The sequence below is a fragment of the Biomphalaria glabrata genome, chromosome 14, assembly GCF_947242115.1.
Source record: "Biomphalaria glabrata chromosome 14, xgBioGlab47.1, whole genome shotgun sequence".
Taxonomy (NCBI): domain Eukaryota; kingdom Metazoa; phylum Mollusca; class Gastropoda; family Planorbidae; genus Biomphalaria; species Biomphalaria glabrata.
In genome coordinates this window covers 17,576,047-17,720,225 of record NC_074724.1, presented here as the reverse complement: position 1 = coordinate 17,720,225, position 144,179 = coordinate 17,576,047, and the positions used below count along the sequence as shown (strand labels likewise).

Here is a 144,179-nt window from a genome sequence, read left to right as displayed (position 1 = left end):
GGGGGTTTTGGGTTTGAAACCCCCTACCAGGGGGTTTTGAGTTTAAAACCCCAAACCAAGGGTTTTGAGGGGTTTTTGAGTTTCAAAAAACCCCAAACCAAGAGGTTTTTAGTTTGAAAACCCTACCTGGGGGTTTTGAGTTTGAAACCCCCTACCAGGGGGTTTTGAGTTTGAAACCCCAAACCAAGGGGTTTTGAGTTTGAAAACCTCTACCAGGGGGTTTTGAGTTTGAAAACCCCTACCAGGGGGTTTTGCATTTAAATCCCCCTCATCTATAAAAGAAAAAAAAATGCAAACGACAATCCCCAAATTCCAAGAGCACATCTAAGGATGATTTTGATTTTAAACCCCTCTCCAAAATTTACGATAAACCCCTCTTCAATATAAAAAAAGCAAATTACACACTCAAAATTGTATGAGCGTAGCCAAAGGGGTTTTGAGTTTAAACACCTCTTCAGCTGGGTTGGAAGCTAAAAATACCTCTTCAATATAAAAAAGATCAAATTAAGCACTCAAAATACTATGAGCATAGCCAAAGTTTTTTTTAAGTTTAACCCCCCCCCCTCCCCCCGCAAGCGGGGTTTGAAGCTAAAAAATAAATCTTCAATAAAAAAATAAATAAACAAATTTCGCAATCAAAATGCTATGAGCGTAGCCAAGCCTATAGGGGGTTTTGAGTTAAAATTTCCCTTCAGAGGGGTTTGATGTAAAAAAATACCTCTTCAATATTAAAAAAAGAAAATAACACACTAAAATTCTTTGAGCGTAGCCAAGCCAATGGGGGGGGGGGGGGGGGTTATGAGTTTCAACCCCTCTCCTCCAGATGGTTTATTTAAAAGTTTAAAACCCCTCAAGATAGTTTTGAAGTTTAAAATCCCCCTACAGAGCGTTTTAAGGTTGAAAGCCTCTCTCTTTAATATTATTTCTAAAGCAAACTTCAGTCACCAAATTCTAGGATCGTAGCTAAATGTGGTTTTGAATTTAAAAAAAAACAAATCCAGATATATTTTAGTTTAAAACCCCCCAACAGATGATTTTGACGATTAAACTTCCCTTTTCGATATAACATATAAAGTCACCTAATTCCAAGATCGTAGTCAAGAGAAGATACACATGTCTACCAGTGGCTGGGCTCCTGTGACATGTTTTCGCCTGTGACGTGTGTTTGGCTTGTTTAATGTCTAGGGAATGATTATTTTTGGAAGCTATCACACACCGACCTATCAGCATATTGTTACGAATCTCACTATTCAGGCTCTCTGCAAACTGCACCATACACCACCAACTTAAAGAACTTGACAACTCAGGGCTCCAAAGTAACGTAACACTTTAATAGTTGAAGAAATAACAGCCAATACTGTACAATTGGCAGCACGTAACACAAGACTGTACAAATATCTCTTCGATAACACCGTTCCGCCGTATCAACTCTTGCACTGGCCTCTCCGTCTCGTTCCGGGCTTGCACTGGGTTCAACAGTTCAGGACTGACTTCACACACTAGGCTCGTTGTGTCGGACTCGATCGCAGACCAAGATCAAGACGCCGTTCGTCTCAACTGTACTTGACAGTACTCCGCACTGAACCGTCGTAATGCTCCGTACAGAACCACACCGTTGAACTGTGCTGTAGTCGACCGTGTTCTGAACTCCTGTCGTGAACCCGCTTTCTGAACCCCTTTCTCGACCGTCTTGACTGCGACACCTCCCCACTTATATAGGGTCCCTACTGGCCTTCTCGAACCGGACAGAACGCCGCTCGACGTTTCCAGGTGGTCAGATGACTAAAACTCTCGTGACGCTCCTGAGCTCTGTTCACGAACCGCCGTCGATCCTTCCCGAACCGCCGTGTTGACACTCGACTCGGCTGACCATCGTAACTCGTCACGGTTGACCGCTCGTCTAGCGCTGGCCTGGGGCGATTTGCGTCGGCTGACTACACACACACCACTACCCCCGTTTGTGCCACCACCAGGTTTATAACACTGCCCCCTCCTTAGATCTGTCCGTCCCGGACAGAATCGACATCATGACATTGGCTGTAAAGTTTCATCGCTGCAGGCGGGGGTCGATCAGTGGCAGTTGGCTTGCCTCTTGAGCTTGATGGAGCCATCCATGTTGCAGTCAGCTTCCTTCTTCTCCTCCAGTTGGCCTTCACCTGTTTGCCTCGGCGTCGTGCTTTCATCGCCACCCACGTTGAATTTAGTAAACGTTTTCTTCTTTTCCTCCAGTTAGCCTTCATCTGGTTGCATTGATGTTGTGAGCGCATCGTCATCCATGTTGCACTCATCAAAAGTAGCCTTCTTCTTCTTCTCCGCCAGTTGGTCTTCATGTGGCTGCAGTTATTTCTTGGTTGAATCACCATGCACGTTGGACTACGCAAACGCCACCTTCTTCTTTTCCTCCAGTTGATCGTCCTCTTGTTGCAGTGACGTTTTGGTTGCATCGCTCTCTTGTCTGTCGGTACTGAGGACAGCCACTTGACACATGGAGAGGTAAAGGATGTAAGGGCAGGGATTACCAAGATTGTTGACCAAAGAGGTGGCTTCATAGGGCTTTGCGAAGAAGGACTGGGATGGGCTTCAAATCCACAGGACAGGGAATTGTGGGACAAGTCATCATCTTCAGTCCTGTCTGGGGGGGCATGCTTGTGGGGCAGGTTGGAAACACTCCTCGTGCAAAGGTCCCTCGTCTTCGGCTTCAGGCTCCATTTGGCTTTCTTCACCACCATCAGGACCTCTCTCTCTCGTCTCAGTATCGGGCCAATCGCCTGTTGGTTTCAGACCTGGTCGATGACTTTCATCGTGCGAATGTCCATCAACTTCAACGTCAAGCTTCCTTGGATTCTTTTCACCACCATCAGGACTTTCCTCTCCAGTCTTGGTAGCCTGACCAACGTCTGTTGGGTGCCGATCTGGCTGGTATCTTCCGACTTGCAATTGTCTCTCAACGACTTCATCAGGTATCATTGGGTTCTCATGATCACCATCAGGGCTTCTCTCGCTGATCTTAGCATCTGGACGAACGTCTGTAGAGTCCAAGCCTCGTCGGTAGCTTTCATCATGTAAACGTCCCTCAGCAACATGCTTGTAGGCAAACTCAGCGTTCTCTTGATCTGTCTCTTTCGGCTCCACAAGTCTGTACTCCTTGTTTTCGGATTCACAGGCAGCACCACCTTCATCAGCATTGCCATTGTTACTGCTTATTGATTCACAGCATTGGGTGGGTAATTCTTCAATGTCCAACGATGGTGAATCTCCTTCATCTTTCAAGTCTCCTTGGTCGTACAAGGTTTCTCCCACCACGTCCATCGTTTTCACCACGGGGCTCGTCATTTCCTTCACTGAGGTACCCATCTTTTTAATCTCTCTACAGAACTCCTCGGTGTTCTTCTTCAATGTCACACTCATCTCTTCTAGCATGATACGGGTACTGGTGATCTGTTGCTGCATGCTACTGGTGAGCTGTTCCAGCAAGTTAGGTTCGACTTCAAAAAGATATGTGTCCGGATCTTCTTTTTCTTCCAACATGTCTTCTCGGAGGCGTGCTTGTAAAGTTTCCTTGTTACCATATACCTTCAGCCTTCGTCCACGGAGTTCTTCCTTCAGTTCTCTAAATTCAAGTTCGTACAGCAGTTTCAGACAAGCCATAGTAGATCCGATCCAATCCGATTCCGATCCGATCCCACTTCTGACACCAGTTGTTACGAATCTCACTATTCAGGCTCTCTGCAAACTGCACCATACACCACCAACTTAAAGAACTTGACAACTCAGGGCTCCAAAGTAACGTAACACTTTAATAGTTGAAGAAATAACAGCCAATACTGTACAATTGGCAGCACGTAACACAAGACTGTACAAATATCTCTTCGATAACACCGTTCCGCCGTATCAACTCTTGCACTGGCCTCTCCGTCTCGTTCCGGGCTTGCACTGGGTTCAACAGTTCAGGACTGACTTCACACACTAGGCTCGTTGTGTCGGACTCGATCGCAGACCAAGATCAAGACGCCGTTCGTCTCAACTGTACTTGACAGTACTCCGCACTGAACCGTCGTAATGCTCCGTACAGAACCACACCGTTGAACTGTGCTGTAGTCGACCGTGTTCTGAACTCCTGTCGTGAACCCGCTTTCTGAACCCCTTTCTCGACCGTCTTGACTGCGACACCTCCGCACTTATATAGGGTCCCTACTGGCCTTCTCGAACCGGACAGAACGCCGCTCGACGTTTCCAGGTGGTCAGATGACTAAAACTCTCGTGACGCTCCTGAGCTCTGTTCACGAACCGCCGTCGATCCTTCCCGAACCGCCGTGTTGACACTCGACTCGGCTGACCATCGTAACTCGTCACGGTTGACCGCTCGTCTAGCGCTGGCCTGGGGCGATTTGCGTCGGCTGACTACACACACACCACTACCCCCGTTTGTGCCACCACCAGGTTTATAACAATATAAATCGGGAGCAGGCACGCAACAAGACAAGCAATGAAAGAGAGATACAAAGTTAAAAATTGAAGAATATTTATATATCTAAATATTTACATAGAAGAATAAAAGGTGGGGGGGTTGCATATATCTCTAATCAATACTATATTCAATCATCACTCTTGCACTTTATAAGAGAGTATTTCACTTTTGTATTCTGAGCTTAGCTGGTTGTCCTGCTTGGGTCGCAGCTGGCTGTGTCCTAGCTTGAGGTTCTGCCGCTGGAGGTGGCGCTCTAGCGGGTAGAGGGACGCCGGTGATACAGTTCTTGTGGAGTCTCAATCCAAAGTTCTGATATCTGTAGTGGGCACATGAGGTCGGATGGCCGGCTACCGTGGGCACAAGGGTACTGCGGGCAGAACTGATCTACCGTGGGCAGCGTACTTAGCAGGATAAGTCAAGTGATTTGCGGAGATCTGGCGGAGCTATGACGTCTCGCACAGACACGTGGTCTATAGGGACGTCGTACCTAATAAGTTGACGGCTGTCGAATTTGCAGGCAAGTAGAGCCGATATCGCCAAGTAGTAGATCGCAGTGCTGACTAGCACCAAATAAAGTAGTTGATTGATGTGGAATAAGTAGGCAAGTGATCCGATAAATAGTTGAGTAGATCCCAGTAGGCAGGAGATGATACTCATTAACAAATAGGCAGAGACGTGGGTGGGGTAGAAAAAATAATGAAGCGTGTTCTATCAAAGGTGGCTTCGACTTGAAAGCTGGACATCTGGCGCCTAAGACCAAAGTAAGTGACTGTTTGTTTGATCTTTCTCCCGGTCAAGGGGAGATAAACTAGAAAGTCGTGGCCTAGTTATCGCCAGCAAATGCACCGAACGGCAAGGCATGGTCTAAGTCAGTAAAAATAGCACATACGATTTTTTGAAATAAAACTTTTTAATAGCAAAATAATGCACTGTAGGTACCTCAGAATATGCATTTAGTTGGCTTTCAATACCAGAAATAGTGCTTGGCGGCGGGGCTACGCAAAGCGCTAAGGGAGCTCTCAGCGCTCCCCCAGACCCCTTTCGTGCAATGTCGAGGAGTCTACAATTTTTTCTCCAGGAAGAACCTATTCAAGGGCACAATAAGCGTCTTTTAAAAGAATAAAGGGTCAGAATGTAATAAAGATTAATTATGTAAACACACTTACACATCAATTCATGCAAACATATATATTTTTTTTCGGAGGGTGGGGGGAGCGGGGGGGGATGGAGAAAAAAATCCCCCCCCCCAAAACCCCCCACGAAAAAAAATCCTGGCTACGCCCATGGTGTATGTATGTATGTTCCTTATAGAAATAACAAAAACCTGTGACCAATTTTGATAAAACGTGGCAGAAATGTTCCTTGTGTACTAACTGAAACCGTAGCGTATGTAAATAGCCCTAAAACAAGCTTAAGACAATAAAAAAAAAGTTGCCTAAATGTATGAAAGTATTACTATTTCATATATCTAGGTCATATTTCCATGTTAACATAAGACAAGATCGAAAGGATCTAGATCTAGATCTATTTTTATGATCTTTACTTTGCAAAGATAGTTTTTAACTTTGTCACATGAAAATAGAAAACATAGTCCATTTTTTTCACTAGTTAATAAAATTAAACTTAAATTTTGTGTTTCAAAAGCATTTTTACAAAAATTCATTCCTTAAATCTGCTAATTTAGACGTCTTGACGTGACCAAAATCTCTCGAACCCTAGTTCTACTACATCTAATTCAAGTCTTAGATGATATACCTACTCGGACTTTACCCACGTGAGAGATAATCCTTAGTCGATCCCATTTTCTTTTTCGCCCATCTCTTCCGGACCTTTATAAGGTACAATAAGGCGGGACAGACACTCTCACTTCTCATTCTCGCTGACCAGTCGAGTCTAGACTATATATATATATATATATATATATATATATATATATATATATATATATATATATATATATATATATATATATAATTGTATTAATAATTAACAAGTAACAAGGTTACAAAAGACAGTTAGTGTGGAAACACAAACTCAAAATCGGCCCTCGAAGTACTCCACCCAGGTAGGCTTCATATTTTCAGAAAAAAAATCCAAATGAAATTATATAAAAGACAAATGAGAGATAAGAATGGAGAAAAGCCCCAAAGGTCCAGCAGATCAAAGGATAGGTGAAAGTGAATGTAAAGTTAGATGTGAACCTTGTCAGGTGGGTTTAGTCGCTTAAGTAGGGTATGATATGATGGTCCCGTATCCCCAGCCTGAACAGAGTAACACAAGAACTTAAAGATAATGGCATGTAAAATACGAACATCGAATAACAGTTATTCAACTGAACAGTTAGTGAATAACAACAGTTATCAATATGAACAATATTTAATAATAATTAATTATAAGTTATCAATATTTACATATACATCACTATCATTGAAGTCATCATTGAATTAATAATTAGTCTAATATAACGCCAATAAGGTTCCATAACACACCTTCACGCTCACACTCCATCTCGGCGCCCAACGCAACCTCAGCTCCCTACACCTCAACAACAATAGTTACTGCACAACTCCAAGGGCGGAAAGGCGACACACTTTCCCATAGCCCAAAGCCTAACACCCCTTACAAGGGGGAAACAAACAACCAGCTACCCTGCTCACAAAAGAAGCTCTTTCTCTGTCTTGCGGGAACTAAGGATGACGTAAACACAATATTCTAGACAACAAAACGCACTTAAAAGAAACTACTTCCTATACGCTAAAACACCAATATTAAATGCAAAGAAAACTTCACGCGCGCACGACATCCCCCCTCTCCCCCTAACTGGATCTTGCGAAGACAAGTCCAGTCTTCAAAAAAGAAATTGAAAACTGAAGTATATAGACAGCAAAAGAATTAGGAAACATTGCCCAACATTGAAGCCGAAGAATCCAACCTTCATAAAGTCAAAATTACAGAATTATTCCCATAGATGATGTCGCAAAGAACAACATCCATCATAAAACTATTATAACATTACAATGCGTAATAAAACAAGCAATACATACTACATACATATTCATATATATCAAGCAATAGCTATAATAAAATAGTCTTTTTGTGCGAATCACACCTGTCTTGAGCACAAGTCTGCAAGTATATTGTCCTCTCCTTTTATGTGACACACGTCGAATGTGTAGTCCTGGAGCATCAGCGCCCACCTCGTAACACGGTGGTTCGTAAAGTTCGTGCTCCGAAGATAAGCCAAGGCCTTGTGGTCCGTCTGAAGGTGAAACGTCTTTCCACTAAGATATCGGTCAAGTTTTCTAATGGCAAATACGATAGCCAAACCTTCTCTCTCGATGATGGAATACCTCTGCTCCCGAGGCAACAACTTGCGACTCACATACTTGACGGGATGCAGAACACCATTCACGCACTGGCTCAGTATACCAGAGATTCCTTTGTCCGAAGCCTCGGTCTGAAGAAAAAATGGCAATGAAGGATCAGGCAAACGAAGAATGGGGTACCTACACAGATACGCCTGCACCCTGCTCAAAGCCTCCGCGCACTCATGATTCCAGTGCACCTTAACAGACCGACCCCGACACAATAGATCAGTAACATGAAACAACTCCGCGTACCCTGGCGAACCTACTGTACAAAACCGCCAACGCGATTAATAATTACATGTATTAATTTTTTTCAACCCTCTAGAACACTTTAAGCCTTAAACATTCGTTTAACCTAGATATCTTTAAAAAGAAAAACAGTTGAACAAGATAATGCTAATATTATACCACCCGCGGTACAATTCTGCATGTCATTAGTTATCTTCATCCTATACGACAGAAAATGCTACTAGATTCGTAACCCAGATCCAATTGCTAAATTCAAATAGGATAAGATTGTACTTTTATGCTAGTATATGCTCTATTACCTGAGCTTCATCATGTACATTTTACTCTACTACCAATTACTCAACCAACTAGTAACGCAATACCATCATGTGTGTGCTAGCCTATCAAACCACGCCCGCAAAATTTACCGATGCGACCAAATTACTAACTTAACCATCACGTCAACCTCTTGCGCTCACACGATGAGGGACTACCACAATACTTCTACTACCAAATTTCGACCTGTCCAAATATCTAACCGCCTTAGCAACGTCTGCTAAGTTCTTAAACCTTACATGTCCAACACCCATGGACTTCCCATTCGCCTCTAATACCTCCACAAAACCAAACAAACCAAACTCCCTAAACCTATCCTTAAGCCTTTGCCAATTAATATTAAATGGCAAATTTCTGACAGTTACAGTATAGCGATCCGGCATCAGCTTATACCCACGGCGAACTTCCGAATCGCGACGACCCTCTAGTCATCTATGTCTAGATCGCTGGTCTTGGTCATTAATACTATCATTGGGATTTACATCCTCAACATCAGTCTCATTATTTTGGGCAACAAATTCATTAGGGCACTCAACTGATTTATGACCTTGCTCACCACAACTGAAACAAACAATTACCTTTCTTTTAACCACTGGACTCTGATTTATCATAGGCTCACAACATGCTGCTGCCACATACACACTTTCTTCCTTTCTTATTGCTACCCCAGAACCAGCAACCTTGAAACCTTCAATCACCTCAAGCATGTTCTCTACCGTACTCTGTTTGTTTAACACGAGCTGCCTGTACACCTCACTTGATACACTTTCAAGGATTCCGTCTTTAATCAAAAGATCTTTGATCTCATCTACTGTCTTTCCTACCTCGGCCATTTTGCACCAGTTGTCCAGCGCGGTCCTCCGCTCAGTCACATACCCACGGAAGTCATTCTGCCGTGGTTTGACCCGGTGGAACCTTTTGCGGCTTGTCTCCGCATTGATGTCTGCGTGGCGGAGAAGTGCCGTTTTGACATCCTCATACTTGTCGCTGAGGAACAGACTGTCCCTCAACATACAGTTTTTGAGAGGTGTCGTCAGTTTGTAGGACAACAGTAGGGCCCACTCTTTACTCTCAATCTTACACATTGCTGCCACGGCCTCAAAGTGCGTCAGGTATGCTAGAAGGTCATCGTCTTCCTTCATGCCTTGGAAGTTCTTGTCTAGCCTGTCCAAGACACTCTTTTGTCGCACCTCAACTGCCTGACCTACCACTGCACCTGCCTCTGGCGCCGACTTCTCCTTAAGCCGTGCCAACTCCAGTTCATCTTTCCTCTTGAGCTCCTCTCTAGCATCTCTCTCCTTCCATCTCTCGTGTTCCTCACGCCTGGCCTTCTCCTCCCGTTCATGTCTAGCGGCTTTATCCGCCTTCGCCTCTTTTCTCAACCTCTCTTCCTCTGCCTTCGCCTCTTTCTTCAATCTCTCCTCTCGCTCAAGCCTAGCCGTCTCTCGTTCAAACTCCTCCTTCTTGGCTCTCTCGTAGTCAACCTTCTGCTCTGTCACATACCTCTCCAACCTCTCACCATCATACCCGAGAGCAATGCCGTCACTGATGAACTGGGCGGTTAGAGTCAACCTTGTCTCCATCACACAGACTATTAAATTCTAATTACAGGCTAACTAGCACTAACAACAACCAAAGTTAGATCATAGAGAGAAATAAAAATAATATATTATTACTTAATTACAACGGGCGAACTGAAATCACGGGCGCATCGACAAAACAGGGCCAAGGACTTATCTGCTCAGTATCCCGCGTCGGAAGAAATCGCCTCACTCCAGGCTCCGCAGAAGAGAAAAGCCACAGACAGCCACAGCCAATGGAGCAGACCAACGGTTCTAACTTCAGGACGGTTCCGGTACACCAGCCAGCAAGACACACAGTTTCAGGTCGATCTCGTCGACAGGCACTCGATCCACTCACACGTTGACGCTCAGAGTCAGAGGATTCCGGCGTTGGTGACAATAAATGAAAGAACAGGTTACAATAGTTTCAAAGAGTAACTACACACTCTAAGTTTTCCGATACATATTGTGAACTAATCCCATTAGGCAAAATACAAGGTATGCCCAACTAATCTATCGCGTGCTGTACATAAAGCATCAGACCGCTCAAACGGCTTAAATGTATTTGATTTGATTTTATACATAAACATTACATATATGTCATATATCTTATGTTGACCTTAGCGGTCAAATCAAGGACACAACGGTTACAACGTTGACATTTACATATTGTTTCGACGAGCCCCCATTTCTGTCAGGTGGGTTTAGTCGCTTAAGTAGGGTATGATATGATGGTCCCGTATCCCCAGCCTGAACAGAGTAACACAAGAACCTAAAGATAATGGCATGTAAAATACGAACATCGAATAACAGTTATTCAACTGAACAGTTAGTGAATAACAACAGTTATCAATATGAACAATATTTAATAATAATTAATTATAAGTTATCAACATATTTACATATACATCACTATCATTGAAGTCATCATTGAATTAATAATTAGTCTAATATAACGCCAATAAGTTTCCATAACACACCTTCACGCTCACACTCCATCTCGGCGCCCAACGTAACCTCAGCTCCCTACACCTCAACAACAATAGTTACTGCACAACTCCAAAGGCGGAAAGGCGACACACTTTCCCATAGCCCAAAGCCTAACACCCCTTACAAGGGGGAAACAAACAACCAGCTACCCAGCTCACAAAAGAAGCTCTTTCTCTGTCTTGCGGGAACTAAGGATGACGTAAACACAATATTCTAGACAACAAAACGCACTTAAAAGAAACTACTTCCTATACGCTAAAACACCAATATTAAATGCAAAGAAAACTTCACGCGCGCACGACAAACCTGGCCTAACTAGTTCCCCTTATAGACCTTGTGGTCTATAGGGTAGATGATGTAAAGTTCATCTGGTTTTTTTTTGTGGCCTACGGTTAACGAGTGTGTCATGTAGCGAGCACAACGACCAACCGCCTTTACTTTTCCATAACTAATGTCAGGTACCCATTAGAGCTGAGTGAACTCAGAGGCGCCCAAAGATTCTAAAGTTGAAAATCCCAGTCTTCACCAGAATTCGAACCCATTACCCCCGGTTCGGAAGCCAAGCGCTTTACCGCTCAGCCACCGCGCCTCCCCTGGCCTAACTGATGTCTTATAATTGATCTAATTGTTTTGAAAAGGCTCAATTCTTTTTTTTTTATAACAAAAAGACGCATATTTTATTAGTAAGCGTACAAATTATGTGTTTAGATTTTAAACTACAATTATTTCAAAACATAGCAATGCAAATAGTTACATTTAGGTTGTCCTAATATTTTAACGATTTAAATTGCTTTGTGTATGGCGTTATTTTTTTCCAATAGCATATAATGAATATTTTTTAAATTTAAGATTCTTAAAATATATGTGGTGAGAATGTCAACAATAGATAATTAAATAGAAACAATCAAAGAGTGAATGTAGAAACTTAAATGATATTAAAACATTTTAAACATCGTAGTCACATTTTTTTCCACTTTGTTTACATTGCTTATGGTTGTTTCCCTTGTGCTTTGCTATATTACCCCATTTCTTTATATTAACTTCTATCAAACGTGCATACACATCTATGTGTGTACACACTTATGCGAACATAGGCTAGAGTCAGCATATCGGGAGTTTCTGTTCAGAAACAATTTCTCTGTGGCTTTTTTTTTTTTTTGGTCACAGGGACCAATTAGAGTCGTACTGAAAGTTATTTTATATGTATATATATATATATATATATATATATATATATATATATATATATATATATATATATGTGTGTGTGTGTGTGTGTGTGTGTGTGTGTGTGTGTGTGTGTGTATATATATATATATACGTTTTTTTCCTTGAATATTTCCCCCCCCCTTTTTTTTTCTCTTCCCCTCTTTAATATATTATTTCTCTGTAGACTGCACAAGCATGCGCAATATTGACAATGGTGGTGGAGAATTTTTTTTTAACATTAGTAAAAAAAAAAAAATGAAACTAAATAAGTAACAATTTGATGTAGAAGCTTGTTGAGATATGAAGTTATGTTGATGCTCAGTATTAGAAAAACAGAAGAATAATAATATCTGTACAGACTGTAAATGTCTGCAAGGTAAACGTCTGCAAGGTAGTAAGAAATAATATATTTGTATGTAGACTGTACAGGTATGCACAATACGGATAGTGGTGGTATTTTTTCAATATTCTTAAAGAAGTCACTATGGACATAATTGTTAAAAAGTACAAATTTATACAAAGAATTGTTTGTTTAGATATCATGTGGTCATGCCTGTTTACATAAAACGTAAAGGTCTGCCCTTGTTCTTGATTTCTTGGAGTTACTCTTCTTTCCATTTTCTTGGGTTTTCATTTTCTTAAAAATGTGATCTAATAATACTTTACAATACTGTTTATTATGGTAGACAATTTGTAGGTAGGTATTCCAAATAAGGTTTCTATATTCTGATAAAATAATTACATTGTTGTCTCTTAGTTTTTTATTTATGGCTTTAGGTACTTTATTAAAGAAAATAGCAGTATTTTCATTTGCACCGGTTTGACTGTTTGCGTCAATAATATCTTCTAAAGTTTTTTTGGCTTCCTCAACCAGCTCACATCCACTAAATAAGTGTTTTCTGGGTTTTGGTTTTCTTTTTTACAAATTACACAGGTATATTTGAACCCTTTTGTAGTTGAGAGTCTTCCTTTTATTGGGGTCATCCCGAAGAGTAATCTGTAGGCCACTTCTCGTGCTTTGGGTGTTATGTATTTGTTGTGTAAATGCGTGAATGTGTTTGTCCAGTTGGTTGGTTTAACCCCTAACTCCCTGACCCACTTTATTCTAACTTCTAGGTTTTCTTTCAACTTTAAAACTTTTATATTGTTTTTGAGTCGTGGTGCGTTATGTTTTCATTGCTGGGTAGGTGTCTTGTGAGTGATCTGTAGAATGGATGTGTATGGTTACTAAAATGATGGGGTGTGTTATTTTGAATGGGGAGGAGTTTGTTTAGTCTAAGTCCAAAATAATATAATACTAAGGGGAAGTTATTGGGAGACCTTACTACTTTCCCTACAAATTTTATTCTAAGCGTTTTGATTTTTGTGTGAATGTCTTGTAAGCCTATCCCTCCTTCTTTTTTGTCTTTTATGAGTGTTGTATGTTTTATGTTCCTTATTGTGTTTTTGAAAATAAAATTTCTGATAGTGGTATTGATGTTATTTATGAAATTAGGAGGAGGTTCTACTATATTTGCTAAGTAGATTATCTTCGGGATGACCAAGTTGTTTATTAATATAGCTCTCCCAAATATGGTAGTCGCCATATATTGAAACATTCTAATCACGTTCTTTGTGTGGGCCAGAATCTCCACCCACTGTTCATGGCAATAGTGTGCTGGGTTGCTAGTCCACACGATGCCACATACTTTTATTTATTTCTGTATTTTAAGGTGAAAGGGAATGTTGGGGGGATTTCCCACCTACCCAGTCCCATAATTGAGAATTTATTTATGTTTATTTTGGACCCGCTTCCCCTCCCAAATAATGTAAATTTCTCTATAATTTTAGCTATGTCTTTTTCTGAGGTGGGAAAAAGTGTGGTATCGTCGGCATAAGCTTTAATTTTGACTACGGGGGTTGGACCGGGAATTTTTATTCCTAAAATTTCTTTGTCTAACCTAATATTCTCTAACAAGGGTTCTAGGCAAAGGGTGTATAAAAAGGGGGATAGGGGACAACCTTGCCTAACAGACCTTCTAATAGAAATCTTGTTGCTTAGTGTTTGATTTATTATAAGTTGACTTGTGGCATCGGTGTTGACTAGCTTTATGTATGTTATCAAAGTCTTGTCTATGTCTGTCTTGTGTAGTATTTTGAATAAGTAGTCATGGTCAATTCTGTCGAAAGCTTTTTCTTGATCAATGGACATGAGGGCTGCTTTCAAGTCTTTGTCTTTACAGTAATATATGATGTCTCGTAGAAAGTGGTTCAGTTCGTCTATATTTTTTTCCGGGTTGCTACAGTACTGGTCTTGTCCTAGTAGGTGGGGTATAAGGGGCCTAACTCTTAAAAAAATCATTTTGGTCAGCAGTTTATAGTCAGCGTTTAAAAGGGAAATGGGTCTAAAGTCACTAGGTGTTGTGTTGTTTTCAGGTTTTTTTTGGTAATAGTGTGATGTATGCAAGAATAAAGTCTGTAGGCGTCTGTCCTGTTTCTAACATGTCATTGTATAGTCTTAGTAGTAGGGGTCCTATTTGGGAGAAAAAAGTTTTATAGAATTCATATGTCAAACCGTCTGGGCCAGGGGATTTGTTATTTTGTGTTGTGTTTAAAGCAGCCTTCAGCTCCTCTAATGTAAAGGGTTTATTTGTCTTTTGTCTTTCTGATGGAGGTAATGTTTTACAGTGTTTTAGAAGTATGTTTTGTGCGTCTGTATCTGTTTGTTCTTCATTATACATATTGACGAAATGTTTTGTAAAAATTTCTATTATTTTGTCACTCTTCTGTATTTTTTTTCCTTCTTTGTCTGTTATGTTGGTTATTATTCTATTTTTTTGTGTATTTTGTTCTAGCGCCAAGTATAATTTGTTTGGCCCTTCTGATATTTGAGTGTTTTTGCATCTGATTTCGGCTCCTCTATATTTGTGTTTGTATAGCTCTTCAAGTTGTGTGGTTAGGTCTGTTTTTTCAATTTCATCCTGTGTTTGAGTAAGCAGATTTTTTATTCTGTTTTCTTCATTTACCCTCTTTGTTTGTTTGATTCTTGCTAAGATTTTAAATTGTTGTTTGATTGAATTTTTTATTATTGTCCACGTCTTGGTTAATTTGTATTCGTTTTCTATGCCTTGTGCTGTTGCTAGCAGGAGTTGGTTTATTACTCTTTTGATTAGTGGGTCTTCCAAAGGTTATTGTTTAACTTCCAATGGGATTCTTTTGTTTTTTTTTTCCTTTTATTATTTTTTTTCCAAGTTCCAAAAGTACACCTTTATGGTCGGAGTAATGTAGGGTTTCTCCTAAATGTGTCACACTAAGTATGTTGGTGTCCGTGGGTATGTAAAAACGGTCAATTCTGGTTTCAACCTGGTAGGACCTGTGTGTTAATGTAGTTTCCTTGCCATTCGGCTCTAATTTCCTATAAGCATCTACCAGGTGGAAGTAGTTTACTATTTCTCCCATGTAGTTGTGTGTTTCTGCTACCGGCTGAGATGGTGTGTGTGTGTTGTTTGTCCAGTTGTGCCTCTATAAAATTAAAATCCACTCCTATTATTAGTTGTTCTCCTATGTTTGTGATTTGTAGTGTGTCACTGAGGTTTTGGAAAAACTCACGTTTTTCTCTCCCTCTCTGAGCGGGTGCGTAGATATTGACTAGTGTGTATTTCTGTTCTTGTGAAACTACTCTAAGTATTACGACCCTCCCATTGTTGTCGTTGTGAGTGTGTGTGATTTTGTATCTATCCGATGTTTGTAAGATGGCTACCCCCTTATAATCTCTACCTAAGCTTAAATAACCTCCCATGAATTCCATGTGTGTTGTAGTTTGTTTTGCTTGATATGTGGTAGAAGTAATGGTCTCTTAAAGGAAAATAAAATCCGGTTTATATTTTCTAGTGAGATGTACTATATATTTATGTTTATTATTTAAGCTACGGATGTTAAGAGTTAAGATTTTAATGTCTGTCATGATTGCGTGATGATGGGTTGTGTGTATATGAGTGTGTGTGGGTGTGTGTGATCATTTTATGAAATGTTTTTTATAAACCTGTTTTGTTGTTTATTTACTGTATGGATGTGGGGCTTCCCCCCTCGTCTATTACTAATTTAGTCGAGCGGTCGGAAGAATTCTCCTTGATCTCCCCCTCTTCTTCCCCTCTCTCTTCCTCCAACCGAGAATCTTCATTCGTCCTCTCTGGCTGTTTGTCCCCGTTAGGGTCGTCTGAAGAGGAGGATAGCGTTCTTTTTCTTGTAATTTTGGTAGGGGAAGTTGGTGTTGAACTGTCCCCCATCGTTTTCATTTTTTTGTGGGTTTTTTTCTTATCGATAGGATTTGTGGGGGAGAGATCCCCACCTCTTGTATCTGTGTCTACTGTGTTGGCCACGGCCCCATCCCTTTTGTGGTTACCCACCAAAGTAAACCCATCTCTCTCTAGCCATGTGTCGTTTTGCGTTTCATTTGGTGCGTTTTGTTTAGTACTTTTTTCTACTGTTTCCTCCCCCCTCAGGACCGAGGCATAGGTACCTTTAGCATTGTGCTCTTGTATTTTATCGGGGATTTTTCCCTTCCCTTTCAGGGTGGTCCTATTTGGACACTGATTTGACCAGTGTTGGTCTTGTCCACAATGCCAACATTGCTGTCTTCTCCCCGGAAAGGTGATAAGCACTTTATATACCCTGGGATCATCTACATACTTCAGGTGGATATAATGATAAACTTCTGTCCCTTTCTTGATTTTTAACCAAGAGGCCCATTTGTCAGAATTACCCAACTTGACAGGCTCTACCTTGGAGCCTTCTTCACAGAAAGATTCAAAAATCTCTGTGATTTTGCTTTTAAAAATGGTGGGTGCCACCAAGTGCAGTGTCACCCTGACCTTTTCATCCTCAATGGTTGAAACTTCTACTTTTAGGGTGCTTTCAGTCCCAAAAGTCTTTCCTAGAATACGGGCTCTCACCCTTGGACTATTGGGAACTAAGAACCAGACGAAAGGGTTCTCGAATCTATAGAGAGAACCCACTTCGTCAGGAGACAGACTTAAAACAGTCATGAGGCTAGCCATTGAGGCCTTAATAGCCTCTTGCCCTATCAATTTGAGCAACAGAGTACCAGAAGGGTGGACCAAGCCACATACCAAGTCTTTCTTCTCAATTAAGAAAGTTTTTACTGACATGACATGAACAAAATAAATAAAGTATTTAAAATATAACACTATGGAATGTGTAGAATGAATACACGAGTGAACAAAAAAAAACAATAAAATATTTAGAATATAAACACTATGGAGTGTGTAGACTATAGAGTGAATACCAAAATAAAAGGGCTTCTCACGTCACACTAATAATCCATAGAATAACACATAAAAACACAATAATCCAAAAAGGTATACACAAAACTTTTAGAAATTCATAGACAGAGACCGTCTAGATCAACAGCCTTGTGGATAAACAACATTTAGCCACGTGATAATATTGATAAAACAATGAAAAAACTGTCACGTGACAGCCTGTGTGTATTATGTAATTTCTACAGAAGAGATAGAGAACCACGTGGCTAAACTTATATATTTTTACTCAATTCTTAATCGAATCCTCAAAAAAAATAATAATTTCGCAATAAAAAAAAGGATCAGAAAAATGACATTTACAAGATTACTATTCGTTTTAAATTAGGTTTAACTTATAATGCATGCTAATTAGTTTTTCCTCTTTAAAAAACTGCTTGCATAACTGATTTTAAAAATTAGAGTTTTCGCTTTCAGAAAAAAAAAAGTAGACGTTGCTTCAGAACTTTGAATGGTCTAAAATATTGTAATGTCGGATTTTCAATATCTTTTCTAGTTTACGAGATCTAAACGGGACGGACGGACAGACGGACAGACATTTCACACAAAACTAATAGCGTCTTTTCCACTTTCGGGGGCCGCTAAAAAAATGTTAATTATCAAGGCAATAACTTATCTTCTGACAGATTAGGAGAGCAGATTTATTCATTATGTTAACAATAGAATCACATTAAGAAATTAATCGGATACGACATATTATTACGAATCTCACTATAAAGGCTCTCTGCAAACTGCACCATACACCACCAACTTAAAGAACTTGACAACTGAGGGCTCCAAAGTAACGTAACACAGTAATACTTTAATAGTAGAATAAATAACAGCCAATACTGTACAATTGGCAACACGTACACTGTACAAATATCTCTCCGATAACACCGTACCGCCGTATCAACTCTTGCAACTGGCCTCTCCGTCTCGTTCCGGGATTGCACTGGGTTCAACAGTTCAGGACTGACTTCACACACTAGGCTCGTTGTGTCGGACTCGATCGCAGACCAAGATCAAGACGCCAGTCGTCTCAACTGTACTTGACAGTACTCCGCACTGAACCATCGTAATGCTCCGTACAGAACCACACCGTTGAACTGTTCTGTAGTCGACCGTGTTCTAAGCTCTGTCGTGAACCTTCTGTCGTGAACCTTGCTGTATTGAGCCCCTTTTCTCAACCGTCTTGACTGCGACACCTCCGCTCTTATATAGGATCCCTACTGGCCTTCTCGAACCGGACAGAACGCCGCTCGACGTTTCTAGGTGGTCAGAACAATACAGGACAGAGTAATTAGGACAAAAAAATTACAAGAAACATATTCTAAAAGTCAATATTGTTGACAAATGCCGAAAATGTGGAAATGTGGGTGAGTCAATTGAACACAAAATGGCGGGATGTTCAGCCCTTTCGGAATCTGCCTACCTAGGTCGCCATAAGCAAGTTGCAAAGCTAATACACCAGCACTTGGCTTTGACACACAATTTGATCGGTAAGGATACTCCTCCATATTACAAATACTCAACACAAGAGGTTCTCGAGTCTACGGATCATCTACTGTACTGGGATAGGCCTATTTTGACTGACAAAACGGTAGATTTTAATTGCCCTGATTTGCTGCTAATCGATTAAAAACAAGGCCGCTACCATTATTGACATCGCAGTACCATTATCTCATAATTAAAAAAAAAACTGAGCTGGAAAAACAACGAAAATATGGGAATCCTTGGCCTGGAGATTAAGCGTTTATGGAAATTATCTAAAACAACAATATACCTCATTGTCATATCAACCGAGGGAATAATACAAATGACCTCACAGATACCTTCAAGGCCATTGACATTCCTATGAACATTCTCGTGGCCTGTCAGATGGCGGTACTTCTGCAGACTTGCCACATCACCAGAAAATTCCTCGGTGGAAACTGATAAAAGGACTACGATGAATTTTGTTTCCCTTTAACGAAACTCGACCCAGGTTTCGCCAGAGAATACTCGCTCTTTTATAATAATAATAATAATAATAGTAAACTTTAAGAAAATGAATAAATATTTGTAAGGTTCTTTCTCTTAAATCATATGATAGAAATGGCTATTTATAACTTATGATTCTGTTGTCATGGCGACAAAAAAAAAACACTCTTTTGTCATTTATTTTCTCATTATAAAAAAAAAATTGAATAATTATACTACTACTTCAGATAATAATAATAATAATTATAAAAGTAACATAGTATAGAAATTATATAAAATATTTGTCAGGTTCTTTCCCTTAGATCATGTAATAGAAATGGTTATTTATAACTTGTTAGAGGATGTTGCCATGACGACAAGAGAAACTCTCTTTGGTTATTTATTATTTTTCTCATTATAAAAAAAAATATAAATATAAAAAGTATATTCAATACTAATATAAACAATGGCCATAAGAATGTTTAGAAATGGATTAACTATTTGTCAGTTTCTTTCCCTTAGATCATTTGATAGAAATGGATATTTATAACTTGTTAGTAGGATGTTATAATGGAAACAAAGGAAGCTCTCTTTGGTTATTTATTATTGTTCTCATTATAACAAATAGAAATTTAAAATTTAAATATAGCAAGAAAGATATTTTCAATAATAATAATAATAATAATAATAATAATAATAAAGTATATAAATGAATAAGATATGTGTCAGGTTCTCTCCCTTAGATCATATGAAAGAAATGGCTATTTATAACTTGTTAGTAGGATGTTGTCATGGCGACAAAAAAAACATACACTTTAGTTGATTAATAATGCATTTATTTATTTTTCTCATCAAAAACAAATTTAAAATAATAAACATAGGTGTATTTAACAATAATAATTGTTATTTTAATAATTAAATAACTGTGACGTTATTAAAAAGTAATTAATGGTTATGTCCCTTAGATCATAGTCTACAAATGTCTATTTTTATCCTACATTCGTTATCGATTATCGCAATGCGCAGTGAATTTCTAAGTATCTGTAAACTTCCTGGTAAGCTGGCTCAATGCCAAACGCTTATCAGAGTCACCTGCATAGTATACCCATGACCTTCACCTTATCCTACAGTTGACCTAAATGTTTATTTAATACATTAACATTACATTAAAACAAATATGCCTCTACATGTTTGTGTCATTGTAACTGTAACTGTTAGCTGCGTGTTTGGCATTAGTAAACAATTTGGTAATGAAGGTTTCTGTGTCCAGCTACGTTGTTATAGTTTCACTAAGAACAACCAAATAACACATAGAGAGTGAAGTAGACATATACAAAGGCTTTACATTAGAAAAGTTAGTCATTACAAACAACCAAAATCACTTTTAACCAAATCAGTGTAAAAAACACTTTATAATCGTAAATCATAGAGCGTGGTTGTTCTAACCTTTGTTGCGTTGATATGTATAAGCAATTCTCACTAGGGTCAATAGTTTTGCAACAAATCGACATATATTAATTTGTTTTGTATTCTTTTCTTATCTTATCTTATATAATACAGACGTTACTTCAAAAAAGAAGATGATTACGTCCTACGCGTCTTTTTTGCTTTTGTAATAACTGAAGGGAGGCAAACTCAACGAGACATAGACGTTTATTTACAGGACATCACAAATACATGTAGAACAACATGTCTTGAGCACAGCATCTTTACATCAGCTCTCACTTGGGCGGAAATCATTCTCTCTCTAATGTCAACATCCTTTTCTAGTCTGGTAACTAGAAGTGTGCACCTCTGCACTAGCCTGGATGGCGGTGCGCATGGCAAAGTCATAACAATATGTATATGAATGTATATTGTATGTAGTCTCCTAGATGTGTTTTTCTGAACGTATTCAATAATAAGTCGCTAATATTAAGGGTTTAACAAGTCCGACTAGTATACATTTAAAAGACTAAACAACCTATGAAGTAATGGTAGCCAATCCCTAGGTCACTAGGCTATGTTGTCATAATAAAAGAAAATGTGAACCAAATATATTTTCAATACCAATAGTTCTATGTTACTGTGACACAAATTTTAAATAGAAATACTAAGAAATACTTCCTTGTCAATTAGGAATCATAAGTTTTAAATAATCGTGTGGGTAAAGCCAGGGGAATTCCCCTTTCCTTAGATAACCTTCACCTCTTTGTGCAGTTACAAGCTTAGATAAACGAAAGAGCTACGCCCTGACACAGACTAGTCTATTTTTAAAACTAACATTATTTATCAGAAAGTGACAGCTGCTACACACACCCAAAACAGGTGGTGGTCAAAATCGATATAAACTTCCTTGTTGTTTCGGTGCTATGAGCAACCAATACAGAAAAATCCATATTTCTTTCACTTGAAAACCTAGTTTAATCAAGATTGTACACATTAAACTTTCTTTGTCATACGTGTACAAAAAGTCGCAGGCATATTCCCACAGGCCTGTCAAAGCTTGGGATTTGAAGCCAGATTTGGAGTTTTTGGCACAACCTGCTTAATATAGGGATTTTTTTTATTGGAAATATATGGATATTTTATTTACGCCAGTTAGGCCAAAGTAGAATTACACTTCCTGCCACTGAAATTTAATATTTTCCATTATATGACACTTATGCAGTTACCTTTTTTCCGATATTTTCAAGTATTATCTGTATTTCAGTATATTTAATTAACTATAATAATTTAATATGCATGACTAGATTGACATAGGAACACACGTAGGACGTAATCATTGTTTTTGAAGTAACGTCTGTATTTTAGAAGATAAGGTAATAACAAAGATTATTGCTTTAGGAATTTATTCGGTCTGTATTCTAGTTTAAACACCCACTCTCTCTCTCTCACACACACAGACAGACACACAGTGCTTTTTTTGTGACGGTACGCATGCGTACCGGCACCTTTTTCAATGTGGGCAAAATATTATTTGTTTTCTTGTATTTTAACGTTTATTATTCATTTTTTAATAGTTAAAAGCTAGGCAATCCATTACTGATTACCGGCAACTATTAAAAAAAAAAACACCAGATAGTACTTTTTGTTATTCGGCCGGAGCGAATATTGCCGAATAGTAAAAAATTATATTCGGCCGGAGCAGGAGCCGAATACCCAAGTGTCTTGTAAATAGTTTGTGTTGCTGAACATTTTATGAAACTGTTAAATAACATAATTATATTGGTTAGTCGTTTTTCCTTTTATATACCTTATTGTTTTAAACTCTGTTACTGATTAATTCAAACTTAACAGTATTTATATACAGATAGGCCTATCATAAATTAATCTGTGTAGCGTGAGCGTGTCTGTGCGTATTTACGAGGCTACCAACGGCTGTGTGTGGGAGGGTCAATGTAAAATATGTCAGTATATATTTTACTAGTTACTTATGTCAATCTCTCATAAGTAAAGTGCAATCTGGCTTGTTTAGTCGTTGGATGTATGTGCTCATGAATTTCAGACCAACAACTTGTCATCAGACTTGTAATGGAAAGTCCAAACCCCGCTTCTGGTTCTGGCTTCAAGGGCTTAATACTGATAGTAGCTGTTAGTTAATAGTTGGAATCTGAAGCGTAGTGGGGCAATAATTTATTATTTTAGATTAATTCATTTGCGGCAAACGATATTTTATTAACAGCGGAAACATCAATTATACCTATTTATAGCTTGAACCTTAGATGTTGCGACGCGTATATGTTATTGTAATCTGTAGGCCTATTATTGATATCTATGTTTAGACAAAAGAAGAAATAATGAATGCACTCAAACGTATGTAGACAGGTAAAGCTGCTGGAATTGACAACATACCACCCGAAGTCCTAAAAGAAGGAGGAAGTGAAATAATTGACCAAATGCACAAACTATTCAACAAAATTAGGTTAACAGAAACACCTCCGGGTAAGTGGAAAAAGGGCTTGCTAATAAAACTACCAAAGAGTGAAGATCTATCACAATGTGAGAAATGGCGAGGCATCACTTTGTTGTCAGTACCAAGGAAGATTTTCAGCAGAATCCTACTGAACAGAATAAAGGGAGCATGCGATGAACACCTAATGGAAGAACAGGCCGGATTCAGAAAGGGAGATCTTGTGCTGACCAAATAGCTACACTCAGAATAATTGTAGAACAATGTGTCGAATAGCAATCTCCTCTCTATGCAACTTTTGTCGACTTTGAAAAAGCTTTTGATAGTATCGACAGAGAATCTATCTGGACTGTAATGAGACACTACGGGATCCCCAATAAAATAATAACCATAATCAAGAACCTTTATGAGGGTTTCACCTGCCAAGTAACCCACTGTGGCAAGCTGTCAGAGGAATTTCCAGTCACAACAGGAGTCAAACAGGGATGTCTTCTTTCACCACTCCTAATCCTTCTAGTATTGGGTCACAAAAGAAGCCTACTCTAACGCAGGGAAATGAATCCAATGGACTCTCACACAAAAGCTGGAAGATCTGGAGTTCGCTGATGACATAGCCCTATTATCACACAGGCTACAGGATATGCAAGAAAAGGTCATAGCTTTAAGCGAAGTAGGAATAAGAGTAGGCCTCAAAACAAACCACCAAAAAAACAAAAGTCTTAAAGTAAACAATAAACAAATTGGAGACATAGTAGGCCTACTGGATTCTCAGACAATAGACCAAGTAGAAAATTGTATATACCTTGGGAGTGTAGTCAGTATATCAGGTGGAACAGATGAAGACATTACACGCCGTATAAATCTAGCGCGTCAGACATTTACACAGCTAAAACCAACCTGGAAATCTCCTTACATCTCAACAAGACTAAACTAAGAATCTTTAACTCTAATGTCAAGACTGTCCTACTGTATGGTTCTGAAACATAGACAACAACTGAAGGGACAACAACAAAAAAGTGCAGACCTTCATCAACAGATGCCTGAGAAATATCCTAAAAATACACTGGTATGACAAAGTAGAAAAAAAATGTGGGAGATGAGTGGGCAGAGAAATATAGAAGTGCAGATCTTAGAGAGGAAGTAGAGATGGATTGGTCACACCCTTAGAAAAGATACCAGCAACAGAGCTAGGCAGGCCTTAGAGTGGAACCCCCAGGGAACAAGACGCAGAGGAAAACCAAAAAGAAAATGGCGACGCAGTGTACTTGAAGAAGCCGAGAGGACCGGGAAGAGCTGGGAAACCATCAAAAAACTATCAAAAGACCGTGGAGAGTGGCGTGTTTTTGTCGAGGCCCTATGTTCCTTGAGGAACTCAAAGGAGTGATGATGATGATGATGATGTTTAGATCTACTGTTATATAGATCTAAGATCATTAGGAAAACCAAGTATAGAAGAAAAAAACTCATCCACAACCTCCAGACCAAAAAAAAAACCCAACATAAATAGACTTTGTGTTCGACTGATGCAAGAACCTGGTCAGATAGACTTAGTGAGCCTACACATGTAGTTTTAGTGTAGTGTGTACAGTTGAATGTGTTGACCATCACGCGTTTTCTTTCCTTGGGCATACGCAATACTGTTGAGTGGTCAGACAAAAAAGATAACACATTAGAATGGTCAGTCAAGCATATAGATAAATTATACCCGTATACTAGTTACAGAGGTTAAGGTCTTCTTTAATAATAACTAATTTTATTTGTGGTTTCAGTAACTGTTACAAAAGGGCACCATAGTAAGCCTGTGAGTGTCAGGTGTGTAAAAAGTTGTCATGGCCTGATACACAATGGCTAAGTATGCATCTTAAGTAAACACAAATAGTAATAAAGAGTTACTTGACTGTCACAAATTATTAAAAATATCGTTATCAAATCAAGACAGGAGTAATATTCACGTTAACACATTAGAAATAGTAATATTTATTTACAGTGTAATATCCTATGTTAGCACGTTTTTTTTTTTCATTTTGACTTTAAAGTGGACAAAGTCTATCAATAAAATGTATGTCAAGGACCAAATAAATAAAATAAAGAGTAGGGGTGTTTAGCTCTCGATTAAATAAAAGGCCTTGTCGTGTCTTTTACGTTAATATAGAAAAAAAAGTCTTAAAAACTTAATAATTTTGACTATTTCATGCATGCATACTGTTAAGTATGGATGACATTTTTGTGTTGTGTAATGTTAGAGATTTAACAATAATTAAATAACAAACTTAAATACCAAAAATAGCGGACAAAATATTTTTTCCTGTGTACTTGAAAATTTTGACTTAACACAAACACTCATGCATAACAAAGTATGCCTAATTTAGTTTAAAGAAATAATACAAGTCAGTACTTCTCCCTCCCCACTAGGCAGGGTAGAACGCTCGACAAAAGTTTGTTCCCACTAGGAAAAACTGAACATACACTAGTCCATCTTATACCTAATTAAAACCTATTCTTAAAACAAAAAAAAACTGTTGTATTGTCTGTATATGAGAAAAGAGTCATTGTAATCACAACAAATTTCCATAAGGATTAATAAAGCAATCTTAGTTTTAATGGTACACGATTGCAGCCGTAAATTTATTATGTAAGTAATCATGAAATGAATGAATTTCAATCGGCCATAAATGCCCTTTTATATATACTTATATTAATTTATAGTTTTAATTAAGAGTTATGAATAATCTTATGTGTTGTTATTGGATGTGATTAAGTAAATATAGTAATATAGCCTACTTTCAAAGAAAAGTAGTAATTATGCAATCGAAGAGATTACACGCACTTTGAGCGAGAATTCTACGTGGTGGATGGATAAATCCTTTAGCATTTTCTTCACGCTGAATACTGTATTCTGGTAGTGTTCCTTTTTTAAAAAGCATTTCAGGAATTCTCATAAAAACTTTTCTCTTGTATTCTTTGCTGTCTATCCGTTGTATTGGTCCTAAACGTTTTCACCGCACAAATGCTTTCTTGACTTTGCTAAGGGTCATCTTTTTTTCCCCTGATTAATTAGTCTTTCTAGTACCTTGTCATTTTAACTCTGTTAATGATTACGTCATTTGGAATATCATTTGCATTAATATAACATACAGATTTGATGGTGACCTTTTCAACCCGAGGAAACTCAAAGCAAAATTAAAAAAAAAAACAGCAGTAAATAAAGGACCTGCTATTTGCTGACGACTGTGCCCTAAATGCCTTTTCTGAAAATAAACTGCAGAGCATTGTCAGTGACTTCTCAAGAGCATGCTCAGACGTTGGCCTTACTTTAAAAACAAAAAAGACTGAAGTCTTATATTTTCTTGCTCCAGGTAAAGCCTACTCGGATCCAAGCATCATAATAAATAGACATGATATAAATGCAGTGGACAGATTCACTTATCTTGGCAGCACACTCTCCATAAACGGAAAGATCGATAATGAAATCAAACTGCGTATCGCCAAGGCCAGTGCACCATAAGGCAGACTGTCTAACAATGTCTGGAAAAGACAAGATATTACCTAAACACAAAGCTAGGCTTAGCTAGGGGTCTATCGAGCTGTCATCCTCCCAACACTGCTCTATGCCTCAGAAACGTATACACTATACAGAAAACATGTAAAAAAAATGAACTACTTCCACATGACCTGTCTAAGAAAAATACTAAATCTCAAATGGCAAGAAAAAATACCAGATACTGAAGTCCATAGAAGAAAGGGCCTGCAAAGCATCCACGAAATCCTAATGCAGTCCCAGCTGCGACGGACAGGACATTTCTGCAAATGGAAGACCGCCGCATCCCCAAACGACTCCTGTATCGCCAATTAAGCGAAGGAAAGCGTTCATAAGATGGACAAAAGAAAAAGCTTTAGGAACACCCACAAAGCTTCTCTGAAAGACTTCAGCATTGACCTAGCCACCTGGGAAACAGAAGCACATGACAGGGCATCATGGCATCGCGATGTGAAAACAGTCGAACACAACTTTTATTTTATTTTCTCTGATAGGCTATACATTAAGAAACATCTTTTGTGTTTGCATACGTAGTTTTCAATTTTTTTAAATCAGTAATTCGTTCTTCATTAGATTCTTCAAATATTGAGAGCATTGAACGCTTTTCGGCCTTTTTAATATATCCATTAATCCATTCTACATATTGTATTTACTTTGTATCTAATTTTCTTGTTTATCTGCTTCAGCAAACGATTCCTTGAACAAACACTCACCAGCTTTTAAAAAACTCTTGGTAAAAATATTTTGCACTACAATTAAAAAGGTAGCTAAAATAAAAAAAAACATTACTAGTTTTATAAAACATTTTTTGAAAGCTTTTAAATTGTACTCTGACACTATAAAAGACAAGCAGAAAACAAAACTTCTTTTATAAAAGGTTTATAAAAGCGAAAAACTCCACCTTTTTCGAAATGGTATCACAAAAATAATTAAAGAAAATAGTACAAATATAGATAATTAATGAAACTAAATGGTCAATTGTTTAAATTGATTTACGTTTTCTTAGATACAATACATAAATGTCTTAAGTTTAAACTTAACCCAAGAATGGGGGAGATTTTTTTTAAAGAAAGACAGACAGAATCACATATAGGGTGAGTTGATATAAGGTTTGTAATAACTATAATACAATTAATAGGACAATAGTTTGTAATGGAAGACATATTAGGAACTCTTTTTATTACAAAAAAAAAACAAGTGCTGTTGCTCTGTCACTGTTGTGCTAGTGTTTTAATCTACATATATATTAATGTTGCATAAATATACAATGTAAAGAGAAAAAACAACAGCTGACTAACGTTATTAAATGTTAATAGAAAAAAGAAATCCATAATTTTTCAAATATCATAAATGAAAAATAAATAACTATTAAAAAATACATATCGCTAATGATTGAACAAACTAAAAACAATACAAACAAATTGATGAAATACATAAACACTTTTTGCTATTTCTCTAGTTTGTATTGAAGCCTTGATTAGCATACACATTTTCACCTGATAACTCTTTTTCGTCAGAAAGATCATCACCTTTTGGCAAGAAATAGAAAAAAAATATTTGTATGAATATTTTTTAATTTTCTGCCTTTATTAGTAATGTCTACCAATTATGATATATCTTTATTTTATTGATCTTTTTTCATGAAAGACCAATCTATATGGGGGAAACATCATCTCACCATAGCTTCCATAAAGTTAAAAAATTCAATTTTTTATATCTAGATAAATGCAGAATGATTTTAAAATATGAATAAAACATTACTCATATCTGTACAGTATCAACCATCCTTTGCATGATAGTACAATTTTTAATTTAATATAAATTTCCTTTTATCTTCTCTTGCAAAAATGTGTTTCAAGTTGGATATACTATTTTTCCTTAAATATTAATAGCATTATGTGAATATATTTTTGAATTGAAATGACATCATATACTGGTATCTATAAATCTCAATGTAACTGATAGAGAAACAAGTAACATTTTTTTTAAAGTGTAATCTATTCTTCCTTTATGAAAATGATGAATTTTTAGGCCTACTTGGTTCTTAATAACTAATGAATAATAGAGTACCGTTTAAACAAAATTTAGGTTTGATAATATACATTTTGGGATTTAAGCACATAGGCACAATTAAGGTCATGTCGTGCCCATAATCCCTTAAGGGATACTTCCCCTTTATAGCTTAAGTGCTAACATTTACATAACTAAGTTATGTAAAAAAAAAGGTCCACTAACAACTCAAAAAAAATAATTTAATAATTTAATAAAAATCTATTGTCAATATTTATATATTTACAACTACTTTGCCAGATCTCAATTGGTGATAAAGAATCGTTTTCGAAATCCGTGTCACAACCAGTTTCGATAAACATTTTCAAGCTAATATGAGGTTATTATTCTGCGAAATTCTGCGAGTAGAATGAAAAATTAGTAGCAATATCCCTATCAAATATATTAACACCAGTCGTTGTATTTTTAATTAAGGCTCTAAACACATAGAGGCTTATGTATCCGGTTTTACAGGGAAAAGGTTGAAAAAATATTGGAGGCCTATATAAAAATTAAAAACAGGTTTACAAAAAAAGTTTGTGTTTTCACACAAAAAGGCGGCCTCCGGCTCCTATCGGAACCGACTATTTGCAAGAAATATTTAAGACGTGGAGACTTGGGATTGGTGATGTACGAAACGCGCCGAGACAGAGACGCAGGGCAGCATTTTGTATTGGTTCCAGTATTTTTAGTTACAATTTCCTAGCTACTCCATATTATGAATCCATAGTCTAACTTGGATCGGATCAGACAGCAAAGTATCGCTGTCAGCTTCCCAGTCCGTATGGCTGAGTATTCTGAGTATGTTTAATAACTTTTGGCCTTTTTTTCTTAAGTTCCTTAATATGGGGGAGAAAATTAAATTTTGAATCTAGAGTAAGGCCTAACAATTTAGTAGTTTTCACAACAGGGATCCTCTTTTTGTCTAAAAATAAATCAGGGTCTGGTTGGATTCCACTTAAATTACAAAAATGCATGCTAACTGGTTTATAGTCCGAAAATTTAAAACCATTAACGTTTGCCCAATTTTAAACTTTATTTAAATATAACTGTAATTTTTTTTCTAAAGTACCGGTACCGGTATTCATGTTTTTGCCATAAAGAGAGCATTCTATGCCAAAGGACAGAGCATTTATAATGCTGTTTATTTTAATATTAAACAGATTTACTTAAATAATGCTGCTCTGTAATTTCCGGTCCTTTAAGAATTCCATCACAAAGCAAGAAAGGTGTCCCTTAGCCTCATAAGCTCCATGTTTCCATGTTGTATATTAGGCATTTTCTATATCGAAAAATACAGCTAAGGATGTTCTCGTATATAAATGCTTTCCTAATGAAAGATTCCAGCCTTACCAGTTGGTCAGTTTATGTCAGTGCCTGCCGGAATTTGCACTGGTAGTTAGAGATTATTTTATTTCTCTCAAGGAACCAGACCGACCTATTATTTATCGTGCTTTACATGGTTTTGAAGACGCAGCTTGTTATTGCTACTGGACGATAGTTATCTGTGCCAGAGCCATCTCTTCCATGTTTAGGTATTGATATAACTGTGGCTTTCCTCTAGCTGTTTGGGAAAGCGCATAATTGCCATACAGAGTTATAGATATGCCAATGAGGGTTCAGAAAGATGCTTTATGAAACTGATAATGGATTACATCTTCTCCAGGCGCTGTGTCATGTGCTTAGCCTAGCGAGTCCATCAATTAGTGAGAACGTCTTGTTATTGTCTTTATTGTTTTTGATCTGAAATCAATGGATGTATTTCCTCCATAATTTTAATTTTTCGGAAATCTGACGTGTAGTGTGCAGTTGATGCTTTAACTGCTATTGAGACTTCAAGGCAGTCAGCATATCTCTGGGGGACGTAACAGTTCATCCTTGGTCTTTCCAAATGCCCTATTTCACTTTGATCCGCCTAAATGCCTTCCAAACCACTCTAGCAGAAGTTTTGACATCCAGACTGCATACAAGAATTCCTTTTGTCTGACCGCATGGTTTGTCTAGCCTTAGTTCTAGCTATCCTGAATAGCTTTAGAATTTCCTGGGAAGGATTACTAATAAATGCAGCCAGCTTGTTAGCAAAAATATCCGCTGGACTCTGTTTATTAAGAATGTTTTCTGTAATATCCTCAGAGCATCTTTTTGGAATTGTTCATAATCGGCATTATTCAGCTTCCATTGCTGAGGTAGTCTCAATGAGGTCAATGCACGTGAGAGATCCAGTTCATAGATGCAAGTAGGTCGGTGATGCATCGTTAAGTATGCATGAATCATGTTGGAGGAAGATACCCTCCAGCATACGACATTTTACGTCATTACTTATGGATAACCAAGTAGTGTTATTGGTAATAAAGTTCTATTATATTCTCAATGTCTGTTGTATTTAATGGAGCCGCTGGCGTTTGATACAAGCTGCAGCAAGTAATAACCTTGTGTAGGGTTTTCCTAGTTGCTATAGCCTGTAGTGTGGTTTGAAGTTCTACCCTCTCATGAGGGATGTTTTCCGTTATAAGGATACAGACTCTACCTGATGTTCTCTCCGCATCTTCAACAATCCTGCTGTATGTGCTGTAACTGCGGAAACTAATACCGGTATATCTGTGTTTTTCAGAAATGTTTCGTGTAGGCAGTTCGTTTTCCCCTAGATAACTCGTAAAAACCGCATTGATTGTGTGCTTCGTTGTGATGTTTTCTTTTGAATTTAAGGAAGATGAGGAGGAGGGGGTGATGTTTCCGTCCGTGTAGCCATTGACTTTCCTATCTTTACCATAGCCTGGGTGTTGTGACACGGTTACTGTGTGTGGTCAACCGTGACACACGGTCAAGTGTTGGGTATCGGAGAGTTAGGGGAATTGCGGGAAGTGACGGGTGTGTAAACAAGAAGAGAGGAAGTCATCTAGTGGAATTGGTTATCTGTAGATAATATTAGCCTTGTAAATATATTATGTTTGAATGCTGCACAATAAAAGGCAGTTTATATTTAAAAAGACTTGTTTCTTCACAACTGGCGACCACGACGAGATACGACGAGGCACATGTAAGTGAAAATGTCGATATATAAAATATATAGAGAAGTGGGCAAGGAAAATGGCGAAGAACTGGAAACGTTCATAATATTAAAAATAACACAGGAAGAAGAAAGGGAAGAAAGGAGATTTAATAGGGAAGAAACCAAAAAGAAAGAAGAAGATATTGGAAAGAAAGAAGAAGATAGTAGAAGGAAGGAAATCTTACAACTAGAACGAAAACTTAAAGAAAAAGTACGTGGCCGTGAAGGAGGCGTTGCTGACACAGTTTGGCTCCACAAATTACGAATATAGAAGGAGATGGAAAGACACCTCTACCGAATGACGATCCTCAAATATTCGTGACCAATATGTCAATTTACTTTGATCGATAGGTAGACCTGTTAAAAGTGGAGCACAAATATAAAACCCTCAGAGAACACATAATAATGGACGCTGTGATGGAAAGTTACATTAGTAAGGTGAAAACATACGTCACAGAGCGGGAGCCAAAGACCATCAGCAGCCTGATAGCACATTTCAGACAGTATAAGGCTGCACACCCAAGGGAAGTGTTAGCTAGAGAGAGCACAACTGCGGCATCTGCTTTTATGGTGAACAATGCTGCAAGAATGCGGACTCCAAGACCTCTATATAGAAGAGAGAACGCTGACATGAGCCCACCATATACAGGAAGAATAGAGAAAGATGAAGAAATAATTCCAACATATAGATATCGAAGAGACAAAGATGAAGAAATGAGTCCAACTTATAGATATTGAAGAAAAAATGCAGATAAGAGCCCAACCTATACATATAAGAAAGACACAGCTAAAAGCCCAACATACATCTATAGAAGGGGACCAGATGAAGAAAGAGCCCAACATATATCTACAAGAAAAGAGAATATCAACGTAATCAGCAAAGAGTTCGTTTCCAATGTAAAAATTGTCGTAGAACAAACCACACAACAGAGACTTGCTTCTACTACCGACGCAATAAAGATTGGAACAACAGACCAGGAGATCGAGCATTAGCTGCCAAACACGCTAATAAACTCCAGGTATATCCAGGCTTTGTGGGAGAACAAATGACCAACGTACTGTACGATACAGGTGCGACCGCAATTTTAGTCGCAAAAGAATACGTCATCCCACAAGAGTACACCAGAAGAAAAGACTGTGTTGGTTACACTGGCCAAGTAACTACACATCTGGTAGCACGTATCAACATACACACACCGTTTATCAGTGGTTGGCATGAGACTTAAGTACTACAAAATAAGCCTGACAACATTGGCCTTATCATTGGCTGTATCAAAGGCTCTTAACCTTGCACATTAGAAGAATTGAACAAGTGGAAAGAAAAAACACACAGAAATGTTGTATGGTTACGATAAGAGCTTAGAAAAAAGCAGAAGAAGTGCTAAATACAAACAATAAGATACAAGTTCCTTATAACAATGAAAATGAAAATACAGAAACAGAAAATAGCGATATGAAAAGCCATAATCAAGTAGTAAACAACCCGAATGAAATCTCCACAGAAAGTTAAGACCCACTAGAGATTAAAACAGAAAAATTAGTCAGTGAACAGAAAATAGAACCAGATCTAATAAAACTCATAGATAGTGAAGCTTCAACGAGAATTAATCAAGATAGGCGAAGATGGTGTCTATGTGTGAGAGAAATTCACCTTAAAGCAGACAAGACACAACAGTTGCTAGTTCCAAAGAAATATAGAGCGACAATTTTAAAGCTAGCACATGACACCCCGTTTGCCGGACAAATGGGAGTAAAGACCATTGAATAGAGTATTGAATGAATTTTTTTCGGCCAAGAATTACGCAAGAAGTCAAGGCCTACATAAAATCTTGCCATATTTGCCAAACACATGGAGCAAAGGGAACATATATGCAAGCTAAAATACAAACAACAGGCTTAAGTGAAATGCCATTTGAGAAGATAGCTGTAGATATTATTGGACAAATGCCAGTAATATCCGGAAGAGGCCATCGCTACATATTGACTGTTGTAGACATGTGCACACGGTTTCCAGAAGCAATACCATTGAAAAATACTTCTTCCGAAGACGTGGGAGACGCACTAACAGCAATATTTGGAAGAACAGGTTACCCTTGGATAATACTGATGTATATATATGTGTATATATATATATATATGTATATGTATATATATATGTATATATATATGTATATATATATATATATATGTATATATATGTATATATATATATATGTATATGTATATATATATGTATATATATATATATATATATATACATTTTAATGCGGTTCCTCTCTCTCCACTGGTTTACTAATGTATTAGGTAACACTCGTAAACCGTAAATACCGCCCTCGTCATCCTTAGATTTAATGGGGCCACGTTGCATAAAATTTCAGCAGCGTTTGTTGGGCTTGTCCTAAAGGTGCCACAAATGAAACTCCTTAGTGCCTGTGTCTGTATTCGGTCGAGTGATTCGTGGGCTGTTTTACTAGCATAGCCATACCCAATTTGCGATCTAACTGCCCCTAAGTACAGTGTGTGTAGCTTGTCAAAAACTTGCTGTCAGAGTCACTCTATTTTATTACAGCATTAATTATTTTTTCATTATTATTTATTTATTTTATTTTAATTATTTCCCCGTTCTATCCCCAATTTCATCACCCGCCTCATATTTTCCTATTCTCGCTAGACTTAGTCCACCACCTTGGAGATAGCTAGGCCGCGTTTTTTCACTTATCTTCCTTGATCGGGGAAAGATAAACACACAGTCTCTTTGGTCTTACCCGCCGGATGTCTGACTGTCGCAGTTGACTCCACCTTGGGTGGAATACGAATCGCTCTTTCTCCCCCCCCCTCCCCTTCTCTCTTTGATCTAGGAGATCACTCGGATCAACAAGCCCCTCGACACTCCAAGGTGCGACTCCCATCTCGAGTCAAATTCACCCACGTGAGAGATAATTCTTAGCCTCGGACATTTCCTGTTTACGTCCACACCCTCCAGACCTTTATAAGGTAGACTAAGTCAAACCAGACCCGCTCATTTCTCTCTCGTTGGCAATCGAGTCTAGTCTATTTCATTTATTCTTACTCTTAGAGGAATATCTGGTGGTAAGCTTATTCACAGTTTCACAGAATTACTTTGTGCATATTTGTAACTGGATACAATCATGTGTATTTTATTATTTCATTTATATTTAATTAGTGCATTATGTATTTCTCACCGTCGTAAGTAGAAAACATAAACCTGGCATATGTGTATATTTATGTATTGCATTAATCTATTAATGCTAGGTTGCTCAATTGATGCAACCATGCATGTATTTGTACATCTTATTTTATTTCCTTTATCTCGGCTGACCGCCTTAATAATTTTACTAGCGCACTAATACTGCGTTTAGAAAAGAGATATGAATTATCTTCCCTTTAGTCATTCTACTTTGACAAGAGTTGCGCCCCTTGAACGGACGCTCTCCCCATTCAAGCTCGCTACTTTGTTTATGGTCGCTGACCAGCGTCCGCCCCCCCCCCCTTTTTTTTTTTCTCTTTCCACTTGTGTTGTTTATTTGAAATTATTATCTCCCTTACTATGTACATTCTTATATTGCTATTATCAGTCATCCATTTTCCCAATCCCATTTGTCATCATCTGCCCATTGTACTCAAAAGCAGTTTTACCAATCTGACGAATGCTCCTCAGCCGAGGGCATCGATAAGATGCATGAGAGACAAGTCCTAATTTGTCTTTGTTTATCCGCAGCTTCCCGCCTATTTACTTAGTGCAATTCACCACTGCCTATTTGCTATTGAGTATCATCTCCTGCCTACGTGGATCTACTCAACTCTTTTACTTGGAGCTATCGGCTCTACCTGCATGCCTATTTGACAGTCCACTTGTCAACCCATTATAGCCCCACCTTAACTCAATGGACTTATCCTGTTAACTACGCTGCCCACGGCAGATCAGCTTTGCCCGCAGTACCCTTGTGCCCACGGTAGCCGGCCGCCCGCCTTATTGTGCCCACTACAGATATCCGAACTTTGGATTGAGACTCCACAACTGTATCACCGGCGTCCCTCTACCCGCTAGAGCGCCACCAGCTTCGACCCAAGCAGGACAACCAGCTAAGCTCAGAAGACAAAGTGACATACTCTCTTATTAAGTGCAAGAGTGATGATTAAATATAGTATTGATTAGAGATATATGCAAACCCTCCCCCTTTTATTCTTCTATGTAAATATTTATGTAAATAAATTTTCTTCAATTTTTAACTTTGTATATCTCTTTCATTGCTTGTTACGTTGCGTGCCTGCTCCCGATTTATATGCTGACGGGTTGGTGTGTGATAACTTCAAAAATAATCATCCCCTAGCCATTAAACACGCCAAACACAAAATAACTTTCGCTAACCTGTCACAGCATGTCAACTTAGTCACCCCACTTTGTGCTGGCCAGCTTTCTGAGTAACGCTAACTTCTCCGAGGCTTTCCTTTTAACTTCCTGGACGTGCTGCTGCATTGCAAGTTTTCTATCCAGGGTCAACCCTAGATATTTTAGCGTATCGTCACGTTGGAGTCGCAGCTCACCGAGATGAAGCTCGAATGGAACCTTAACAATGTCGATTCACAGGTTGATCTTAGGTCGTTTTGGCAACGTTTATCTGAATCTGCCATTTTTAGCAATACAGCCGTTCGCGCTGTGTCTTTGGCCTCAAGGTTTCGAAGAAGACGCCAGGCTTTCGAGGAGTCCCGAAGATCCATCCCGGCAAAGGCAGCGTTCCAATGATCCGTCCAGACGCGTCGGGCAAGTTCACTCGTGGCGCTACAGAGCCTATTGTATTCCCGCCGAATTTCGGGAGTACCCTTCTTTTTAGCGAGCCTTGGGCCCAATGGCGTCTCTGGAACAGCTTGTTCAAATCCTGAGACCACACGCGTTTCTGCCTGCTACCGGGATAAGTCCGCGTGACAAACTTCTTGGCCGCACCCTACATTGCTGTTGTTATTTCGCCGTAGGTAGTATCGACGTCTTTCTCCTCTACCGCTAAATTCATTAGGGCAGTGTCGACTGCTGCCTCATATGCTGGACAGTTCGCCTTGGTGTAGCTCCACTTCCGTGAAATTTTTATGTGTTTTCAAAACATTTTGACAATTTTCGGAGATTTCCAGGACTTTTTCGTATATTTTGCAATTCCAGGAGATTTTCAGTACGTCCTGGTAAATCAAGAGGCCGCGTAAAATCAGTTATAAGTTATAAAATTGTTTTAATTTAATAAATTACACCTTTAATTAGCGCGGGTCCTATGATTCGACTAGTTGCTTTAAATAAAATCTCTCTTTCTTCTTTTTTTTAAAGCAAGACAATAATAAATAAAGGAAATTAAGAACTGTCCTATGTATGTATGACCACACTTACCGTTAAAACATAAAGGTTCAACAAAATTGTAATATCCATTACTATTACCAATTTTTACTTTTGGTTTTACTGAAATATAAAATGTTCATTATATAGTTACTTAAGAGAAAAACAAAGACAAATTTTTAAAGTAAAAAAGACAAGAATGACTTTCTCTGTATATATATTGCTACTCTGAAATCTCCTGTTAGACTATTTATATATAAAGTAGAATGTGAGATGTATGTATGTTACGAATAGAGATCAAAACGGCTTGACCAATATTGATAACACTTGGCAGAAATGTTCCTTGGGTACAAACTTAGAACGTAGTGTATGTATTGTAGCCCTAAAACAAACTTAAGACCAGGGGCGGACTGGGTATCAAAATCGGCCCGGGCATTACCATATAAACCGGCCCATAAATGGCATGTCATATATTTTCGGTGGGGGGGGGGGGGATTTTTACCCCACTCTGCAATTTATATTTATATATATTAGTGTGTGTGTATATGTAATTAATCTTTATTACATTCTGATCTTTCATTCTTTCAAACGTTTTTTTCTATACAAAGGGCAGCTAGGGAGTCCGGGGGAGCGCTGTGAGCTCTCCATAGTGGGGTCCGGTGCAAAGCCCCGGAACCAAGCATTATTTCCGTTATTTTAAGCTTTAAAAATGCATATTCTGAGGTATCTACAGTGCAATTAGCCTGCTACTCTTCCACTAAAAAAAAATTCAAAAACCAAATCTGCTATTAAATGGAGTCCAGCGACTGGTAGACAATGGTAAAATTCTTTAGATTTTGTATTGGAGGGGTAAGGAAAACCACAAAACCCCTTTTGGCTACGCTCATGAAATTTGGTGACTGTAGTTTGCTTACGTTGGCTGCACTGGGGCAGTAAGTTAAGTTTCACTTTCAGACAATGAGGTCTGAAGCAAGTGATGGTTCGAAGACCCTCCCTTGCCGACTACGTCCATGTGTTATATTATAGGCAGTGGCGTAGCTAGCCATGTGCGTGTGGTGCGGGCCGCACGGGGCATCAAGTGAAAAGGGGCATCAAACTGAGCACAACATTTCTCAGTAAAAACTGCACACATTGTACACACATGAACAAACATTAACTACTTTATTTGATTTTTAAAAATATTTATTTTGACACTCTTTTAATATTATTGGCGCTGCTTAAGATTGATAAGTCTGGCTGGCGCTCATAGTGCTAGCTTAGACAGAGAAATTGTCTTCTCTGATTAAAATGGTTGACGGCAGGGATTAAAGGGTCCTAAATGTAAAAATCTGATAATGAAAAGAATCTTGGATATCATTCCTTTTCTCTCACAGCAGAATTTGGACCTCGATGGGCATCAAGAACGAGTTGAAGAAGAATCTAAAGACAAAATCTCTTAAGTAGACGGATTGTTAGTTGATATTCTGTCTTAATTTTCTCACCTATTTTGGATTATTGGCAGTTGAATTAACTGAAATAAACGATGGTAAGTCTAACTTCAAAAACAATGATCGTCAATTCGAGACTGCACACTTTAAAGGAAAACATTAAAAACATCGATAACTACTAGTCGGAAGAGCAACTCTGAAGCCATTATTACCTTCAGCGAAAGTATGTGCTCTGATCTGGGAATATCAAAGACGTACTGGCCACAATAAAAAGAAGCCAAGCAAAAAATGTGAACATTCTGTATAAACACAAAAGAAAGAGCTTGGGTTGAGGTTTATTTTTCCTTGGACGTGATAGTTCAAGAAATAATCACCCAACTCAATATGATCATGATGTCTAGGTGAACATGAATTTTGTCGCTATCCCAACTATTAAATCCTAAGATTGAAATCAATCTCGATGATGTTCATAGCAACATTGACAAAAACAAATTTCGTCTGGAGCGAAAGGGGCCTAAACTGTTTGTCGCAATTTCTTCAGAAGCCTTTGAACTTCTCAAACAAGGACCTGTTTGAGATCTTGAATTAAAAATAAATAAATAAAAAGATACCAGCTAGAATGCCACTAGATGATTCAGTTCTAAATATTGTCTAAATATTCGTGATGCCTATTGAATGCCAGATTCTGCTTTGAGAGAAAAAGAATGATGTCCTAGATTCTCTTCAGGTAGCATTATCAGATTTTTACATATTTCTGACAATTGCGGTAAGTGTGGCTTTATTCGAGCGAAGTTTTTCAGACTTAATTAAGTTGATCAAGAATTAATAGCAATCAGCGATGCGTTTCACCAACTAGGCAATTGGTGGAAAACAGATTTCAATAAAATTATTGATAGTTTTGCGACCAAGAAAGCTCGTAATATTTATAAAATATTTGTAGCATATTTTATTAACGTATAATGAGGTATTTTCATAGTTGTATATCCGAGGGGGCCCGGGCATGCTACCCTGCCTCATAGTGGCGCCCGGGTGGAAACGATCGTAGGAGGAAACGATTAGGCTAAAGGGTAGCAAAACAAGACTCCCGTGGGGGTACCTAAGGGGGTGCGAGAGCATCCTCATTGAACTGTGCGGAGTTGTAAAAAAGCTCCCACAACCTTGTCACAATCCATGCGCCGTTCCTCAAGGGGCCGTTACATAAATGGCGTGTCCTGCACGGTTAACCTGGTATAGAAAAGGAAAATGGCAGAGGCCCCTGTGCATCCTTATGGACGCGAGTCTGACACCCCGCCAGACAGAACAGTGTACACTGTTTTCATTCAGGCCGGTGAAAGGGAGCTCTTGTTCACTTTTACTGGCCTGAGTTCCAAGAGCCGAAGGCTCAACTATACCTGACTGTTTCAAGAAGAAGAAAATATCCTAGCTACGCCACTGATTATAGGTGTAAGCCTAATTCTCTTTAAATATATACAGTTTGATAACGCATTGAAAACTGGATGTATGCATTCGTAGGATTACATAATGTATTCTATTTATACATGTATGTAGTTTGAAAACTATAAACAATACAATAGCAGCCTAATGTGTTTGAAGCTTTTTGGTATTACTTATAGATTACAGACGATTCTTCAAAAACTAAGATTGTTAAGTCTTACGCATTTCATGTGTCAATCTAGTCATGCATGTTGATCTGTGACTTAAAATATGCTAAATCATTGGTTTTCCATTCCATTAAAAGATAAGAGAAAGCAGAACGGTTAGAGAGGTACTTACTTAATGTGAAAAGCTCTTGTTTCCTGCTAGTACATTCTCAAAAATGCGATTTGTATATGAATATACCATGCCCCATTGTTTAAAATATAAATCTCCTTTCATTAAATATCGGATGTGACAGCGCTATATAAATTATTGTAGGCCTAATTATTGTAATAATTTTCATCATTAATGACTTCATACTAAGCATAAGTTTGCCATTAATTATAATAGTATAAAAATTATTTTAAATCTAGATTTATTTTTTAATTAAATAATTTTTTTGTGTAAGCCTTAAGTGTAGTATTTTTAGATCTATGACTATTTTATTAAAAATAAACAAAACGAAACTTACTTTTCCTTTTCAAATCGCAGAAAGTAGAGCTTTATACCCATATTGAGCTATGAATAAGTTGGGTGGTTTGCAATTTCGCGGCTGTGTGTAAGTGTTAAAGTTAACCTCTATGAAGTATTGTTAAAGAGCTAATTGTCGCGCCTATCTTTTAAAAAATTTTTTTTTTTTGCTGCGTTACATCAATGTTTTCTAACTTAACCTCTCTTGTCCCTCTTTTTGGTTAAATTTCATTGGAACCATTAAAAGACGGGGGAGGGAAGGAGCAAAAAAAAAACATGGTAGTGCCATCAAAGGCCCATGCCGACCAGCAAAATGATGAGGCCAAACACAACCTCGAATAGATCAAAGCAGTCCATGCCGCTCGTAGCAGAAAGTACGGTCTAACGTTTTGCAAAGGATAATACGTACAGTGTAGGCCTATAGTGTATTTTTTAAAAATATTCTTGTTGAATTTCAAACAAAATTCACTGTAATAAGAATTTAAAAAAAAACAACAAGAAAACGCGTTCGGGCCTTTGTGTCTTGCTGCTGTCACTTTTTTTTTTTCAGTTGTCTGCATGGACATTTTTTTTTTCTTTGGTCGCGACCAGACCGGCCCATTTGGTACCGGCCCACCGGGCATTTGCCCGTTTGCCCATATAGCCAGTCCGCCCCTGCTTAAGACCCTCAAAAAAAACAAACTTGACCAACTCTATAAAAGCATTATAACTTCATCGATCTAGGCTATGTTTACCATATTTACATGAAAAGATCGAAAGAATCTAGATCTAGATTATATTTTAGAAACTACACTTTTTGCAGATAGTTTTTTACTTTGACACATGAAAATACAAAATATAGTCTATTGATCTCATTATTTAATAAAATTAAACTTCAAATCTGTGTTTCAAATGCATTTTTACATAAATTAGTTCCTTCTATCTGCGAATTTAGAATTCCTGAAGAACATTCTTTAATTAGACATTACGCAAAATGTTACACATCTCTCTATGCCTAGGTCTAAAACTCTAATTCCACTCTAAGATGATACAACTTCTCTTCGCATAGATAGTTTTATAATTAAACTCATAAACCTATTAATTATAGTCAATTCATTTCATATTTTAATCAAATTAACATTCAATTTTGTTTTTCTAAAGCATTTTTACATTGGTCTACATTTGTACGCCAATGTTTTCATAAAAAAAATTGAATTCAGGTCAATTAGCTATTTTTAGCTCCATTCATAATATTTTTTTATTCATGAATTCAAGCATTCGTTTTAGTTATAACATTATTATTTTCTTTAATTGTTACTAATGCACAATATCAGTGACTATATCAGCAATACGCGAGATAAGAACTGCGGACAGCGGGTAATATCTGTCTAGTATATATATATATATATATATATATATATATATATATATATATATATATATATATATATATATATATATATATATATATATATATATCTTGCACATATGTGCATCAATACTTAAACTAACTACATCAACAAAATAAAAAGTATTGTCAGATGGAAAATCGTTTGCTTGCATTTATCTACGTAAACTTCTCTCTTGATAAGTAGCATTTTCTTATAACAATAATGAATTCAGTATTGCAGATCGATTCTATGTAGATAATTGTGTTCTAGAGAAGTTTCAGATTGTGGTCTCATATTCAACTAAAAGATCTTTCACTATTTGAAGTTCTGTAAGGGACGTAACTCTTTGTAATGCAAACTCTTCTTCCTGACAAACGTTATACTTGCTCCTTTAGTTACATGTGTTGTTTGCTCGGTGCATTTTCTCCATAGTGGTTCTAGAGTTTCATCTTTTTTTTGTTCCTTCTCTAGATTTCCTTCTATAATTGTACCTATAATCGGAGCCTTTACCTGAGATTCTTCCCTTTCTCTGTTCTTCATCCCTCTTGCCTCTAAGGCTGACACAAACAGACCTTTCACATTTCCTATTAAAACATCTGCGACCAGCTCAGGAAACAGTACACCGATAAACTCTCCCTTAAGGTATTGTGTATCAAGCATTGCCTTTGAGGTTTTGTATCTGAAAACTTGCCCGTCAACTAAGCACAATGAACATTTCTCCGGCAAAATATCCTCTTCATTGACAAGTGACTCTCTTACGGCGATTGCGTTACAGCCACTATGTTTCAAAATAGACGCCTTTCTTCCATTAAGTTTTCCTTCTTCTATATTTAGTGATCCAATTGACTTGTCGTTCATAATGAAGTTAGCCACACTTTTTGAATTGTGATGAATCAGATTACAACTCCCTTGTCTTTCAGGCAGTCGCACCACGGCACATTCGGCACGACTTAAATTTCTTTACCTTCCTTGGTTGTTCGGGTACACTTCATTACCATAGTTGTATCTTCTGATTCCGTTTGCTTGTGTGCAGGAAAACGCTCCCAAGGAGGCCAATACTCTCTCAATCAAAAGCTCCTTCAAGGAATGCTATATCGGCATTCACGGCTGGAAAGCACTAGCTCTCGATCTCTCCTCATGGCGTGAAGCTTTGAGTCTCGGAGTCTCAAGATTTGAAGCAAGAAGAGTGACCAGGGCAAAAGAGCGCCGAACCAAAAAAAGCTGAGAGAAGAAGCAGGCCTATCTGAAACTGACCTAACCCACCCATGACACATATGCGGCCGGCTTTTTAAAGCAAGGAATGGACTTTACAGCCATCTTCGAATGCATAGGAAATGAGAAATGTGCTCATCTTCGACCACGAAGGAGGAGCTATATATATTTATAATAGTAATTTACTATATATATATCTACGGAAACTAGTGTCAGCTTTTCATGAAATAAGCAGGACACTGTACAGTTTGACAGTTCCACCTAGGCCTATCTCCATCAAGAGTTAAGTAAAACAAGGTTGTGTTCTGGCTCCAACACTATTCGGCATCTTCTTTTCTGTTGTGCTTATCAGCGCTTTTAAATCTCTGGAAGATGGGAGTAGATCCGATTGAAATATATTTAACCTGGTACGCCTTAAAGCCAAAACTAAGAGACGGCGTATCTTGATTAGGGAACTGCTGTTTGCCGATGATGCCGCACTCATATCTCACACACAAGAAGGATTGCAGAGGCTTGTGAATGCTCTGGCAGCTTGTCAAGAATTTAGCTTTACAATAAGCCTATCCAAGACTGAAATCCTGGCACAAGATTTCGCAGAAATACCAGCGATACATATTGGAAATCACATACAGTGGTGCAGGAATTCACATTTTCGGGAACATCAATAGCCAGCAACCTAGATTTAGACACTGAGCTGACAAACAAAAATAGGAAAGGCTTCTGAACCAATGGCAAAACTCTCCAAGCGCGTGTAGGAAAATATCAAATTGACAACGGCAATAAAAATCGTAGGCTACAATGCCTGCAATCTGAGCTCACTTCTTTATACCAGCGAGAGCTGGGCAACTTACATATTTCAAGAACACAGATAAATAGCTTCCACACACGCTGCCTGCGACGCATCTTTTGGACGGATCATGACTCAGGATATTCTGAAACGGGCAATTATGAAAAGTATCTATGCTCCCCTTACACATAGAAGACTATGCTGGCTCGGTCATGTAACTCACATGCCAGATGGAAGAATTCCTACAGACATCTCTCATATACGCTGAGCTTGCAAAGGGAGTCAGACCCAAAAGCCGCACAAGACTAACCTACAGAGATGTCTGCAAGTTAGATATGAGAGCCACGGGCATCGACCAAAGTATGTGGGAGGAGATAGCCCAAGACGGGAAAGCATAAAGACATGCAGTGTGTGCTTGTATGAACTTCGACGAGTGCAAAAGAAACATAGCTTCATCAGTCAAGAGAAAGAAAAAGAAAGCTGCCCTGTCAGCTAACTCTAGAAGAGATGCATATACATGCACGAACTGTGGCATACTCTTAACCGCTCCAGAATTGGCTTGATCAGTCACTCCAGATTCTGCCCCATCTCAAGACAAAACCAAAGCCAGTGACTCACCTGTGTACATTCATTGTCTTCCGAGACATAAGGAGTGTGGTGGAATAAGTCCGCCGATCGGTTCGTTTGCACTTCCCGATGGGGACGATGGCCTGCGACTCCTAGGGGTAAAGTCTTAGAGCCACAACGTGGTAAATATTTTGTTGGTATTATATAGGCACATAGACAGGCACAAGCAAAACGCAAAGCTTAATGATTTCGTAAAAGAACAAATATTTAATAAAGATTAATTAAGAGGAAATACAATTGGCGAGTAAAAGGGGGGGGGGGAATGTACGGAATGATTTAGGATTTAATGATGACGTTTAAGGTAATATCATCACTGGGATGTTGCTCATAAAGATTCGTGTATGGTTTGCTTATTCGGCTGTCTCTCACTTATCTGTTATTCAAGGTTCTCCTTCGGGGTGGGGTAAGTTGAAGCTCCGTTGTGTTGTAGCCAGTTGCTGGTGCCCTGCAGGTTGGCAGACATTAGTGTGATGAATATGAGGATGCCACGCGGTGGGCTTACTCTTGCGGTAGTTGCAGATTGATCCTGGGACTTCAGCCTTGAATGCCTTCGGTTCGGGTCGAGGGTGGTGAGTGACTCACCCTCAACGGGAATGTGTGGAGAGCTGCTGAGGTCTGCCTTCAGGCAACAAAACACGCCAGCCCTGGTGTAGGAGGCTATGAAATGAGACATGAGAGGAGCCTGAATTATTAAACCATACAGGCTGGTTGGCGAGGGGCGCATCCTTGATAGGAGCGTCTTCCTCAGACTAACTAAGATACATGTTAACGACAGTTCACAAGGTCTGATAATAATTGCTGTACAAATGATATAATAACAATATTACGAATACACATATTAATGTACAAGGCAGGGGCATAAATGAGGAGGGAAACAGGGGGACCGTATTACAGGGTTGTAGCCCCTGTGACCTCATTGACCCACAGGTAAACAAGTTTACGATCGCTCGTGACCAGAGGGCCGTGAAAAGTAAAAAGGGGGGGGGGTAGAAAAGGGCACATAAGTATGCAGGCCGACAAGCCGAAAATAGTGGGGTAGACATGCGAGCCTGATTCTCGGGCCTAAGGATGCATGGCAACAGCACAGTATGTGCATAACAAAAACAAGCATAATTATAATGTATATATATGTGCACATATACAGGTACATATGCACAGGCAAGGAAATAATCTAGACGCGAGTTGGTCCAGATGAATATGGATATGAATAAATAACAAATGCATAAATAGACATTAGGATTAACTAAATTGTAAGGTGGATGTCCACCGTTGGGAATACAGTCAACATTGACGAGTTATTAAGGAACACATGTTCATAGAGATTTACAAATATAATATTTGGAAGCAAACAAGTATTAACATGGTAATGATACATGAACGTAAATGTTACAGGCGAAGACACATTAAATAATAATGATAAAGTTTTTCCAACTCACCCGCTTTGCCTTACACAAGTTCCCAAATGAATCGTTGACTTGAGAGTCTTCTGACTTCTCAGTGGTTCTGATCTAGAGTGGCATTAACCTGAAACTTTCGTCTCCGGCTTTTATAGGTTCCCGAGCGGTAAGTTAAGGGTAGTGACGATCCAATGGCTAGCGAGTCTTTTGAGTTTAGAATTGTTAAATTGAAGCATTCTTTTCATTTGGGGCTCACTCACCTGACTTCTTTAACCCGCGACCCGGGGGGGGGGGGACGAAGGAGGATGAAAGCGGAACCATGCAACAACAATTATCAGTCTGGACCATCGCTCGATGGTACAGCGGACGGGAACGATTTGAATAGCCCTGGGCGTTAGAAGCGTCGACTCAAAGGGATGTACGTGGACACCAAAATTTAATGTCCCTGGACTTTACGGTTGCGTGCTTTTATTTCGGCGTTTGGGGTGTAGCTTTCAATTTTAATGTTCCTGAACTTAACGGCTGCGTACGTTTGTTTCGACGTCTGGGTGTAACTTGGGATGTGTGTTTATGGCCTATAATTTGGGGGTTGGATCTAACCTTGGTGTAATAGGATGTTTGTGTTCTACACTGGTCGGTTTAGTGTTAAAAGGGGCAATACAAAGCTAACTAGTGGTTAAGAGGGGGGGGGGGGTAGTTCCGCATTGGTCAGTTCTGTATGGAGAGGACGTATTTCGTCACAAGGAGACATATACTAATCGGCCGAACATGAATTGACATTATTTGTTGTGATAAAATTATGATATATGTCAGACATAGTCAGCCTTAGGCTTTAATTTAAACTAGATTTAGACTAACCGTTTCAAAGCTAAAACTCAGAAATCATAAAATTGCCCTGGCTACTTATCCTAATAATTGCAAAATATACACTAATTGAACACAGATCTGGATATACCCCCGTCAACTCTATAAACTTAAAAATGATACATGCAAAGTCTGTAAAAAAGTATGCACAATGAAACAAAGCCATTCAATGAGACACATGTGATTAATGGTACCATATCTCTATATGAATACACCTGTGTATTATGCATTAGGCAACGAAGATGCATCCTGACATGGTGTACCGTAAGGATTACCTCGATTTACAACAGAAATGTTTGACTTCTATGATTCATACAATTCTAACTTCTACAACATATTAAACACAATCTCAAACCAAGCTCTCCAACCACTAGCCAGAGCCACTCCTGTTAAAATCTACTGAAAGAAATTACTAACCTTTAGGTTTATACATATTTTTGGGAACATCTGTGGCAGAAGTAATCGTTGGTACAATATCGTTATAGTTTTTATATGTTTCTGATTCAATCTTTTTCCATTTCTTTGAAGCCACTAAATACAAACAGTTTAATATTAAAACATTTAACAATTAATAATTTTAATTTTATAAATTAGAAAAAAATATGAATGAAATCTAATGTATAATTTTTTATGTAACCTGACACAAATGAAGAATGTTCAAAAGTTTAAACTAAAAAAAGGCATTTTGTTAATTAACTAATGAAACAATATTTTATAGAAATTAACTAATAAAACATAAAGAAATAACAACAAATACAAAATAGAGAATATGATTCATAGCAAACCAATATTCACATTTAATTAGAGTAATTAGTGTCAGTAAAATCACTACATTTAGAACTGAAAATAAAAAGTAAAGTTCAATAATTTACAATTCTATAATTAAAACATAGAATAATCAAAGAGACACAAAGATAGAGACACATTTCTTATTCCATATGCTAAGACAAATTTGCACCTTCTTACTAGTGCCATTGATTAGACAATGGAATGCCAGAGGATCCAGAACGTTTTAGCGAGGGGGGGGGCGATTTTTTACAAACTCTAACCCTATGTATAAACGCATTAATATATAAATATTAATGCATATATACACATATATATTTATGTATATATATATATATATATATATATATATATAATATATATATATATATATATATATATATATATATATATATATATATATATATATATATACCATCTTCTTATCTTATATAATACAGACGTTACTTCAAAAAAAGAAGATGATTACGTCCTACGCGTCATGCATTAAAGTCATGCATATTAACCAATGACTTAAATTCTGCCAAGCCACTGGTTTTCCTGGCTAGCTCAGGCAACCCATTCCTTGCTCTAATAGCACTAGGGAAGAAGGAGTATTTGTACAAATTTGTCCTAGCAAGGTTAAATAACATTTTAGTTTTATGTTCTTATTTGATTTATAGAAATTTCTTTTAATAAATCCTAATGCTTTGTTTGAACTGAAAAATAAAAAGTAAAGTTCAATAATTTACAATTCTATAATTAAAACATAGAATAATCAAAGAGACACAAAGATAGAGACACATTTCTTATTCCATATGCTAAGACAAATTTGCACCTTCTTACTAGTGCCATTGATTAGACAATGGAATGCCAGAGGATCCAGAACTTTTTAGCGAGGGGGGGGGCGATTTTTTACAAACTCTAACCCTATGTATAAACGCATTAATATATAAATATTAATGCATATATACACATATATATTTATGTATATATATATATATATATATATATATATATATATATATATATATATATATATATATATATATAAATATATAATATTATAATATAATATAAATAAATAAATAAATAAATATATACCATCTTCTTATCTTATATAATACAGACGTTACTTCAAAAAAAGAAGATGATTACGTCCTACGCGTCATGCATTAAAGTCATGCATATTAACCAATGACTTAAATTCTGCCAAGTCACTGGTTTTCCTGGCTAGCTCAGGCAACCCATTCCTTGCTCTAATAGCACTAGGGAAGAAGGAGTATTTGTACAAATTTGTCCTAGCAAGGTTAAATAACATTTTAGTTTTATGTTCTTATTTGATTTATAGAAATTTCTTTTAATAAATCCTAATGCTTTGTTTGATTTTTTTGTAGTTTCATCAATATGTGGATTCCATGACAGTTTTTTTATTTATTATAACACCTAGGTATTTTGCGTTTTTAGTCTGTGTTACTGGTTTGCCATGAATAAGATAAGTGGAATTAATTTGTTTTAGTTTTTAGTTGGTTCAAATTCAGTAATATGTCTTTGTCTCCTGGGGCTAAGAATGATGATGCAAAGTATTTGTTTAGGATGTTTGCTTTGGTTTCATTATCATTATGTATTACGTTATGTTCATCTTTTAATGGCTCTATGCCTGTTGTTTCCATTTTCTTAGACTTAATGTATGAACATAGGTTTTTGTTGTTATCTTTAGATATTACATTGTTTATGTATTCACTCTGCAGCTGTCTGCTTACTTTTTGGGTTAAGTGTTTAATTTTTATATACTTTTTGTAAACTCTTTCTGCATTAGTTTCTTTAAATTTTCTATATAGGTTTTCCTCCTGGTGGGAAGCGTGGTCGAGAGGCCAAGTGCGCTTGAACTTGGCTTGGCTACTTAGTAGGGGGCTCGAGGTTCGACACCCGACTCGGGCAGAGTTGTGTTTACTGTGTTTACGTTGACACATGAAAATACAAAACAAGGTCCATTGATTTCATTGTAAAATAAAATTAACCTTCAAATTTGTATTTCAAAACATTTTTTTTACATAAATTAGTTCCTTACAGATTTCCTGACGAACATTCTTTCATTAGACAATACCGTAATGTTTCTTTCCATCCCTAGATCTAAAACTCTTATTTATCTCTAGGATGATAAAACTTCTCTTCGCACAGATAGTTTTATATTGTAACACATGAACATACTAATTATAGGCCATTCATTTCATATTTTGATCAAATTAACATTAAAATTTGGTTTTCTAAAGCATTCTTAATAGACTGCATTCGTTTACAAAAGCTGCAAAGCCGAGTTGAGATAGGCCTTGATTCATTTATGAATCGCGTACTAAAAATTATTTTGTTTAATTGTTTACTTTATAATCCCATTCATTTAACAAAGCTATCGCTCTTTTCGTTTTTAATAGATATGAAATTGGTTTTCTAAAGCATTTTTAAGAGACTACATTCGTTTACGAAAGCTGCGAAGCCGAGTTGAGATAGGCCTAAATCTATTTTCGTAGCGAAAGAGAAAAAAACTTGAAAGGATCATTAGCTAAGTTTAACATACATCTAAATCCAATCTACTAGATTAGTAAACACAAACTTAGACCCGCAGGCCGCGGGTAATGTCAGGCTAGTAATATACATCAAACGGTCTAAGTTGGTACCCAAGAAACATTCCTGCCAAGTTTTATCAAGCGGTTTTGATGTCTACATACATAAACCTCATATTCTACTTTATAATATATATATATATATATATATATATATATATACTAGACATATGTTACCCGCGACCCGCGGGTCTTTATTTGCGCATTACTGTCGATATAAACACTGAGAGTGTTTTGTAAACAATTAAACGAAATAATAATGTAATAAGTAAAGCGAATGTGTCAATGTAAAAATAGTATGAATGAAGCTATGAAATCAAAATAGCTAATAGGCTTAAATCCATTTTTTCAAATTAAAACATTTGCTTGTAGTGCACTGGCGGATCCAGGGGGGGGGGGCGGTAGGGGCAATCGCCCCCCCCCCGAAGGGGGGGGCGGACGAATTATAGTATATAATTCACACAATTTGTATGCGAATTTATTACTTATATTAATAATATATACTAATTATTTATATTTCAACCTATTTTTAGATTATTTCGCCCCCCCCCTTTCTAGTATTTTGGCCGATTTGGTAGGGTCGGGAGGGGGCGAATGCATCAATCCGCCCCCCCCCCAAACATAAACTTTCGAATGGGGGGGGGGGGGCGGTTCCATTTATTTGTAGAAATCACAGTTTGCTAACAGAATCAATTAAATATCTATATGATTAAAACTTGTTATTGGTATTTTAACCGGTCTTTATATAATTTCGTTCACCTGTTGGCCGATTGGAAGGGGAAGAGAAAATACCTCCACCGCCCTTCCCATCTTTGAGGGGGGGGGCGGTTCTACTTTTATAGAGAAATCATAGTATGTGAACAAAATTAGTCGAATATCTATATAATATAAACAGGTGGAAGTGCGATACATGCAATCCCCTTCCCCCCATCGGGCAAATCAATACTTTTTCTTTTTGTATTATAGTAAGAAATTACAAAATTAAAAAAATCTGTCACTAATATAATTTATATATGCTATAAAGTAAATTCTTATATCGAGTCGCCCAACCCCTATTCTTTAATGCAAAATGCAATCAATAGCAGAAATTATAAAAAGGAGCGAGAATTAATAGTTTTCATTTTACCGCCCTTGCCCTTTCCAGACAGAGTTTGTGTAATTTGACATAAATTTATCATAACTATTTTAAGAAAGACTTTGCTTTGGAAAAGTTATAATTCAAACGAAATGTTTCAATATAACAGTCACGGTTGAGATGAGTTCAAAAGCCAGATAATCTTTTCCTAGTCGACTTTTTCCAACCTTTACTCTATCTCATATTTTTCTAGTTAAATAAATTTACGACTATAACTCACAATGTATGCTAGAATTTTATTGAATATTATTAATCGAATATTTTTTTTTTCGGCGGCGATCCTCAAAACATTAATCTAAATATGTGGGGTATCTAATCTTTTCAAAGAACAAATCGGTTTTATTTGCAATGTATTAAGGGACTATAAATTCATATTAGAATATTTTTCTCATTATTCAAAAGGCACTTTATAATAGAATGAATAATGAGCTGTAGGGCACGAGAATGAGTTATTGCAGTGAAGAATGCCAGAAAACGCTTTTAGCGTCGAGGCTTCGCCCCGAACCTCACTGATGAATAATAAGCTGTAGATGTCAGGAGAATGCGTTTCTGCAGTGAGAAATGCAAGAAAACGCTTTTGGGGTCGGGGCTTCGCCCCGAACACCACTACTAAGTAATGAGCTGTAGATGTCAGGAGTAGGCGTTTTAGCCGTGAAAAATGCAAGAAAACGCTTTTGGCGTCGGGCTTCGCCCCGAACCCCACTGATAAATAATGAGCTGTAGATGTCAGAAGAATGCGTTTCTGCAGTGAAAAATGCAAGAAAACGCTTTTGGCGTCGGCCCCGAACCCAACTAATAAATAATAAGCTGTAGATGTCAGAAAAATGCGTTTCTGCAGAGAAAAATGCAAGAAAACGCTTTTGGGCTTCGGGGCGAACAATGAGGAAGCTTACGGCGCTCTCCCAGACCCCCAAGCTTGCAAGAGAAAGACTGTTTTTTTTCGCCGAAGATTGAGAAACAGTCTTATTTTATTCTCATATATCGAATATATATATATATATATATATATATATATATATATATATATATATATATATATATATATATATATATATATATATATGCTTGCTGTAAGCACGTTTATGCATAGGGTTAAGGTTTACTGGGTTATATGAAGGAGTGCAACCACCATCAGATATTGTTGTCTTTACAGACTCCCAATCTACTCTGCAAGCACTTAACAGCAGCACCTCAAACAGCCCAAGAGAGTTGACAACACTCATTGTGATAATCCACCAGATAATCCACCAGATGATATCAAAATTAAATATCAATATTACACTACAGTGGATCCCTGGACACATTGGCATCATGGGAAATAAAAAGGCAGATAAGCTATCAAAGGCAGGTTCATCTATGGAACAACCAGATAGACCTGTTAACTTCCTCACCCTAAGGTCAATGTTAGTCAACAATCACAAAGAGGAGTGGCTCAACCAATGGCATCAGGAAACACAGGCAGAGCCATGTACAGAGAAATGACTACGCCTAACAAACTGGACAGTATTAACTTCCTCCCCCGCAAAGAACAATCTACAATCTTCCAACTAAGAACAGGACACAAACCACTATTAAATTACCACCTGAACAAAATAAACTCCACACAACTACCCCTTTGCAGACATTGCGCCCACCCCTTTGAAACCGTAAACCATATCCTCTTTGAATGCCCCTCCCAAATCCACCTTAGGCAGACCCTACTTCCACTACAGCCCAACATAACCAACACCCTTTACGGCAGTGCTGAACAGCTGAAGAAAACAGCACACTTTTTTTCCTTGGCACAGTCTGCAAAAGAGCTCACAGCTCAGCAGCAATAAAGCTGGCTAGAAGAAGAAGAAGAAGAAGGCGTTAGGGTTAGGGTTTGGAAAAAAATCGCCCCCCCCCACTCCAAAGTTCTGGATCCGCCAGTGGCTTGTAGGCCTACATATATTTGATTAAAATTTGAGATGAATAGACTTAAGTTCATGTGTTGAAGTATAAAGTAGATCTTGAGGTAGACATAGATCTAAATCTACACTAATCTAGAGTTAAAAATTGGCTTTTATAGAGTTCATTCTGTGTTGCGCATGCGTGACCTTTTTTCATGAATGAATATAGGCCTATCTCAACACGGCTACGCAACTTTAGCGAACAGCGAACGAATGTATTAAAAATGCTTTAGAAAAACAAATTTGAATGTTAAATTGATTAAAATATCAAATGAATGGACAATAATTAGTATGTTTATGTGTTAAAGCACAAAACTATCTTTGCGAAAAGAAGTTTTATCATCTTAGAGTTCAATAAGAGTTTTAGACCTAGACCTAGGAATAGACTCAGTAGAGAGATGTGTTAATGTGTAACCAATTGGTATTGTCTAATGAAAGAATGTTCGCCAGGAAATCTGTAGTCACAGATATCAGGAACTAATTTATGTAAAAAATGCTTTTGAAACACAAAATTGAAGGTTAATTTTATTATATAATGAAATCAATGGATTTTCTTTTGTATTTTCATGTGTCAAAGTAAAAAAAACTATCTGCGCAAAGTGTATTTCTTAAAATTAGATCTAGGTCTAAATCCTTTCGATCTTTTATCATGTCAACATTGTTAACCATGGCCTAGATCCATAAATACTATAGGTTTTTTTTTTGAGGGTCTTAAGTTTGTTTTAGGGCTACAATACATACACTACGGTCTAAGTTAGTACCCAAGGAACATTCCTGCCTAGTTTTATCAAGATTGGTCAAGCGGTTTTGATGTCTATAAGTAACATACATACATACATACATACACCTCACATTCTATTTTATAATATACTAGACATATGTTACCCGCGACCCGCGGGTCTTTATTTGCGCATTACTGTCGATATAGTCACTGAGAGTGTTTTGTAAACAATTAAACGAAATAATAATGTAATAAGTAAAGCGAATGTGTCAATGTAAAAATAGCTAATAGGCTTAAATCCATTTTTTTTAAAATTAAAACATTTGCTTTTGAATAATCTAGTGGATTGGATTTAGATGTATGTTAAACGTAGCTAATGATCCTTTCACGTTATTTCTCTTTCGCTACGAAAATAAAATTAGTTTTGCGAAAATGGTTTACCCGAAGTCGATACATTCTTATCTATTAAAAACGAAAAGAGCGATAGCTTTGTTAAATAAATGGGATTATAAAGTGAACAATTAAACGAAATAATTTTTAGTACGCGAGTCATGAATGAATATAGATCTAGGCCTATCTCAACTCGGCTTCGCAGCTTTCGTAAGAGAATGTAGCTTTAGAAAACCAAATTTGAATGTTTATTTGATCAAAATATGAAATGAATGGACTTTAATTAATATGTTTATGTGTTGGTGTATAAGACTATCTGTGCGAAGAGAAGTTTTATCATCTTAGTGTTGAATTAGAGTTTTAGATCTAGGGATGGGATTATAAAGTAACAATTAAACGAAATAATTCTTAGCACGCGATTCATGAATGAATATAGATCTAGGCCTTTATCAACTCGGCTTCGCAGCTTTCGTAAACGAATGTAGCTTTAGAAAACCAAATTTGAATGTTTATTTGATCAAAATATGAAATGAATGGACTTTAATTAATATGTTTATGTGTTAAAGTATAAAACTATCTGTTCGAAGAGAAGTTTTATCATCTTAGAGTTGAATTAGAGTTTTAGATCTAGGGATGGGATTATAAAGTAAACAATTAAACGAATTAATATTTAGTACGCGATTCATTACGGAATTGTCTAATGAAAGAATGTTCGTCAGGAAATCTGTAATCACAGATATAAGGAACTAATTAATGTAAAAAATGCTTTTGAAACACAAAATTGAAGGTTAATTTTATTATATAATGAAATCAATGGATCTTCTTTTGTATTTTCATGTGTCAAAGTAAAAAACTATCTGCGCAAAGTGTATTTCTTAAAATTAGATCTAGGTCTAAATCCTTTCTATCTTTTCTCATGTCAACATTGTAGACATGGCCTAGATCCATAAAATACTATAGCTGTAATAGAGTCGGACAACTTTATTTTTTTTTGAGGGTCTTAAGTTTGTTTTAGGGCTACAATACATACACTACGGTCTAAGTTGGTACCCAAGGAACATTCCTGCCTAGTTTTATCAAGATTGGTCAAGCGGTTTTGATGTCTATAAGTAACATACATACATACATACCCCTCACATTCTACTTTATAATATAGATATATATATATATATATCAAAGGTTGTCATGGCCAGGAGGTGTCAATGGGGATAAAATCCTATTGTCTAAAACTATAAAATACTCATAAAGACATCTCAGATAGCCTCTGACAACAAAACCAGGAGCTTCGGGCAGATGGATCTCGTCAGCCTATTAAGGCAATTTATCGCTGCCTTAGGCGTTGGGCTTCAGATATGCAATTCCCTCCGGCAGTTTCTGCAACTGAGTTGGTGCCAAATGTAACGCAATGCATTCCCTTGAATCACATCAGCAAGGTCAAGAGAGGGATCACGACGCATGGGCCACCCATAACCCGTTTATCTAAAGTCAAGGAATGCGCCTCTGGTGTTGCTGCAAAGAGGCTAAAACAACACAGGAGACAACAGTTACGGGTTATAAGTCCAACTTGGTTGGTGTATGAACGCCACGGTTGTCTCTGACGGTGGGAGAGGTCTTCGCGCATCACTGATCAGCTACCACCCGCCTCAACCTAGGGAGCCTCCAGACAGGTGCTGATCCGCCACAGCTGGTCTGCTCTAATGGGTGCTTAGAGCTTGGTTTAAAACAACAAGCAGGCTGTAAACTTGCACCAAGCCTCCGAGAGGGTGATTACACTTTCTTTTGGAAAGGAAAAAAACATGATGAGACGCGAATACATGGTGTGGGCTTCTCTGTCAAGAACAGTCTACTTCCCACGATAGTCCCCCAGTTGGAGGGTCGGAAAGGCTACTAAGCATAAGTATGATAATTACATCTGGAAAAGTCTTTCTTTCTAAAAAATGAATATGCCCCTACACTATGTTCACTTCAAAGGACAAAGACAAGTTCTACGAAGACCTCAAATGGAATACATATCGTCATTGAGATCATTTCTCAAAAAGAGCATATGATCCTTCTAGGTGACTTTAATGCAAGAGTAAGATCAGACCACACTACCTGTCCAGACTAGCCTTGGACTTTTTGGACTCGGCAGAATAAATTAGAACGGAAGAAGACTGCTTGAATTCTGCGCATACCATAAGCTCTGCGTTACTAACACATACTTCAGAACAAAACCACAGCATTGTTTCTCATAGAGGCATCCTAAGCCTTGGCACTGGCATCATCTGGATATGATACTGACACGGAAAAGGGACATTAAAAAAAACAACAGTTGACAAGTAGCTTTCAAAGTGCGGACTGTGATACTGATCACATTTTAGTGTCCTGCCGGACAAGGCTGCTACCAACTAAGATCCACACATCACAGGGAAAAGCTGGACGTTCATACATGATGTTATGTACCAAACATCATCACTGATCTTTGGAAATAAAACAAAGAAAAATGAAGACTGGTTTGAACCAAGTCTGCCAGAAATAGAAACTGCCTCTAGAAACAAGAGAGTAGTCATGCTAAACTAAAATAAGGAACCCACCCCAAGCAACTTATAAGAGCTCAGATGTACACGAAACAAAGCCTAACGGATAGCGAGACAGTGCGCTAACAAATACTGGCATGACCTATGTGAAAACATCTAATCTTGTGCAACTGTGGTAGTTAGTTGTTTGATCACAAAATGCGTGCTTTAGAAAGAGTAGAGTATGGTCTAGTAAGTGCCTTGTTTCGGGTTAATAAATAAAAAAATAAATTACAAATTAAAAAAAAAAATAGATGAAGATTTTGATGACGTAGTTTTAAAAGCTCATTATCACAGAAGAAAACCAGGAATGAAAATTAAAATTTTAGAATATTTCTCTCACCTGGCATTTTACCTTTAATGGAATAAATCTCCCCATTTGAGCAATCTAAAAATGTAAAAACAAAAATACAAAAAAAAAAAATCATTAATTCATAAATGTAATCAGTGATAGAAACAAACTTTGAAAAAAATTAGGACATTTTCCACACACGCTTCTTTTTTAACAGGACAATGGCAGCGACTCAAATATGAAGTTGCTGAATTATTTCTTTTAAATTATGTAGAACCAATTATATTTACTTTTTTTTCTTTAAATAATGTTATATATTAATTACACTGCATGAGCTTTACTGCACTAATACACATGCATGCAAGGCACTATTGTTTGTACATTTAGATGAGAGGACTTTTAAAGATTTCTGCAGCTTTATATCTAGTCCGGGCATTCAACAGCCTAACAGATAATTGCTTTACATGTATTGTAACAACTTTTATCTCTCAAACTACTATAAAGAATGAATGTGTTTGAAAATTAAAACATGCTTGGGTTTTACTGGTCATATAAACTGTAGGTAAATGAAAAGGAACTTTCCTTGGGTTAAATAAATTTGCTTAAAAAAGAACTGAGAGACAGCTTTGAATCTCTGCTGAATTCTTAAGCAAGAACAACCAGATGAGGAGCAATGTTTTAGAAGGAGACTATGTTTAATAATAAAACTGCATATGAAGCTTCATGTGTGACTCACTTTCATGCAGATCTACAAGTTGTTTGCAAGAAGTGGATCTCTAGGACTAAGGCACTACTAGGCCACACTGGGCTTTAAAGTAGTTTTAAGTTTATTAATCAGAATTAGATATAGAAAAATTTAAATGTAGATCTAGAAGTACATTTCTAAGTAAAAGTCTATCTACTAAACTAAATAAATAGCAATGTAGTTCTAGATATAGGTGGTAATCCGTAAACTTCGTTCTGCTTCTATAACAAAAAGATTTGTGACCTTTAAATGGTAAAATCATTGTGAAGAAAATCTATATAGACCTAGATCAAATAGATCTATCAATTTTTATATACTGAAGATCATCTCATTAAATGATGATCGTCTTCATCTAGACTTTCCCCATAGATTCTAGATCTATTTATAATCTAATATGGATCTAGATCTAGACATAGACTCCAGAGTAGGCCAGAAAGATTTAGATCTACTCTCGCTGTAGATCTCTCTCTCTCTTTCTCGATGTACTTATATTTTAATATATAAATCAAGATCTAGACTCTAAAGTAGGTCTAAAGGATCTAGTTCTAGATCCCTATCACTCTAGATCACTCTCCCTCTTAATAACTACTTATGATCTAATTTGGATCTAGATGTACATATAGCCTCTAGAGTAAAAGATCTACATCTACTATATACAAGTGCAGTTTTCTAATTTAGTAAAGTAGGCCTACTAGATCTATAAATCTAGACCTTAGATCTTATATATTCCCATTTACTTCAGACAACTCCTTGAGAACGGCAGGAAGGCAAGGAATGAATGCGGGCAAGGTTCAAGATTACTAAATTAGACCTAGGGCTAGGGCCATCGTAACAACAGGCAGTGCATAGCGTATAGCTGCGGGCATATATTCACAACTCTGATACTGCCCGTTCGAAGACTAGATCTACATTCTAAATCAAAAGTATTCAAATTAACGTCAAGATAAGATTTTAGCTCTAGATGTAATACTAGGTCTAGGGTCAATGGGAAAAAAAATGGAACTTTAACTTTGTAACTAGACCGATATCACGTGTGCGAGTTTTCAAAACTAATGGTCTTATAATTATTTCGCACTCTTCCGGAAAAAAAATCTGTTTTTTTTTTGTCAAAGAAATATCGGGGGGTGGGGGGAATCTTTTTTTTTTTTTTGGTTTGAAACATGGATCAGAAGAAATTTTTAGGCATTTTCCGAAAATTATCCGAAAAATCCAAACACTGTCTTAGCTAGAAGTCTATTTACTTTTGTTTTGTTAAAGCCCATGGGTTGGACCTTGTCAGGGGCTATTTGAGACGCATACCATTGGAAGCATTACATATTGAGCAACCTCGAGATACTTTTTTATAGTTTAATTTAAAAAATATGCTAAGTTACCGGTAAATGAAAAAAAAATCTTACCTAAAGTTTTTATTTTCAAAATTATGCTGAAAAGAAATTTGTAGTTAATATTATTACTGAAACTTTTAATGTTAAAGCATACTAGCCTACAACTGTCGACATACATTTTCACCTGCAATCATCAAAGAACTGTTGTATTTAAGACATATTTATTTTACAATCTAACGTTGCAATATGTCTATTTTGCATTTTAAAAAATTCAAACACGGCTATGAAACAAAGTCGGCTACAGGAACATATAGCAGGCATCATGACAAAAAGGAAAAATCCGCAAACTCTCTACTTTAGGGATCTAGCTGACAATACAATGAATATTGGCTGTTTGGTTGTGTGGTATGCTTTCCGACCTGTCCTCTTAAGCGTCTCCTCTGAGAACCCTACCAGACCTCTTTCCTGCAGAGGTTTAAGCTACGACGTAAGCCTAATAAACTTAAGTAATTATGGTCATGTTTCGATTGATAAAAAAAAAATTCGCGACAAAATAATCAAAAATGATTGAAGATCGTGATCTAGATGTTTAAATAGAGCTACTCCAAATGTTCATATAAAACTCTATAGGCTAACTAAGACTCTAGATAAAAAAAAAAATCTATATCTAGAGCTTTAACTATAAATAGATCTTGAAAAAATAAAATCTATATCTAGAATTTTAACAAAATATAGATCTAGAATTTCAGGTGTTTTTGTTTTTTTATAGCCAATCTCTCTTTCATGCGTCAATAAAGTAGCCAACTCCTAGATATCCCCTCCCCCCACTGGTCCACAAATGAGATTGGACCAAAAGCGCTCTGAGCATGCTATAAGCATGAAAGTAGCGCTATATAAAAGCTATAATGTATATATATATATATATATATATATATATATATATATATATATATATATATATATATATATATATATATATATATATATATATATATATATATATATAGTTTAATCAGTTATCTGCACAACCAGGGCCGCCGCGAGTGTTATGGCCGCTTGCGTGCGAAATAAAAAATGTCGTCCCCCCCTTTTTTTTTCCTCTACAAAAAAAATTCCTTAATGACTAAGCTGAACACTGTTCTCAAAGTGCCCTTTTATTTAAATACATTTTTAAATAGGTCATTCCATTTTTTCCCTTTCATTTTCGCACCGTAGTTGTATCCCTCAAGTACAACCATGAAACATGCACTAGGAACAATTTCGGATATATGTGCCTACAGACATCTGACATCTTGGTTCTTAATGTTAAACATATAAAAAAACAAATCTCTTTATTACTACTCGCTTAGCTCCTGTATTTGCGACGATTATAACTGATGAGCTGCGGCGGGTATATTACAATGAACAGTGTAAATGATCTTGATCTATATACAATTTCTCAATAACTTTCACTGCTCAACAGTGTTACATAGTCTGGACGTGAACATGTTCACTTGTTTGTTATTGTAAGTTAAAGCATAATCCGAACAAAAAAAAAAAAGCTCGAAATACAAAAGCCATGGACAGTGGAACTTTTTCAACGTTTCGTACACTTTCATAATAATTATCACGATTGCATTTTGGAGAGATGTGCATTGTATCCACAATCATCTGACATACACGATTCAGAGTTGCCTACAAATTTATACAACAGACGAAGAAACACAGCGCTAAATATTTTTCTTGAGTTTAAAATCAGGTACTAGTCACTTAAACAATGACTTGAAATAAAACACAGTAGTGGTAATGCAATTGTTTCTCACATTCACGGCTGACGACTATCTAGATTACATTTTCGTTCTAGCCCCCTTTAGAAGTTGGAGCCCAGAGGAGCAATGTAAGCTTACACAGTGAGGTCCGTGATTTGTTTTTTATTTTTTTTTAGAATGTAGTAAAATAAAAGAAACTTAGTCACAATTTTTAGGTTTTATTTTTCATTTAGCCTATATTAATTAAACACTGTATAAAGAAACCTAATTAACGTCATGAAATTTCACTGAAACGTTGTTGTTGCCTACATAATTGTTAAGAGTTGTAAAAAGTTCTTCATGGAGGTAGAATTGAAGATACGGCAGGTTTCCGCTCAAGTCGGCAAGGGGTGTGAACATTTTTTCCTCCCCCTCCCCCTGTTGTTGGTCAGTTGTTGGCTTGTAGCTAGTACAACTGAACCGATTTAGGCGTTATATATTTTTAATAAATAAACTTTAAATAACTTGAAAAAACTTCTTTACGAACAAAAACTTAATATAATTGTTATTATTGACGATTTAACTTGAGATAAAATATAGATCTAATAGTAATGAAATAAACTGATATTTAAACACAAAGTCTAGCTCACAACAAAATTAAGTCTTTACTCTTTCTTGTCTTAAGATCGTCTCACATTTGCATTAGGTACGCTAATTTCATCATTGTCACTGCATATCCACCAATCAATCGCTTAACCTCTTCTTACCGCCACCAAGGAAACACACACACACTCCTTTTTGTCAGGAAGTTGCGCCCTCCCCCCTCCACGTGAGAGGAACTAGCAGTGAAATTATTTAAAATATTTTTAAAATTTTATTTTTAATTACCGTTAATAGATCTACTTACGGACTCAAAACAAATTTACAAACAGCCAGCGAAAATTCAAGGCCAGTAATGAGTAGGCGCCTATAGAAAACCCCTTGGGAATCCTTCGTACGCTGCTCCATTGTTGTTGTTTTTTCTAGTAATTATCATGTACAAATATCGTTTATATTTTCAAAGGATAATGGAATAATTAGTTAATATACAATATTTTAGTATTTTTTTTATTTAACTATTTTTTTAAAAGTAGCATTGGAATAATGATTTGACTGCCCCCCTAAGGTCGGCCGCCTGCGTGCAATACACACAATAGGTAGCGGTGGCTCTGTGCACAACACTTGCATAATATGAAAATCTGCCCACGAATTGATATACTTCTTTTAATATTTTAACCATGAATATAAGAAGCTTCTTTCAACTGCAAACTATCAACAGACAAAACCATATACACTTATACAGATATATTCTAGTAATAATGGACTATTTTAATAAATTGCCTGATGCTTTCGCGATACCAAACCAAGAAACCACAACAATAGTCGATATTTTAGTGGAACACTGGATTAGCCCCGCTTTGGTGTACCTATGGAACTACATTCAGAACAAGGGGACGCAACTTTGAATCCAAATTATTCCAGGAGATTTGCAAAATCTTAAAAATTGAAAAGACTCGAACAACACCACTTCGCCCTCAGTCAGACGGGATTGTGGAACGCTTTAATCGCACATTGATACAACACTTGGCTAAGATGACAGTAGAACAGCAAAACGATTGGGATGACTACATTTCTCTATTCCCGATGTCTTATAGAGGAACCGTTCATGCAACCACTGGTTATACGCCAGCCAAATTATTATTTGGTCGGGAACTTCGGCTGCCAGCAGACCTCTTATTTGGGTTGCCAGGAGAAAAACAAACGACAGCTAGCGAATACGTAACAGAACTTAGAAGGAGACTTGAGAAGGTTCATGCACTTGCACGAAGTAGGATAAAAGACAGTAGCGACCTCATGAAAACCAGATATGATAGAAGAGCTAATTCTATTGGGTTTGTAGCGCATGATCTCGTTTGGCTGTTAAACCCAAAGAAAAAGAAAAGATCGCCTAAATTACAAAAGGATTGGGAAGGTCCATATCGGATTGTGAAGAGAATCAACGACGTGGTATACCGTATCCAGAGGGGTCTTCGAACTAAATGCAAGGTGGTACACGTCGATCGGTTGTACCTGTATTGTGAAGAGGACAGAGGAACAGGGTCAGTTCGGGACGAACAGACATAAGAAGGGGGCACTGTAATGACCATGCTCTGTAGTGACTCTATGACTGCGCACCAGCGCATGAGGATGGACTAAATGAATGGAGGGAGAGGAAGAGGAAGTGCGAGAAGATTGGAATGGGCCTTGTTTTGGTGATCTATTTTTGATTAAACTTCGTATTGTCTTTGTTTCCATACCTCGTTGAGTTGCCTTCTTTAAATGTTGTAACATTGTTTTATTTTTTTTTAAGACGTAATCATCTTCTTTTTTGAAGTAACGTCTGCATTATATAAGATAAGAAGATAAGATCTAAATTATAACCACTTAAAGAAGTGGATCGAACAGCATAATGTATATTATTACTGCTAGTCACTAGATTGGACTACGTCTAGAAAACCTGATCATATTGGTCTAGTAATTTTAAGATTAAACGTGTAAATCAAGATATTCAAATATAGACTAGAATTCGCGCCTTTACTTTTCCCTAACTTATGTCAGGTACCCATTAAAGCTGGGTGGACTCAGAGGCGCCTTGAAGATCCAGATTAAAAATCCCAGGCTTTACCAGGATTCAAATCCGGGACCCCCCGGTTCGGAAGCCACTCAGCCATCGCGCCTTCTATATATTAATTTAAGTTTACACTTATATTTCTTTAAATACTAATTCTTATTCTTATCCATAGATTCAAAATTTAAAAAAAATTTACAGGTAACAAAGAGAAACTAAAGAAAGATTCATTCTTGTTACAAAATTAGATAAATTGGCAACAACGACAAAAATTTTCTTGACCTACTTCACAATGTAATTTATATTAGTCGACCGGCGGCGTAGCTAACGCCGCTATTTTGCAGGGCCGACCTTAGGCCACTGCAACCAATGCGACCGCAGTGGGCCCTGCACGTATATAGGCCCCGCGCTAATTTTAGGTGTATCAATTATTAAATTAAACCATTTTATAACTTATAACGGATTTCCCGCGGCCTCCTGTCGATTTAACAGGAGGTCCTGAAAATCTCCTGAAATTGCAAAATATACTCCCCCCCCCCCCTCTTGTTTTCTCTTGGGCTATCTGCAAAAATAAGAGAGTGTTCCTTTACTTCTTCTCGTTTAAACTGTTGAGGGATACGCCGCTATTTTGGCCGCTATTAGGCCACTGCAACATATGCGGCCGCAGTGGGCCCCCACTTTCAAAGGATCCGCTCTAATTCAAGGTGTATACATTTTTAATTAAACCATTTTATAACTTAAAACCGGTTTCCCGCTCCCTCCTGTCGATTTCACTTATTATCCGCTTCCTTACCCAAACTTGGCCCCGCGAAATCTGTTTCGCATAGGGTCCCACAATGGTTAAGTCCGGCCCTGCTATTTACATATAGTAGATTATTTAGATTAGTTCCTAGTCCAAACCTCCCGCAAGACAAAGGGGGGTGGGAGCGGGCAGGGTTTGATACATTTAAACGACAGTCAAGCGCGCAGCCAGTCATCCGTAGTGTGAATACTACTCTTGTTTTCTCGTGGACAGAAATACTTCTTACTACTCGACAAACTATTGAGGGAAGAAGAGAATTATTTATATAAATTCTAGTAGTGAGCTAGAAATGACGCGTCACAAAAAATGAACTTTTACCCTCGCAATTAGCTCAAATATTAAAAATTTAGGTAATAGGCGATATTATGCCGCACACGCCTGATCCGGTTCTTTCTGTGGTCTTACCATAGACAATAAGCTCGTACACATACCCTCAAAAGCTGTACCATCGCAAATTAATATTTATACTATAAAATTGTAAAACTAGCCACACTGTAAAAGGACACTGACATTAATTGAATAAATAGGCATTAGGCTTGAAAGGAGAAATTGTATTCTATGAAAAATATTTTCTATGTTTTATTTCAAGAGCAATTACAATTTGCAATCAAAATGTTGATTTTACATGAAATACATTGGCCAAGCAAAACTTTAATATTATTAGAACTCGTAAATAAACTCTAGTTAATGAGGACAGTTCAGATGAAACGTTTATTGTACGGTAAAGAAAGTAAAGGTGAGTATATTTGGAAACAGCCATATCAGTTAATGAAATGATTATCTTCCTCTATGGTTCTGCAAAAGGGTTTTCAAGAAAGAATTCTAGATAAGTATTAATTGATCTCTTATAAATCAGTTTATTTTTTTTTAAGTTGTAATAATTAAATAATACATTAATACTAAATATGTAATTTTTAAAAAAACAACACTAAAAACTTACAATTCATCCAAATTGTTAGACATGAAAACTTTTCCTGTTGAACAAAAATGTAACTAACTGTAATAATCATTACAAAACAGTCCAACCAGTATTCAGAAAAACCTAATAGCCTTTTGTTTACGGGTTAAGGGTCAATAGAATAAAGAGTTATAAGTGTAGGAAATTACAAATACATTAATTCAATGATCTATTTGCTACAAAAATAAAATGTGTCAGTAGCAATTAGATTTACGGAACAATTAAGTTTTTTTTTTTTAAATTGCCAAAAGAAAAACCATAAAATTTAGATATTTAAATAATTTATCAAGATAAAAAATGTTTTTTATTTTTTCTAATTTTACTAGAAAAGAATTCTTGATTAGTTCTAATTTTTGATGTGAGAATAAGTAGTTTGTGCTAACTTAAAATGAGTATAATATTTTTCTATGATCGACATGCCTAAAAGTGTTCACAATTTCCGAATGATCATACGAAAGTTAATTAGAAAATGAAATTTAACTTTTGATACAAAGCCCTTTGAAAAGCTAGCAGAGTTTGTAACATATTTTTTTTAAGTTTCAGGTAGTGACCATGTGGAGGAAAAGAAATATTTTTGCACAAATTTAAATGCTTGTCCACTTGCAAAGTTTCAATCATCAATGATGATGATATATTTTTTTACTATTATCACTATTATTATTATGTTAGAAAGGAACGAGTATTCATTCTCTGGCCCTACCAGGGCCAAGTTTCGCTAAAGAGAAACAAAATTCATTGTAGTCTCTTAATCAGTGTCCACTGAGTAATTTTCTGGGGATGTGGCAGGTCTGCAGTAGTACCGCCCTCTGACAGACAACGAGAATCTTCTTACGAATATTAAGGGCCTTGAGAGTATATCTTGCATTATCCTTTCGGTTGATATAACGATGGATATTGTAATTTTAGATAACTTCCATAAACGCTTAATCTCCGAGCCTAGGTTCCCACATTTTTTTTTTGTTTATCCATTTCAGCTTTTATTATATTACGAGACAGTGGTTCGGCAACGTCTATAATGGTAGCGGTTGTTGTTTTCTTTTTGTCAATGAACAGCAGATCAGGGCGATTAAAATCTACCTTTTTGTCGGTCAAAATAGACCTTTTCCAGTAAAAAAAATGATCAATAGATTCAGGAAACTTTTTGTGACGTGTATTTGTAATAAGGAGGGGTATCCTTATTTATCAAATTATATGTGATATGATTAATTCAAACCATATTCATCGAAGAAACCATATGTTCACCAGTGTAAGAGACAGAATGTGAATTATGATGAATAACAATAGGCATGTGAATACATTTTACATGCGCTCTTTCAGTTTAGAGGACGGTAAATTCTTAAATATCATTTTCATTCACTTAATTATCATTCCCATTAATTATTAAAATTCAGAAATGGGTAAACTATAACAAATTAAATATAATAAAGCAGTGATGCAAAACCTAATTTAATCTGCGGGCCATTTTAATTTCTAACACTAGTGTCGCGGGCCACACGATGGAAAAGATATTAAAAAAATAATGAAATTAACCTTAAACTTGTATTTCAAACCCAAGGATCTAGTACTTACATTGAATTATTGTGATATTTAAATTTTCTCTTTACACTTCAAAAAAATGGCGTAAATCTGTTTCGATTTTATTGTTCTTTTTTTTTTTTAAACAGCCACACTTTCTTAAAAAAAAAACATGTTGGCTAGCAATAGTATCTCTTAAAACGGGACTGAGTTAATCAAACTTTTGTTGGGCAGGTGTGACAGGTTGGGGAAAGTGATAAATCATAGAAGAATTTAGTTATGTGAGGACAAGAAAATAGTTGATAAATTTAAAATTTATTATTTCTCACAATGTTAAGGGAAAAATCAAATAAGCTTTTGGATGCATGTTTTGTTTTGTCACAGTGGTCTACCACGTTAATGGGGTGTTCATTTACGGTGTCTTTGGGGCTCAGTAGATTTGATTGGGTGACTTCTGGTTGATTTGATTTTTTATTTGAGGCACATCGGCACAATTTAGGCCATGTCGTGCCTGCAGTCCCTAAAGGATCCCTGTCTCTCTATACAACAAGGGCCAGATTCTATACAGTCATATCATTAAAATCAAGGTCTATTCACAGTTAAAATAGTAAAGGTAGTAAAAATTTAAATATTTGGTAAAAATCTAATGTAAATAGTGCATGTTCACAAATTCATAAATCAGATCTTCGTAGATAGCCCCACTTCCCGGATAAAGCCCAGTACCTTCCCAGGGTCGACATTATCAAATAGTGTATTTAAATTAGTGACTCTAAAATATTTCGCCCTGACATCCTGGTATCTGGGGCAATCAACGAGGATATGTTCCACGGTGAGGCGAGAGTCACAGTACTCACAAAGTGGGGGCTCCTCTCTCTTCAGTACAAAAGAGTGCGTGATGTAGGTGTGGCCAATCCTTAGTCTGGACATGGTCGTGCTACCACGCCTTGTCAGACCCTTAGATGTGGGCCGCCACCTGACATCCGCCACAATCTGTCTGAGTTTACTGTGAGTCTCAGCCTCCCATCGGTTCTGCCACTCTCGATAGGTGGCAGAGGCAATACTTTGTCTCAGGTCCGAGTAGGGAATTTGGGTTCCTGACACCGCATGATTTAGGGCTCTCTTTGCTTCTCTGTCTGCGGCTTCGTTTCCCTCAATGCCAACATGGGAGGGGACCCAGATGAAGGTGACATCCCTACGGTCGGCTGTTATTTGGTCCAACAGCTTCAGGCTCTTATGTACCAATGGGATGTCAGTCTTCATCCGCCCCAAAGCTTGCAATGCAGATTTGGAGTCGGAGCAGATTATAAATTTCCTCCTTTCTGATGCTTTTACGGCCATAAGTGCAAGCAATATTGCTTGCAATTCGGCCGTAAAGATGGAGCAGCCATCGGGGAGTCTACGGGAGATTGTTTTGTTCCGAAAGGAGCAGGCACACGCGACCTTTCCCTCCATTTTGGATCCGTCTGTGTAGATGGTGCCACAATCTCCGTAGCTCTCCTGCAGTTCCCTAAAGTGGACTTGTAGTATGCTTGGGTCTGTATTTTCTTTTTTGAAATTAAGGAGGGATAAATTTAATTTGGGTTTATTCATTAGCCAAGGAGGATTCTGAGGGGTTTCTATTTTAGAGATTTGGTCAATGGGTGGGGTTAAATTTTGGATGGGTTCTCTCATTCGAAGGCCCAACGGCTGTATGACGTTAGGCCTTCGATTGTATAATTCTGCCTCTGTGGGGTTAAATATGGAGTCAAAAGCAGGGTTCGTGGGGTTGGATTTTAGCTTGACTATATACTGCATTGCAAGCTTTTTCATTCTTATATCCACGGGGAGTTCTCCAGCCTCCACAGGGAGACTTGGGATAGGTGATGTACGAAACGCGCCGAGACAGAGACGCAGGGCAGCATTTTGTATTGGTTGCAGTATTTTTAGGTACGACTTCCTTGCTGCTCCATATATTATGGATCCGTAGTCTAGCTTGGATCGAATTAGACTCCGATAGAGCAGCAGCAAGGTATCTCTGTCAGCTCTGTCAACTCCCCAGTCCGTATGGCTGAGTACTCTTAGTATGTTTAATGACTTTTGGCATTTCTTCTTAAGTTCCTTAATGTGGGGGAGAAAATTAAATTTGGAATCTAAGGTGAGGCCTAAAAATTTTGTAGTTTTCACGACAGGGATCTTCTTTTTGTGTATAAATAGTTCAGGGTCTGGGTGGAGTCCCCTTAGATTTCAAAAATGCATACTAACTGTTTTGGAGTCTGAGAATTTGAAACCATTATAGTTTGCCCAACCCTGAATTTTGTTTAAACATAACTGTAATTTTCTTTCTAAGGTGTTCATGTTTTTCCCATAAGTGAGAATGACAAAGTCATCAACATACAAAGAGCACTCTATGCCAGGGGACAGCGCATTTATGATGCTATTTATTTTAATGTTGAACAGGGTGACTGACAGAATGCCCTGGGGTACACCCATTTCCTGGTCATGAGTGTCAGAAGCGGGGTTGCCCACTCGAACCTGAAATTTTCGATCTTTCAGGAATTCCTCCACAAAACGGGGGAGGTGTCCCTTAAGCCCCATAAGCGCCAGGTCACGTAGAATGCCATGTTTCCAGGTTGTGTCATAGGCCTTTTCTATATCGAAGAATACAACTACTAGATGTTCTCTTCTGAGTAATGCATTTCTAATATAAGCTTCCAGCCTTACCAGGTGGTCAGTTGTTGTCCGCCCCTGCCGGAATCCGCACTGGTAGTTTGAGATCATTTTATTCCTTTCCAGGTACCAGACCAGCCTACTGTTGATCATTCTTTCCATGGTTTTGCAGATGCAGCTTGTTAGTGCTATTGGTCGATAGTTAGCTGGGTCAGAGCCGTCTCTTCCCGGTTTAGGTATCGGTATAACTGTGGCTTTCCTCCAGCTGTTTGGGAAAGCGCCTGTTTGCCACACACAGTTATAGACCCCTAGCAGGACTGCCAATGAGGGTTCGGGAACGTGCTTGAGGAACTGGTAATGGATTTCGTCTTCTCCAGGCGCTGTGTCATGTGACTTGTCCAGCGATTCCATCAGTTCCTCAAGCGAGAACGGTTTGTTGTAGTCTTCATTGTTCTCTGACCTGAAATCAATGGGGTGTCTTTCCTCCCTGGTTTTGACTTTTTGGAACTCTGGCGTGTAGTGTGCAGTGGATGATTTTTCTGCTATTGGGGATGCAAGGCAGTCAGCTATTTCTCTGGGGGACGTGACAGTTCGTCCTTGGTTTTTCAAATGCCCTATTGCATTTGATACTTTCCCTTTGATTCGCCTTACTGCCTTCCAAACCGCTCTAGCAGAAGTTTTGGCACCCAGACTGCCGACAAAACTTCTCCAGGAATTCCTTTTGGCTGACCGTATGGTTTGTCTAGCCTTTGCTCTAGCTATCCTGAATAGCTTTAGGTTTTCCTGGGAAGGATTCTTTATAAATACAGCCAGTCGTTTTTTCCTATCACCAATAGCACTTTTGCAAGCTGTATAAAACCATGGTTTGCTAGGCCGTTTTGGATTTGCAGAGGTTAGGGGTACAACTTTCCTGGCTATACTTAGTAGCTTGCTAGCAAAGGTATCAACTGGGTATTGTTCATGGAGGATATTTTCTGTGATATCCTCGAAGCATCTTTTTTGGAATTGTTCCCAATCGGCCTTATTCAGTTTCCACCGCTGAGGTCGACCCAATGAAGGGAGATTGTTAGTAATGATGATTGGGAAGTGATCACTTCCCCGTGGATCATTGCTAACTGACCATTTAAAATCGTCCAGAAGTCCGGGGACGCATACGGTGAGGTCGATGCATGTGAGTGATCCAGTTCCTGGGTGCAAGTAGGTCGGTGATGCATCATTAAGTATGCATAAATCATGTTGGAGGAAGATATCCTCCAGCATACGACCTCTTGTGTCGGTATTGTTGGATCCCCACATGGTGTTATGGGCATTGAAATCCCCAAGGATTAAATAAGGCCGGGGGAGTTGTTTCAGGTCCTCCATGTCTGTTCGGTTTAATGGAGCGTCTGGTGGTAGATACAGGCTGCAGCAAGTGATAACCTTGTGAAGGTTTATCCTAGCTGCTACGGCCTGTAGTGTGGTCTGTAGTTCTACCCTCTCATGGGGGATGCTATCCTTCACAAGGATACAGACTCCACCTGATGCTCTCTCTGCATCCTCAACATTCTTGCTGTAAGCACGGTAGCTTCGGAAGCTGATGCAATCTTTCAGAAATGTTTCCTGTAAGCAGACAACTACAGGACAACCATCAGTAGCTGCATTTCCTCGTAATTGGCCTTGAGGCCTCTACAATTCCACTGTACAATTCTGGAATCCATGGCTTATTCTAGATGACCTACTTGGAGCTATTTGGCCTTGGGAGGCCCCCGGAGGGGTTTCCCTTTATTCTAGTGACCTTGGTATTTATATTCTTGGGTTTGGATGGAGAGGAGGACAACCCCCTTTTGGGGGAAGTCTTTCTCTCTGGAGAGGGGAGATCCCTCTGGTTAGAGCGGAGGTCATTTCCTCCTCTCTCGCCTCGGGCATCCTCTCCGCTTTGATTTCTCCCCTTAGGGAGTTGGTCAACCTCTAATTCGGTAGAGGTTGGGGTGTCTGGCTGGGTTCTCTGAGGAGAACCTGTGTCAGACATGATGTCTCCGGGTTCTCCCGGAGTATTAGTTTTGACATGCTGCTCAGTCTCCATGCTCTCATCAGCAAGCACAGAGAACCTGTTCTTTAGCATGACAACAGGGCTTTCTTGTTTCTTCAGAGGTGTGTTCTTTGGCGGTGTTTTCTTCTGAGTTGGAGGAGGAGGAGGGGGTGGTGGGGTCAATGTGTCCGTCTGTGTGGCTATGGATCTTCCTATCTTAGCGACAGCTTTGTCAAGCCGAATTGACCCTTGGGTAGGGCCAGTACAGCCGATTTCGCCTGGCTGAAGGTACATCCATTTCTTGCCTTGTACTCCTGCACGGCAACCTCCTGTTTCCACACAGGGCAGTCCTTGGAGTAAGCTGAGTGGCCAGCTTGACAGTTTGGGCACTTGAACTGGGCTGTGCAGCCCTTATCCTCATGACCCTCTCCAGCACATCTGGCACACACAGTGTTCCTCTTGCAGACTGCCGCGCCGTGTCCATAACCCTGGCACTTGAAGCACCTCATGGGGTTAGGTATGTAGGGCCTCACTGGAACTCGTAGGTATCCTGCCTTCACATACTCTGGCGGTGTCCTAGTTCCGAATGTGAGGATAATAGTGGCGGTTTTGACCTCCTCACCATCCCTGCGCCTGGTAATGCGCCGGGCATGGGTGACTCCTTCAATGCCCTCCTTCTCGGAACATTCCAGTAGGTTCCTAGAGCTGATTACACCTCTGCTGGTGTTCAGACTCTTGTGTGGCATGACTTCCACTTGGAGATCACAGAGTCTTCTGCATCTTAAAAGCCCATCAGAGTGTGTCTTGCCATCTACTTCTGCAAGAAGTTCCATTGATTTGTGTAGCTTAGACACACTCTTGGGCTCTCCCACTACTGACTTGAGTCCCTTATAGATACGGAAAGGGCTCAGCTTTGTCAGACTTTTCCCCTCCTCTGTGCACCTGACCACCAAAAATGATGGCCAGGTAGTACAGCTTTTTGTGGCCTCCTCCTTTTTTGCCTCAATGCGGCGTCTCTTGCCCAGACTTAAATCTGGGGCAAGTAGTGTGTTGCGTTTTTTTTTGTCCATGTATATTCTTGTTAATTCGGCACCTGTGCTCCCCACCCGCCATCGAGTCCAACAAGGGGACGGGCCATTCGGAAGTCTAGAATGAGCCCGCCAGGGCTACACAGGTGCTATACTCAGTCAGCTGCTGCATCGGACATGTGTCCGATACAGCAGCTCCCTGATTGACCCTCCAGCCACCGCCCTCCAGCATAGGTCGACGACCTATGCTGGTAGCTCGGCATGACCAGCCGATTGACCCAGAGCGGGCCATCTGGGCCTCAGGTCTAGGGGAACTTGGATCCAAAGTATTGTGTTGTGGTGGTTTATCCTCAGATAGCCACCACTCAAACACCAGGATCTCTTTATCCCCCCTTACCCGTCGCAGTCCACGGCAAACGGACTGGTCTAGGACGTAGTGAGATATTTAGAGATAAGGAGACAGAGTGATGATCAATGAAGGCAGACTGAGGAAAAGAGGAGGCAGACACAATGATAGAAAAGAAGTAGGGCACTTTTGAGCTCCAAAAGTGCTAAGGAAAGAGGAGCGCAGTGACTTCTGGAACATGACTTCTGTTTTTCCGAGGTTTATAGCTTAAACAAAAAAAGGCGGAGGCTTACGCAAATTCGATTAACAGGGAGTTGGAGATCATGTTCATTGTGAGCTAGTAGGCACAATCATCGGCAAAGAGAAGCGTGTTACGACCTTTTCCTTTGTTTTTGTATGGGGCAGTAGACGAATAAGATTGAACACGCTGCATACTGAGCGAAACATAACGTAGATACCTTCGTATAGTCACTGACTCATTTTACCTAACATAGCGCCAAAAAAGATAGCGAAGAGAGTAGGGGAATTGAAGAGGTTTGTTTCAAACCATTTTCTTTTAGGTAGTTATCAAGAACAAGACTAGTTATAGTTGCTTAGCTAGGGTTTTGGCGGCCCAGGTGGCTTCACCATTTTATGGCCCCTGCATTTAGATATTCAACATCGTGACATGAGATATTGTACTTAATAAATCTATGTCTTAATTCCACTTGGTACAGTAAAATTAACAAAAAAATAGTCTTTAAGACTCTTAATGAATAATACCATTGTTTATTGACGAGATAATGCACAAGTAACTCATCTCAATTCATATTGCATCACGTGGTTTTTTGTGCACATTAACTAGATCAATGCTGTCTAGTATTTTTTACTGCTCGTGAATAGCAAGATTACATGGCTGTGGCGTAATATTTAATTTTAAAAATATGAAATTCATTTAGAGCCTCCATCAAATGGGGGCAAGGGGACTTTCAAATCTGGACTCCCTCCTCCACCCTAGCTACGCCACTGACTAACCAGCAAGACTCCAGCAAAAATCATTCCTCTTGCAGACAGAAGTGTGGTCAATTTGGCCATATAGGCACATCGAAGCGACTCGTGGAAAGAGCGTGTGTAACCAGCGTCAGCATGTCCATGTATGTTTACATACAGTTCAATACACCATTTATTTTATAGTTTCCGAAACTTTGTCTGCAGTGTGTGACAAGAAGCTTCATAGAAAGACCTGGATGCAGTGTCATTATGGTTTGCAAGAAAAGAGCGATAGCAGTTGTGCTTTTGCATCTTTGTGACAAGTCAAAAACTCGCTGTCAGAGTCACTCAAATTTATCACAGCATTAATTATTATTTTTCATTATTTATTTATTTTATTTTAATTATTTCCCCATCCTACCCCGAAAATTATTCACCCGCCACACCTTTTCCGCTCCAGGCTAGACTTAGTTGACCACATTGGAGATAGTTAGGCCACGTCTTTCGATTTATCTTCCCTTGACCGGGGCAAAGATACACCCAGACTCTTTGATCTCATCGGCAGGATGTCTGACAGCCGCAGTGGACACCACCTTGTGTGGAATGCAAGTCACTCCCCCCCCCCCTTTCTCCTACGTCTCTCTTTGATCTAGGAGATTACTCGAGTCAAAGTGCCTCTCGACGCTCCCATCTTAAGTCTAATTCACCCACGTGTAAGATAATTCTTAGCCTAGGACATTTCCTGTGCCCGCACACATTCTCCAGGCCTGTATATAAAGTAGATCCAAATCAAATCAGACCCTCTTATTTCTCTATCGCTGAGCTATTGAGTCTGGACTACTTCATACATTCTTTCTCCTAGAGGAATACCTGGTGGTAAGCCGAACTTAATCACAAGTTCCATCTTAATTACTTGTGTGCTATTCCCACTGGATATGATCATGTGTAGTTTATTATTTCATTTATATTTTATTAGTGCATTGTGTATTTCTCACTGGCGTAAGTAGAAAACATAAACATGTCCTATGTATTTATTTATGTATTGCATTAATCTTAATGCTACGTTGCTCAATTGATCGTTGATGCAACCATGTATATATTTTTACATCTTAGTCTATTTCCTTTATCTCGGTTGACCGCCTTGATAATTTTACTAGCGCACTAACACTGCGTCTAGAAAAGAGTTATGAGTTATCTCCCCTGTATTGAATTATCTCCCCTGTAGCCATTTCACTCTAACGAGAGTTGCGCCTCTTGAACGGACACCCTCTCCATTTAAGCGCGCCCCATTGTTCTCGATCGACGGTCATATGTAAACATACCGTCAGGATCGCTGACCACCGCCCAATTCAACCCCCCCCCCCCTTTCTTTCTCTATCCACTTGTGTTGTTTATTTGAGATTATTATTTCCCCTTTTATGTACATTTTTATATTATTACTTTCCCTTTTATGTACATTTATATAATGCTACTATCCGCCATCTATTTTCCAAATCCCATTTGTCATCATCTCCTCATTGTGCTCTAAAGCAATTTCACCAATCTGACGAATGCACCTCAGTCGAGGGCATCGATAAGATGTATGAGAGACATGTCCTAACTTGTCTTTATTTATCCGCAGCCTCCCTCAGGTGTCTGCCTATTGCCTATTTACCTGCCTATTTAGTTGATATCAAGAATCACCTACTATCTTTGTGCTTAGTGCTATTCAGCACTGCACTAGCTCACTGACCTGCCTATTTATTCATTGGATCAACGATCTATTTACCTGCATTTGTGTTTAGTGCTATTCAGCACTGCACTTGCCTACTGAGATCTACTAAACTCTATCACTTGGCGCTATCGGTATTGCCCGCCTATTCGACAGCCCACCTGTCAAGCTATTCGATGCGACGTTCCTATAGATTCAGATCTGTGTGAGACGTCATAGCTACGCCAACCCTCTGCAACTCACTGGACATATCCTGTCAACTACGCTGCCCACGGCAGATCAGCTCTGCCCGCAGTAACTTTGTGCCCACGGTAGCCGGCCACCCGCCCTACTGTGCCCACTACAGATATTAGATTTTGGGGATTGAGACTCCACAAGAACTATATCACCGACGTCCCTCTATCCGCTAGAGCGCCACCTCCAGCTGCAGAACCTCAAGCCAGGACACAGCCAGCTGCGACATCAACAGGAATACCAGCTAAGTCAGAGGACAAAGTGACATACTCTCTTATTAGGTGCAAGAGTGATGATTAAACATAGAACATACTAGAGATAGATGCAAACCCTCCCCCTTTTTATCCTTATATGTATATTTATGTAAATAAATATTCTTTATTTTAACTTTTGTATCTATCTTTCATTGCTTCGTCTCGTTGCGTGTCTGCTCCCGATTCATATGCTGATAGGTTGGTGTGTGATAGCTTTAAAAATAATCATCCCCTAGACATTAAAACGCGCCAAACACACATCACATTTCTCCACCTGTCACAATCTTTTGAATTTAAACGTTGTTCTCATCAAACCAGTCTCTGCTGGTTTTACTGAAATGGACGCTTTATTTATCAGTGGTTTTACAAGTGTTAGGTGGCTCCACGCTGTGTCTTGTGCAAATAAGCTTAAACGGAGTTAACAATAAAATTACAAAATAACACAGGCGAAAGGCCAACAACCTCCGACGAGTTCAATGCACACTGGCTTTACTTCGCCACCATGTCTACAAAATCAGGGTATAGTTGCAAACTAGGCTGATGACTTAAACTTCTACTTATTCCAGGCAGATGGCTTCTATATCACTTCTGTGCAATGGCACCAGTAAGCTAAGTCACCTCCACGATGTGTCTTGTGCAGATAAGTCAAACGGGGGTATCAATCATATAATGCAATAACAAAAGCATAAGAACAGAAGTATAAAGGTAGCCTACTCGACTCTGATAAACCATGTCTAAGACGTTTAATACGTAGTGAGGGAACCGTCGAATGTCGTATTATCTAAATAACTACCTCAGAAACTAAAGCTGACATCGCTTTAAAGCTGTCAAGAGTTTTCTGTGTCTTTTTTACTAGTCGCATCATTGCATCCAAATAAAAACTTTTATCTTTATTGCAACAAATAATTTTTCGAACCAAAATCCTAATCATGTCATAACAAAAAGATATGATTTAAACATCGCAAGATGTTGCTGATCAGTTAAGAATTAGTAGAACCATAACATTGTAGCAATAATCTAAATAATAAAAAAAATATTTTTACTTACTTGTTTTTGAGAGATATACAAATGTAATCAAAATGATTAAAGCTATGCTCCCAGCTGCTATGCCTCCACCAATAGCACCAGACAAATTAGAATAGCCCTCTCTTAGAACTGGAATAACTGAATCATTTGCTTAATGAAAGGGAAAAAGACGTATATATATATATATATATATATATATATATATATATATATATATACATATATATGTATATATATATATATATATATAGATATATATATACATATACATGTATATGTATAAATAGATATATATATATATATACATATATATGTATATATAGATAGATATATATATACACATATATATATATATATATATATATACACATATATGTGTATATATATATATATATATATATGTGTATATATATATATATATATATATATGTGTATATATATATATATATATATATATATGTATATATATATATATATATATATATATATATATATATATATATATATATATATATATATATATATATATATATATATATATATATATATATATATATATTGTTACGAATCTCACTATCCAGGCTCTCTGCAAACTGCACCATACACCACCGACTTAAAGAACTTGGCTACTCAGGGCTCCAAAGTAACGTAATAGTTTAATGTCAATAACAGCCAATACTGTACAATTGGCAACACGTACACTGTACAAATATCTCTCCGATAACACCGTTCCGCAGTATCAACTCTTGCACTGGCCTCTCCTTCTCGTTCCGGGCTTGCACTGGGTTCGACAGTTCAGGACTGACTTCACACACTAGGCTCGTTGTGTCGGACTCGATCGCAGACCAAGATCAAGACGCCAGCCGTCTCAACTGTACTTGACAGTACTCCGCACTGAACCGTCGTAATGCTCCGTACAGAACCACACCGCTGAACTGTGCTGTAGTCGACCGGACTGTAGTGAACCGGGCTCTGAACCTCTGCCGTCAACCGTCTTGACTGCGACACCTCCGCTCTTATATAGGGTCCCTACTGGCCTTCTCGAACCGGACAGAACGCCGCTCGACGTTTCTAGGTGGTCAGATGACTACAACTCTCGTGACGCTCCTGAGCTCTGTTCACGACGTCGATCCTTCCCGGACCGCCGTGTTGACACTCGTCTCGGCTGACCGTCGTAACTCGTCACGGTTGACCGCTCGTCTAGCGTTGGCCTGGGGCGGTTTGCGTCGGCTGACTACACTCACACCACTATCCCCATCTGTGCCACCACCAGGTTTATATATATATAGTATTTTGTATTGTAATAAACCTGGTGGTGGCACAGATGGGGGCAGACAATGTCGACCCTGGGAAGGTACTGGGCTTTATCCGGGAAGTGGGGTTGTCTACGAAGATCTGATTTATGAATCTGTGAACATGTACTATTTACACTTTTTAAAAAGGCATCTGGAGGAGAGGGATTGAAACTCAAAACACCCATTGACATGGCTACGCTCAAAGAATTTTAGTGAGTAATTTGTTTTGTTTTTTTTATATTGAAGAGGTTTTTTTTTTTTTTTTTACATTAAACCCCTCCGAAGGGAAATTTAAACTCAAAACACCCAGTAGGCTTGGCTACGCTCATAGCATTTTGATTGCGAAATTTTTATTTTTTTAATTTTGAAGATTTATTTTTTAGCTTCAAACCCCGCTGGCGGGGGGTTTAAAATAAAAAAAAACCTTTGGCTATGCTCATAGTATTTTGAGTGCGTAATTTGCTTTTTTTAAAATACGGTACGGTATTGAAGAGGTATTTTTAGCTTCAAACCCAGCTGAAGAGGGGTTTAAACTCAATACCCCTTTGGGTACAATTTTGAGGGTGTAATTTGCTTTTTTATATTGAAGAGGGGTTTATCGTAAATTTTGGAGTGAGATTTAAAATCAAAATCTTCCTTAGATATGCTTTTGGAATTTGGGGATTGTCGTTTGCATTTTCTTTGTTTTATAGAAGAGGTGGATTTAAATGCAAAACCGATTGGTTGGGGGTTTCAAACTCAAAACCACCTGTTAGTTTTATACTTAAAACCCCATGGTAGGGAGTTTTAAACTTGAACCTCCCTGGTAGGGGTTTTCAAACTCAAAACCCCTTTATAGGGGGTTTTAAACTCATAACTCCGGGTAGGGGGTTTAAACTTAAAACCCCATGGTAGGAGTTTTCAAACTCTAACCCCCCTGGTATGGGTTATCAAACTCAAAACCCCTTGGTTTGGGGTTTCAAACTCAAAACCCCCTGGTAGGGGGTTTTAAACTCAAAACCCCCTTGGCTGTGCTATGGCAAGTAATGGTTTAGTATTAAAATTTCACCTAAAATAAACAAAATTAAAGCAAAAGATCAGTAACAAAACTCCGACCCCCCCCCCCCCCCCGGCACTGCATGGAAGATTTCATTTCGGGGGGGGGGGGATAGTTTTAACCCCCCTGGCTTCCCCCATTTTATATATATATATATATATATATATATATATATATATATATATATATATATATATATATATATATATATATGGCCGGCATTAACAATTGCGGGGCCCTATGCAAAACGCATTGCGCGGGGCCCAGTTTTGCTAAGGATAAGCATAATGTCGAAAATAAAGATTTTGTATAAGAAAATATATTCGTCTTTGCAATACATTTTTATTAAATAAAAGCTGAAACGCCGTTTTTATTTATCTCGCGTAAAATTGGCACCCAAAATGACAATTTAGTCTTTTTTTTTTAGTAGATTTTAATAATTTAGAAGATTTTCAGGACTTTTTCGTATGGTATATTTTAAAATTGCAGGACATTGCCGCGGAAACTGGATATTTTTTGCGGGGGTGGGGGGAATTTGTTTCTCCCCCCCCCTACACGCGAAAAAAAATATTTATATGTAAGTATGTGTACATAATCTTTATTACGTTCTGACCCATCATTTTTTCGGAAGACGCTTATTGTGCCCTAGAATAGCTTCTTCCTGAAGTAAGTGGGAAAATTGTAGACCCCCCCCCCCGCCATTGCCAACAAGAGAGTCTGGGGGAGCGCTAGCGGAGCCCTGCCGCTAAGCACTATTTCTGATATTGAAAGCCAACAAAATGCATTTTCCTGCTATTAAAAGTTTTATTTCAAAAATCTAATGTGCTATTCTTACTGACTTACACCCTACTACGCCGTTCGGCGCATTTGCCGTCAAGTGTTTCCACAAAAATCTGTCACTGGTAATGTCTGAAGCCTCTTCCCACCTGCTCTGAGGACCTCCATGAATGTGTGGCGCCAAGTTGTACTAGGATGTCATCGCAACTCTTCTTATGCCTAATTCCTTTTGTCGGAGAACATGTCCCGCAAACCTCATGCGACGCTCTGTCACAATCTTACTAAGGGGTCGACTCCCAGTTCGGCACAGGATTTCCTTGATTTACACCCGATCTCTATAACTGACTTCTAAAATCTGTTTTAGCCATCTTTGTTGAGCCATATTTGGTGTTTTTCAATTTCGACAGATGACTATTCGCTGCACTTTATTAATTGAGCCCCGCAACTGGTAGAAATTTGTAGCCTCTCTTGAATACGCTCTCGGAATTAAGTGACAGTAGTTTGCTTTAGATTTTATATCGAAAAAAAGTGAAGTTTCATCGTCAAAATCATCTGTTGGGGGTTGTAAACAAAAAAATCGCTGGAGTTATGGATTTTTTAAAAATACAAAACAACTTTTAGCTACAGACATAGAATTTAGTAACTGTAGTTTGCTTTAGAATAATATTGAAGATAGAGGTTTTCCACCTCAAAACGATCTGTATGGAGATTTTAAACTCAAAACCATCTGGAGGGGTTTTAAACTTTTAAAAAGGCAATCTGTAGGAGAAGGATTTAACCTCAAAACTCCCAATTGTCTTGGCTACGCTCAAATAATTTTATTGTGTAATTTGCTTTGTTTATGTTGATGAGGAATTTTTTAGCATCAAACCACTCTGAAGGGGGGTTTAAATTCAAAACTCCTTTTGGCAACGCTCATAGCATTTTGAGTGCGTAATTTGCTTTTTTATTTCATTGAAGATGTATTTTTTAGCTTCAAACCCCGCTTGCCGAAGGTTTAAACTCAAAAACCCCTTTGGCTTCGCTCATAGATTTCTGAGTGTGTAATTTTCTTTTTTTTTTTATATTGAAGAGGCATTTTTTAGCTTCAAACTCCACTGGAGGGGAGTTTAAACTCAAATCCCCTTTGAATACACTCATAACATGTTGAGTGTATAATTTGCTTTGTTCTTAATATTAAAGAGGTATTTTTTACATTCAAACCCCACTGAGGGGGGGGGGGGGGGTTAAACTAAAAACTCAGTCAAAATCCATTTAGCAACGCTCATAACATTTTGAGTGCATAATTTGCATTTGGCTACGCTCATTGAATTTTGAGTGTGTTATTTTCTTTTTTTTTTTTTTATATTGAAGAGGCGGGGGGTTTAAAAATCAAAATCTTCATTAACTGTGCTCGTGAAATTTGGGGGTTTGTAGTTTGCATTTTTTTTTTTGTTTTGTGTTATAGAAGAGTGGAATTTAACTGCGAAAACCCCTGGTAGGGGGTTTTAAACTCGAACCCCCCTGGTAGGGGTTTTAAACTCAAAACCCACTGGTAGGGGTTTTAAACTCAAAAACCTTTGGTAGGGGGTTTTAAACTCAAAACTTCCTTTGCATTGCTAGGGCAAGTGATAGTTTAGTCTTAAAATCTCACCTAAAATAAACAAAATCAAAGCAAAAAATCAGTCACTAAATTCCGATCCCCCCCCCTCCTGGGGGTGGATTTTATTTCGTGATATTGGTTTATATTAATATTAGCGCGGAGCTGATGAAAGTGCGGCCCACTGCGGCCGCATAGGCTGCAGTGGCCTAAGACCAATTCTGTATACCCGTGTGTGTGTATATATATATAGGCTATATATATATAGGCTATATATATATATATATATATATATATATATATATATATATACATATATATATATATATATACATATATATATATATATATATATATATATATATATATATATATACTAGACATATATTATTCGCAGCCCGCGGGTTTTTTGTTTGCGTATAACTGTCGATGACTCACTGAGAGTGGCTTGTAAACACTAAAACGAAATAATAATGTTACAAGTGAAGCGAATGCGTAAATGTAAAAATAGTATGAATTGTGCTGTCAAAATAGCCAATCGACTTTTTTTTTGAATTAAAAACATTTGCTTGTAGGCCTACATATATTTGATTAAAATTTTAAACAAATAGACTTAATTTTGTATGTTCATGTGTTAAAGAATAAAGTAGATCTTGAGTTAGACATAGACCTAGATCTAGAGTAATCTAGAGTTAAATATTGGCTTGGATAGAGTTCATTTTGCACGTGCGCATGCGTGACCTTTTTAATTAGATGTACGCCAATGAATAAAACTATTAGAAAATATCTTAACACAGCTTCGCAGCTTAGCGAACGATTGCATGGAAAAACACATTTGAATATTAATTTGATTAAAATATGAAATGAATGGACTATAATTAGTATGTTCATGTGTTTAAGTATAAAACTATCTTTGCGGAGAGAAGTTCTATCATCTTAAAGTTGAATTAGAGTTTTAGACCAAGGAATATAGAAAGATGTGTAACATTACGGTATTGTTTAATGAAAGAATGCTCATCAGGAATTTTACGTTCGCAGATATAAGGAACGAATTTATGTAAAAAATGCTTTTGAAACACAAACTTGAAGGTTAATTTTATTAAATAATGAAATCAATGGACTATATTTTGTATTTTCATGTGTCAGACTAAAAAAACTATCTGCGCAAAGTGCAGTTCTTAAATTTAGATCTAGATCCTTTAGATCTTTTCTCATGTAAACATGGCCTAGACCGATGAAGTTATAATGCTTTCAAAGAGCTGGTCAACTTTATTCTTTTTTCGAGAGTCTTAGGTTTGTTTTAAGGCTACAAAACATACACTACGGTGTAAGTTGGTACCCAAGGAACATTTCTGCCAAGTTTTATCAAGATTGGTCAAACGGTTTTGATTTCTATAAGGGGACATACATACATTAGCCTCACATTCTACTTTATATACATTTTTTTAAAAAATATTACTTTTCTTGTATTTTAACGTATATTATTAATTTTTAGTAGTTAAAAAATTGGCATTAAACTCGTGAGTACCGGCACTTATTTGTTTTTCAAAAAAGCACTGTAAAATATAAAGCAGAATGTGTGTAGGCTATGTGTGTAAATGTATTCATGCAATGTACGTATGTAATTTGGTAATTCAGTTTATGTAATGGAATACCGGTATAACGTATTTAATGTAATACCATATATCTAATGTAGTGTAATGCATGCAATGAAATGTGTGTAATGTACTGGATGTATTGTATTGAATGTAATATATTGTATGTAATTAATAGTAATGCATGCAATGTGATGCAATTTATGTAATGTATTTAATGTAATGCAAGGTATGTAATGTAATGCAATGTATATGGCACGTAGCAGTCTAGATGTATCAAAATTAAAATCTTCCAAGATGCAACCTTAGTATTTAGCCCCGTCTTTCTGCTAGAATATTCTGGGGACTGAAAAACCTTTGACGTCATCAGATCACGAAATTGTAGCGTGGGTATCGCCTAAAAATTGATGTGATTGGTTAGAGAGGGTCTGAGCGCCAGTTTTGAAATGAAACTTTAGTAGACAATTTTCAGAATTAGTATTAATTTGAATATAATTGTTAACAAGCTACAAAGAGGATATTTATTTGACATATTTTTATTTTTATACATTTTGTATATTGAAGAAATTCCTTGTTATCAAAATAAAGTTATTTGAATTTTTAGAAATAATATCTACATAAGAATCCCCAGCTACACAGGAATACCGTATCTTGAGACATTGATACCTCATCAAGATCCATCCAAAAATCTTGTCTGTGTGACATCTGACAAGTCAAGAAAAACATGTGACAGAATTGGCACCTCCGGCAAAGATCGTTAACTGACAAGCCTGTCAATTCTTTGATTTTGTCTTCCCATCGCTTTCTCTTACTTTCTCTTCGAGATGTGGCCATATATTTTGAGTTTTTGACAGTGTGTAGAAGGTAATCGGTGGGTTCAATAGCTGTATTAATCATATTTCTATCTCTTAATTCGTGATGCGGTCTTTGTGACACCTAGGATTTAACTATATCCTCATAACCATATTGACAATATTGTTATGACTTTCCCATGCGCACCACCATCCAAGATAGAGCAGAAAGAAGGTGCGCACTATCTGTGACTAAAGAAGTCGGATGTTGACATTAGGAGACAAACGATTTCCGCCCAAGTAGAGAACCAATATGGAGAGATTGTGCCTAAGATAGATGTTGTTTGTGTACCTGTGGTGATGTCTTGTCAATAAATATCGATGTGCCTCGTTGAGTTGCCTCACTTAAGTTATTACAATATATTAACAATGCAATAATTTATATCATTAATAAATCTCTTTATCCTGCGGTATCAAGTCGTTAGTCGAACATAGGGCCTACAACTGCACTTTCAACACGAGCACATCTCTACTTTTGTATCTTTTTGTTGTTGTTAATAGTTTGTATATCAAAGTCTAGGGTATTTTAGAGAAATCTTTTCCATCCAAGGCATTCGCCGTCTAAAGAAAGTGGCGACTGAACGTCAATCGACATTAGTGAGGCATATCATTAGACTGTTTAAGAATTTACAATTAAAAATGTTACGTTTGCCACTCAACTGATTAGATAATGTGTTTTGGGGAGCACCTTAAGCTTAGACGGAGTTGTCCGGCGTGAAGCCCCGGCGCCAAGAAATTTTCAACAGTTCTGAGCTTCAGAAACTCTTCCTTCTGGATTCTACAACGTATTATTTTTCTCATAATAGAAAGACTACAATTCGAAAAGAATTAAATTAGGAAAGTTTGGGGCATGTTGATACTTAACTGAGAGACATTCAAGATATTATTATTTTATTTTTAAAAGTTTCATTTTGGAAAAGTACATTTTTCTGTCTTGGGTGTCACCCGGTGCGGCCCAGACTCCCTAGTGACGCCACTGTATATAACAATTTATCATAACGAGCAAACAAGGAAATTACTACAATAACTCTTGACTAAATATATCTATTGCTTTGAGACATAGGAAGACATTATGATTTTTATTTTTTACTCCATGCCATGTGTCGACTTAACCCACTGTGGGGCAAATTTCACACCTCAATCCAACCACTTTTTTGTTGTATAACTGATAAAAAAGAGATAGTTTTTTAAATTGCTCTAGTTGTTTAAATGTTACATGTTAATAAAAAAAAAATCAAGGAATTCTAAATGTGTTTAAAACATCAAAATTTGAAATTTGTTAGAACAAACACACAATTAAACATTGCACTCTGTCTAGAACAAATGAAGAAATTAATAGTGAATTGAATGAAATAAATTAGAAATGAACAAGCTATCATCCGAATCACAAGACTAAATACGCCTATTATAAGCTTTCCCGACAATATCAACGTCTAATCGTTCGACTCATAACCGGACACAGCATAACGAGACAACACATGTTCCGGAAGCTCAAAATTTAAACCAGTGAAAACTGCCCATATAGAGTGTCACCGGAGAATGCTGACCATATCCTTCTAAACTGCACTAATTTATTTTATCTTATGGGACTACAATTATCTGTCAGCTATAAATATTAGTGGTGGGGGCATTATATTAAGAAATGTTTACGATACCATCAAAGATACATACCTTCAATAATGATAAAGTTCAAGGTCAGGTTTTGCCATCCATTTTGAAAGACTAACAGTGTGTAATTATCAAAGTCTGTAGACTTTAATTTTAAAATTTTTAGTACTACAATAAAATAAGGAGGTTCCATTGAAGAATTTGTTACTTCTATATTGTAAGATTCTTTAGAAGATTTTAAAATTTTGAATTTGTCTGGCTCTGGATATCCATAAATGGTTAAATTTAAAAAAAAAAAATCTCCTTGACGAAGACTAAAATTCTTCACGTTTTCACCAGTAGCAAACTGTAAGGGACCTAAAAAAAAGTTAATAATTACTAAAATAAAAAAGAAAAAAAAATATATATATATAATTAAAAGCAAAGCTAATATAAAGTGTAGGCTAATTATATCGATTAGTTTGGATAAGTCATGTAATTAAATATGTAATAGTTCTAGACTAGCAAAAATAAATCTATGTGATTAGAAAAACTTATACAATTTTTTTGTTTAGCACCATTTCATTTCTTTGCTTACTCAATAGCTATGATAATATCATGTCTTGCCCAATTGTGAAAGGGAGGGAGAAAAGAAAGTGGTATCTGTGTGAATGTTATCGTTTTCTAAATGCATTTATAAATTTAAAAAAAAAAATGATAGAAAGACCTTAATTAGAACTCGAGGGTTTAAGTCTCCTAAATTCTTACAAATGTGGTAAGGGTATCTGGGGAAGAGGGGGTGGGAATGAAATGCTATTTGATCATAATTTGGAGTTTTGGCACATAGGCACAATTTAGGTCATGTGCCCATAATCCCTCAAGGGTTACTTCCTCTTTATAGTTCAAGAGCTAAATGTTCTACGGCTACCGGGGTAATTTATTTAAAAAAAGGCCTATTGAAAGTTCAAGTAATAAAAAAAATATATAAATGAAAATAAAAATTGTTGTAAATATATTTACAATTACTTTGCCCTATCAAATATATTTACAATTACTTTGCCCTATCGAAAATCAAATTTTCGTAGTCAACCCCATCTCCCGAATAAAGCACTGTATTTTCACAGGGTCGACATAAGCAAACAGTGTTTTTAGGTTATGTTATCCAAAACTTTCCATCTAATATCTGGGATCTGGGACAATAAAGGAGGATATGTTTCAAGATGAGATATGAGTCAAAGTACTCACACAGTGGGGGTTCTTCCATCTTTAGCACAAAGGAGTGTGTCATGTAGGTGTGGCTAATCCTAAGTCTTGACAAGGTCGTGCTTCCACGCCTTGTCAGACCTTTAGATGTAGACCGCCACCTAACATCTGCAACAACCCATCTAAGCTTGTTGTTGGTCTTAGCCTCAAACCGATCATGTCACTTTTGGTAGGTGGCTGATGCTATACTCTGTCTCAGGTCCGAACAGGAAATTTGGGTTCCAGACACCGATTGATTTAGGGGCTCTTTACTGCTCTGTTTGCCGTTTCGTTTCCCTCTATGTCCACATGAGAGGGGATCCAGATGAAGGTGACATCGTTATGGCCAGTTATAATTTGGTCTAAAAGATTTAGGCTTTTACGTACCGGTGGAATGTCAGTTTTTATCCAAAGGTTGCAATGCAGATTTGGAGTCAGAGCATTTGAGAAATTTTCTACTGTCTGATGCTTTTACAGCCATAAGTGGAAGTGAAATTGCATGTAACTCTTTAAAACAGTCATTGAAAGAATGCTGCCCTGGGGTACATCTATCTCCAGGTCATAAACGCCAGAAACGAAGTTGCACACTCGAGCCTAAGATGAACTCCAATAGAAGAAAACAGAGCAGGAAGGACTACTCATCCCGAAGTACTCTGGCAAGAAACTGGGCCGTTCGGCGTAGTGCATCGTAGCTACCATACAAGTCGAGTGACTGCTCAGACACGTCCCCATTTAGCTCTCGGAGCTGGGGACATTTGTACAAGATACGAAACCTGTTTCGACGCTCTCTCCACAGTGACGGCATCGGGAGTTATATTTCGGATGGAACAGGGCAAAGTATGCCCCAACAGGACAATTTTCCGTCCTACACTGTGCAATAATTGCTTGTTCTGACCTCCTCAATCGCCACCACGGGTCGTCGTGATATGGATGACGCATATGCTGCCTGACACCCGGGCTCTATCGCATTCCTCCAAGTACTTTAACCAATTCTAATAAATGAATGCTCGGATTTCAGTCGTACCTTGCAAAGACGTGCTTGGTGCTTCGAAGTGAATGGCTGCAATAGCTCCGACTCGTGCTAGGATGTCAGCCGCCTCATTGCCCCTTACGCCGCAATGTGAGGGCGCCCACTGCATGAAAACGACCGTTCCAATTGCTCGGAGGATGTTATCTCTGTTAATTCAGCGTCCATGGAACATGCGGTGAAGATGCATGGGCCATAGAGCCGATCTGGTTCTTGTCAGTCTGGGTAGGGCCCAATACCCAGATCTATCGAGTCCTCAATACCGACCCATCGGTATAACAGAATATGACATTTGATGGGTAGGATATAAAGTAGCTGATGCCAAATTTTTTCAGCATGGCAGGTGTTAATCGCCTCTTAGTGGCTTATTTCTGCCCTATTAAGGACAAGTTGATTTGTGGGAATGGCAATTTCCTCCACGGAAGGCAAGTACCTATCTTTTAATTGGAACTCGAATAGTGGAGAGCCCATCTGTTTTAGACTAATTGGCCGCAGTATGAAGGAATGAAAGCATTTTAATAAGGTACCTCTCCTCTCTACACTGATATAGTGGTAGGTAGCTTTGACTCGACACTTTTATAGCTTTCAAATGCCGTTATAACCACCCTATCCCTCCTTAGATCTAATTGGGCCACCTTACATAAAATTTCAGCAGCGTTAGTTGGAAAGATGCCTCAAAAAAAAACTAAGTGCTATGGCCTGTACTCGGTCGAGTGACCCGAGGGCTGTTTTACTAGCGTCTACTTGGACGGTATCGCTGTATTAGATTTGGGATCTAACAACCCCTAACTACAGTGTGCGTAGCATGTCAGCTTTTTACAGATGGACGAAAAAAAAACTAGATTTTTAAATGGTTTTGTTTATATTAACGGTATATGCAAATGTCAATACGGTACCTTTATCACAAAATAAAACTGAAATTTTTGTTCTACTAATATCTTACAACGAAATTACATACAAATAGTTACTTACATTTAACAAATAAAATAAGTTTTTTAGCATCCTCATTAAATTTAATTCCATTGTCTGCTTTACAAAAATAATTTCCAGCATCCTTACAGGTCATTGGTTTATTATGAAATAGAAAATTTTCTCTGGAATTATTAGCAATAGTTTCACTTCCTTTAATGATAGAAATATTGGGGGCGGGATTACCATCTGCTCCACAAAACAGTTGTGTATAGTTTCCGTTTTCTATAATTGTGCTGGTGGCGTTAAAAAAAAGTACTGTAGATCTGTCTGAAATAATTAATACAACTGATTTTAAATTTACTTTCATTTAGAAAAAAAAATGCAATAAAAAAATGTAAATGTGTGTTATTTATGCTAGTCATACATCAGAATATAATGTGCAAGTTTTGAAATGTTCTTACCTTGTGTATTACAGACATTAGATTAAAAGAAAAGATAATTACATCCTAGCATTTCATATTTCAATCAAGTCATGCATGTTGATTCTTCTTCTTCTTCTTCTTCTTCTAGCCAGCTTTATTGCTGCTGAGCTGTGAGCTCTTTTGCAGACTGTGCCAAGGAAAAAAAGTGTGCTGTTTTCTTCAGTTGTTCAGCACTGCCGTACAGGGTGTTGGTTATGTTGGGCTGTAGTGGAAGTAGGGTCTGCCTAAGGTGGATTAGGGAGGGGCATTCAAAGAGGATATGGTTTACGGTTTCAAAGGGGTGGGTGCAATGTCTGCAAAGGGGTAGTTGTGTGGAGTTTATTTTGTTCAGGTGGTAATTTAATAGTGGTGTGTGTCCTGTTCTTAGTTGGAAGATTGTAGATTGTTCTTTGCGGGGGAGGAAGTTAATACTGTCCAGTTTGTTAGGCGTAGTCATTTCTCTGTACATGGCTCTGCCTGTGTTTCCTGATGCCCATTGGTTGAGCCACTCCTCTTTGTGATTGTTGACTAACATTGACCTTAGGGTGAGGTAGTTAACAGGTCTATCTGGTTGTTCCATAGATGAACCTGCCTTTGATAGCTTATCTGCCTTTTCATTTCCCATGATGCCAATGTGTCCAGGGATCCACTGTAGTGTAATATTGATATTTAATTTTGATATCATCTGGTGGATTAACACAAAGAGTGTTGTCAACTCTCTTGGGCTGTTTGAGGTGCTGCTGTTAAGTGCTTGCAGAGTAGATTGGGAGTCTGTAAAGACAACAATATCTGATGGTGGTTGCACTCCTTCATATAATTTGTTTTTCACTGTCTGGAGTGCTATGGTAATTGCCTCAATTTCGGCTTGGAAGTTTGAGCAGTAATCACCACAGGGTGCGCTTATCTCAAAGTGTTTATTTTTAGGGAAGACCAGGAAGGCACCAAGTCCAGCATTGATGGTAGCTTTGAAAGCCGATCCGTCTGTATAAATATGGATAGCTGTTTGCATGTTGATCAGTTTATTAGTTTTCCTGAAGGATTTAGATAACCCATTAAATTTTCTAATGGCAATAGGACTAAAGGAGCATATGTCCTAGGAGATGGAATAAGAACTGTGCCTCTAGCTTGGTTTTATAAATTATGCCATTGTCTGAAAATAAACTGACTTTGGTTCCTGAACTTATTCAATTTGGTAGGTTATTTATGTAAACTAGAAACAGTAGCAGCCTTAAAAGAAGAAAATTAGCTAGATTGTCTCACGCTATTGAAAAAGTCAACAAAGTTGATAGACAACACACTTAAATAGAATAATAGAGATATAGCCCAGATGGTCAAGCTGGCAAGCTAGCAATGTTGGTATGTCTTAGGGAAGTGAATGTGATTCAGTAAAGGGGGGAGTTAAAATAATCTAGTCATGCAATATCATTGATGAAATGTACCTTTTTATGACTCTTAAGGCAGAAAGAAAAAAAATTACGTAATCTATTTAAGTTAATTACTTTTACTCATCGGAGGGTCGACAGAGAGCCTGAGACTGTTCTTAGAAATACACATAAGTTTACTATTATTGATGTTGATATTGAGTGATTTAAAAATACGGTAATCAATAAATCATGAACCCATTGTTATAATTAAAAAACAATGCCAAAATATTTTTATTTTTAAGCACGCTGTGGTTGCATTTAAAAAGTCTAATAAAATATCATATATTTGCTCATTATTATCTAATACATTTCAAAATATATCAAGAAATTATTCTTGGCTAACCGTATAGTTTGTCTAGCTTTTGCTCAAGCTATCCTTAATAGCTAGACATTTTCCTGGGAAGAATTCTTAAAAAATGCAGGCAGTTGATTTTGCTATGAACTTTCCTATCTTAACCACAGCCTGGGCGTAGGTCTTAGTAAAGCCAAGGCGTATCTTAATGAGGGTCAATACAGCTGAGTTTGCCAGACAAAAGGTACATCCATTCTTGCCTTGTAGTCCTGCATGACAACCCCCTGTTTCCACACAGGGCAGTCCTTAGAATGGCCAGCTTGACAGTTTGGGCATTTGAAGTGCCAATAGCACTTTTGCAAGCTGATCAAATCATGGTTTGCTAGGCCGTTTTGGATTCACTGACGTTAGGTATAAAACTTTCTTAGAAATATCAAGAAACGTGCTATCCTAGAAGCTTTTTCTTTTACATTGTTCCCAGTCAGTTTTATTTAGCTTCCACAGCTGAGGTCGTCTAATAAGTTGAGATTGTTATCAATGAATAATAGGAAGTGGTCAGTTCCCCATAGGTAATTGCTTACTGACCAAATTAAAGTCGTCAAGAAGTCCAGGGACGCATACAGTGAGGTCAATCCAGTGGGAGATCCAGTTCTTGGATTCATGTAGGTCATAGTTGCATTAATATTTATGCATAAATCATTTTGGAGAAAGATATCCTCCAGTAAACAATCTCTTGTGTCAGTATTGATGGATCCCCAAACAATGCTATGGACATTGACATCTCCAAGAATTATATAGGGCCAAGGGAGCTGTTCTATTAGATTCTCATTGTCTGTTAGATTCAATGGAGCGCCTGGATGTAAATACAAGCTGCAGCAAGTGATAGCATTGTGTAAGAGATATTCTAGCTTCTGTAATGTAGTGTGCTTTGGAGTTCTACCTTACATGGGGGAATGCTGTCAATCACAAGAATACAGACCCAAACTGATGCTCTCTACGCATCTTCAACAATCCCGGTGTAAGTACTGTCTGACATAAACTGTCTAAATTTTAAGAAATGTTTCTTTTACGCATCAGCTATACGAGTCTTCATGTCCATCAGTAGCTGCATTTCCTCCTAAGTAGCCTTGTGGCTTTTACAATTCCACAGTTTCAAAATAGAATAGTCAAATATAGTGATAGAGTTAATGTAATTGAACATGAATGAATTAATTAATTAAATTTAGAATCTTGAATAAACTGACAACAAAAATGAAAACACTTGGCATTTTTTTTTTTTCAAAAATATTGTAAATATGTTTAAATTTAAAATTGATTTAATGGATGTATATATAATATAAAATTTTTAATCTCTTATGATATCTAAATTTATCTATTAATAATTTACCAGTACTTACATAATATAGTTGGCTGTAAAGAGTTTGTATTGTTTTTGTAACATCCAGTAAAATGATGTGCTGTACAAGTACAATTCTGTCCTGTCATATTTCTCGTAAATGTTACGAGGGATGTAACCATCTCACCAGATTGAGTTGATTCATTGATGTTTCCACATGATAATGTTATATTAGTTACTGGAGGTATTCCTCCGGGTGCTCTACATACAACAGTATAACTGTTGTTCTCAAGCAGTCCATCTGCATCATTTATTATTTCTAATATTGGCGGTGCTTCTGGTGGTGCTATGCAAACAAGAATAAGAATTCTTGTTAAGTTAATTTTGATTTCAAGACAAATATATAAAATATGTATAAAAAATGTATTTTTAATGAGTGCTACTGATAATAACATCAATAAATTACCCATTACTTGAAGAACGTGCAAATATTTGCAGTAAGCATTGATATCAAAGTATTTATTTTGTACTTGACATATAATTGAGTAGTTTCCTGCTTTTGTTATATTAATGTCATTTTTTACTTGAAACCCATTAGTTACACTTTCACCATCAAGTAGATTTAAATTGGCTGAATCAATATAAATTTTTCCTTTAATTCCTGGTATAGCATCAAATTGGTTTACTTGACAAATGAATGACCAATTGATAATATTGTTTTGGCAAATTTTCCAAATTGTTTGCGATGTATTTCTAAACTGTACTAAACATGTTGTTGGTCCTTCTGAAATGAAAAATGATATCATGAATCAAATATTTATTTTAATATTCTATAAAGTTTTTTGTTTTTTTAAATTTTACCAAACTACACTAAGTTAAATAATAATGACCAATTAATTATAAAAACTACCTTAGATCAAATATTATTTCAATAGTGTTTTAAAAGAAAAATTCAATCCTGGAAAAAATTTAAACGCATAATTTAATGTGGTCAAGACATGATTCAATTATACCTTACATTCAAATGCAATTTTTATTTTTCAAATTCTATCAATCAAAATTAGATTTCTGAGAAATTCTCTAATTTAAAGACGTGTGATGCTGCTGTACTTAAATTAATTCTGTCAATCAATGAGATTCGATTTGGGAAAAATTCTCTAATTTAAAGCCCTGTGATGCTGGTGTACTTAATAATCAATTAAGTATGGTAGTTATTTATTTAGAGATGTTTTTAGGTTGAAGAGTTCTGTTCTAACATCGACTAGCATCCCAACAATCAAGGTTGCAAAAAGACACACAGATGGCATAAAATTGTAAAATGAGGAATTCAAATAGTTTTTAAAAATACAATATTCAATAAACAAAATGAATAAAGTAAAGGATTAACAATTGTGGGAAGAAATGATAAAAACTACATTAATATGTTTATGTATATAATATAATTGGGGGGAGGGGTGAATTTTTAATCTAGGATAAAGCCTAAAAACTGTGTAGTTTTAACAACAGAGATCTTCTTTTTGTATAAAAATAATTCAGGGTCTGGGTGGATTTCCCATAATTTACAAAAATACATGCTAAAAGTTATGGAGTCCGAAAATTTAAAACGCAAATTCAGTAAAACATTGTCTAAAGTTAACCTTCGCCTACTTGGCTTCGGAACCCAAATCCTAAAATAATCAATAAAATGTTCAAAATTCAACCCTTTGATGCAGGAGATTTAACATATTAATTGCAATCAGCATAATGTCCATATACGATTTCCAAACGGCGGGAAGAGACAGTGCGGTTGGGCTCCTAGAGATGAAGGAAATCTCCACAAACGACTTTATCGAACCAGAGAGCTGCAATCTGCATGAAGCTGTGAGTAAACTCAATGTGTCCTTTATCAGGAGTCAATGTGTACCAGACACGATTGACACAAGAATCTTATAAAAAAAGGAAATACTCTCAGGTTCTAATGGACCTCATTCACCAATTGTAAACAAACAACATTTAGCCACGTGATAACCTTAGTGTATTACTTAATTTGTATAAAAGAGAGAGAATCACAAGGAAGGCTAAATAGCGCTTGTTTATGATTGGTGAATGAGGTCCATTTAGAAACACTTTAATATTATTACAAATAACCTAATCAAAATATTTTCCAGCTTCCTCTTTTTAACATCCCATACTACCGTTACAATAACTCACAGAGTCCTACCAAAAGCTATAAGTAATTCAACATAGTCACCAAATGCTAGAAGCCAATATTTACTATCAGAGTCCAATATAAGGTAATTTAATATAGAAAGTTTAATGAAACTAAGGCAGAAAGAGTTTATACAAAAGTATCTTAAATTAAAAACCTTACCCAATATGTAAGCAGACAGCTAAAGAGTGAATACATAAACAATGTAATATCTAATGAAAACAACAAAAACATATGGCCATACATAAAGCCAAAGAAAATGGAAACAAAAGGCATAGCGCCATTAAAAGGAGAAGATAACTTAAAACATAATGATAATGAAATTAAAACATACTAAATAAATACTTTGAATCAGCATTCTCTTATCTTATCTTATCTTATCTTATATAATACAGACGTTACTTCAAAAAAGAAGATGATTACGTCCTACGCGTCATGCATTTAGTCATGCATATTAACCAATGACTTAAATTCTGCCAAGTCACTGGTTTTCCTGGCTAGCTCAGGCAACCCATTCCATGCTCTAATAGCACTAGGGAAGAAGGAGTATTTGTACAAATTTGTCCTAGCATATGGGACGAGGAATGTGCCTTTATCTTTGTGTCTTTCAGAGTATTTTATTAAATTTTGTTTTTGTATTTGAAGATTATGGTTCAGTGTTTTATGTATGATTGCTACTTTACTTTTGAGCCTTCTGTCCTGAAGGCTTTCTAAATTTAGTGATTTTACTAAAGGTGTTACTCTAGTCAAATGTGAATATTCGTTTGTTATGAATCTCACTGCTCTATTTTGTGTCTGTTCCAGTTTCTTAATGTTTTCTTGAGTTGAGGGGTCCCAAACGGAGGATGCATATTCTATTATTGGCCTAACCAAGGTTAAGTAACATTTTAGTTTTATGTTCTTATTTGATTTATAGAAATTTCTTTTAATAAATCCTAATGCTTTGTTTGATTTTTTTGTAGTTTCATCAATATGTGGATTCCATGATAGTTTTTCATTTATTATAACACCTAGGTATTTTGCGTTTTTAGTCTGTGATACTGGTTTGCCATGAATAAGATAAGTGGAATTAATTTGTTTTAGTTTTTTTGTTACTCTTAACAACTGACATTTTTCTGGGTGGAAAGACATGCTCCAATTTGATTCCCATTTCTGTAATTCATCTAATTCTCTTTGTAAAATATCTGTGTCTTGTGTTGTTTTTATTGTTCTATATATTATGCAATCGTCTGCAAATAATCTGACTTTTGTTCCTGAACTAATGCAATTTGGTAAATCATTTATGTAAATTAAAAATAGTAGTGGACCCAAGACTGTACCTTGAGGTACACCTGAGTTTACTGTTATCGGTGTTGATTTAGAGCCATTTATTATTACAGTTTGTTCTCTCCCTATCAGAAAGTCTTTAATCCACTGATGCAGTGGACCATTAATGCCGAAATATTTTAATTTTTTAAGCAAACTATGGTGGTGAACTTTGTCAAAAGCCTTAGAAAAATCTAGTAAGATAGCATCTATTTGTTCACTATTATCTAAACCTTTTGAAAAATCATCAATTAGTCCTATTAGTTGTGTTTCACATGATCTATATTTCCTAAAGCCATGTTGGTATGGTGTGAGGACATTATGTTTGTCTAAGTGGTTTATGATGTTGCTACATATTATGTGTTCTAGGATTTTACATGTGATGCTGGTAAGTGATACTGGTCTGTAGTTCCCTGGGTCAGATTTTTCTCCTTTTTTAAATAGGGGGGTGACATTAGCTTCTTTCCAGTCCTTTGGTACTCTGCCCTGGTTAAGTGAAGCCTGAAAGAGTATTTTGAACACTGGGGCTAGCTCATTACTTAGTTCTTTGAGTAATCTAGCTGGAATACCATCAGGTCCAGAAGCTTTATTTGGTTTGGTGTTGGCTAATAGTTTTTGAATTCCATTTTCTTGTACTACTATATCTTCTATGTTGTCTACTTGGTTCAAATTCAGTAATATGTCTTTGTCTCCTGGGGCTGAGAATGCTGATGCAAAGTATTTGTTTAGAATGTTTGCTTTAGTTTCATTATCATTATGTATTATGTTATGTTCATCTTTTAATGGCGCTACGCCTGTTGTTTCCATTTTCTTAGACTTAATGTATGACCATAGGTTTTTGTTGTTATCTTTAGATATTACATTGTTTATGTATTCACTCTGCAGCTGTCTGCTTACTTTTTGGGTTAAGTGTTTAATTTTTATATACTTTTTGTAAACTCTTTCTGCATTAGTTTCTTTAAATTTTCTATAGAGGTTTTCCTTCTGTTTACAAAGCTTCTTTAGTCTATTATTAAACCAGCATTTATTTATTTTGTTTGATGTGTATTTAGTTGGTATATGATTTTCTATTATGCTTTTAAGATGGTTTTTAATGAAATTCCAGAGGTCATCGACTGGTTGGTTAATGTCTTTTTCTAATAAGAATGTTTGTTGAAAGTTTAGTGCAGCTTGGTGTAGTTGTGTTAGGTTACATTTATTCCAGAGTAAGATTTTTCTCATCCATACTAGACAAAAACATATCACTTAATTTGAACCAAAAGTAGACAAGTAAAAGAAAAGGGGATCCAAAAACTATTAGCAACATATAACCAAATTATCATCTGGACCTGATGGTATTCCAGCTAAAATACTCAAAGAACTAAGCAATGAGCTAGCACCCGTTTTCAAAATACTTTTTCAGGTATCACTTAATCAGAGCAGAGTATCAAGGGACTGGAAAGAAGCTAATGCCCCCCCCCCCCCCCCCCCCCCGTCTATATAAAAAAGGAGAAAAATCTGACCAAGTAAACTACAGACCAGTATCACTAACAAGCATTACATGTAAAATCCTAGAACACATAATATGTAGCAACATCATTAACCCCTTAGACAAATATAATGTCCTTACTCCATACCAACATAGATTTAAGAAATATAGATCATGTGAAACACAACTAATAGGTCTGATGATTTTTCAAAAGGTTTAGATCAGTGATGCCCAACCATATTTGGTCTGCGGGCCATTTTAATTTTCGGCATTCGTGTCGCGGGCCATAACACCAAAAAGAAAAAAAATACAATAAGCTATTTTTAAAAGTTTTATTTGTGGACCTACTTACATAAATTAATGTGATGCATGAAGTTTATCCAAAACCATCTTCTAAATATTTCTGCCTGCATAGATGAAACACCAACTTGGAGCACTGAATCTAGAAGTTCATCCGTGAGGCGATTACGTAACATGGTTTTCGCCCATTTCATCATTGAAAATGTTTGTTCACACAAATAAGTGCTTGAAAACATTGTGATCATCTTTAGCGCTTGTTTTCGAAGATTTGGAAACGCTTCTGCAGGTAACATGGAGTAGAAGTCAATGGTCTGCATCACTTGAAATTTGTCAAGCAAGGATGTCTGGCTTTGTAAGTCAATCAGTTCCAGTTGCAGATCTGTCGTGGCACTTGACACATCGGCAGCAAACTGATTTTCAAAAAGACGGATTTCATTTTTTTAAATTCTGAAAATCCACAAATCTTTCACTGAAATTATTCATCAAGAGCCTCAGAAGTTGGATCATTCTTTCTTTTGGGAAAGACATATTTAGCTGCTTATTATTTTGTAGAGTGGTACAGGTTGGAAAGTGGTCAAGATGCACCCTTTCCGCCTGTTGAATGAAGAGTTGCAATTTTGTTTAGAAAGCACTTATGTCTGTATACTCATGTGAAATCAATTTGTCTTTCCCTTGTACTTTGGTGTTGAGTTCATTTAGATGTGCTGTCGCATAAAATAGCCAAATCCCACAACCTTGAGGGGTCGTTCAGCTGTGGCACTTGTTTTTATTTATCGGTCATAAATATTTCAATTTCGTGTCTCAAATCAAAAAAAACTTTTAATACCTTTCCTCAGCTTAACTAGCTCACTTCACTGTGAAATAGAACGTCTTCATGTTCGGACTCAATGTCAGAAAATCTTTGAAAGTTCTGTGATTCAACGCTTTTGTGATTTGATAAAATTTACAGTGTTGAGCACAATCATCATCACGGTCCAGAGTCAAAACCTTTCCACAGAGATTTTGTTGGTGAATGATGCAGAGAAGCCGCAGGGGTTCAGTTCCATTTGACTCAATAACTTTTTAAATAACTCTTGCTGTCATTCCGCTGTGAGATCCAATCATATTTCTAGCACCATTAGTAGTCACTCCAATTAATTTATTCCAAGGAAGAGCAAGGTCCTCTATGATGGTTGACACTTCTTTGAATAGGTCTTCTCCAGTTGTAGTCCCATGCATGCTCCTCATAGCTGCTAAACTCTTCTGTTATATCAGAATTGCTGTTCGTACCGCGAATAATTACCAAGAGTTGCGCAGTATCAGTTATGTCAGTGGACTCGTCAGCAGCAATAGAAAACATTTCGTATTCTGCTGCTCTGTCTTTTAATTGTGAATGAAGATTTACCCCCATATCTTCCACTCGCCTTGTAATTGTCATGCGAGAAAGGCTGACAGCTTCTACTGCATTCTGCTTTTCAGGATACATTTCTTCCATCACTTCTAGCAAGCACTTTTTTTTACACATTTGTCATCGGAAAAAGGCTTCATTGCTCTACTTAAGATGTGAGCAACTCTTTAGCTGGCCCTAATCGCAGACTCATTTTCTAGTCTCTTTTTGTTAAATATTCTTGTCAATCCCCCAATCTCTAGTCGTAACTTGGCAATCTTGTCTTCGCGGCTCAAACCAAGAATGCCACCATATGTGTTTATGTGTTTGGCTTCATAATGCCTTTTAATGTTAAGTTCTTTAAAAACAGCCAAACTTTACAAATCAAACATGTTGGCTTACTATCATATTCCACAAAAAAGTAAAGATCTGTCCACTTTTCTTGAAAGTTTCTACATTCAGAGTCCACTTTTCGTTTCTTAGGCTCTCCATTTCATTAAATCACAAACGTTAAACACTACGGTACCAATCACTTTGACATCAAAAGAACACGACCCAAAACGATGCATCAATGATGCTCTGTGTTCACACACAAGGTGTCAAGGACACGGCTAACTCAAGACAGTAGCGGAATTTTCCAAGAATTTAAAATTGCTGTCTAGTTTTATCGTCATTGAAAAAAACACCTGTGTTCTGACAATACAAAAAAAAATATTTACTATAAATATAAGAATACCAAACATAAAGATGGAATCCATCAAAGAATGATTGAGAATCCTAACTTAAAGAGAATATTTTTTCAACATTCTATTTTTTTTTTTTTTTTTACATTTTGTTCGAATGCTTTGTTGGGCCGGATAGAAGCACGTCGCGGGCCGGATTTGGCCCGCGGGCCGTAGTTTGGGCATCGCTGGTTTAGATAATAGTGAGCAAATAGATGATATCTTATTTGATTTTTCCAAGGCTTTTGACAAAGTTCACCACCATAGTTTGTTTACAAAATTAAAATATTTTGGCATTGACAGTCCACTGCATCAATGGATTACTGTCACAACACAGACGATGTCACAATGTGTGTTGTGGTGCCGGGGATTTTATTTGAATTAAAAATAGTTGAATAAATGACGATCTAGGAATCACAATAAAAGATTCTTTGTAAAAACACAACTCTGGAACTTTATTTAAATATAAAACGTAAGTACAGCTTATGTACAAGTTACAGATCAACAAGCATAAATAATGTTACAAAGGCTTTTTAAATCAGAGCCCTTAGAAAACGTGACTGTCTACTAGGACATTCTTTCATCGACTGGCCTTCTTTTTCCCTCGTCAATTCTCTGGCGCTAACTCTTTTAAAAAAATGTCTTTATTTATTTTCAAATCAACCAATAGATTTGCAACATCATAATTACGTCTCGGGTAAAATCTGAGGTGCTGTCAAGGGTCTAGATTTGTGGGGTAATTCCTGAGGCTCAGTCAAGGGTTTATATTTCTATTTACACATAAGCTTTTAAAAGTGAAATATACAAATAAATTTATAATGGCATCTGTGACAATTACATATATTCTGATATGGAGAGAACAAACTGTAAAAATGAATGGCTTTAAATCGACAACAATATCAGTAAAGTCAGGTGTACCTCAAGGAACACTATTTGGTCCACTACTATTTTCAATTTACATAAATAATTTACCAAATTGCATTGGTTCAGGAATAAAAGTCAGATTATTTGCAGACGATTTGCATAATATATAGATCAATTTAAAAAAAAAACACAAGAGACAGAAATTTCTGAAAGAGAATAAGATAAAATACAGAAATGGGAATCAAATTGTAGCTTGTCTTTCCACCCAGAAAAAAAACGAATTAATGGTAAACCAGTAACATAGATTAAAAACACATAATACCTAGGTGTTATAATAAATGAAAAACTGTCAAGGAATCCCCATATTAATGAAACTGTAAAAAAATTCTAACAAAACATTAGGATTTATTAAAACAAAATTTGTATAAATCAAATAAGAACATAAAACTAAAATGTTATTAACCTTGGTTAGGCCAATAATAGAAAATACAAGTTTGGGACCCCTCAATTCAAGAAAACAGTAAGAAACTGGAACAGACACAAAATAGAGCAGTGAGATTCATAACAAACAAATATTCATATTTGACTAGAGTAACATCTTTAGTAAAATCACTAAATTTAGCAAGCCTTCAGGATAGAAGACTCATAGTACATAGTAAAGTAACAATTATACATAAAACACTGCACCATATTCTTTAAATACAAAAACAAATCTAATAAAATACTCAGAAAGACAAAGTTAAAGGCACATTCCTTATTCCATATGATAGGACTAATGTGTACAAATGCTACTTCTTTCCTAGTGATATTAGAGCATGAAATGGGTTGCCTGAGCTAGCCAGGAAAACCAGTGACTTGGTAGAATTTAGGTCACTGGTTAATATGCATGACTAAATGAATGACGCATAGGACAAAATTATATTCCTTTTTGAAGTAATGTCTGTATAATTTAAATGTCACAATGTTCTTATTGAAGATTGTTGAGATGTCAGATATTACAAGAAGTTACTGTGATGTGCAGGGGATTCTTTAGATGTATATCTCTAGATCTAAATGCTATCTTAGAGATTCAATAGATGAAGATCATTTTAATTCAAATGCAGAACTTTAATTCAGAACTTGGAATCACTGTAAGTACAGAATATACTACATAGACTGTATCAAAAAAATATTTTCCCTTAAAGCTCAATAATAAAATATATTCAGATTAATACTAGATCTAATAAAATACCAGACTTGTCTCTGCAAGTGACAACTCAAAACTAAAATATGTCTTATTTCTATGAAATCTTCCCCACGACTGAAAATTCTAGATCCTGCATTTCCTTAAACCCTCCCTTAGACGCTTGCCTTAAAAAAAAACAAATTATTTCCTGTCAGATGTCACGCTATTGATGGGTGCGTGTCAGATTACGACATAGGTATTTCTGACACACGGAGACTTTCCTTACTGGTAAAAAATAATACTAAGTTTAATTAGGTTTATTAAAGTTGATATGTGATGTAATATCTCCTGTTCTCTTTAGCATTTTGTATGGAATTAAAAAATATTTATATGCTATGATATTTATATATAAACATAATACATGTGAAATGTCTTAATCTGAAGTATGATAAATGAAAGTATTGGTTAGTAAACTTTACATGAAAATAATTTAAATAATAGTAACAAATTAATATATATGTGAAAGGAAATCACAATTACAATTGTATGTCATGTATCTGTAATAGCATAATAGAATAAAGAGAAAATTATTTAAGTACATCTTGATAAAGTGTCATATTCATATGTCCTGGGACGGTCTTGACTTCAAACTGGTAATTCATGAGCAGTAAACTCCAATGAGTCAATTGTACATTCGACATTTTTTTAGAATTTAAAAAGCTAATGGTGCATGATCAGTAAGTAATGTGAAGTTTTCACCCAGTAAGTATTTGGTAAACTTGGATATGGCCCAGACATTGGCCAAACATTCTCATTCTATTGTGGAGTATCTGGTTTCAGCTGATTTTAGTTTCATGATGATGAAGAAGCACTTATAGCTGTTGATGAGGCATCTGTTTTCACCCAGTAAGTATTTGGTAAACTTGGATATGGCCCAGACATTGGCCAAACATTCTCATTCTATTGTGGAGTATCTGGTTTCAGCTGATTTTAGTTTCATGATGATGAAGAAGCACTTATAGCTGTTGATGAGGCATCTGTTCATGAACATAAGTAACTTTTCCTTATGTTATAAAATGGAAATCTCCTAAAAGTCTCTGATATGCATTGCCAAAGTTTAATGTTCAATCACAAAACCGTGTGGAATTATATTCTATAAAAAGATATTTCTCTTATCAATACATTACAAATAAATGAATTTTATTTTTTATTACTTGCATCTATTTACTTTTCTATTTCTTATACGCCATACCCAGGTTGCATATTTATATGAAAAGCTTAACGCGGGCTATGATAGTGACAATAGTAAACTACATTGCTGCAATATTATTGCTATGTGAAATTGTTTCTTTTGTACTAGATTAGGGATTCTTGGGACAGTCTTTAAAAGATCACAATTGCTGTTATCTTCCGCATCAAGTGTACTTCTATTTTAGAATTCATGACCAAAAGCTGAAAAATAAAGTTTGGTAAAAATAATTATTTGGAAATGGAGAAAATATCGCAATACAGACAAATCAAGATTGACTGCAATCACTTGATCCAGATTTGTGTTAGTGACATTAAAGAGAAATTATTTTTAGTTATATCCCTATGAATGAGTTCAATTAACTCTTTCTTTCTCCACAACATTTTAAGTTTGACTGTGAATGGACATACCGCAACTATGTCATGTAGATTTGGAAAGTAGGAAGAAATTTTTTCCCAAGCAAGCACATGTTCTTTCAAGGAAATTATTATTTTATCTGTTTGTCAAGTTCATTTCAATTTTCTCAAAGTGATCATATAGGATTGGCGACAAGTAAAAATTATATTTATCTATTTGTTTTTGCAAATTTGAACTTTCATTTGGAAGGATCTGATTCTTTCAGACTAATTGAGCCATGTTACATTTGATTAATGCAGCTACGCTTTTAATTACGTGCAATTCTTGTAGCAGTGTCTTTATTACTAATTTTTGTCGATGAATCACACAGTGAGCTCTGATAACTTTTGATGACTCATTCTGTACCAAACTTTGAAATGCAGACATACTTGGAAACTTGAAAGAAGCATTTGTGTTGATAATTTAATATTTTTTAAAAAAGATTTTTTTTTTACAACAATCACAAGCTTTTCTAATCTTTCCCTGTGGTTTGCTTAAGATAAACTTGTCTTTAAAATCGTCATGTTTTAAATACACATCTTTTCCCTTGAAGTACTGGGTATTAAGTAAAAAAAAGCTCGGATTTTGAGTGTCATTTATTTCGGCTACATAGATTCAGCTCAAAGAAATCCATTACAAATAAAGCACTGTTTGTTTGTTGTTGTTTTTTTTTCTTCAATTTCCGCTTGAACTATAGAAGTAAAATCATATCAACATTATAGTTTCTTTTCCTTAACACTTGTGTGCGAGAACCATCATCAAGGGTTGATCCATAACAAAAACATTACCTTCTATAACATGTACTAGTAAACAAATAAATATTAACGTCACCATTGAAATAATATCAATCATTCCACAAAAATATAAGGTTGCAGTAATTTAAACTGCTAAAATAGTTATACTGTGACAATTAAAATGTTTGATAAAATTATGTTTAAATTGTCCAAAACATCAATCCTACAATGACAATAAAAAAAATATAACTTCCAATGAAAAAAATAACTTGTAAAATATCATGTCTTACATCAGAACAGATAAAAATAATCCATATTTTCCATGGTCTTAGGTGACCCCGGCTAATCGACACCCAAGAGGGTCGCGATCCACAGGTTGAGAACCCCTGCTTTAACCAATCGAATTATTTCCTTTCAGATGTCACGCTATTGATGTTGATGAACGTGTGTCAGATTACCTTATGGGTATTTCTGACATGTGGAGACTTTCCCTAATGGGAAAAATTATATTAAGTTTAGTTAAGTTTATTAAAATTGACAATAAGATAATGTTGTAACTCTGCTCCCGCACAACACTGATGGTGCGCATCAGAGCACTTATATTAAACACAAGTAGTGGAGAAGTCATGTTTATTCTACAGTAAGAAGGACTGTTATAGATCCGGCTGGAATGATCTGCAAGTTATTGAAGTCTGAGCTGTCTTGACTAAAGAAAATTTCTTTTTTGCTATCTGTGAACTGTGTTGAGGACCTGGGGCAGCACTGGGAAGTGTGTCGGTTGTCTGTACTGGTATTTAGGTAGAAAAGGACTGGTGTCACTCTGGGACTTGATAGCTGAAGTCCATGCCTAATTGTACTGTAAATAAAAACCTTGTTTATTGTTACCTCCTGCCTTTCGTTGAGTGCTTGCCTTAGATTTATAACAATAACAATACGGGTTGAGAGATGAACAGTCTACGCCTGAGGAACCTCCAAAATCCTACTTGCCTACACTAGAATATAATGTACATATACAAAAGGAAAAAATAAAGGAGGGGTGAATGGAGTAATCTTGACATGAACTTCTGTGTTGCTCGTGCTAGTTTTTGTAATCTGTTTGTTTTCATATTGTATTCTGTTGGTCCTGACCCGTCTGGTACAGGGTCATTGTTTGTGCTACATGTCAGTCATTTTTTATTGGAGTTAAGCCTTGTTTCTACAGTTATAAGTTGATTTAGTGTATTTCTACTACTTACTTGCATATTTAACAATATATGAAGTAGACACAGTTCCATTCAATAAGGGTGTTGAGGCTCTACAGGTGTACTCAACATTATTACTAGAAGTATCTGTAGACACACATATTTATTAAAATTAAATTTATGAAAATAAACAGCTTTAGAAAGAAATAAAAAAAACAGTTTATTTTGTTTTTTACCGTTATTGTTTTTATTAGGCACAATGACACATTTAAGGCCAAACTCTACTAGGCTACTTAACCACACTCAAGTCACTATCTGCTCATTCACTCTAAATTCGAATATGGGTTGCTAAAAAACATTGCATATATAGTTTAATATTAAAAGTTATACAATCGAAGTACAACAATTTGTAAGACAAATTTAATTTTCCATATGGATAATAAGGATTATCATTATCCAGTAGGTAAAAACCAGTTGACCTTCATTGTGAAAGTTAGGATTGATTCCCCTTAAGAAGTTTATATAAGGGCATGTAGACCGTGTTTACTTGCCACTTGCTCCTGAGTTGCCAGCTTGACCACTGGACCTATGTTTTGAACTGTATATATTTTTTATGTTAGTTATTGGTCTTGTGTCTTGGGGTACTCGAAGAGGTGTGCCCTGCTCTGGAGATCTTTAGGGTTAAGTATATCTTTGATCATTATTGTATTTTATATATTGTGATTAATTAGAAGATATAGTCTCAAATGATTTTGTGGCGAGGTTTTTAATATTTTAAATGGTTATGGTTCGTTTACTCTAGGGAAAGTAATTTTTAGTTTTTCCCCGCTCACATAAGTAAATTTTGAACAGGCATACTACAAGCTAACAATGAGAACAAACAGAATATATGTTAAATATAAGAATAATTTAATTTAACAACAACAATACAACTACTAGCTTGGGTAGTGTGTTAACAATGAATTTGATGGATTAATTTCATCATTGATTGCATAAGAAGGAGTGGATAAGTGTACTTTCGTTTCTTATCTTTCTTTGCTGGTCGGTTTGCCGATGAACTCGTCTGGTAGATGCAGGAAGAACTCTGAGCTGATCTTCTTGTAGAGGGGTGAGGCTTGACTCGAAGAGGAGTACGTCTGTAGCGAAAGGTGGGAAGGGTATTCTCAGGGCCGTAGGTATTGGCAAAAGATGTTGGGCAGCGGACAGATGGAGCCAGGAACTGGGCAGTTTACGCTGATCACTGGGCAAGTATCTGGGCACTGGACCGTAGGCAATGGGTAGTGAAGTGGGCACTGAACTTTAGGCCGTTAGTAGTGGACACTACTGAGATTCCGCCTCACTGACAGAGGGGGGGGGGAGTTCTGGCGTTGTCGGCTCAGGTTTGGTAACGCTGCTGATCCAGTCGAAGCTGATGTTAACCACGTTTTTCTTCTGCCAGTGTTGTTCTCTTTTCCTCAGCAACCTGTGCGCCAGTTTTCACAACACAAAGCCTTGATGCTCTGTCAAGTGCCTCCGTCTCCCAGGTGGCTGGGTCTATACTGAACTCCTTCAGAGAAGCTTTGAGGGTGTCCCTGGAGCGTTTTTTTTGACCGCCTTGCGAGCACTTTCCTTCACTTAGTTGACCATACAAAAGTCGTTAAGGGATGCGGCGGTCTTCAATTCTGCAGATATGTCCTGCTGGGACTGCATTACGATTGTGTGGATGCTTTGCAGACCCTTCGAAGAACTTCAGTGTCTGGTATTTTGTCTTGCCATTTAGCATTCAGTATTTTTTTTAGGCATGTCATATGGAAGTGGTTAAGTTTCTTTGAATGATTTCTGTACACTGTCCACGTTTCTGAGGCATAGAGCAATGTAGTGAGGATGACAGCTCGATAGATCCCTAGCTTTGTATTTGTAGTGATACCTCGTCTGTTCCAGACGTTTTTAGACTGCCATAGGATGCACTGGCCTTAGCGATACAAAAGTTGATTGCATTATCGATGTTTCCGTTTCTGGAGAGAGTGCTGCCAAGATATGTGAATCTGTCCACTGCGTTTATATCATGTCCCACGAACTCATAGTGGCGCCAGAGTGGAAACGATCGTAGGAGGAAACGATTAGGCTAAAGGGTAGCAAAACAAGACTCCCGTGGGGGTGCCTAAGGGAGTGCGAGAGCATCCTCACAGCACTGTGCGGAGTTGTAAAAAAGCTCCCACAACCTTGTCACAATCCAGACGCGGTTCCTCAAGGGGCCGTTACATAAATGGCATGTCCTGCACAGTTAGCCTTGTATAGATAAGAAAAATGGCAGGGGTCCCGGTGCATGCGGTCTCTGGCCGCGAGTCAGGCTGTGAAAGGGAGCTCTTGTTCACTTTTGCTGGCTTAGAGTTCCAAGAGCCGAAGGCTCAACTCTACCTGACAGTTTCAAGAAGAAAAAGAAGAATATCATGTCCATTTATCTTGACGCTTGGATCTGAGTAGTTATCCCTGGAGCGGGCAAATATAAGACTTAAGTCTTTTCTGTGTTAATGGTAAGGCCTAAGTCTGAGCATGCTCTTGAGATGATGCTATGCAGATCATTTTCAGAGCAGGCATTTAGGGCACAGTCGTCAGCAAATAGCAAGCCCCTGTTTACTGCAGATTTACTTTTTGATTTTGCTTTAAGCCGCCTCGTATTGAAAAGGCCACCATCAAATATGTATGTTATATTTATCCCGTTATTTTCTCTATTTGTGAATGCATCTGTCAGCACAGCAGAGAACATGATACTGAACAGTGTAGGTGCTAGGAAACAGCCTTGTTAACCCCCGTTTGATACTTCGAAGGGCTCTGATGGTTATCCACTGTCCTGGACACGAGCCTTCATGCCATCATGAAATAGTCTCACTATGATTATAAATTTTAGTGGACAACTATATTTTGACATACTCTTACAGAGTCCTTCTCTGCTAACAGTGTCGAATGCTTTTGTTTGGTCGACATATATTAAGAGGTCAGCATTTTGTTCCTGGCATTTATTCTAGAGCTGCCTTGCCGCAAAGATCATGTCAATAGTTCCACACTCTTTTCTGAAGTCACGCTGGCTTTCTGGTAGTAAACCATATTCAAGGTGTTGCATGATGCGATTTAGTAGGATGCGTGCGAGGATAGAGTATGTATTTATTCATGAGTCCATTTGTATGTAACATGGGGGGCTCGTTCCATTTGTATGTAACAGTGAACAGCGGAGAAAGTGTGTAAGACTGGACTGTGTGGCATAGGTCAGAAAGAAAAAAGGATGCTGGAGTGAAGGACACAAATGTAAGACTAACAAAGGGATGTGATAATTGAAATATTGTTTTTTTCAGTGTGTCAATTACAGATCATAATGAATCTATTGTATACAACATTTTATAATAGCGGAAACATAAAATTCATTCATAAGAATGGGATTTTTTTACAATTAAAATCTGACTTAGATGTAATAGTTTGCAGTGACTAATTCTACAAAAGTAGTTTTGTTTATTTGCAATTTCTGTACAAGGTATCCAAACATTGGAACTATTTTAAATCACATTTTGAAAAAAAAAAAGAAAAAAAAAGTTTATACATTTTTCAGACCATTCTTTGAAGAGTTAGCAATGAAAGCTTTTGAGTCCTCTTTAATCAGTAATAACAAACATGTTAACTATTATTTTTTGCAGGCAGATAATTATTATTCAGTCATTGAACTTGTTTCTAATATAAAAAGGCTGGGCTATTGAGTCTGTTTTTTTTATGTGCATAGAGCTAATTAAGGTATTTATAAATTACACGAAATTGAAGGCTCTATCTTGAATGTGAAATACTAGATATATTCAAAGTTAGATCAGTCAAGTTTGACCTTTTTAAAAAAAAAAATAGATTCCATAAAGGATAAGAAACAAGATCAACAGATCTCTTTATAAGATGGCATACATGTCTGCTTTTGAGTAGATCTAGATCTAGTTACAGATATCTAGAGCTATAAGACCTATCTAGATCTAGTCAATAGTCTAAATGTATCATTAGATGTGGTCTACTTTGATCTAGATTAGTTCTAAATCTAAGTTCTAAATCGAAGTATAGATCTATTAAACACGTCTAGATCTAGAATTAAGAATATCTAGAATAGTCTAGATCTTAATTCTAAATCTATATTTGACTAAATTCTATTATAGGTGCCTGACATTGTAAAATATCTCTATTTCTAGATCCAGCCTAGATGAATTAGAACTAATGAATCAATTGATTCCCAGTTGGAAGACTTCATATAAACTGACACATTAAAAAAAACTCTGCTTTATTTAGATTAGTAAAATCTAGCTTTAGTAAACATTTTAAATCTTGGCGCGTGAGTGTGTGCAAAAAAAACAAACTATCTCATGGTTGATAATAAGAATAGTTCATTCCAGGCATTGACGCACTGATCTATAGGCTATATATGGTTAGCTAGACTTACTTACTTAGACTTAGGTCCTCCCGCACCGTTCGGCGCATTGGGCGGAAAGCTGTGATTTGATTTTTGATTTGAGGCACATCGGCACTATTTAGGCCATGTCGTGCCTGCAGTCCCCTAAGGATCCTTCTCTCTCTAAACAACAAGGGCCAGATTCTATACAGTCATATCATTAAAATCAAAGTCTATTCACAGTTAAAATAGTAAAGGTTGTAAAAATTTAAATATTTGGTAAAAATCTAATGTAAATAGTGCATGTTCACAAATTCATAAATCAGATCTTCGTAGATAGCCCCACTTCCCGGATAAAGCCCAGTACCTTCCCAGGGTCAACACCATCAAATAGTGTATTTAAATTAGTGACTCTAAAATATTTCGCCCTGACATCCTGGTATCTGGGGCAATCAACGAGGATATGTTCCACGGTGAGGCGAGAGTCACAGTACTCACAAAGTGGGGGCTCCTCTCTCTTCAGTACAAAAGAGTGCGTGATGTAGGTGTGGCCAATCCTAAGTCTGGACATGGTCGTGCTACCACGCCTTGTCAGACCCTTAGATGTGGGCCGCCACCTGACATCCGCCACAATCTGCCTGAGTTTACTGTGAGTCTCAGCCTCCCATCGGTTCTGCCACTCTCGATAGGTGGCAGAGGCAATACTTTGTCTCAGGTCCGAGTAGGGAATTTGGGTTCCTGACACCGCATGATTTAGGGCTCTCTTTGCTTCTCTGTCTGCGGCTTCGTTTCCCTCAATGCCAACATGGGAGGGGACCCAGATGAAGGTGACATCCCTACGGTCGGCTGTTATTTGGTCCAACAGCTTCAGGCTCTTATGTACCAATGGGATGTCAGTCTTCATCCGCCCCAAAGCTTGCAATGCAGATTTGGAGTCGGAGCAGATTATAAATTTACTCCTTTCTGATGCTTTTACGGCCATAAGTGCAAGCAGTATTGCGTGCAATTCGGCCGTAAAGATGGAGCAGCCATCAGGGAGTCTACGGGAGATTGTTTTGTTCCGAAAGGAGCAGGCACACGCAACCTTTCCCTCCATTTTGGATCCGTCTGTGTAGATGGTGCCACAATCTCCGTAGCTCTCCTGCAGTTCCCTAAAGTGGACTTGTAGTATGCTTGGGTCTGTATTTTCTTTTTTGAAATTGAGGAGGGATAAATTTAATTTGGGTTTATTCATTAGCCAAGGAGGGTTCTGAGGGGTTTCTATTTTAGAGATTTGGTCAATGGGTGGGGTTAAATTTTGGATGGGTTCTCTCATTCGAAGGCCCAACGGCTGTATGACGTTAGGCCTTCGATTGTATAATTCTACCTCTGTGGGGTTAAATATGGGGTCAAAAGCAGGGTTCGTGGGGTTGGATTTTAGCTTGACTATATACTGCATTGCAAGCTTTTTCATTCTTATATCCATGGGGAGTTCTCCAGCCTCCACATGGAGACTTGGGATAGGTGATGTACGAAACGCGCCGAGACAGAGACGCAGGGCAGCATTTTGTATTGGTTCCAGTATTTTTAGGTACGACTTCCTTGCTGCTCCATATATTATGGATCCGTAGTCTAGCTTGGATCGAATTAGACTCCGATAGAGCAGCAGCAAGGTATCTCTGTCAGCTCCCCAGTCCGTATGGCTGAGTACTCTTAGTATGTTTAATGACTTTTGGCATTTCTTCTTAAGTTCCTTAATGTGGGGGAGAAAATTAAATTTGGAATCTAAGGTGAGGCCTAAAAATTTTGTAGTTTTCACGACAGGGATCTTCTTTTTGTGTATAAATAGTTCAGGGTCTGGGTGGAGTCCCCTTAGATTTCAAATATGCATACTTACTGTTTTGGAGTCTGAGAATTTGAAACCATTATAGTTTGCCCAACCCTGAATTTTGTTTAAACATAACTGTAATTTTCTTTCTAAGGTGTTCATGTTTTTCCCATAAGTGAGAATGACAAAGTCATCAACATACAAAGAGCACTCTATGCCAGGGGACAGCGCATTTATGATGCTATTTATTTTAATGTTGAACAGGGTGACTGACATTTCCTGGTCATGAGTGTCAGAAGCGGAGTTGCCCACCCGAACCTGAAATTTTCGATCTTTCAGGAATTCCTCCACAAAACGGGGGAGGTGTCCCTTAAGCCCCATAAGCGCCAGGTCACGTAGAATGCCATGTTTCCAGGTTGTGTCATAGGCCTTTTCTATATCGAAGAATACAGCTACTAGATGTTCTCTTCTGAGTAATGCATTTCTAATATAAGCTTCCAGCCTTACCAGGTGGTCAGTTGTTGTCCGCCACTGCCGGAATCCGCACTGGTAGTTTGAGATCACTTTATTCCTCTCCAGGTACCAGACCAGCCTACTGTTAATCATTATTTCCATGGTTTTGGATATGCAGCTTATTAGTGCTATTGGTCGATAGTTAGCTGGGTCAGAGCCGTCTCTTCCTGGTTTAGGTATCGGTATAACTGTGGCTTTCCTCCAGCTGTCTCCATAAAGATCTGTCATTGGCAATGTTTGAAGAGTCCTCCCACCTGGTATCCACTGTTCTGAGGTCCTCCATGAAGGTGTGTCGCCAAGTAATACAGACTACAGACTAGCTAGAACTACTTTGTTTTTTTGTTGTTAAGTATTTTCAAATGATAAACATAATCACGTATTTTCCTGTCCGTTTGCATACAAATCATGCAAAATGCGTACCGTACTTGAAGGTAACTCTGTATATACCTATTTTCTAGACATGTAGCTACGGTATCAAGCTCCGGCTGGATATCTTATTTAACTATCCGGCAATATATTTCAAAATGCTATTCGGTGCACCCCTACTTATAATATAAAATAACTTATCAAATAATTTTTAAAAAGATTTCTTTAAAAATATGGTTTAATAAACTTATTAAAATTAAAAACATACTCTAAGCATACTATGAGCATTAACAGTAATTGAGATTTAAAAGACTTAAAACTTACCTATCATTAAAGATGAGGTCGTCTGTTTTATAGGTTTTCCCAAATCTAAATTACTGCTATTGGTCCATTTTAAAATCGCAGGAGGATATCCAATGTCATCAAGGTGACAGACACAGATAGCAGTAGCTTCTGGTCTTATATAACCAAATGTAATGTTTGTACTATTGAAACATTCACCAGAAAGATGTGTATTTGGAACAGCTGTAAAAGTTTAATAATAATTTTTCTTTGACACTACCAGGGTCTAACTTCGTTAAAGGGGAACAATATTAATTATAATCTACAGGTAAGTGATGATATTTGCATATATTTTGGCTCAGATAAGTGTGGCATAAAAAGTTAAGTGGTATAATCAATCAATCAATCTATCTATCCATCTAATCTATCTATCAACAGTATACTACAGACGACTTGGTTCAGTATGGTTCAGCGGTATGGTTCTGCACGGTTCATTACGACGAGTACTATTAATTACAGTCAAGAAACATTGCGAGTACTTGTATCTTGATCTGCGATTAGGTCCGACCAAACGAGGCCAGTGTATGAATGTTGAGTGAAATAAAAAAGGAACTTCTAGGGTCAATGCGAGCCATTGCGACTGGTATAAAAACATCTGGAGGAATTCGGAAGTAAGTTAAGGGAGGAAATCACAGCAGTGAAGTCACAGTTTACAGTAGAGATGGAGCAAAAGATTAAAGCCCTTAACGACGAGGTCCAGGCAGTCAGAGTTGAGCTGTACAAAGTTCAACACATTAAAACTAATTTAGGATCGAGCGAAGCAATTTGAAAAGTCAAGCCACCTATTTTTGATGGTACAGTCTCGTTGACAGTTTACCAAAGACAATTTGAGGCGGCTGCTAAAGTGAACAACTGGAGTACGAACGATGATAAAGCGACTGGATCAAAGTTAGCGTTACGCGTAAATGCCTCTGAATTGCCCAGATAGTTTACGACCATCAAGATTACGAGGTGATTGTTAGAATATTTGCGATTTGGGGTAAAACACATGAAAGAAGTTTACAGAGTGCCATTGAAGACCCGGTAGCAATAACCAGGACAGACGCTACGGGAATAGGTGGCAGATATCTAACGCCTGACTTATCCGACCTTGATATAGAAGATCTTAGGCGTCCTCAAAAACAGACCCGTTTATTGATGGTGTTTATGACCCTAAATTGAAGAAGGCTATCCGATTAGTGGAAAAAGAGAGGCAAGCGATGCTTTGATATAAGCCTTTTTTTTTTTGAGGCAGCTAAAGACATAAAAAAACAACCCATTTCAGTCGGGGGATTCAGATTGAGGAGAAGGACCTCACGCACATTATCAGACAAGTAGTGGAAACTATAGATGACCGATTGTCTCGGCAAATTCAGAGAAATTGTACTCGAGGATATGCTCGAAAGAGAGAGAGGGGGAGAGAGAGAGAGAGGGAGAGAGATGGATTGGGTAGTCACCAGACCAACATCCAATCTCATAACCAGAACAACTAGATTATGTCGTCTCGTAGGGTGGAGACAGGCATCGAGATTCACGTGAAGCCCTAGGGCTTCCGAGTGGCCGTGCTAGGAAAAAATAGAAGTCAGAGAGTACACGGGAAAATAGGAGTTCGTTTTAGCAGAATTCTATTAGATAATGGCACATCAAGATCAATAATTCATCCTTGTCTTATTGAGAATAACGTTCTTGTGGAATTTAACGCCTTGAGTGACGATCTTTTCCCTTTTCAACTTCTTGTGTGACTACACAGCTGCGGTCACAATTTGGGCATATGCAATCACTAGGTACATTTGCAATTTCACCCTTCTTTCTTCTACTGTTGTGTATGACATCTGCAATCCGGGACCTTTCCTTTGTGCTTGCTATCCAGTGCCACTTTTCTCCAGCGGATGTCCTGGCACCCTGTTCCTCGTAGCACTTTCTCATTTGTTATTTTATCTTGCCAACTTATCTAAAAGATTCGCATTAGGCATTGGAGGTGGAACACATTCAGCTTTTTTTTTCCTGCCATGAGTAGTTGGACCATGTTTCACTTCCGTATAGCAAAGTGCTCATCACACACGTCCGTAGACTAAGGCTTTGGTATTGTTAGTCAGCAAGATGCTGCCCCACACTCTTTTTCTGAAATCGTGACATGGTGCCTATTACTTAGCAATCATGTTATAAATGTCTTTATCCAGAAGTGAATCATTGAATATGATGGAGCCAAGATAGCAAAAGTGGTCAACAATTTCTAGTGGTTGGCCATTAATGGTTACTTGAGGTGCAGTATTTGTGATCTAAACTAGTATCTTAGTCTTGCTTTGACTAATATTTAAGCTGAACTTCTTGCAAGCAGTAGATAGTTTGTCAACCAGGAATTGAAATTGAGTATCAAAGTAAGCCACAATAGCTGCATCATCAGCATACATGAATTCCCTAATAAGTATCTTCCTGACCTTGGTTTTCGCCCGCAGCCTTGATACATTAAATAGTTTTCCAGAGGATCATGTATGGAGAAATACACATCCCTGCTTAAAACCACTGCTAACCTCAAAAGTTGCTGATTAGGCTCCATTGAATTTGACGGTACAATTTGTTTCCTCGTGAAAGCACTTAATGAACTTCAGTAGTTTAATAGGACAGCCTTTGGAATTGGAAAAGGCTACTTCTGCTGACCATGTCAAGGATTTAGTCAGATCAACAAAAACGATGCCTGACATCTTGATATCGTGGACTTCTAAATACTCAAGCCTATGTTTTCATTCAATAATTGGATCTAGATATCTTAATTATCTAGGTCGAATAGCTATTTTTAGCTCCATTCATAACATCACAATTTCTCACTGTTAAAATTACTACAATGAATTTTGTTTTTTTCTTACAAGCTCGACCATGGCAGTGCCAGAGAGTGAATATTAGTTCGTTTCTAACATAATAAGAATAATAACGAAGTAGCGCAATTAATACAAATACTTGCACAAGAGGTTATAGGGTCAACTAATCACTTATTATACTGGGATAGGCCTATTTTCACTAACAAAACGGTAGATTTTAATCGCCATGAACTGCTGTTTATTTAAAAAACGCTACCAGTAATGACATCGTTGTACCATTGTTTCATAATATATTATAAACATAGGAAAAACTGAAATGGAAAAACAAAGAAAATATGGGAACTTAGGATTGGAGATTAAGCGTTTATGGAAGTTATCTAAAATTACAATATACCTTGTTGTTATATTAACCGCGGTGATAATATTGCTGCAGACCTTTCACATCCCTAGGAAATTCCTCAGTGGACACTGATAAAGGGACTATAATAAATTGTATTTCTCTTTAACAAAGCTCGACCCTGGCAGTGCCACATAATGAATATTCGTTCGTTTCTAACATAAAAATAATAATAGCAGTAACCCACAAAATCAACATTACATATACACAAATACTTACTTAATTGAAATGATGTCATAAGAGTTGTTGAAAAGTTTACACCATTTGATACATTGGGATAAAAAGAAACCTCCAATGTATAATTTCCAGCATAAAAATAAGATAGTGATGTTGTCCATGTACAATTTGAATGGTAATATTTTACATCAGCAGTATATGCTACATTACTGTAGGAAACTTGTCCACTTGACTAAGTTTAGGAGTTAGAATAAAATGAAATCATTATACTGACAATTTTTTTTTCATACAATGCATACCTATCTATAAAGTGTCTTATAATCATTAGAAAATGATAATATAGATAAAATATAATATATACATATATTAGGGACCCAAAACCGAATACAAAATCGAGCTTTTTTTTAAATTGAGTAACATATTGTAAGTTTTAGGCGTTTTAACCCTGTCATATCTTAAAAGTTTAAATATCCGATTAAAGTAAAAATGACACCGTTAGAAAGGATATTTAAAGCTCATTAATATATATATATATATATATATATATATATATATATATATATATATATATATACCTTTTTCCTATTCGTTAAAAAATAAGAGTAATAATCATTTACGCTTAACATCACCGTACCGAATAATCGTGCTAGTGGCTGTAATTGTTTTATACCTTGTTTGTACATTCGTAAAATTGGGCGTATGTCAACAGATGAATATTTTTTTTAAACGCGTATTTTATAGAAAAATAAACGAGCTTTACAATAAATAATCGATTAACAGTGTTTTTATATAAATACATTTTAAAAATACAAAAAGAAAAGTTTGAATATCTTTACGATAAAGACGCTTACTTATTTAATTGATGTCACCATTGAAAAGCTTCGTCTATTTTTCTTTAGGAGTTTGTAAATATTTTTTTTAAAACAAACGTTGATAAGCTATTCATTTTTAACCGTATAAGACGCATAAAATAGCGATTTCGCCTGTGTGCGTAAGTCTGCTAGAATAAGAGAAAATGCTCCTTAGCAACACATAAGTGATTGTAGAAAAATGTCTGAAGTGGGTTAGTAAGATGTTAAACATTAGATACTTATTGTTTTTTCATCTTCTATTTCCCTAAATTTTTAAAAAATAATGGATATCACTACGTTAAGGATATGTTTCTAAGGGGTCTTGTCTTCGAAAGAAAACCCACTTTTTTTTTAAAAACGTATAATGTAAAAGTGATTGATACAATTAAAGAGGAGGATTTACATTTCATAAAGAAATAACAAAATAAAAATAAAACAAAAAAATAATGTTTCAACATGTTTTTTTTTTAATTAAAAACGTATAATGTAAAAGTGATGGATACAATTAAAGAAGAGGATTTACATTTCATGTTTAATTAATAATTAAAAGTGTAATAAATGTAATATATAAACAAAATGTGACATCCTTGAGTGCATCTATGAAAATCTTGAGTAGATCTGGTCTTTTAACTAGATATATATATATATATATATATAATTCTCCTCTTCCCTTAAGAGTTCGGACGATAAGAAGAAGTAAAGTAAATATCACTCTCTTATAGCTGCGGATAGTCAACCCACAAAAAAACAAGAGGGGGGAAGAACAAGGTATACACATGTCGATACGGTTGGCTGCGCGCTGGACTGTCAAACCCTGCCCGCTATAGACTAGATGTAGTATAAGTATAGATTATAAATCTAGTGACAATCTAGTCCTAGACTATTTATATTAATTATATACTAACTAGAATTAACTAGATCTAAAGACTAGACTATAATCTTATTTAGTAGCCTACTAGCCCGATTTTGCATTTAGTGTGTCATAGGCAAAATTCAAGTTAAAGCTGAATACATCTATTAACGGATTTTTTTCAGCAGAAGACCCAAATAAGCTAAAATTAAAACATTTTATAACAAAAGATTATCAGAATGCTTGCCTGGCATAGATTTGGTAGGCACGATTAGAGATATAATAATACAGAAGGGATACTATCAATTATATTGGTTATGGTTGAAAAAACAAACTATAAATACTTTTAATTTTACACTGCTCATAACTGCTGTATAACTCATACAAAGTTATCTTTTTCCCAAATGTTTCCCATAATAATTTTTACTTTATCATCCAGTATATATATATATATATATATATATATACATATATATGTCTATGGTGACACCTCAAAATGACAACTTTTGTCTATATATTTCCATATATTTTATGAAATTTTTCGAACATTTTGCAATTTCGGGATATTTCCAGAAGCTCCGAACGGCGCGGGAGGATCTAAGTCTAAGTAAGTAGTTCATATTATTGATGGCTGAGATTGCCTACTTATAAACTATTATTTTATTCAATAAATGTAAGTCTGCAACATTTGGAGTTAGTGCTATTTTATGTCTTGTGGTTGATGGTGGTTGAAGTACACAGCAAGCTTAATAAGAATACACTACAAAGTCATGAAGATATAAGTATTTAATTAATAAGACAAGAACTATACATCAGTACCAGAAGAGGTATTAACAACACACTAATGCAGTAACACCAATAGTCTGTAACTATTTTAGTGTAAAGATACCTACGAACATGCTTGACTAGTCACGCCTGTGTGTTATTTTCTTGTCTGACCTCTCCACATTAAGCAAACACTATTGCATAACGCGTAATGAAAAACAAATGCAGGGTGGTCTTGTAGTATCATCGACTACACACGTAAAGTACACTATGCCTACAGTACACTAGTCCTACATGTGTATGTCTAGCAGACCAAGTAGTTAAAATCAGTTGGACACAGTGTATTTACTTTATGGTCAGAGAGGATGTGGTTTAAGATTTTTTTTTCTATAGTTGGTTTGCCTAATGCTATTAGATCTAGAGGCCTATCGGAATAGCTGTCGATTTAGACTTAAATCTCAATAATAGGTCTTAAGACTATAAAAGTGTGATCTTGGTGTTCCTGTAGTTAAAAAAATAATGTTTGCCGCAAAATGAATTGATTAAAACCACTAAATATTGACCTAACTCACTAATCAGATTACCACTATAAACAGAAATTAAACAGCACCACGTGGCTCACAAAAAAAAAAATCGGAATAACCCCTTTCATAATATTGCATAGAAGCTTTTGGCAAAAGATATTTAATATTTTAAAGTACTGCTACTTTCAGTTGCAAATATTTACTCCCATAACTTCTTGCAGCATCTTACTTTACCCTCTTCAAATGCAGACTGACTAAATAGTTTTTTGTTTTTTTTTTGATAATCAAAGTTATTGATATCAGATGACCACAAAACAGGGATGTGCGATTCAACCCTGACCACAGGTTGAAAAGTTGTACAAATTTTAATTAAACTTTTTAGTTAGTAACTAAAAAAAAATTAAACTGCGATTTTAAGTAAACTTTTTTTTCTAGTTAAACAATGGCCTTAATAATTGTTTTAGTTAAACTAAAAGTTACTAACTTTTTAGTTAACTTTTACCAATCACTAATTACAAACTCGTGGCTCTAGTCGGCCCCGTGGCGTAGAAAGCAATCGTCTGAATCGCTCAAAATTTCTCAAGCAGGGGCGTCAGGCTTTGTAAGTCAATTAGTTTCAGTTGCAGATCAGTCATGGCACTCCTCAGAATCAGTAAAAACAACATTTCAAAATCTGCTTCTCTGTCAGAACATGCGTTGTATCATTCTGTTTTGGAGATTTGTACCCATATCTTCCACTCGCCTTGCAACTGTAATGCGAGAAAGTCTGACGGCTTCATTTGCATTTTTGTTAGCACTAATTTCTTTCATCAGTGCTAGCAAACGCGGTAAAACTTTACATCGAAGGACCCTAGTTTTTCAGGTCAATTATTTGGCAGCTGTCTATCCGCACGTATGATGACGTACTGACGTGACCTCACCTGCTCGCGCGCAGAGCGCGCCCGGTCACTGCCCTCTCTCTCTCTCTCTCTCCTCTTTTAGTACGTTAAATCTTAGATCTATGTAATATAGATTTAGATTTTTTTGTACAAATTATTCTTGGAATAACTATTAATGTTTAGATGGTATTTTATGTTTTTAATTGGGGAATTTTTATTAATATATTATTAATTAATTATAGACCTACGTATCTTTGCTAAAAAAATAATATTATAAATCTAATCATGTGTTAACTGTTTTGTTTATTTTAAATACGTTTTGAAATACATTTGTTTCTGCCCTCGTTTTTTTTTTTTAGATTATGTAATATTATTTTTCTACTTTAAAAATAATTATAATTATTAAATATGCAAGCAAAAAATGTGTATTTTGTATATTTTTAGGTTTGCGGAAATATAGGCACAGGGTCGACGCACTGTCGTAAATCCGTAACTGGATGTTTATATTACGAGTACGCTACAAATGGACATTTCGTTAACCATGACGAGGTTACCGACTTCTGTCTTGAAAGACAAAGGATGTAAATAACGTACTCACATGAAAAACTAGTTTGGGTTTCTTTTTGAGTCCAAGAACAATCGGATCTTACTAAGTAAGCTGATTCCGAAGCGGCAAAGTTAGCCACTGTTCGTGTATCTGAATGCTCCTGTTTTAGGGCTATCTAACAGGGCTGCTTTCTTGTGCATCCCCTTCTTTATGGCAACTTCATTTCTTTCGCTATCGGCGAGGTTCGTACCAGCACGCTCAGTTTGTTCTGTTGTCCATCCTGCGCGATGTTCTCAAACTATTTGTTTATACCTGTAGTCGTCAAAGTTCACTTGCAGACATCTCTGTTGTTTAATCTTGTACGTTTCTTGGATGACAGTGAAGAGGAAGATAATATTTACAACAGACTGACTATCATCATACTCGACAGACTTAAAAAGAGAAAGATAGGGACGGCCCAGGAATATATGGTGCCGCAATTTGGAAGCAGATGTCAAGCAGATGGGCAAGACGTGGGGACAGTTGGAGAGAGTCTAACTTGACTCGCTGATTCTTAAGATGAAGGTTGATGTTTCTCATCTTTGCTGCCACTTGCAGTTTTCTCAATCTCGTAAATGGTCCTGACGTTCCTTGTACTGATGATGGTGAAGGTCGGATAATCCTGGCGCCGAACAGCTGAAACTTCCATCTTCTTCCAGGTCCGCTGTTTGGTATTTCAAGTTCTTTATTGTTTAGGTCAAGTGACCCTAGCATCATATAAGTAGATAAAATTTTTACGGAATAGGCTACTTCCAAATATTTGAGATTTTCTCTACTCCTCGACTAAGCTAAGCCGAAATAAACTAAGATACACGTCCAAAAATCTCTATAAAATGTGCGTTTTCTAGTTTGTGAACCTAGTATAAAATGCAAAGGTTTATAGACGCCAACTAAATTAGGTAACTTTTGGTGTGATTGGAGTGAATGGAAAAATTCAAATCCAGCAGTGCGCGGGGACCTGGGCGGGTGTCTTGGGGGGGGGGGGGCCTGAGCCGTAAGGGTAAACTACAGGGTGCGTCAAAAAAATGGTTCAAAGTTCCTCTAGTCCTGTAGCCCAGATGGCCCGCTCTGAGTCAATCGGCTGGTCGAGCTGAGCTACCAGCATAGGTCATCGACCTAAAGGGTCAATCAGAGAGCTGCTGTATCCAGTTTCAAAGCTCCTGATTTGAAACACGATCCTCCAAGAATTACACATTATGGTATAATGCTGTCTAAGCGGACTCAGGGGGCACTTATAGAATGAGAAGCGCATGGACCACGGATAATAACAGCCTCATTCCATTCAGTGAAGAAGAGGATTAACTTAGATATTGTCTTAACAACAAATGACAGTGAAGAGGAAGAGAAGGATAATATTTACAACAGACTGACTATCATCATAATCATACTCGACAGACTTAAAAAGAGAAAGATAGGGACGGCCCAGGAATATATGGCGCAGCAATTTGGAAGCAGATGTCAAGCAGATGGGCAAGACGTGGGGACAGTTGGAGAGACACGCCCAGAACTGAGACGCCTTGAAGAAGCTGGCTGGTGGCCTATGTCCCATAAGGGGACACGACAATTCGTTCACTGACATTTCGTTCACGACTTTTTATTCACGCGACTATTCGTTCACCAGACATTTCGTTCACCCGACAATTCGTTCACGCGACTAATCGCTCACGGACTATTCGCTCACAGACAACTTGTTCACCGACAACTTGTTCACCGACAGTTGGTTCACCACAAATCGTTCACGCAACTAATCGTTCACTAACAATTCGTTCACAGACAAATTGTTCACAGACAAATCGTTCACTGGATATTTCCAAAAACAAAAAATTGCTAGAGATCGGGCGTGATCCGAAATTCTTTGTTAATTTTTGTTTGTTTGTTGTTAATATTTTGTTAACGAGGACAGTATGTGATAAAAAATTATACTTAAAAGAAAAAAGAGATCTTACAAGCAAGCTGAAACATTTAAATGGGACCTCACTTTACTATAGGTAACATTTTTACTGTCAACATGTAGGCCTTCTTTTACACTCATGTCCATCATGTGGTCTTGTTCGACCTATCCATATTTGCTTATCTTCTTAATAGCGGTCCAGATGTTTAATTAACATACCCATTTTATTGATATCTTATTAACAAAAACAAATTTTATCATATAATACAGACGTTTCTTCAAAAAAGAAGATGATTACGTCCTACGCGTCATGCATTCTGCCAAGTCACTGGTTTTCCTGGCTAGCTAAGACACACTAGTATTTTTTCCACAATCCTTTCAGTGTTTTTACGAGAGATAATTTAGATTTTTAACAATGGTACTAGATTTGGTACAATATATGGCTTCACTGTTCAACTCTGAACGTCACATACTAGATACAGATCTAAGGTTAATACTTATCAATTAAGACATCTAAGAAAAAAGAAAAACTAATTACATATACAACACTAGGAAATATTTTGGTTCCCTATCAAAAAATTATAATTTATCGTAATACAACAAAATAAAATTGTTTCAATAAATTTGTTATTGAAGTCCAAGCAATCAAATTAGTCTACCAATGGATGGTCACATTGAAACAAGTTAACTAAAATAAAAATAAAATAGAACTCCTTTTAAACTTGATGGAAAGTACTATACTAGTGTCTAGTAGATATTTTTAATGTTAACAGATTGAACATGTGTATAGGCAATTTCCAATAAAGTTTTATTACTTCCAGAGGAGCCAGTCTGACTAGCACTCCACTAGGTTTTAACTAGAGTATCCAGATGAATGGGTAGATTCCCGGTAGATGAAAAAAAAAAAAAGAGGGGGGGGGGTGTAAAGGTATATTAAAGGTGAAAGTAAAAATGTTACCTACAGTAAAGTGAGGGCCCGTTTAAATTTTTCAGCTAGCTTGTAAGATATCTTTTTAATTTTTTTTTAAATTTTAAGTACAATTTTTATCACATACTGTCCTCATTAACAAAATATTAAACAACAAAAACAACAACAACGAAATTAAATAAACTCGGATTTGACCTGATCTCTAGAAATTGTTTGCATTTGGAAATAATAGCTACAAAAGTTTTAATGTAAATAAATTAAACACGCGACGAGAATATATAATATTAACAATATGTTACTATACAGTGAACGATTTGTCTGTGAACAATTTGTCCGTGCCGTGAACGATTTGTCGCGTGAACGATTTGTCGTGAACCAACTGTCGGTGAACAAGTTGTCTGTGAGCGAATAGTCCGTGAGCGATATGTCGCGTGAACGAATTGTCGGGTGAACGAAATGTCTGGTGAACGAATAGTCGCGTGAACGAAAAGTCGTGAACGATTTGTCTGTGAACGAATTGTCGTGGAACCGTCCCATAAGGGACCACAGGCAGAGATGAGATGATGATGGCCAACCATGTACATCTAATAATAGGCTTGCAATTCTTTGCACTATAAAAGGTTTGAATATTAGAAAGTTCTTCAACTTCGTACGAGTCAAAACGTTGATTTGGAATAAATAAATAAAAAATACGAGCAAGAGCATTATGAATCAACTGAATTTGCTGGGTATATTGGTGGTTAAACGCAGATATCTCAGGCCCTGCTCAGTCACGGTGAAAGACGGGGCATTTGAATACTTTTGTCCAAGCATATGGAATAAGAAAAGTGCCTTTATCGACTTCAACAGTCTGTAGATGAGAGGCTCAGAGAAGAACAAGCAGGCTTCCAAAGAGGCAGAACATGTGCAGAGCAGATGTTCGTTCTACGAAATATCATAGAACAAAGTATTGAGAACCAATAATGGCTAACGATCAGTTTCGTAGACTTTAAGAAAGCGTTTGATAGTGTCCACCGAGAATCAGTATGGAAAATAGCTAGAGAATACGGCATCCCAGAAAAAATCGTCCAGATCATACAACACCTATACAGTCAGTCTAGTTGCTGTATTAAAACAGAAGAATGAACAACAGTTTTTTAGTATCAAGACAGGTGTGTGTGTGGGGGGGGGGGGGCTGAGCCCCGTAAGGGTAAACTACAGGGTGCGTCCAAAAAATGTATACACACTTTGAACTGTCATAGACAATTTATTTCCAGTTCTACAATGCTAAATTTCAGCACATGGAAAGCTTAATGTGAAGGTGGTTCTGTACCACACACAGTACCGAAGTGGCAAGGAAGTAACTGCAACATGGCGGACGTGCGTTTGAGTTTTGAAGAGCGGAAGCAGATAATTAAGTGGTACTGAAAGTTTGAGAATGTAGCTGCGGTTCGAAGACAGTGGAGACGTGAGTATGATACAGAACCACCTTCAAGGTTAACAATTACACGTCTACGAGACAAATTTGAAATTCACAGAACAGTGTGTGATGTGCATAAAGGTCGATCAGGGTGACCTCGTACAGCTACAAGTGATGAGTCAACAACTGCGGTCTTGGAATTGTTTCGGCGTTCACCTCAAAAATCGGAGGATAAGCTTTTTTCTCATCTACAATGCATTTAAGGCAGTAGCTGGAGAGCCCAAGAGTGTATCAAAGTTTCACGAGTCATCTGAACCTCTCGTAGAAGTTGATAGCAAGATACACTCTAATGGGCTTCTACGATGCAGAAAAATCTGTGATCTCCATGTGGAAGTCATGCCACACAAGAGTCTGAACATTCGATGTCTATGCAACTGAGATGAACCCCAATTGGTGATTTGATTTGATTTTTGATTTGAGGCACATCGGCACAATTTAGGCCATGTCGTGCCTGCATTTCCTTAAGGACTACTCTCTCTCTAAACAACAAGGGCCAGATTCTATACAGTCATATAATTAAAATCAAGGTCTATTCACAGTTAAAATAGTAAAGGTAGTAAAAATTTAAATATTTGGTAAAAATCTAATGTAAATAGCGCATGTTCACAAATTCAGAAATCAGATCTTCGTAGATAGCCCCACTTCCCGAATTAAGCCCAGTACCTTCCCAGGGTCGACATTATTAAATAGTGTTTTTAGATTAGTGGCTCTAAAATATTTCGCCCTGACATCCTGGTGTCTGGGGCAATCAACGAGGATATGTTCCACGGTGAGGCTAGAGTCACAGTACTCACAAAGTGGGGGCTCCTCTCTCTTCAGTACAAAAGAGTGCGTGATGTAGGTGTGGCCAATCCTAAGTCTGGACATGGTCGTGCTACCACGCCTTGTCAGACCCTTAGATGTGGGCCGCCACCTGACATCCGCCACAATCTGCCTGAGTTTACTGTGAGTCTCAGCCTCCCATCGGTTCTGCCACTCTCGATAGGTGGCAGAGGCAATACTTTGTCTCAGGTCCGAGTAGGGAATTTGGGTTCCTGACACCGCATGATTTAGGGCTCTCTTTGCTTCTCTGTCTGCGGCTTCGTTTCCCTCAATGCCAACATGGGAGGGGACCCAGATGAAGGTGACATCCCTACGGTCGGCTGTTATTTGGTCCAACAGCTTCAGGCTCTTATGTACCAATGGGATGTCAGTCTTCATCCGCCCCAAAGCTTGCAATGCAGATTTGGAGTCGGAGCAGATTATACATTTTCTCCTTTCTGATGCTTTTACGGCCATAAGCAATATTGCGTGCAATTCGGCCGTAAAGATGGAGAAGCCATCGGGGAGTCTACGGGAGATTGTTTTGTTCCCAAAGGAGCAGGCACACGCGACCTTTCCCTCCATTTTGGATCCGTCTGTGTAGATGGTGCCACAATCTCTGTAGCTCTCCTGCAGTTCCCTAAAGTGGACTTGTAGTATGCTTGGGTCTGTATTTTCTTTTTTGAAATTGAGGAGGGATAAATTTAATTTGGGTTTATTCATTAGCCAGGGAGGGTTCTGAGGGGTTTCTATTTTAGAGATTTGGTCAATGGGTGGGGTTAAATTTTGGATGGGTTCTCTCATTCGAAGGCCCAACGGCTGTATGACGTTAGGCCTTCGATTGTATAATTCTACCTCTGTGGTGTTAAATATGGAGTCAAAAGCAGGGTTCGTGGGGTTGGATTTTAGCTTGACTATATACTGCATTGCAAGCTTTTTCATTCTTATATCCATGGGGAGTTCTCCCGCCTCCACATGTAGACTTGGGATAGGTGATGTACGAAACGCGCCGAGACAGAGACGCAGGGCAGCATTTTGTATTGGTTCCAGTATTTTTAGGTACGACTTCCTTGCTGCTCCATATATTATGGATCCGTAGTCTAGCTTGGATCGAATTAGACTCCGATAGAGCAGCAGCAAGGTATCTCTGTCAGCTCCCCAGTCCGTATGGCTGAGTACTCTTAGTATGTTTAATGACTTTTGGCATTTCTTCTTAAGTTCCTTAATGTGGGGGAGAAAATTAAATTTGGAATCTAAGGTGAGGCCTAAAAATTTTGTAGTTATCACGACAGGGATCTTCTTTTTGTGTATAAATAGTTCAGGGTCTGGGTGTAGTCCCCTTAGATTACAAAAATGCATACTAACTGTTTTGGAGTCTGAGAATTTGAAACCATTATAGTTTGCCCAACCCTGAATTTTGTTTAAACATAACTGTAATTTTCTTTCTAAGGTGTTCATGTTTTTCCCATAAGTGAGAATGACAAAGTCATCAACATACAAAGAGCACTCTATGCCAGGGGGCAGCGCATTTATGATGCTATTTATTTTAATGTTGAACAGGGTGACTGACAGAATGCTGCCCTGGGGGTACACCCATTTCCTGGTCATGAGTGTCAGAAGCGGAGTTGCCCACTCGAACCTGAAATTTTCGATCTTTCAGGAATTCCTCCACAAAACGGGGGAGGTGTCCCTTAAGCCCCATAAGCGCCAGGTCACGTAGAATGCCATGTTTCCAGGTTGTGTCATAGGCCTTTTCTATATCGAAGAATACAGCTACTAGATGTTCTCTTCTGAGTAATGCATTTCTAATATAAGCTTCCAGCCTTACCAGGTGGTCAGTTGTTGTCCGCCCCTGCCGGAATCCGCACTGGTAGTTTGAGATCACTTTATTCCTTTCCAGGTACCAGACCAGCCTACTGTTAATCATTCTTTCCATGGTTTTGCAGATGCAGCTTGTTAGTGCTATTGGTCGATAGTTAGCTGGGTCAGAGCCGTCTCTTTCCGGTTTAGGTATCGGTATAACTGTGGCTTTCCTCCAGCTGTTTGGGAAAGCGCCTGTTTGCCACACACAGTTATAGACCCCTAGCAGGAATGCCAATGAGGGTTCGGGAAGGTGCTTTTTTTATTTTGGCTGTCAGTCTGTCTGTCCGTCATGTTAATAGCGAGAAAACAAAAACAAAAAAAAATAAAAGCTATTGAAAATCTGAATAAAATTTAATTTCCCTTCCGAAACATCGCATTAGTTTTAAGTTTCTATAATAGATTGTTCCGGCTGTGTATATGTTTATAGTGAGAGAAAATAAGAATTCCAGATTAATCAAATACCGTTAATTAAATTTGTGGGATGGTCTGTTATGAAAATTAGATGTTCCATAGTCTTATAAAGAGATTTTCAAACCATACTTTAGTGTTAGGAAGTTGTTTCCCTTAAAAATCGGAGCATAATATTAACGATAATTAGATTTTCTAACGTTTTAGCTAGAAAGTTAAATGTAGCGTAAGAGAGAAGTGCGATTTTACATAATAAAAATATTTTTCCTAAAAAATCCGTTTTGTGTGTGTTTTTTGTCCAGGTATGTAAGTAGTTATTCGGCACCTGTGCTTCCCACCCGCAATAGAGTACAACAAGGGGACAGGCCATCCAGATGTACAGAATGAGCCCGCCAGGGCTACACAGGTGCTATACTCAGCTGCTGCATAGGACATGTGTCCGATACAGCAGCTCCCTGATTGACCCTACAGCCACCGCCCTCCAGCATAGCTCGGTAGCTCTGCATGACCAGCCGGTTGACCCAGAGCGGGCCATCTGGGCCTCAGGTCTAGGGGAACTTGGAGCCAAAGTATTGTGTTGTGGTGGTTTATCCTCAGATAGCCACCACTCAAACACCAGGATCTCTTTATCCCCCCTTACCCGTCATAGTCCACGGCAAACGGACTGGTCTAGGACGTAGTGAGATTTTAGAGATAAGGAGACAGAGTGATGATCAATGAAGGCAGACTGAGGAAAAGACGAGGCAGACACAATGACAGAAAAGAAGTAGGGCACTTTTTAGCTCCAAAAGTGCTAAGGAAAGAGGAGCGCAGTTTAACGTCATGTCTCGGGACGCTATTTGACTAGAGTAGCACCTTTATTAAAATCACTTAATTTAGAAAGCCTTCAGGATAGAAGACTCAAAGTAAAGTAGCAATTATACATAAAACACTGAACCATAACCTTCAAATACAAAACAAAATCTAATAAAATATTCAGAAAGATACAAAGATAAGGGTACATTCCTTGTCCCATATGCTAGGACAAATTTGTACAAATGCTCCTTCTTTCCTAGTGTTATTAGAGCATGGATTGGATTGCCTGAGCCAGCCAGGAAAACCTTGGCAGAATTTAAGACAGTGGTTCCCAAACTTTATTGTCCCGTAGACCCCTTTCCATGTTTTCTGGTTTTCGGTAGACCCCCTGCTCAACTTGCACATTTTTGCAAATTCATTAACATTTTTTTAAACAAATTTCTAACTGTAGTGAGTTGAGGAGTGAAAAAGTAATTTAAAACTACACAACTACGGATATTGTGTTTCATATACGAATTTGTTGTTCTATGAAGTAGTCTTTCCTAACATTAAATATTAATTAATTAATTAATATGCCTTAAGTATCATTGTAAAAGGTTTCGCAAAGAGCAGTTGTTCGTGTATTTCTTGATCTTTCACGTGTGGCTCAAATATTAAATCTGCGGAACTGTTTTCATTAACAGGAGAAGGGTCGAAGGCGAGTAACTGGAGCCTAAACCAGTAAGCTTTGAGCAGGAAGGGCTCATTAACCTTGACTTGCTACCCACCTAGCAGACGGAAAACTTAACTCAAACCTCTGTTGCCTTGCTGCTATACCCAAACATGGGTAAGGTCTCATTGGTCAACCCAAGAAAATATAATAAAGAGACGGTGACCATTAGCGCCATGTATTCCTGGGCCGTCCCCTCTTTCTCTTTCCTTGGGGGTTTCAGGTTAGGGCTTGCCTTGTTATGTTGGATGCAGGCTTGCGAAGGGTGTGAACTATCCATCTCCAGTCTCTGAAAGATATCTACTTCAATGGGCTTTGTTCTTTGCCACAGTTCCTCATTCGAGATCTTGTCTGGCCAGCTGATCATAAGAATCTTCCTCAGGCAGGTATTGATGAATACCTGGATTTTTTTTCATGGTGGTGATGATGGTTCTCCAGGTCTTCGCGATTTGGAAGCAGATGCCAAGCACATGGGCAAGACGTGCGGACAGTTGGAGAGATTCGCCCAGAACCGAGATGCCTGGAGGAATCTGGTTGGTGGCCTATGCCCAGAAGAGACCACAGGCATAGTTGAGATGAGATGGTGACCATTAGACAGTTTGTAGCACACAGCGCTACACCTTGTCAGACCAAACTGTATTTATGTCTTTTGCAATGATTTACATAAAAAGCTTTTAATTTTATAACTCATGCCACCGAAGCGACCCTGAACTGTATTGTCGCTTAAAGAAATTCTTTTAATAATAACAGATGTAGGTTTGTGTAAAACGGCTGGTAAAATCAATGTTGGACTTTGCTGTTAAGAAATCTTGTAAGACTCTCACAAACCATCATCTCTTTATGATGTCGAACAGAGATTTTGTGGGCCTATTTTGAACTGTGAGTGTTCAAAAGTTTTTCAAATCTTAATTTGTGTCAGGGTGGCATTGTCTCAAATGATCCTCCAGCGTAAATGGTTCATATCGTCATAAAAAAGTCACTAAGGCAACTGCTTGTTTGACTAGGAAGGAAGGAATCCCAATTTTAAATAATTAGTGCTGTACTGTCTACATTTCTTTTTTTTTCTTCTAAATATTAGTTACATGTAGACAAAATTAAGCTATTTAAATATGTATTGAAATTGATTACAACAATTTTTCGTTTGAATAGCAGGATAAATATTTAAAGGATTAACGAAGGTACAAATTATATATTAGTATATGAAATAATTACAATAATGGAATGTGAAAATTAAGTAACTCGACCTGCTTAAATGAAATCTATTATCGTAGACCCCCGTGGACATCTCATAGACCCCCAATTTATTTTTTTACTTTCGTAGACCCCTTGGAGGTCTTCGTAGACCCCTGGGGGTCTATATAGACCACTTTGGGAATTACTGATTTAAGACATTGGTTAATATGCATGACTAGATGCATGACGTGTAGGACTTAATCAACTTATTTTTTTAAGTAATATCTGTATTAGATAAGATAAGAAGATAAGGTCACAGCTGGGTTAGCTTGGCAAAGTAAAACAATGCAATATTCCTTAATTTTCAAAATCAAGGAGATAGCCAGAATCATTAGAATTGTTAATTATTAGTAATTTATTTTATTGTATATTATATACTAATTAATCTTTCAATTAATTTTGTAAAGAATATTAACTATTAAATTATTTGAAAAAAAAACAACAACAAAACAATTATTATATTTTATATTAGTCATCAATGAATCCTCACTCTATCAATTAGATTAGATCTATGTAATGAATTCTTAACCCTTCCTCTCCTAACTGATGATACCATCATTGATTTGATCTCATTAAATTAAATTAATGTTTGATTGTATAAGCTTTCCTTTGTGTTCTTTAAAAAGAGCATGCATTTCACTTTAATTCTATACGTACAAAATAAAACACTTTCTGATAACAATTGAAAAAGTTTTTTAAGCTTAATCATAACAGGGGAATGAAATATTAATGAGCAAAATGAAGAATTTCGTCGTAATGTGAAAAATATTATTATTTGATGTGGTACAACTTTTGAGGTAGTTATTTGATTTTTTAATAATCATATTTTATATAATCATATTTTATATCAGTGATCAATGAATCTTCACAGTTTCAATAAAATATTTTTATATGTAAGGAATTATTAATTTAACGTTATTATTTGATATTCTGATAAAATTTTGAGGTAGTTATTATTTTAACTTGCAGATTGTATATGCATATATATATGCATTGTAATTAATATTAATCAATAATATATGTGAACTAAAACCAAGACAAGCTATTAAATACTGAGATATAAAAGTTAAACTAGAGATGTATCAAAGTAGACTTCAGAATTATTTATAAAATAATGTTAATAACATAATCACATGATCACTAGATGTAAATGGTACTCACATTGAAAATACACAAAGCTTCTGGATATATTTTTGATGTCATACAGGTTATGGAAATATTTGTGTAATTACTGGTTAATTGTGTATCAAAACAATTGACATCTTGTGCTTTGGCTGAAAGAAAACATGAAAAACTATATATTATTCAATAGCTAAGCAAACAAAAATAGAATATTTACATATACAACATATAAACCTATTTTTATACAGTATCAGTTAACAACAATATTGTTCAAGATGTTACTTTGAGGATCTTCTTTTTTCTTTTTTTTAAGTCTAAAATTTTAGTTTTTAAATAAAATGCCATATTTAAAAAAAAGTGAAAAATAAACAATAAACTTTTTAAATATAACAAATGTCAAAAGTTTCTATATATTGTTATAACCCTTCCTTACACTATCAGTGAAAGTGCAAAAGAGCACTCTAAGTTAGGAACTAGAGTTGAAAGAAATGTTGGCGTTGTAGAAGACAAAAGAGTTCAGCTAATGTCTGGGACTTATGAAGAAACTGTGCTCAAGGCAGACTTTGTTGTTTTACATTTGTGATGTCCTGTAAAAAAAACACATATCCTCATTGAGTTGCCTTCCTTTAGATTATTACATTGGTGTCAAAGTGGGATTATAGGTGACTCAATGGAGAAGTAGAATTTCCCATGGCATATATGAAACTGCTTAACGAACTTGATTTGAAAAAATTGAAACAAAAGCTCCAATGGCAAGGATCTAGATCTCAACGAGAAGTATAAACAGACAAAGAAGAGAGAGGAAGAAAGAGATGAGTTCTGTAATGTGCCTTAAGCTTTTGTTTCTGATGTGCCTGCGAGGAGTACATCAATCATCCAGACAGATCAAGACAGTTTTGGGTCTGCATCCAAAACTGTTACAGTGGACCTAAGAACTCAAAGGGAAACTCAAATTTTCATAACTACACACTGGCATTTAACAAGAACTGAAAATGCATGGCAGAGAAGATACCTGCAAAGTGTGTGGTGAATGAGACACTTGCAAACTGCATGGCAGATGGAATACTTGCAAATTGCATTGCAATGGAAATACCCACAAACTGCATAACTAGCTTCATGTGGGACAGCAACTTCTACTGAAGAAGACCATTGAACAGTTTTTCTAATGCTGTTTTTAGAACAATGGCCATGGGAACAACAGCAGTGTCCACCACTATCACCCTTTGTGTTAAGTGGCTTGCATCAGGGATGGCATTTATTGAAAAGACAAAGTAATGATCACATCATCTCACTAACTGGAGGAAAAGAAAGCACTACCTGCAAAGAGAAGAGAATATGTCTTTGTCATCTGATGTTCCCACCAATTGACCTTCTTCTAACAAACCTTCAATTCTCCGACAGTGTTTGGAATAAATACTGGTAAGGAAGGGAGTAATGTAATAACCCTGCGATATGCCACCATTCAAATTGCATAAGGTAGGCTCTAAGTTCTGCACTGTTAAGAACTAGACTAGAAAAGAAATGTTGATATTATAAAAGACAATGGAGTTAAGCTCTTGTCTAGGACTTATGAGGAAGTTTTGCTCATGGCAGACATTATTATGTGTTTCTGATGCCCTGTAAATAAACTTGTATCCTCGTTGAGTTGCCTTCCATAAAAATATTATAATTCATATATATATATTGTTATAAACCTGGTGGTGGCAAAGATGGGGGTAGCAGTGTGTGTGTAGTCACGTAGAAACAAAATATCTAAATTTATATATTTATATATATTCACACAAATAATCTCTAATAATTAAGAAATCATATGAATATAATATTTAGATTTGATATTATTTAAATATGTAAACACACACATTATCAACATAAAAAAAATGGCAATATAGTCATTTTACAAAAAAGAAAAAAAAAAAACTTACCAATAAATGTAACATCTTCAGTATGATTAAAAATACTACCATTAGAATATGTATATTTACATATAACTCTTTCAACTAAACGTCTTTGTGTGATGCTTGTTGAATTAAATTGGAAGTAATCTCCACTGCTATTAAACACAGCAAAACCTCCATTAGATAAACTACCACAAGGTTTTTTATCCTTTATACATGAATATAGTTGTTGTTCAGCATTATTGATGATTAGATACAAATCCACATTTGAAGAATCAAATAGTGGACAGTACAATGTAATTAAAACATTTTCTTCAAAATATATCTGCAGTGCATCTGAAAAAAAGATGTTTTTTAATGTTAATAAAATGTATCATGATAAAGCAATAAATTATTTAGTCTCAGTTGAAATTGGTTCAAACCAAAAAGAAAAAAACAACAATAAATTAAGGATATAACATTGTACCTCAAAGAGTTAGACCATACAATAAACATACATAATATAATAAAAAATATATAATAATAAATGAAAAACTTTCACGTATTTCCCCATATTGATGAAACTATAAAAAAAAAAATCAAAGAAAGCATTAGGGTTTATTAAAAATAAATTTCAATAAATCAAATAAGAACTTAAAACTAAAATATTATTTAACATTGGTTAGGCCAATAATAAAATGCATCCTCTATTTGGGAACCCTCAACTAAAAAAAAAACATTAAGAAACTGGAACTGACACAAAATAGAGCAGTGAGATTCATAACAAATGAATATTCACATTTGACTAGAGTAACACTGTAGTAACCTAATGAAACACTACAAGAAGACATGTCTTGATCCTAGGCTTTATTGAACAAGAATGACAAAACAGTTTATGATAACACAGTACACACACACACAAGCTGACCTGGACACTGAGACATTTTGACACACAAGAACAGATCAGTTCACAACATACAATAAGAACATAAATAAACAACATTCACCCCCCATTTAGTTTCTATTTGCTCTACTTCTGAGATTATACGAGTGCTGTAAGGGCGTATCTCTGGCAGGTGATTTTGTCCATTTTCAATGGTGTTTTTCTATGCTCTTAAAGCAGGTGGAACCATATTTTCAGCAGATGTATCCATGTCACTCCTAGAAGCCACTGAGTGTTGGGAGACACCAGACGAAGTCTCAGTGTTACCAGGAGCCAATTGATGTTGAGAGTCCTCAGAAGATGTCTCAAAGTCTCTTGGAGCGAAATCATGTACTACGTGCCCTGAAGATGAGTCGCCTCTCTGAGTCAAATGGTGTAGTGAGACAGTTTCTTCCCATCCATTTGGAAGACGTATATGGGCATAGTATTGATTAGCTTCAATGACCTCCACTTCATCTACCAGCGGATCATATTTGCTTTGCATCACATCCCTTCTAATTAGGACAGGCCCTAGAACAGATAGCCAGGTCAGCAGAGAGACACCACAGGCAGACCTTCTTTAGTCTTTCATGAGGTGTCATGTTTGTAGCAGTGCATAGTTGAGATCTAATTGAATGGAGAGTGTCATTTAGGGCTAGTTCCCATTGTGTATTATGTAGCCCTCTTGACCTGACAAGATGAATTGACTTCCAGAGAGTCGAATTAAGTTTTTTCTACTTGCCCATTCCCTTTGGCATTATATGTGGTGTTTCTGCTTGTTACTATGCCTTTATCTCTGAGAAAAGATCATACCCTTCAGACATGAAGGCTGCTCCCTGTTCAGAGTGTAAATACGAGGGCATCCCGAAAATGCTGAATAGGTATGTGAAGCATCTAATTACTGTTTGAGTAGACATGTCAGGACAAACATATGCAAAAGAAAACCTAGAGTACTCATCAATAATTGTCAATAAATATTAATTTTAGTGGTAGAAGGGAGTGGTCCATTAAAGCCAACACTAAGTCTCTCAAATAGTGATGTGGCTTTTACTAAGCTGCCGGCAGATGGATGATAAAAAAGAGGTTTTATCTCTGCAAAGATTGGGCAATTGTTTGTTACAGTTCTTTTTTCTGCAACTGCATAAGGGAGATTCTTTGACCTAACGAAATTGAGCATTTGCACTATAGCAGGGTGGCAAAGAGTGTTGTTCTTTCAAAGACGTAGGGGTGGTTAAAGGTTGTTGCAAAGTAATAACATGCAGAGGCGGACTGACTATATGGGCAAACAGATAAATGCCCTGTGGGCTAACACCAAATGGGCCAGTCTGGTTGCGACCAAAGAAAAAAATAAATATTTAAATGCAGACAACTTTTTAAAAAAAGTGACAGCAGCAAGACACAGCAGCTCAAACACATATTTTTATTTTTTTTATTACAACTGATTTTGTTTGAAATTCAAGAAGAATATTTTTTTAAATTACATTATATACACTGAACAACTATGTATTATCATTTGCAAAATTTTAGACCATACTTTTTGCTATGCACGAGAGGCAATGATTGATGTCTTCAAGGTTGTGTTTGAACTAATCATTTTGCTGGTAGGCATGGACATTTGATGGCACTTAAACTTGTTTTTCCTCCTTCCTTCCCCCATTTTTGATGTTTCCATTGAGAATCATAACGAAAACAAGGCATGAGAGAGGTTAAGTTAGAAAACATTGATAATAACCCAGGAAAAAAAATAACAGAAAATTAGCTCTTTAACAATACTTATTAAAAATTAACTTTAACACACACACAGCCCAAAATTGCAAACCACCCAACTTATTCAAAGCCCAATATGGGTACAGAATTCTACTTTCTGCGATTTGAAAAAGTAAGTTTTCTTTTTGTTTATTTTTATGAACATAGATCTAAAAATACAATTAATGCTTAAAATTACACACAAAAAAATTAATTAAAAAAATAAATCTAGACCTAAATCAATTTTTGTACAATTATAATTGATTATAATAATAATTATAATAAATTATAATTTATGATTAGTGTGAAGTTATTAATGTTGGAAATTCTTATAATAATTATAAAAATTTATATACCGCTTTCACATGAAATATTTAATGAAAGGAGATTTAACTTTGCATTTTCAGAAAGTACTAGGATGAAACAAGAGTTTTTTTTTACATTAAGTGCCTCTCTAACCGTTCTGAATTCTCTAATATTTTAATGGAATGGGTTGCCTGGGTCAGCAGTGAAAACCAATGACATAGCATATTTTAAGACACAGATCAACATGCAGGACTTGATTGACACTGTCAGTATCAATTTAAAATAAACCTAAGTCTATGCCTGTAAAGCCTGTGTCAACTATTAGATAGGAATTTCCCCATGATGTAAGCAGACACCTGTCAATCTTGTAAAGGATTAGCAGCACTTTTCCATGACAAAATTTTAGGAGGTTTTTTAAGGATGAAATGTATTTCTAGAGTAATCTAGACATTAGATGTATCGAGATCATTAAATTTACTAAATTTCACGACGTTTTCATGTTAGGTGTGAATTATCTTCACTAGATTTTAGATCTTCCTCTAGACTCTAGACCAGCGGTTCTCAACCTTTTATGCTCGCCGACCCCTTTTACAATCCCCAACTCTGCAGTGACCCCCATCCCCGCACACACACATACAGCAATAGAAGAGTAGACAACAACAATACACATTTTCGATAGTCTTAGGCGACCCTGGCAAATCGTCAATCGACCCCAGCTTGCTGCCCAATGCTCCGAAGGCGCAGGAGGACCTAAGTCTAAGTAAATAAGTAACCCCCTTTCCAATACAAAAACTAAAACTATTTAGCAAAACTATCTAGTTACTTTAAAATTAGTTAATAAAATTATAAAAACTTTTTTCTGTTATCTTCCTTTCAATAAATTATTTTTAAAAAATAAAACATTTGGGAAAAGGGTTTGACCTAAACACAGTTGACTGGGAATAAGATTTCGACCTTATTTGACCCATATGTAAGTAATAATAAAAGTAAATAGAGATCTATAGTAGCTTCTTATATTAGGCACAGCTCATCGAATTCTCCTTTAAGAAACACGTCGCTTTTTTTGTTTATAATTAATTTGTTTTTATGTTTGGAGCTAAAAATGACGTTTCGGGACAGTGCATGTCCAATTTTAGATAAGTTCCTGAAATTTTGTTCCGCTTTTCCAAAGCAGATGGCAGTTTTTTAGATTCTCTGTAACCAAGTATGTAAAGCTATTGTTTTAACCTCCCCCGGCAATTCATACCCATATAAGGGATGAAGGCTATATTATGAGCCTGTTTGATCGTAGGCTGGTAGATCTATCAAAATAAGCTTCCAAACATCTTTAGAAAGACATTCCAATCACATTCATACTGTTAGCTGTTAAATAAAATTAAAAAAGGGGGTGTTTCAATGAATAATAATGAATTAAACACATTCTCCTATAGTGCACAAGGCAAAATCGTAATAAGAAATATTATTGGGATTAATAAATCTATGATTTTTTTCAATAAATAAATGTGACCTAGATCGAGATATCTAGAATATATAATTTATGAATGAAAGAAAAAGTGCGGGCTGCTAATTTGAAGCCTGAGACCATGCCCACTGCAGGTGATCACGCCAGGCGAGCGCTGGTGGTGAGGAGAGGTATACACTAAGCGTGTAGTGTCACAACCTATCATACAGGCAGTGGAGGGAAGGGGGAGAGAGTCATGAAAAGAATTATAAGCATCTATGTCTATGGGAGGGAAGGGATGTTAAGGTGTAACAAAACTAACATCCAAATTATGAAAAGAAGAGGGTCCTTGGATGGGAATTAAAAGAAAGAGACAGAGAATACATGTAGCCTAGTTGAAAATATCATGTTTATTAAATTATAATAATTAATTTATAGATATATAATTATATAGATTTATTTCTGTCTGTTTCTACACATAGATTATATAGGTAGGCATATATATATATATATCTAAAGAGAGAGAGAGGGGCACACTATAAATACATATTGCAGAAGTGAATCTACTTCTTTTAATACAATCTAAATAATTTTTAATTAACACAGAAATAATTTATTAGCAATAACATAGTGGTGTTTCTTAACGGTGCTCAATGTGCGCTAAAGGAGAAAGCACAAAAACTGCGTTTATTATAGGAGCATGAAGTGACCTGATTTATTTTAAAATAAAATCTTAACTATGAGTGGTAATTCAAAGAAACACAGCTATTTTTATAGTCCTTTAGTTGCAGAATAAGAATCTGCTTTCAGTTTTTTTGTAAGTTAAACCGTCACCAAATAAAAAAATAAAATGAAAATTTGACCTAGTTCCCGAATACGGTGTGCCTAATATAAGAATCTACTATAATTATTTTAATAATTTTATCACTGAGCGCCCTACCTAATGTATATACTAGACTTTAGTAGAGTAAAAACTAAAGTAAAGACTTTAAAGTTAAAAGTAATAAAATTAAAAGAGTATTTCTAGATCTATTTAGACTTATACTACTTACTTATACTTATAGTAAAGTTATAGATCTACTCATCTAGTATTCTAGTATCAGTTATAGAAATATAGATCTAGAGTAACTTACATCTATCGAAAACCTTCGTTTTAAGGTACTTATCGAACACCCCATTGTATTTTAAAAAATTCTCCTTTATTTCGATGATTATGACGAAACTAGTCTATTCCTATTGTGCATCGTCCATTTCTTTATAGTTAAGTTATATTTAGTTTCATTTTCACCCGAGGATTATTTTTTTACTTATATTCAAAGTGCATTGGTAATATTGGTATATAAATTTCACTTTTTTTGACCTCTTGGGAAGAGTGAAGTGAGTCTCGGGTTAAGGGTATTTTTTAATGCCAATGATGCTTCAGCTCAACAAAACCTATATAATATGCTTCTAATTAGGCTGAGAAATATTTGCAACTATTTTCTTTAAAGAGTCCTTTGCTACCTAAACATGAAAATTGAGGTTTAAAAAGGGGGTGTTCGATAATAGCTGTTTTTATATAAGCAATCTCAGCTTCGTAAGATATCGAACGCCATTTTAATGTTAAAAATAAACATCAAAGGGATATAACCCAAAGAAGACAAAATATTTAAATTATATATTTTTTAATTGTTATTTTTTTAAATAATGTAATGCAAAGTACATATATAAATTACCCATGTGTTACAATTTGTATCAGCTATTTGTGGTTTACCGTAGATGTGCTATATTTTTCTAAGTAAATAGATTTACATCGATATGCACTAATTGTACCCATTTTAAAAGCTTGATTTTATGACACATATAGTTTGATGCTATTATCATCGTTGTGTCATCACAGGAGCAATAAATATATAACATAACACAGGAACATTGAATTTAGAATATATCCAGTTGTGTTTTTTTTTTCAGATGCCCCATTCTATTAACTTCTGAATTATGTTATAAACAAATACCTGGCGCATGTGCTTGATGTGGTGAAGAGATATTAATAAAACGAAAGGGCTAAGGGGGAGGTATAGAATATAGATATGGTATTTTGAAATAAAAATGTCTTTGGGTAGGTAAAAAAAAAAAGGGGGGGGGGAGGAGAGAGAAACAGTCAAGACACTGTATCAAGAGTCAAGAGATCATCAATAATTGATCGACCATTAAAATGTGACGTCAGCCTCAAATACATAGTCAGTTGTGCTTCTCGATCTAGACGTGTGGCGCAGGGTCTATAAAATTATATATATATATATTACCATAAAGTATGATAAAGCTCATAATGCGCTACAAAAACACTCATTTGAAACATCACAAATACGGTATACTCAAAATAATAACAATAACACATTTAACCACTCTCTTATTCTGCATACACCCCCTTACCAGCGCTTTCTTCTTACGCAATTCCCCTCTCCAACATTCACACTTTTTCAGTACAATAGTAAAGTAACAACGTAAATTTCAAGACTCAATCCAAACGCATAGCCACCAGACTAACACACAACAAAAAAAAAAGGTCAGTGATAGCCCAACACACAGGTGTAAAACAGGCCACCAACACGGCCCCAAAACATTGTTCAAGTTGTAGTAAGAACAATGTTGAGGGGAAAGGGGGAGGAGCCATCATTCGAGTACCTACGTCAAGCCGCTAATTAGGTCACAAACACTAGGCGTGATAGATATATAGATATGTTGTTTGTGTGTGTGTGACAAATGAAATACTAAGCATGCTCTAAAATACGGTGTTGTTTTTTTTGGTCAACCAGGTGGTTTAGGGAGGGCGGATCTATCTACATCTATAGGTAACACAGCTCGCAAGCTACCATAGCTTTTCAGCACCCCCCCCCCTCCCCGCCCAGATCGAAAAATATTTAGCACTGACTTTTGGGCTGTTACATACACTGAGCGTGCTAGATCGGCGTCTAGTTACGTAGGGCCGCGTACCGTATGTTTTGTTTTTAGGTCAACCAAGTAAACTGTTGTGTCCTGCAATTACTTGGGGAGCGCGGGATTATCTATTGGCTACCAAAGCTTATTAGGCTCTCCCTCAAATAAATAATATCTGGATTTAATTTATTAATGGCCTTATGTCTCAAAATAGCTTAGACCTAAATAAGTACTACGTCTACGGTAATGCGTTACTGGGCTTAGCACCGTCAGTTTCTAATTCTAAGCAGAGCTGATCTGATCAGTGATAGATTCCTTCGATGAGGACCATGTGAAAATGACTAAAATCTGTCTGTCTTGACATGGCGTAGAAAGAAAATGATATAAATAAAAAAAATATAGATTATAACACTTTTGAAACACCATACTTTTCACAAAATTTTAAGATTATAACACTTTTAAAACACCATACTTCTCGTGTGTTCGATAAGTTCTTAATATGTTCGATAAGATAAGATAAAGGTAAAAAAGTGTTCGATAATTTAAGCTTTTGAAATCATCAACCTGACCCACTTTAACATCAAATATATAGTAGATTCTTATACCTGAACACCGACTTACGGGAACTAGGTCAAATTTTTATTTTATTTTTTTATTTGGTGACGGTTTAACTTACAAAAAAACTGAAAGCAGATTCTTATTCTGCAACTAAAGGACTATAAAAATAGCTGTATTCCTTTGTATTACCACTCATAGTCAAGATTTTATTTTAAAATAAAGTGGGTCACTTCATGCTCCCATATTGAACGCAGTTTTTGGGCTTTCTCCTCAATTGGACAGTGAGCACCGTCATTGTACACCACTATGTAATTGCTAATAAATTATATCTGTGTTACTTAATTTTTTTTTGATTGTATTAAAAGAAGTAGATTCACTTTTGCAATATGTATTTATAGTCTATTTCCTCATATACTCTCTCTCTCTGTCTCTCTCTCTCTAACTCTATAATATTATAGAATATAGATATATATATATATATATCGTTTATAGTTTATTATTTATATACCTATGTAATCTATGTGTAGAAACAGACAGAAATAAATCTATATAGATTATATATCGATAAATTAATTATTATAATTTAATAAATAAGATATTTTCAACTAGGCTACATTGGCTACATGATACATGTATTTCCTCTGTCTTTCTTTTAATTGCCATCGAAGGACCCTCTTCTTGTTTTCATAAGTTGGATGTTCGTTTTGTGACACATTAACACCCCCCTCCCTCCCATAGATGCTTATAATTCTTTTCATGACTCTCTCCCCCTTCCCTCCAATGCCTGTTGGCAGTGTTGGATAGTTTGTGACACTACAAGCTGAGTGTATACTTCTCCTCACTGCCAGCTCATCTGGAGTGATCACCTGCAGTGGGCATGGTCTCTGGCTTCAAATTAGCAGCCCGCACTTTTTCTTTCATTCATAAATTATATATTATAGACATCTCGATCTAGGTCAAGCTTATTCATTGAAAAAATCATAGATTTATTAATCCCAATAATATTTCTTATTACGATTTTGCTGTGTCCAATGAAGGAGAATGAGCTGAATTCATTATTATTCGTTGTACACCCCCTTATTAAATTTTATTTAACAGCTAACGGTATAAATGTGATTGGAATGTCTTTCTAAAGATGTTTGGAAGCTTATTTTGATATGCCCATCAGCCTACGATCAAACAGGCTCATAATATAGCCTTCATCCCTAATATGGGTATGAATTGCCGGGGGAGGTTAAAACAACAGCTTTACATACATGGTTACCGAGAATCTAAAAAACTGCCATCTGCTTTGGAAAAACGGAACAAAATTACCGGAACTTATCTAAAATTGGACATGCACTGTCCCGAAACGTTGATTTTTGCTCCAAACATAAAAACAAATGAATTACAAACAAAAAAAGCGACCCGTTCATTGAAGGAGAATTTGATGGGGTGTCCAAAATATAAGAAGCTACTATATATAAGTTTAACTATGAGTAGTAATAGAATAAAACATGTCTATTTTTAAGAAAAATGGATGAGGAGTTCACAGATACAATCAGTTTTTTTCTAGGTCTAATTTTTACGGAGATAAACAAATTCAAACATAAAAAATGTCGGCGAATGAGCTTAACTTGTTCGATAAACGTAAAGTAACGTAGATATAGAGTATAATAGAGATCTACCTACCAGTTCCAGTACCTCCCAAATAAGGTGTAACAAAAAAGGAAATAATCTGCATTAGCCAATGCAAAATCATTTTGGCACTTTAATATTAGATAGATATATATCTAAAGACCCTAGACCTATAAAGTATATTTCTAAGACAAGAGTTGGACTGTTTCTTCCATGATTAAATTATTTAGATCTAAATCTACTTATGATAATTACGCCATCCTTCTATATAAATACATAGATCTATAACATATGTATACGCGACAAAAAAAAACTTAGTGTTTAACTATACAGATCCCCAGATTTTGAGTATTCGCACATTCCTTTGTTGGTGTAACCATCGAACTATACTAAGGGAACGACGACTTCTATGGGTTTTTTTTTTTTACAAAGCCGTATATAAAACAGGTTATTTGCGCATGGTCTCGCGCATCCTGGGGGTTGTTCGTAAATGAGGTCACGCTCTAGGGGGGAGGGGGTCGAAAAAATGTGACAAGGGTAGTGATTTTGTGACGTCACAAATTTAAAATT

At 36.9% G+C, this 144,179-nt stretch overlaps 1 protein-coding gene across 2 annotated transcripts; it reads right to left on the bottom strand.

Annotated features, from left to right (window-relative positions):
• Positions 1-27,723: 27,723 nt before the first annotated feature.
• On the bottom strand, positions 27,724-143,881 carry LOC129922668 (uncharacterized). Of its 2 annotated transcripts, XM_056009382.1 has the most exons (17): positions 143,664-143,881; positions 134,152-134,460; positions 132,269-132,381; positions 116,609-116,798; positions 113,180-113,380; positions 105,834-105,926; positions 93,308-93,625; positions 92,903-93,187; positions 89,389-89,655; positions 86,232-86,525; positions 77,449-77,577; positions 65,673-65,706; positions 59,629-59,654; positions 57,538-57,582; positions 47,494-47,607; positions 37,341-37,409; positions 27,724-28,379 (listed from the first exon to the last, which is right to left on the bottom strand). In XM_056009382.1, exons 1-17 carry the CDS (start codon positions 143,731-143,733, stop codon positions 28,306-28,308), a joined length of 2,631 nt encoding a protein of 876 aa, XP_055865357.1. In that variant the 5' UTR covers positions 143,734-143,881; the 3' UTR covers positions 27,724-28,305. The 2 variants fall into 2 exon arrangements, with proteins under 2 accessions (XP_055865357.1, XP_055865358.1); XM_056009383.1 differs by lacking the exon at positions 37,341-37,409.
• Between the last annotated feature and the right edge of the window lie 298 nt (positions 143,882-144,179).

What these genes read in the sequence shown, in the direction of transcription:
- LOC129922668 (XM_056009382.1), bottom strand. Translation starts at nt 143,733, where the DNA reads ATGATTTTGCATTGGCTAATGCAGATTATTTCCTTTTTTGTTACACCT. An exon ending in GAACTTTATCATTATTGAAG is followed by an intron (nt 77,578 to 86,231) that starts GTATGTATCTTT and finishes CCTTTCATTAAG; the next exon opens with CAAATGATTCAGTTATTCCA. An exon ending in TGTATATCTCTCAAAAACAA is followed by an intron (nt 65,707 to 77,448) that starts GTAAGTAAAAAT and finishes TTTGTTCAACAG; the next exon opens with GAAAAGTTTTCATGTCTAAC.